The following is a 144,179-nucleotide window of genomic DNA, read 5'->3' on the forward strand; positions in this document are numbered from 1 at the left end:
ATCTTTCAATGCTTCCTCAGACCTTTAGCATTCTTGGATGTTGTTTCCAGACAAACAGCCATTTTGATTGTTATAGTCAGCTTACTGTACCTAGCTTACAGAATTAGAATCGAAATTTTACGCACTTCCATCCTTTTAAGTAACTTCGCCAACTCAGAGCTTTAGTTTGTAGCTCTACAGCTTTGCAAAGTTCTTGTCCATACAATTCTATTTTTCTGCAATATTATTAATGTGTCTTTTATAATAAACATAGTCCTATAAATGATAAATATTGCGTCAGTTCCCCACCTTCAGATTCACTGCTAAGGCCAATAAATTAAAGCTTTAATAATTGTGTTGTTTACATTAAATTCAACACGGGATTTCAGGAATTTTGCATAAATTGGATTGCCATTCAGGGACTCGCTTTAAAATTGGATGTTCTAGGAAGTAATCAGGTAGGAAACGTAATTTGTTTTAATGGTTCATTAATGAGGATCATTCGAAAGTGTGGTGGTCTATAGGACATTTTGCTGGTGCGAATAAATAATACATGTATTTATTTCTGCTTTCCGCCAATATATTTCGTGAATTTCGTTCCATGTCTGAATGGTTATCTGAGTTGTGATATCAGCATCATAAAATTTTGGATGGCATTTATGCTGATATATGTACACAGGATTTGTTAACTAATGTGGAAGGTAGAGAGATTAACTGTAATGTGGTTTAGTTCTTTTTCTTGTTAACAGTAGAGTACAGTACATAATGCGAATGATAACGTGTACAGTACATCATGTGAATGATAACATGGAGTTAGTGCAAAAAGTACAAAACAAGTCAAAGATAAAACGATTAATATCATGGAGCACAGGTAAGATAAGGAAGATGGTGATTTAGGAGTGGAAAAGTTGATCATTCCCATGGAACAGACAAGTTCGAACATCAGCGATAATGAAGAAGTTGACTTAGATCACATATAGTACGGTAATGAGTTAAACAATGCGCATGGCAAGAATTACGAGGAGGAAGACGAGGTCTTTTCCTAACACGCTGAGGTAGTAGCAATTACTCACAGTTATGAGGTAGAAGAAAGCAATAGGCCAGAAGCGGCCAGTGAGATGAGATGATCAAATGAATTCACAAACGACTTCTACAAATTAACAGACAGTAAATAGTGGAGATAGTTTCGAAATTCTTGAATTTTCAAAGAAAAGGAATGACGATGCACGTAGGATGACACTTCAGATTAGGAAAGAAATCAAAGAAATGCAGAAATGGACAGCTGAAATACAGAAAGAGGGACAGGAAGCTAGAAAGAATGAAGCAGATCTAGAGTAGGTGCAAAATGAGTTTATGAGTCTGTGACAAAGTGAAACGAAGTAGCATGAGCATCAAGAAAAAGCAGAGAAGTGATCAGACAAGACAGAAGAGCGGTTTGAAAGGATCGAAATACAGATCAAAAAGCCTATAGAAGAAGCCACAAGTCAATTAAAAGTTTAAAATCATGAGATAATCAAGGAGGAAATACGACAAGGGGTTTAGGCTCATATGTTACTGATGTGTATGCCAGGAAGTACAGGCGCTTCTTGCAGTCGAGAACAAGCAGGAAAAGATAAACGAAAGGCAGCAGAGAAGAAACGAGAAGTTAGATAACGTTCACAGAAGACTTTAAGGAAACGTTCGCTAGTGATAGGAATAGGAACAGACTCTAGCAAAATACAGTAACTGGATGCACCTGAGCAAAAGTCATGCACCTGGCGAAAGCGAATGAAAGTCTGAACACAGCAACAGTGAAAACTTTCACGCAGAGTCCCGACGAGGAGAAACAATGAGAAAAGCAGAAAGCTGTTAGCTCGTCTATAAGAGAGAAAAACTCCTTCGACTTCAAACACTTAATATCAGTCCAGAAGTTCCAAAACTATAATAATAATAATGAGAAAACACTTCTCCCTGAAACTTGGCTTATGCAATTTACTACCTTTTTGACCTTTGTCATATAAATTTTGATTTGTTCTGTGCACACCAGGAAGGGGCAACAGCAGGAAGAATGAAGGGAATAGCTGCGACTTGCATCACATCTCAGGAATTTAGAGACGATTTTCCTCACAAATTACTGGTCATAAGAAATGCAAGAACGTATTAAGCACGAGATGGTCATGTGCTAGAATTTAGTAGCATAGGATGCAGAAATCCAGTGACGTTTTACGAAGCTATGGTTAGAAAGAATCAATTCTTAAACGTTTCTTGTAGCCAAAGTGTAATCATTCAGTACTGCTATAGGAAACTGTCGATAAATTACCAACAGGACCCAGCAGGTAGATGCAATGAAGATATCGAAGCATTTAAGAACACACCATGAACGTGGATTCGCTTTTGATGAAAGTAATGCTAGGTAACGAAAAAGAGGGCACGAAAATAACTTGAACGGACCTCTGTGATGCTATAATAATAATAGGAACAATAACAGAAAGACAGCGCCCAGAGCAGGAAATAACACTACTGGCCTTTAAAATTGCTACACCAAGAAGAAACGCAGATGATAAACGGGTATTCATTGAACAAATGTATTATACTAGAACTGACACGTGATTACATTTTCACGCAATTTGGGTGCATATATCCTGAGAAATCAGTACCCAAAACAACCACCTCTGGCCGTAATAACGGCCTTGATACGCCTGCGCATTGAGTCAAACAGAGCTTGGATGGCGTGTACAGGTACAGCTGCCCATGCAGCTTCAGCACGATACCACAGTTCATCAAGAGTAGTGACTGGTGTATTGTGACGAGCCAGTTGCTCGGCCACCATTGACCAGACGATTTCAGCCGGCCGAAGTGGCCGCGCGGTTCTGGCGCTGCCGTCTGGAACCGCGAGACCGCTGCGGTCGCAGGTTCGAGTCCTGCCTCGGGCATGGATGTATGTGATGTCCTTAGGTTAGTTAGGTTTAACTAGTTCTAAGTTCTAGGGGACTAATGACCTCAGCAGTTGAGTCCCATAGTGCTCAGAGCCATTTGAACCATTTGAACCAGACGATTTCAATTGGTGAGTGATCTGGAGAATGTGCTGGCCAGGGCAGCCATCGAACATTTTCTGTATCCAGAAAAGCCCGTACAGGACCTGCAACATGCGGTCGTGCATTATCCTGCTCAAGTGTAGGGTTTCGCAGGGTCGAATGAAGAGTAGAGCCACGGGTCGTAACACATCTGAAATGTAACGCAGCACAACACTGACAAGTCGGAATCAGCTGAGTAAATTTACTCAGGTATGACGACATATCAAAGTTCCTATTGGAGGAAAGGAAGCCGTCATGGAACATGATATGCATCCAGTAATTAAGGTCACCGTAGATGTACAGTTTAAAGGAATATTCAACAGTGGAAGCCAAATTTCTGCAATAGAGGACACAGAAATTCAAATATGCATCAAGAGGGTAAATTGGCCAGTGCTGTTGTAAAAGAAAACCGGAATAAGAGGAGCAACAGTAGGTAAATTCACCAAAGTAAATCTCCAGATTAGGCTAGATTTTGTTTGTCAGGGACACATGTTAACAGGGAATTTCTTGGTGATACCTAAATCAGCCATCGACCTAATCATCACAATGGACGTCTTGAATAGTAATCAAACATATTTGATCTTGGCAGAGAAGAGGTCATTCTACAAAAAGGAAATAAAATAGTCGTCATTTTCGAGGAACAGGCGATTCAAGTGCAGATATCAGCGAGCTGTTTGAAAATCGCTACGAACAAGGGGAATGCATAGAAGAAAATGAAAACACGAACCGGGACCAAGAGAGATAGTGGCAGGGCAAGAAGGAAGGGATCAGGAGGGAAGTCCATCAGAAAAAATGTACGCCAGCTGACACATGCAGCTCATTCCTTTCTTCTTCCGGTCTTAAATCTTCAACCTTCATTTCTAGTAATTTAGCGCCTACGCTTTGGGGCAAGGAACTTTCTTTACAGGTCGTCTTTCTGCCTTCAACTTCTCTTTCATCTTCGTTTATTTCATTTATACAAATGCCTGCATTTCGTAGTAATGTCGTTCCCTCGCAAGTTAAAATGATGCTAGTAGTTCAAATCTTTCAACCCACTAATAATTCTGATTATCCTTGAATTTTAACTTGGATTCTTTTCCGGCTGTATGTACAAGTGCACATCTCCGTTTCAGGTAAACACCACCGTGTAGATATTTACTATCAAAAACAGCCTTGATCATAATTTATTTATTACGGTGACCGGTTTCGACCACTACTGTGGTCATCTTCAGACCAATGAGTAAGAACTGCAGTAGTGATTTACCACCAAAAGGAGGTTCTTACCGATTGGTCTGAAGATGACCACAGTAGTGGTCGAAACCGGTCGCCGTAATAAATTAATTCTGATCAAGGCTGTTTTTGATAGTAAATATTTTAACACCTTGATCACTGTTCACTCCCACAATGTATTCAAAAGTAACCACCTTGTAGAATTTGAGAAAATCGATTCCTGGAATCGCTTTTACAGACAGGTTTTTTATGATAAAAAAGTTTGGGTTAAGCGTGTGTGACTGACTTGCTCCTTTACTTCTGTAGATTTTCGTTTCGTTACGTCCGACATTCCCACCTCTTACATTTTAAATATCAGCCACTTGCTACTCTTGTCGCACATGACATACACGTCCTTATGGAATGGCCGGCCGCGTTTGGCGAGCGGTTCTAGGCGCTTCAGTCCGGAACCGCGCGACTGCTACGGTCGCAGGTTCGAATCCTGCCTCGGGCATGAATGTGTGTGATGTCCTTAGGTTAGTTAGGTTTAAGTAGTTCTAAGTTGTAGGGGACTGATGACCTCAGATGTTAAGTCCCATAGTGCTCAGAGCCATTTGAACCATTTGAAACTTATGGAGTCCCGGGACTTGACTTCCTGAATCTAAAACGCACTGCACCGTTGCATCCTCCAACGACACACAAAGTATTGGCTATGCAGTATCTTCCGTGTCAGTCTCTCTTCTATTTCCTTTCTTCTTCATTTCTTCGCTGATTCCTTTGCGGATCCGGGCCGCGACCTTCAGAAATACGTGCGCCCTCTCGCCATTGACCATCGCGTCCTCTGTGATCTCTTCCGTAGTTGGTTCAATACGACTGCACTCACGAATTGCGCTGATGATTTCTGTTCCACTTGCTATCGTTTTTTCTGAGTGGGTCTCGGCCAATGTTGTGGCGAACCGTAGCGCTTTTGCACAAAGTGCACTGGTTCTCCGTCCTCGTTTTCCGGATTGTTCACCAAGCAAAAACAAGAATGCACCTGTATCAACCGTATCACGAACTGCCTTCGTCTCAAAGCGGTGCGTCCAGAAATCCGATTCACTTAACCATTTCTTTGCAGTACTGCCCTGGACTTCGAAACTGTGAGCTCACTTAGAGCGTCATCATTTAAATGCCTTATCTGACACATTCCTGTTTCTCCTTTGCCCAGATTCGTGCTTAAATGTGTCCGTAAATTCCTCAAAGTTTTGCACTTCGGTGCAATCACTTCCTCGCGTAATTGTGCATTAAAGAAATTGATGTTGTAACCTTCACACTAGAAACTGAGCAGAACTTCTTGGAGCTGCTCAGTCCAAATGTTGGGATGTAGACTATTCGATCTGTCCGGAAACAGCGCAGAACTTTAAACTAAGATGCGCTGATAATTTATGCCTACGATTCCATGTTCACTGGAGGTGGTACTAAATCCGATAGTCTATCAGGTAAATCCTGCAATTATTGTTCTTCAGCTAAATCCTGAAATTCTTGTTCTTCCTTGCACCTGCTTTCGGCGCTCATTAATATTTCTCCGATTCACGTACTGATAGCCTATCCACTGTTTCGCTAACTGCTTAAATAACTTCACCAATGCTTCACGATTGCCACGATTCGCATCGGCTTGAACTTTCTTCAGTTGGAACATAACTTTAATTTCTCCTCGATCTTTTAGACTAACTGGAATGTTTCCACCTGAACTTGTGCCATTCTGCCTGCTCCTTAACTTGTGTAACATAGGCTGAGACTTTCCATTCCTTCCTGCTGTCAACATTCTTACGTAACTCAACTGTTGCTTCATTACCTCTCGAGTTGCTGTGCTTTATTTATTCTCGCAACTGTAAAACTGATGCTCAATGACTGATTTCGTCCTCTCTTCTGATTTCTTAACTGCTTCCCCGATCTTTCGTTTGGTTTTTCCATCCGTTCGACACACCTTTGCACATGAATAGTAACCTGCTGTTCTAAACTCTTAACGTGATCACTGTATTCCTTATATTGATCTCCAATATTTTTAAAACGAGCCTCATTTTTCTTGTCTGCCTTCTTGTCTCACTCAACCACCTTTCTATCCATCTCATCCAACCTTGCAAGTGATAATGACAGTATGCCATCAAGTTATTCTGCAAGTTATCTGATTCGCGGTTTTTGCTAATGACTCGTCAGTATTACTATCCTGACTTCCCATTACCTCATAAATCTACAAACTGCTTTGTTCGATATAAATGTTAAGTTCGAGATATGCAGAATCACTCGTTTCCTGTCTATCTACTGAGCTCATTCTTTCTAAACTGTGTGGACACGCATGCGTTAACGTTGGCGTTACCAAATGTTGACATGTAGATCTCACTCTTTTCTCCAAGTAACCAAAATTCTACCCTACACTTCACAAAACACAATGCAGTTCCTAACCATAAACATATAAAGATAAATCTCCCAAAATTTCAACGATGTGAACTCAGGACAACGATGGAGTTTTACTCATCGGCATTTTGTTGTCAGCTGGGAGGAAATCCAAATTAGTAAACATGCATGCGTATAAAATTAGTTTGGATTTGACGATGTTCAGTTATTATTGGAAGTTTGTCTTACTTATCCAGTTAAAATCAGTTAAAAGAAAATTTGATTACGAAAATCAGAAAACCGCGTGATTTCTGTAATTAATCCTAGCAGTGGGCGCCAGAACCTTACGTGGTGTGTCAGTTGTGGTTGGAGCACATTCTCATGACGTACACAACCAAACTCTGGTGACCAACAGAGTGAGGAACCACCTCAAACGATCATGCAAATTAATTTATAGTAAGGATACTATCATGCAGCGAAAAACATCTTGTTTAACTTAATATTAATAGGAATGACCCAATTAAGTATGAAACAACAGGGTACCACAAGACTCAAATAGACGTATTAATGGGAGGTGGGAGCTTCTAGCTATAAATGCAAACAAGAGGCCACTATAACAATTGGATTTATTCTCTTGAAACATGAGAATTGCCTACTGATATTCATAGAGAACAATTGACAAATAGGCAATGAATTACAGCTCTAAAGGATATCCATGACACTGGAGGGTAGGGAAGATGAAATACAGTTACATTGATAATTAGCGTGAAGGGCCAGTGTCTACATATGTTGTCAGTTAGATGTAAAAAGAATACAGAAAGATAGGAGTGAACACCATAAGAAGAACAACACAACAGAATCAAACACAAACACGCAGTCCCATAGCAATTACACAGGATAATCAGAAAAAGATGAAAGAAAACACGAGATGGTACACAATGACATACAAACACAAACTCACCCATAAAATCACCAACATTTTCAAAAGACAGGGAATAAACACAGCATATACAACATACAATTCTATACAAAAATATACCCCAAAACTGGCGAAAAACAGAGACATATATCAGAAAGCAGGTATATATCAGCTACAGTGAAGCACTTGTGAAGGCACATACATTGGGCAAACAGGGAGAACATTTGATGTCAGATACAAGGAACACATGAGACGCTGGAAATATGGGACAAACCACTCCACATTTGCAGAACACCTAAGAGAAAATGACCACAAACCAACCAATAGAGAAGATGACATGAAAATAATTAGAATCAACAATTAAAAACACCTCCTGATCATGCAAGAAAATTATCACATAAATAAAACCAAAGCAGAAGGGAAAAACCTGATGAATGATCAAGTACTCTTGCCAAGCAATTCATTGTTTACACTAATAGATAAAATGATAGAATAATGTCCGCAAGAAATATTAATATAATATTACTGTCCAATGTAATAATAATAGAACCCAACATTTTTACACTCACTCATCCATGAACCCCTGCACAGAATATTGAAACGAAAAGTCAGAACAGCTGTCACTAAGGTTTTCAGCCACTCGTTAACAGCTAGTACATCTGCAACGCCCCCCCCCCCCCCCCCCCAAATGGTTCAAATGGCTCTGAGCACTATGGGACTCAACTGCTGAGGTCATTAGTCCCCTAGAACTTAGAACTAGTTAAACGTAACTAACCTAAGGACATCACAAAGATCCATGCCCGAGGCAGGATTCGAACCTGCGACCGTAGCGGTCTTGCGGTTCCAGACTGCAGCGCCTTTAACCGCACGGCCACTTCGGCCGGCGCCCCCCCCCCCCCCCCCCCCAACAAAAACATCGGCTCTATCTCACTCTCTCTCTCTCTCTCTCACACACACACACACACACACACAGTATAAACATCATAAATAGTATCGAACATATACTTCGTTAGGTTGGCAACAAATAGATATACATACCAAAGAAGATGAAACACGTAATGGAGTCGCAATATTTACGCTGTGAAAAGCAGTGTACGACGAAACAGTTGCATCGAGTGACAAAAGATCAATATTCCACCACAAAAAAGTGTGAGAAACATGGTGAACAGTGTGTGGAAGGCGAGAACAAAAGACGTGGTTATATGGCAGTTATAAAAGTGGTAGTGCGACCTCCAGACCAGATGTGAGGAAACGCAAATCAGCAAATCGCAAGTAATTACTATTTTTTTTACAAAAAATCGCGAAGTGAACTGTTTGATAATCTATAACTAACAAAACTGTATCGTTATAGACCCCACTGATGATGCCTTAGAACAGGAGAAGGCGAAACGTGCATGGGATAAATAAAGTAACTAGCAGCAGGGAAAGGCAGTTTCATTTACAAAACAAATATGAACACAATAAGATTGCCAAAATGTGCCTTGAGAACATCAAGGTGGATGTGTGACTTTAACATTGTGTATTCAGCTCATGAAAGGCATTATCTAACTTCACATATGAACGACGACTTCATGTGCAATAATCATTCATCTTACCAAAACTAGCAGAGCGTGAGCAAAGTAGATAGCTGCTACAGTAATTGGAGAATATAGTTTCCATTCTATCTTTGTACTTAGTGCTTAAGTACAGACTCCTTCTTGTGGTAGCAATGTTTGTAACTCTCTGGAAATCTAATGTGAAGTCATTACTCTACAAAAGCTTGCAACCGGGAACTCGGTGGCCAGTGTTGGCAAAGATTGCGAGTGCTTGCCAGTAGAACTCCAGCGAAGATGTTAAACAGTTCCCACTTTCGTATATTTTCTCTGTGTTGAACCAACAGTGTGGAGGAAGGCAGAAAATCGCTCCCATTCCACGGCACAGTGCTATATAACGCAGCCAAAGCTCTCCATGTAAGCAAAACGAAAAAGCGCGGTCCCTTCCAGATTTAAAAGTGTAACCTGTTCAGAGAGCTGGATACTGAAAGCTTAAACCGAATGTTATACCGAGACGTCTCAATGAAAATTCGAACAGCCTAATGGAAATACCTGGCTAAAGGTCTTTATCTTACTAAAAAGTCAACTGTGAAGAATCCCATGTTCCTTTCAACAGAAAAAGGTATGATCTGTAATCCTCCTGGAGAGTGAGCCAGGGAATGGGGGGGGGGGGGGGGGGGGACGACAAAGGATAGGAATGCCAATCTGGCCACCTGTGGCAGCGTTTCCGCCCAGAGCTCAATGTTTTCATGCGGGCAGTCTCCTCTTGAAACAATTCCTGCCTTGTACATCCAGCAGTAAGCTTTCAAGTCTTCGAAACCTCCACCAAACTACATAGTTAAAGGTAGAAAAAACAATCAGTGAAATGAAAACAGCATTTCAGGACACTAATCTCTATTAATGTCTGCAGTCATAGAGCAGTGTAATTGAACTACTACGTGATGGGAGGAATTTGTATATCATCCTCCGAAATATGGTAGTGGACAGTTTCAGAGAAAAATGGACGTGTTACATCACACCCTTGTCGGGAATGAAATTGAACGTTGATGTATTTGTGCTAAAGCTCACATGTAGCAGAACATCGTGAAAGACATTTTCAAATCGTTTTGTGGTTGATGACCTCTGTAGGACAGAAGGGTATGGCGGCGGCCATAACCTGATCAAGTGCCCATACATTCCCAGGAGTGGGGTGTCACCTTGAGTGGAGGAGTCATCCCTTGGAGTGGAGAAAAACTGGTCATTCCAGTGGCTCATCTCTACCTGGTTCTAGCACGTGTTGGCTAAAGAAACGTCTTTCCAGACTAAGGAGAGGCTAGAGCCAGCGCGTAGTGTGCCCAACGAAATTCTCTCAGCAGGGCGTCCTCCACCACTTTCTCAGAGCTGCATGCTTCCATTCCCATTAGCTTTCGCTGACCCAACTCAAGCCTCTAGTCTCCGTGTCCTCGCGTTGGGTACAATCGCCTTTGAAGAGTTGTGCAACTTAATATTAGATATACAGTATACAAAGTTTAAATAAACCCATTGCACAGAAAAACCATGTGCCCTCAATCCTAACAAACAAATTGGCTGTGATGCTAATAATGGCTCTGTGGCCAGCACTGAATTTTACATTTGAATAAGAATGCAGGAAAAGATAATTTTAATCGCAAATGTGAACAACAGTACCAATTATGGTTAGGTGGCCTCAAAACCGACAAAACTTAAAAATAAAAAAGTACTTTGGCGATAAAACTCTGAAATTGCTTTGGCTCTATGGCCTATGAATAGTCCAACAACTGACAAAATATCTACAGTACGACTCTGGGTTCCATAGCCTTGCAAGAGCTTCTAATCAAAAACAGATTTGGAAATGCAGTTCAGTTGATGGCTTTGTGACCTGAATAGTGGCTGGGGGGTGGGGGTAAAATGTAATATATAATGGAAAACTGATTGCTGCTTAAATAATTAAAAGGGATTTTTTAAGAATAATTGAAAGAGGGAGACGCTCAAGACAGAGCCTTGTGGGACCCCATTCTCCTGGACTTGGGAGGAAATATGGGAGGAACCAACTTGCATGTGGAAGGAACAAAGCAACAGAAAAGTTTGAATAAAAATCGGGAGTTGGCCTGAAGACCCCACCCATGAAGTGTGGTGAGGATGTGATGTCGCCACGTGGTAACGTCTGCCTTCGACATGTCAAAAAAGATGGCAACCAAATGCTAACGGTGGGCAAATGCTGTATGGATGGCAGACTCCAGGCAAACCACATTATCGGTGGCAGAGTGGTCCTTACAGAATACGCCCTGAGACGGAATCAGAAGGCCCCGAGACTCAAGTAGCCAACTCAACCTCCTTCACACCATGTGTTTGAGCAACTTGTACAGAACGTTGGTGAGGCTAATGGGGCGGTAGCTGTCCACTTCCAGTGGGTTCTTGCCAGGCTTCAACACTGGTGCGGTAATTCTTTCCTGCCACTGAGACGGGAACTCACCCTCAACCCGGATACAGTTGAAAAGGTCTATGAGGCGTCGCTGGCAGTTCACTGAGAGGTGTTAGCTCGATGTGCGGGTGCATTGTCGTGGTGAAACAGCACACGTGCAGCCCTTCCCGGACGTTTTTGTTGCAGTGCAGGAAGGAATTTGTTCTTCAAAACATTTTCGTAAGATGCACCTGTTACCGTAGCGCCCTTTGGAACGCAATGGGTAAGGATTACGCCCTCGCTGTCCCAGAACATGGACACCATCATTTTTTCAGCAGTGGCGGTTACCTGAAATTTTTTTGGTGGAGGTGAATCTGTGTGCTTCCATTGAGCTGACTGGCGCTTTGTTTCTGGATTGAAAAATGGCATCCATGTCTCATCCATTGTCACAACCGACGAAAAGAAAGTCCCATTCATGCTGTCGTTGCGCGTCAACATTGCTTCACAACATGCCACACGGGCAGCCATGTGGTCGTCCGTCAGCACGCGTGGCACCCACCTGGATGACACTTTTCGCATTTTCAGGTCATCATGCAGGATTGTGTGCACAGAACCCACAGAAATGCCCACTCTTGAGGCGATTTGTTCAACAGTCATTCGGCGAGCCCTCAAAACAATTCTCTCCACTATCTCGATCATGTCGTCAGACCGGCTTGTGCGAGCCCGAGGTTGTTTCGGTTTGTTGTCACACGATGTTCTGCCTTCATTAAACTGTCGCACCCACGAACGCACTTTCGACACATCCATAACTCTATCACCACATGTCTCCTTCAACTGTTGATGAATTTCAATTGGTTTCACACCACGCAAATTCAGAAAACGAATGATTGCACGCTGTTCAAGTAAGGAAAACGTCGCCATTTTAAGTATTTAAAACAGTTCTCATTCTCGCCGCTGGCGGTAAAATTCCATCCGCCGTACGGTGCTGCCATCTCTGGGACGTATTGACCATGAACGCTGCCTCATTTTTAAACACTGCGCATGTTTCTATCTCTTTCCAGTTCAGAGAAAGAAAATCGGAGGCCTTAGAACTTGAATGCACCTCGTAAGTCGCCTTCACGCTCCACTCTAGTCAGCGGTGGTCTCGATTGTAATGTCGACAGCAGCCGATGCTCTCCATGTATAGTTAGCTGTTATTTTTGCCTAGCCAGGCAATCTCTCCCACCATTTGCATATAGTTAGGTCTAATTTTTTCCTAGCCAGTCAGTCTCTCCCGCCATCCACGAATAGTTAAGTCTTACTTTTGCCCAAGCTATTCTTCGGAAGTAATCTCTTATCCAGCTGGTCTATGCAAACCTGGGTGCAGATTAATAAACTGCAGAGAATATTAGATTAATAGAAAATATGATTTTGTATGAATCATTAACTAATTGTGATAATATGATACATAATTTGATACGTAATGCAGAATGTTTTTTATCTTTTATGAGATTTGATGTATACTGGACGCTTTATATTAGTTATTGGAGGGGTGGTTAGTGTAAGCACAAACATGGCTAACACAGAACACACACCACACCTCCCAAACGACCCTTGCAAACAAGTGTGACTGATTCTTCACCATTTTCCGTTCCATGGGTGTTGCTAAGATTTTTCTTTGGGGACTTCAAATGTGACAGTGAGAATGTCCGTTCTGTTAGAGACGATTAACACTGTACCTCCTCCAGCTTCTCACTCAAATTCCGGCGAGGTAGGGATCCTGGGGTAGGGGGGCAGGAAGGTTTTCCTGTCTTTGGGGCTAGCTTCTTCCTCTTCTTCGATCTTAGCAACCATTTCTACTTTTTCCTTTCTTACTTCTCATTTGAGTACCTGTCTATCTTTCCCTCTTTACATATTTATATACTTCTATCGCAGAAGTCCTTCTCATTTCCTGTGTTTTCCAGTAACCTTCAACTCCATATCGCCTATGTGCATAACAATAGAAGAACTATGTTAATTTTACATCGAGTATACATAAGAAGGAAGTGTGAGTAATTAAGGAGAGCATAAGCCAAGGAGGAACTAATGAGCATAAGCCAGGGAGGAACTAATTGTGATAATGATGCAGGAATGTCAGTCGAAAATATGTTCTGATGATTTGTAGGATAGTGGGACAAGTATAGCATAAGTAGATTATGATATATTGAATAGTGTATATAAATGTGGTGTCTACTGGAAGCATAGAATGGAAGACTAGTGAAGGACTCTAGGGGATTAAGTGAAGATTTAGGAAGTGAGTGATAAGTGTGAAATAGATTTTCTTTTCTGGAGGATATTTAATTATAGTCTACATAAAGATGTATACGTGGGGAATGAACCATGAGTCCTACTCAGGAAGGATAAGCGGGGATGCACCCTGCATTTAATGGATATAAAGGGCAGATAGGATGACCTGAGAAAAGCTGACCTATATTGTGCAGACAGGGGCACCAAGAAAGAGATTGACCTGTAACATAGGAAAATAGGAATTAAGAGGGGCATATCTACTGAAACAGAAGGAGGAAGTGCACTCACAGAGTCAACCCGTATGTAAGGTATAGGTACTGTTCCTAAACAGAAACGGACAGTATCCTGGCAGAAGTCACACATTTTGTAGGAATTGTTATGGTAAATTTGAATTCTATATTCCACGAGCATTATTATGTTTTATGTTTATGAATGTCAGAAAGAAGAATTTCATTTGTACAAAGTTCCTCCAGACTGCAAGTTACTGTAGGGAATGAAACTATTATGTACTAAAGAAAAACTAGTACAGAGAATTAGAATGAAGAAAGAAGTAATTAAGTGTCTATGACACCTGGAGTTTGTGACTGGAAATCAAGAACGTTGTCTGCACGATACCTAGATATAAAAGTACTAACTCCAACATTAGGTGAAATATTCATAGTTATTATCAAAACGCAAAAAGAAGTGCTAGATATTAAGTACATGATTACTAAAAGAAATGTAATGTATACTGATTAAAATATAAATTAGCGCTATGTGAGATATTAAAGTACTTAATGAATATGTATAAAATATCGAGTATCCGGGCTAAGGGGAGGGATATGTAGTGACTTGAGAATTTCGATACAAATTCTAGAGACACTCGGCCTTCCACCGTCTCGAACACCAGATATTTAAAAAGCAAGTAAGACAGCGGGAACGTATCTAGTGCGCCGCCGGTTTCTGTGTGCAGGTTGGAAGTTTGTAACGAGAAGACGATAAGCAGGACAGTCAAATGACGCCAACAAGTGTTTACCACAAGAGCCACAGACGCTGTGTGAAAGGACACAGAGTAATTAAATACTATTTTTTTTGTGTTAGTGAATGTGATTGTGGAAAAAAAGAAAAACGAACATTTGACTATAGACTTTTAACTTACTTCAAGTCTTAGCTCTGAACGAAGCAAGAGGTGTGGGACATCTATAAATTATTTGGTTGTTAAAACCAGGCAATTGTGATTACATGTAATTGTATGTAATGGGTATCGGTGTAGCTGACTTGCAAGAGTTTGTGTGCTTATATGAAACTTGTGGAAAGGAAAATACACCTGAGTTAAAATGGAAGTATGAGAGTACCGAGTTATTTCAAGTGAGAGAGATAGTAATTTTTTGGTTCCTCTAACTAGCATTATTTATTTGGAGAAAAGTTATAGAGATCGACGCAGCCCACATATCCAGAGAATAGGATCGGCTAAACGTTTCAGGTAAGTCAACTGTAGTCAGAGAAGTGTGAAGTTCGCAATCCAGTTTTGCACCACTTCTCTTGTCGCCAAAACCGTTAAACAGTATTTTCAGGCATTTGCCAAAGGAATCCTATTATAGACTTCCTATCTTCTCCACTGCCAAAAACGTACATTTGTGTAGTACGAGTAGAAAGCCATCTACACTCCTCCTCTTCAACAATGCAAATCAAAATCTAGCATTTCTTTAATTAATATTTAATGAATCTTAGTATTTATTAAAGTCCCTTCCAATGGTGCTTTGTTGGTTCTGACTGGTATCTGCTGAAATAACTTACTACTATACACAGTTCCAGTTTTTTTGTGAACATAGCATACATCAAACAAGCTGTCAATTGACAAAACGGTTTGGATTTGCCTATTTATACCTGATATTTATTCAGCTGTGCTTTGCTCTCCATTGTGTTTGTTCGGCCCTGGTGTCTTAACTGGGTCACAGCTGTTCATGTTTAACAATTTGTATTTTTTGCAAGTATATACCTTGACCTGTAATCATTCCATCATTCGACCTTTTGAAATAAATGTCAAGAAATTTTGTAACTTCTCTCATATTTTTCATGAAAAATTGATTTTTCGAGGCCCTTTATATCTTAGTGGGTCTCATCAAAGCTAGTTGAAGCAATTATATCATCATCCTCATATAATAGAAGATAGACTCTAATGTCTTCCAAATTGCATAAATGCAAGTATGTGTCCATGTTTGACTGCCAGAGTCCAATACTTTTGATAAAACTATCAAATGTTCATTCTACATATGAGGAACCTGTTTCAGTCCATACAATGCTGTTTTTAATTCAAAGATTTGATTCTTTTGATCTGTATCACTTGAGGGGTCTTCATGTAGTTCCCCATGCAGAAAAGCATTTTTGATATCCATTTGTCATGTACAGGGTGACAGTTATTGAACTATATGAAAAAAACGCGAATTAGTTACAAACTGTGGGGTGCACAGACTTTACTCAACATGTAAACTTCAACACAGATATTTGGGTTTAGGTTATGACATATTAAATATGCCTGCCATCATTGTCGATGATGTGGCATAGACGAATAGCGAAATTCTGCATGACCTGCTGAAGTGTCAGAACATCAATGCTGTCGATGACCACCTGAATGGCTGTTTTCAGCTCAGCAATGGTTTTGGGGTTATTACTGTACACCTTGTCTTTAATATAGCCCCACAAAAAGGAGTCACATGTGTTCAGATCCGGAGGATATGGCAGCCAATCGAGACCCATGCCAGTGGCCTCTGGGTACGACCCAGAATGCGGTTCTCCAGGACATCAAATACTCTCCTGCTTCTATGGGGTCGAGCTCCATCTTGCATGAACTACATCTTGTCGAAATCAGGGTCACTTTGGATAGTGGGGATGAAATCATTTTCCGAAACCGTGCCATCAAGGAATATCGCACCTATTGTTCCATGACTGGACACTGCACATCACACAGTTACCCTTTGAGGGTGAAGAGACTTCTCGATCGAGAAATACAGATTCTCAGTTCCACAGATGTGCCAGTTTTGCTTATTGACCAACCCATGCAAATGTAAGTGGTATTGGTCGCTGAACCAAACCATACTAATTCCCATCATGCCCCGTGGCCACCATACAGTTTGAACGTCCTACTGCAAACCAATAGGAAGTTATGAAGATTTTATTTCATAGATGTCCATAAATGTCACCCTATATATGGATCATCTTCAATGATTATTGCTACCAGCGTTCTCAGCACAATTGTGCAACAGGAGTGTGCATTTCATCTTTATCATAACACTTTCTCTGGGCACAACGTTTCATTACAAGCCTCACCTTATATCTTTCAATTTCTCCATCTTCATTATATTTAATACTGAAGACTCGTTTTCCATCAATTGGTTTCTCTTCTGGGCAGCATTCAGTCAACTGCTATGTCTCATTAAGTTCCAATTACTTTATTTCTTCGTTGATTACTTCCCTCGATTCATGTTCGTCTCGCCCTTATATACCTTCATAACACTCAGGAATTTCATCACCAAATGATGCAGCATGCAAGGCCAGTACTGCAGAATTGACTAATAATGCAGGTATTCTTCATTCCCTGTCGCTTTATCGAAGAGTTTGTACCTTTTCAGGCTTCCTGACCAATTTTCTTGAATTTGCTGTTTTCTTTCCTGCTTTCTTGATTTCATCTGTCTTGTATTCTTCTACGGTGTTTTCTTCTACTTCTTGAAAACATTGTTCGCTAGTTGTCCTATCGAAAGTTAATTTCTTTTCTTCTAAAATTTCCTGAACCTATTTTCTTCATCTCTGGACCCAAAATCTGTATCCATTTGGGAATCAGCCATTAAAAATACATTTAAGTGAGTGAGAATAAAACTGTCCAACTACAAGTTCCATTGGAATTGTTAAAAAGGTTATACAACCAAAATCCTAACATGCTCCAAGTTGAGCCATTGGAACTTTTCCTCTCAGGCTGTAGTTGGACTCCTTTTTGTGATATAGATTGCAATGAACGCTGCTTCTGTCCACAAACTCTTGTCAAGTTTGCCATTTTAGATGCATACAACACATGTTATCGAAAACAGTCCTATTTACACATTCAAAAACTCCATTCTGCTGTGGTGTGTATCACATTGTGAACACAATCTGAATGCCCACGTCTTCACATATAGTCTTCAGCTCGTTTGATACATACTCTTGTGGGTGTTGGAGAAAACAATTCCTTTATTCCCACATATATTTAGCAATAACTTAACACTACACACAAGAATGAATTGTGTAGACATGAACAGCACGGAATAACTAACAAAAGCTAAGTCAAAGAATAACTATATCACTGCACGTAAATTAACACTTCACGGAATGTTTATGAAGCACTGTACACTTGTAGGGATCGATTGTCAGAAATAGGTCACTACATGAATCCCCCCTTTAATGCTAACGATACCGCAGATTAAATTTCGCACACCGTCCAGCTCTTGTAACTACTTCCTTCTTGAAACTGGGTGGTGTGTCACTTGTGTCAGTGGTTGCGTCAGGGAGTGGTGTAGTAGTCCTCAACGTCGGTCTTGGTGTTACAGTGACTGGTGTTCGCTGAGCGTTGTGGTGTTCATGGGGTACAGGAATACATCTTGTAGCTTCTCCTGTCTTCTCTGGTTTGTGTTCAGTGGTAGCTGTGGTGACTGTTGCGTCCAGAAATGCAGGCTTGATACGGTCCACTGCAACTGTGGTGGATGTACTGTTAATCATTATGCGTAAAGTATTGGTATCCCTACTGACTACCAGATATGGTCCATCATATGGTGGCTGCAGTGGTTTACACACAGTATCATTGTGTAAGAATACATGCGTGCACTTGTCTAGCTCCGCAAAAACGAACGAGTGTCTTCCAAGCTGGCTTCTGGGCATTGTTGGTCTCAATTGGTGTATATGCTCTCTTAATCTTGTGGCGAATTCTGAGGCTGTGATTGTATCATCTGCCATGCTGTGCAGAAATTCTCCAGGTAGGCGTAACGTTGTTGCTTTCAGATCACTTTTGAATGACGTTCGTAGACCCAAAAGTACGATAGGTAGTGTCTCTGTCCAATTCGGCGTTGCGTAACATCTCAGTGCTGCCTTTAACTGTCGATGATGACGCTCAACCATGCCATTGATGCGGGGTGGTATGCCTTGGTGCATATGTGTTTCGTACCTAATAACGTAGCCAATGCTTTGAAAACGTAGGCTTCAAATTGTAGTCCTTGATCAGTTGTAATTCTCAGTGTAACTCCAAACCGGGCAATCCAACCACGAAAAAATGTTTAAGCTATAGTTTCTGCAGTGATGTCCTTCATTGGAAATGCCTCAGGCCACCTAGTAAATCTGTCAATCACCATGAGGCAATAACTGTAGCCTTCCGATGTCGAGAGTGGGCCGATGATGTCAACATGCACATGGTCAAAACGCTGATTTTGTGGAAGAAATGTGTCTAATGGTGCCCTGACGTGCTGTGTGATTTTATTCCTCTGGCATGCCAAGCATTGCTTCAAAAACATGTTACAGTCTGTGTGCATACATGGCCATACAAATTTTTGTTTGACCAATCTGAGTGTGGCTCTTACTCCTGGGTGTGACAGATTGTGCATTGATGCAATTGCCTGTGTTCTGAATTGCTGTGGCACAAATGGACGTATCTTTCCTCTTGCTACGTCACAGTACAATTCAATGCTTGCTTCAAGAAATGTCATGAGCTGTAGCTTCAATCCTTCCTCTTGTTGCAATAGATCACGTAACTCACTATCACATTGTTACGCATGTGCGAGGGTGTCGTAATCAGTGGCCTTTGTCACTGCTTCCACATGTGCGATGTCATCTGCTACTGTGGACACTGCTTCTAGGCGAGAAAGTGCATCAGCTAGAACATTTAGCTTCCCTTCCACATACACAATGCTGGTCGTGAACTGGCTGATATAATCTAAGTGTCGCAGCTGCCTAGGCGATGCTTTCTCTGGCTTTACCTTAAAGTCATAGGTAAGCGGTTTACGATCTGTGTCTGCGCACACTTTAAGGAGGAAGATGTCCTCGTCTGGGAACGAAGTACTAGTGCACGAGGCGCTTCTCCTTCTAACATGATGGTTTGGGCAGAAAAATTCTTGACTTTATCATATTTGCTTGACTTTGTGCTTTATCCTTTTTTTGTGATTTTTTATTTTTTAAATAAAAGAAAGATTAAAGGATAGTGAGAGGGACAGTGAGAGGAATAGAAAGCGAACGGCCTAAATGGCTGGCTGGTGGTTTCAGCAAAAGTCTCCGCTACGTCTGGTGATGGCCTCGCATGGTTTTCATTACTAAAATTGGGGGCGTCCCTGTTCGCGTGGTTGGCGTTTATATTCTTCATAGGCTAGCTGATCGTCGGATCCTTCTCCTACCAGACCGGAACTCTTCCTTCACCCATAGATCTATGATGTCAACTAGGTCGTCCCATTGGGAGGTCGTGAAAATAGGGTATGAGTTAGTCGTGGCTAACTCTTTCTTCGTGAGTGATTCCATCAGCATGTTACAGTATCTGTATGTGCGTAGGTGGATCGGTCGATGGGGGAGGGGAGGCTTAGGCTGGTCGGGTGGGGTGAAGGGGTACGGGTGGTCTGGGTAGGGGTACGACCCATTTCACAGTGACGTGACAATGTTCTTGAGGATGGTCTGCACGTTATCCACTCCAGAGAATGGTAGGCACAGCCTCTTCTTCTTCATTGGTTTCTCAACTTGCGAGGAGTCAGGAGGCGCAGTAGCACCATCGCTTGCAGCTACCTCCTTGGGGGGCAGCCCAGGCGGTACACCGTCGGTTTCCATTGGTGCCGCCTCCCGCATTGCTGCAGGGGGCGGGGCGGCGGTTGTCTGCGTGGCCGCATCGACCCTCACCGGTCGACTTATGGGGGGGGGGGGGGGGGGGGGCGCCGGCGGCGGGAACCGGCAGCTTCTTCTTAATAGCTCGCAGCTCTTCGCGCAGCTGCCGGAGCTGGCGATTGGCGATGCACAGCTGTGAGGTCCTCCTTTAGTGCAGCCCTTTCCGCCGCAAAGGCGGCTTGGAAGCCGGCCATAGCTTGGTCGGTGGCGGCTTCGAGGCGGCGCGGCTCGCACACCTCGCCGTAGCGGGGGGGCGGGGCGGTCGTCATGGAGCTTGACGCCGCGGTAGGGCGTGGTGCGGCGGTTTTGGCGACGTGACTCCCTCAGGTAGCCGCAGCTACGCGAGTTGGCGGCGTGGGGCCCGCCGCAGTTCGCGCAGTGCTAGCCACCCCACGAGGCTTCGTGCAACTGCGGGTGTCGTGTGCCGCCGCGCACTTCAAGCACGCGACGGCGTTCTTGCACTCGCGCGCAGTATGCCCCAGCTGCTGACAGTTGTAGCACTGCAGGCTCTTGCTGTTCTGCTGCGTGCGCTTGCGCTTTGGCTGCCGTTGGCGGCCGCCGTCGAACCCCATCGCATGGATGAGAGCTTCCAGTGCGGCAGCAATCGGCTTCCCTTTCCGTCCAGCCATGCTTGGGCCAGTGGCGTTGGTGTGCGCGGTGATGGTAACAATGTGAGCCGCAGCGAGTCGAGCAGCGGAATGACGATCTGTGTAAATCGTGAACTGTCGCCCTTCTAATGCGTGTCTGAATTTTTTTACCGCCGCATAAGCGGCGTACAGCTCACGGTCATATGTTGCCCAACGTTGCTGAGATGGTGACAACTTATGACTATAGAATGCAATGGGCTACCATAACTGATCAATTTGTTGCTGAAGTACGGTACCAGCGGCAGTGGACGAAGCATCAACCATGAGAGTGAGTGGAGCATGCGCGACCGGGTGTGCTAATTGTGCGGCCTCTGCTACAGCTTTTTTTATAGCGCGAAACGCGGTATCCGCCTCGATAGTCCAATGCTCGCTGTGGTTAGGTTTAGGTGCACCTTTAAGTAGTTCATTCAATGGTACAGTTATCAGTGCATGATTGCGAAAGTGGACCCCTTTCTCACCAAAAACACACTTGGCAAGGATTAATTACTCGTCCATGTGTGCGTAGGCGGTCAAACACTTGTGCCAAATGCTGTAAGTGCTCCTCTTCCGATGCAGACATCAACAATAAATCATCTATATAAACATAGCAAAAATCTAAATCCCTTGTAACCTCATCCATAAAACGTTGGAAGATCTGGGCGGCATTACATAGTCCAAATGGCATTCGGGTGAATTCAAATAGACCGAATGGAGTTGTCACCGCTGTTTTAGGAATGTCTTCTGCGGTTATAGGGATCTGATAGTAAGCTCGAACTAGATCAGTGGTAGAAAATGTAGTCTTACCGTGTACATTTGCAGAAAAGTCTTCTATATGTGGAACTGGGTACCGGTCTGGAATGGTCCTTGCATTGAGTTGGCGATAGTCACCGCAGGGGGCCCATCCATTCTTCTTTTTAGGCACGGTGTGAATTGGGGATGCCCAACTGCTACTAGAAACTGCAGATACCTTGTGACAGCATGCTGCGAAATTCCTGCTTTACCACTTTTAGCTTTTCGGCCGTTAAACGTCTAGGCCGAGCGTGAGTTGGCGGCCCTGGCGTGGTCAAAATGTGGTGGACGGTTGTATGCTTGACTGGTGGCAGAGTAGGCGATTGCTGTGTGATCTCCGGGTATCCTTTCAGTAATCGTATATATGGCGTGTCGCCTGTGACTGTGTGTACCTCTAGTGGTGTGATACAACGGACTTTTCCTGTTGTATACAGACTAGTAGTCAAATCTATTAGTCGCTGACGTCGCAGATTTGGCAGTAAGTCGTAGAAGGACAAAAAATCTGCTCCGATAATAGGCTGTGATATATCTGCCACTGTAAATTGCCATTGCCACTGTAAATTGCCATTCAAACACACGGCGTAGCCCCAAGTTAAGGAATAATGTTACTCGACCGTATGTTCTAATTTTGGAGTCATTGGCGGCGAATAGATATCAGTCGTCGCAGCTCCGGCGCGATAGGCGGTTTGCTGGATATACGGACACTTCTGCGCCTGTATCGACGAGAAACTGTAGTTTTGTTTCGCGGTCTGTCACAAAAAGTCGGCGAGTGTTTGCACTGGAAGTTATCGCTGCTACGGTGTCTGCCTCATGTTTCCACTTGCAAGGTGGCGTACACTTTCGTGCATCATTACCAAATGTCTTGTGGTACCAGCATAAGTTCTGTAGTGACGGTGATCGATTGCGACTTCGTGACCGTCGGCGGCGTGGCCTTTGGCGGTTGTGCGTTGTTTGTAATGCAGCTACCTGTGTGGTCAACTCTGCCAGTTGTGATTGTAGGGAGACTAGCGTCACTGTGGGCGAATTTTCTTGTTGTGGCGTTTATGTTGAGACATTTGATGTGGGATACATTTCAATTAATCTGTCGGCCTTTAGTGCCAGTGCGTTTAAATCGCCTGCACATACCGTGAGAATTTTTTGAGTATCTGACGGCAACCGAGACAACCATATATTTCGTAGCACATCACCAGTTATAGTGTTACTTGCCAGTGTGCGCATACGTCGTAAGAGTTGTGATGGAGTGCCATCTCCGAGTTCTTCAGTGCGCAGTAGCTTCTCTAGCCGTTTTGCCTCTGATTGTGACAAACGCGTTATTAATGCGTTGTTAATGGATGCATAACGATCGGTATCCGGTGGTGCGGCTAGGACATCTTGTACTTCTGCTGCTAGATCTCCTGTAAGTGCTGCAACCACTTAGTTTCGTCCGCCGATATTTGTGCTAGGACGAACTAGCTTTCTAACTGGGCAAACGACAATAGAGGATTATGTAACCAGAATGGTGGAGGTTTTATCGTCACCCTGTTAATTGCACTGCTGGCTTCAGGTTGAATTGAGACTGGCAAATCGGTCGTTATCGTGCTGAAACGAGCGCGACGCGGCTGGCGCGGAAGTTACAAACGTGATCGTTGCGGAACTTCGTTAAACGCTGAAGCCGACGCGGATGTTAACGTAGTTCGTCGGGCTCACCAAATGTGGGTGTTGGAGAAAACAGTTCCTTTATTCCCACATATATTTAGCAATAACTTAACACTACACACACGAATGAATTGTGTAGACATGAACAGCACGGAATAACTAACAAAAGCTAAGTCAAAGAATAACTATATCACTGCACGTAAATTAACACTTCACGGAATGTTTATGAAACACTGTACACTTGTAGGTATCGATAGTCAGAAATAGGTCACTACACTCTCATCCAGTTCTACAACAAAGGTGACTTCATTTCCAAATTAAACTGAACTGTAGACATTGCATCAAAAATTTTGAATAACTTTGGCACATCTGACTTTGTTTCTAGAAAATATGCGCAAGAAAAAACATAAAATCATCACTAAATATTAAAACATACATTTTATTATCACTTATTAACTTGAAGTAATTGGTTCAATTACATCAGTTTCCCTGTGACGTCAGTTTCCCTTCAAAACATGTATGACAAGTATTATAGTCTGACTTGCTAGATCTGAGGTTCATTCCATCAGTTTGCATCAGCAACTTACGAGTGTTATCGTGGCTCATGTGAACCAACCTTATGTAGCACACTTCAGTCATCTCTGTTGGTGAAGTTTCATGACAATGAAGTTCCTTAAGCATAAAATTTAGTGTGTATATGTTTGCCTCATTTCTCTGTACAACAGGAAGATTTATGTTGTTTTTGAATAATAACTTTACTGTTCTCAAAAACTACTCCGAAACCTTTTGATTTTAGTTTACCTACTGACAGCAGGTTATCGCCGAGACCTGGAATCTAAGTATATCTACACTCAAAACAGTAATTTTCGCGGCACTTACACAAGTTCAGTTTCACCAACACATTTAGCGAATAGAAATGTTTCAGACTTGACAACATCAATTAGCACTGATAATCTTTTCACGGTTTTAACTGTATATTACTATTTATAAAATAGTCTGTAGCTCTGGAATCCAAATGCCATTTAACTCCAGTTGACATATCCTAATTTTCATCACTATGTGGAATGATACAGTAATTATTCTCTTTTCCATCTTGATCATCAGAGGTTGCACCTACAGAATTGTGTTTTGGTTTCTGTGCTGAGTTTTTTGTTTTTTTTTTGTTTTTGTTTTTGTGTTCGTCAGTCTGACATTTTATGATCTTTCATCCCACAGTTATAACACTGAAAAATAAAACAATTAGTACCTCTGTTATTTGATTTAATGATGCTATCATACTTCGATTTCTGTCCTGATTGTGACAAAGAAAACTGCTGATGGCTTAATTTGATCGTTCTTGACAAAATATTTCTTCTTCATCTTTCCATCGAAAATTCGACTCTTCACGAAATCTAAAGTTACTGTATCTAGTACTGTGACTAGGTTATCATAATCAGGCTGCATTGTCCACGACAGATGGAACACATCAGTTTCTTCTATTCTTGCTTCAGATGATTGTACCTCTCGAATTAATTTCTCTAACTGCAGAAGATGATCAATAAACAAGTTATTTAGGGAGTCAAATTTCACCATTAGCGAAGTTTTCCGAATTAACAACTGACTCACCATTCCTCCTCACTTGAAACCATCACACAACTACAACCACAGATCAAAGAAGATAATTTTGTCATTAGCATTCCCCAGGTGATTATCTTCAATTCTCTGTATGATTTGAGAATTTCATTTGTTGTCATGTTTCTTGGAAGTTAATAATTTTATGTCTTTCTTTGAACATAATTCTACCATACCATTTTTCCTTAGTCGCTTAAGAAAATATCATTCTAATAATTTCCAGCAGATCTACCTCATTTACAAAATCTTATAAGAACCTCAACCGCAAATTTCCATTTACCGATATTGTTTACACTGAACATCACAGTATTATATTTCTCTTCCTCATCAGCCATGATCAGTAGAGATTGCGTCCAATATACATAGGAAGAGAGAGAGAGAGAGAGAGAGAGAGACAGAGAGAGAGAGAGAGAGAGAGGGACTCAAATTACACGTCCTGTAAACCTACACAATTTAGAGAGACGTGAGCATTCCTCAAGCACAAAAATTACAAATCACTTGTATTTATAACAACTTATTTAACATGCTGACTGCCACCCCATACTGATAGATGTTTCACTCCCAGGTCAGGGCATGAACCGCGTATCAACAAATAGAATAAAAAGAAAATATATTACATTAAAAAGCAAATGAACATAGTGAAAAAATTTTGTTGAGAGATCTGCAATACAATCCTCAATATTTGTTTATTTTAGCGATTTATTTTGATATAAATTTCTTAAATTTTTGACAGGATTTATTTTCTGTAACATAGTTTTCAAGCCACTGCAGGCTCAAATTCAGGAATTACAGGAACATTATCTGGACCATATGCAGCTAAGCTAGAAGCTATGGTCGTGTTTCTGGTGGAAATAACAGAACTTTAGTTATCGATAACGCAAAATCTATGAACTAAAAGGTTGTTACAGTTTGGGTGCTCGCAGTATGTTGCCCCTGAATACTGTCAGTATCATGACCATGGCATCCAGCTACACATCGTCCAGATGTAGACTAAAAATGTCTCTGGAGTGGACATTCAGATGCACAGAACAGATTTTCTGTTGTCACCATAGACAGCCACCTTGATCATGTTATCTCGGGACGCTATAGGTTTGTCTATAAATCGCCTTGTATATTTAGAATGTCACTACATCGCTAGTACAAACAGATTCTCTTTGTGTGTGCTGTGGATTTGGTATAGACACTTCGTAAACATCATAACAATTTTCATTTGACACCTAAAATAAAGTGGACTCTCTATCTCTGAAGAGAAAAATGAAGAGGTATGTTTGCTTCTTTGCAACAAGTGTCACAGACCAAGTGCAATCATGTTTTGGTATATGGAACAGTCATCACTATCTTTGGGTTTTTTATGGAACTTTATCATAACATTCCAAAACGGCTTAGTAGCAAGCCAGTGCCTTTGAAAGTGTCCCAAAAAATACTGAATTTGCCACACATTAGCTATTTTACCATCTGCCTTTTGTCGGTTTTTCTCCAGTTTTTGTATATTTATTTTCTTCTTTCCTCTAGGCCAGAGCACACTTTTGCTTACTGGTAACAATTTCACATATTTTTTACTGCCTTTAATGCATATACTCCCCCTACATCGTAGACTAAATAGAACTGAAAAAAATGTTCCATCGTTGGTTAAATGTACTACAAAGCCAAATGTATCCCAAATATTAAAAATATATATGACACGTTTCTCGTCCCACCCCCCTCAATGCATTGAATATTGCATGAATTTACAATAGAGTTGCCTCCAAAACATTCATTTTATCTCCTTGGTGTCATCTGTTGAAGCATAGATCATGTAACAGGACGAATGGAAGTGGACAGTGACACACATGAAGGAGTTTGATGGTCTCTTATGTACTAACATTTTATACCTGTTAATCAAATGGTAAAGACAATAACTTGAAATTAATTTCAAAAAGGCATCTGAATTTTTACTTTGAAACATTTGAGGATGCCAGCCTTGTGAGTTCTGCACAAGATCTGTGCAAAAAATATATTTAAGATAAATAGTGAAATCTCACTCAGTACAGATCGTCATACCTTCCAGCTTTCATATAATTCATAAATCATCATTTCATGTTCCTATTGGTACATATTTAACCTCTTGGTTACTTTCAATTCTCTCTCTCACACACACAGACACACACACACACAAACACATACACTTACTGTATATATGTATAGGATGAAGAAAAATTCGCACTCTCGGATTTTGCAGTGTGATTCCTCAGATACTAGCAACTCAAAAATGTTTCTCACAAAATTTGGTCCTGTAGATATTTCCTCCAGTAAAATGGACATTAAAGATTGGTAATTTGGCAACACTGTAATTACATGTATGTTATCTACCTCCATCAGGACAGAACAGCAGTTCTGCAAAGTTTGTGCAGTAGATAGCATTTTGGATTATCATGCAAGATGTTGAGGCTTCAATCCTGGGTCTGTTTTTATTTGCTAAATGTAGTCTGCGTGGTACAGTACCTGGTATCTTAATCGTCATACACCCATTAGCTGATCTTCAACATAACATTTGCACTGACGTGCTGTGGGAAGTACAATCGTTTTTACTGGTCAGCTTTTAAAGCACCTACTAGACTCAAAACCTGTTTTTTGTATGTCCTCCCCCAATGGTCCTATCGATTAGTACCAACTATTATTCTTGCCACGTTCAGGCTATTGCATTTCGTTGGGGTCTTACATCACCTGTAGGGCTAGCAACATGCTTTGCAAGTAATGTTTAAACTCAGTTACCATTTGTATGTATTATTATCATGGAACCATTAATTATGCCTTTCAACATTGAGACTGATAAGTACATGCTGTTTAATAATTGTCTCCAAGTATTATTATTATTATTATTATTATTATTATCATCGATGGAAATGTGGAAACATCACGTCCATTACCGTTAGGGAAACTGTTCGAACATGAACATCTCACAATTAGTAGTGTCGGGATGAATCATGCAGAGCAAAAGCTGTAAGACAGGTAATGTGTGTGAGATGGAACAGTCATCTACAACTAATGATGAGTTGATATTGTATTAGCTATTCATCAGACAGGAAATCGTTGCTAGCGGAGTAATGCGCCCACAACAGACTCGATGTACATTTGCACATATATCGTATTTTCTTCTTGGGTTATCCTGCACCAATGTTGCAGATGTATGTCATATACAAACGATGTGTATGTGGATCTACTTCTGGTCGTTGGTGCATCTGATAACGAGGCTGGTGTTGCTGCTCATGCTAGATATCCTGGTTGATGTTATCCATATAAAAATATGTTCCATCATGTGAAGTTTTGCCTTCGGGAGACAGGTTCTCGTCTTTCACCACTGCATGACAAAGGTCGTCCACGCACTCACTGTACTACAGTGACTTCACGGGCATTGTACTATGGTCCGATGAAACAGCGTTCACTTATAAAGGTGTCTTCAACATGCATAATGCCCATTATTGGATGTTAACTCACACATCACTGGCAACAACGGATATCATGTTTACTTTGGCATCAACGTCTGTATCAGAATATACCAGGGATATCAAGTTCACTGTGGCATTAACGTCTGGGTTGGAATATTTGGAGACCTGTTGACTGCACGAAGGTATCATTCATTCCTCTCAAACTATTTGGCTAACACATTGGAAGCTGTCCAACTTCATGTTCGGCAGAGGTTATGGTTCCAATATGATTGAGTGCCTGCACACTTTAGAATTAATATGTGATGGTATTTAGACAGAACATTTCCAGGGAGATGGTTCAGATGGAGGGATCCAGTTGTATAGCCCCTACATTCACCTGACCTAACTCACCTGGGTTTCTTCCTGTGGAGACACTTGAAGGAGTACATGTATTCCACTCCACCGACACATGTGGAAGAACAGATAGCATGTATTCATGCTGATTTTGTAACTGTGAATGCAGTCATGTCGCAAAGAGTCCAGAGCTGTATGATACAGAGGGTCGCACGTCTGGACATGCTTTGAGCATCTGATCTGAGGACAACCGTTTTTTTTTTTTTTTTTTTTTTTTGAAGCGTCATGTGATCAATAATATGGAAATGTTTGTTGTCATTGGTTGCTAATGTGTTATATCTGAGCGGACATACTGCATGTAGTATAAATGACTAGTAGTTGTTATTTATCTGTGCAGCCATCTGTAGCATCTCGAAATGCACTTGTCATTTGCTTCAGATGTCTGATTTTTCTGACCATGCTTTTGTTGTTTGCCGTTAAAAAACGCTGTATTATGTAAATATCGGATACATATGGCTTAAGAAATGGTGTATACTACCTTATTATATAGCAGAATGAAATTTGCAATTAAAAACAAATACGCCTCGACCCAGAATCGAACCCTCGACCTCCTGGATGCTAAATGAAAACGCTATCCATTCTACCAACTGCACAGCTATTAGAGGTATTTACGGTACATGTGACTACAGTGTTGTCAGTTTGCGATCTTTAACCATCATTTACTGTTGGTAATATGTGTAGGGCGAAATTTTATGACAGACATTTTCGTATTGCTGGTATGTGAGGAATGGCACTACAAAGTTCGAATGCGCGAATTTTTCTTCGTCATGTGTGTGTGTGTGTGTGTGTGTGTGTGTGTGTGTGTATTTTCATCTCTGTTCTGCAAAACAACCTATCCAACCACGAGTGGAATATTTCAAGAACATTTTGATTTTTAATAACACGTGAAACTGTCTCTCCTTGTTACATAGTACCCCATGGGAAATATGTTTCAGTTTAAAACAAACTGACCAAAAATTATGCAGGTGTGATCTATCAGACGTGTATAAAAAGGAAAAAAGCTTAACTTCTACCAGTCTTTTTTGAGATTCACCACCATCAGAAAAAAGGCCATTTTTCGAGCAGTTGGGTTTTTTTCATTTTATGTGTACGAATAGCAAGACATTACTGCTGCTGATGACCAAATAGTTTTCTCAACAGTCCTACGCATTTTGGAAATATAATAGTACATTTAAAACATTTATTCAAAATGCAACCAAAACAGCACAGTATGGTTCAGCATGTCAAAATATTGTTGTAGTTTATGCAGATTAGTGCAGTTAATGATAGGTAACGACTATTTAAGGGAAAAAATAAACTTATGCCTTATTCGCAGAACACATATTAACACATGTGACTACCAAATTGTATTACGTTACCCCATCAAGAAACACGAAAAATGTATATTCCACAGAGTTTAATGCACTCTGCACATCGTATCTTGTGCGCCACTATGCGCTGGAAAATGTTTGTTCACACATCCCCAAGTATTCATACAATGCCAACTTTTTCTTCTTTCACGTATTTCTCTCTGTACCTGTAGCAACTACGGTAATTCTTCATTGCTTCTACGAATAAACAAATGGTAGTAACATTCGGTTGGTCCCCACTGCACGAATTGTCTATGTAGATATGATCTGCGTCCACAGATTTGCAGAAACCTCCAAGACCAGCTTCCAGGATTGCTCACATCTCATAGCGGCACATCACGCATATCTACTCCCCACACGCTATGATCTGTCTGCACACTGCACACATATCATGTGCACGGATCGCTGAATAGTTAACTAAAGCCCGGTCCACACGCAACGATCTGTCTGCGCAGACATCGGCGCAGATGTCTGTACATGCAAAAGATCGCTGCAAATGTGGTGTGTTCACACGACACAAACCCCAATCTACTACTCGCCCGCCATCTGTCGGTGTAGAAAAGAAATATCAGTGGCAAGCGACTACGCTCCCCGAAAACGTCAAAATTTAATTCAGTTATTTTGAAAAATAGAAATGGAGGAAGTTCTGTAGTGGTCTGCGTTCGCAACTTGTGTTGCAAAAAACATTCAGACCAACCGCAGGAAACAGAGAGAGCGGTCAAAATGGTGCAGACAGTGGCTGCTAAAGCGAAAGCAGTTTTGTCACGTAAATTTACTGCGAGAGTTGCAGGGCGAACCTGTTTTGTTTTACATAACCTCGTGTTCCATTTCCTCGCACATTGGCACTCCAATTTCATCTTCAATTTTACTCCTGCTTGGTCTTGGCGTTTCTTGATCACTAAGAAAGCCAAGTAGATAAAAATACCATAACGTTGTCTGGTATACTTGATCTGCTCCTACACCAGATCTTCTAGATTTCTAAACTTTGGATAACTCTTTTCGGTAAACAGTTCGCTAACAGACTAATTTACTTGACTTGCCTTCATGAACTCATCTTTCAGGAAAGCGTAAATAGCTTCACATGTGTTGGGTATTATTTCACTCAATGCTTGTTTCGATATTGCAGATGAAAATTCCAAATCATTGTAGCTCCTTCCTGTTGCTAGGAATCTTAATGTTACTGCCAGGCGTTCATGAGGAGAAATTTCCCTTCTCATACAAGTATTTTTCTCATAATATGAGGGGTTACATGCTTTAAGAGATAATTATAAGTTTCGACATCCATCCGCAAATAACTTCGCCAGTTCGCAACGAAATTATTTTTTTATTACCGTTTCTCTGTTTGCCGAGGCGCCAACTGCCCGCAATTTTTCAATTAGAGCATTGTATGCTGCTGTCTTTTTGTCTCGGTCACTATATTCTTTACTTTTAATCTTCCACAAACATGGGAACATCGGTGGTTTCTGTATATTTCAATGAATTCACTTACAAACTCTCGAGAACACTGACGAGTATCAGCCATTTTAATGCCCAGTGCACACAAATACAAACACTAGACTGAGCAAACAGCTGTTTCGCGCCAGATTTGCGACGATCTCCTGTCCACACGCTCCAACTTGTCTGCGCAGATGTGGTTTGAACCGACAGATTTGAGAGGTTTCGCTCAAACCTCCAACTCCAACTTCCAGGTTTGCACACACCTCAGGTTGGTGCAAATCTTCTGTTCACACGCAACGATCTGTCTGCGCAGATGTGATGTGCGCAGACATTTGCGCAGATAGATCGTTGCGTGTGGACGGGCCTTAAGGTGTCTCCGTCCGTCTCTGGCGATGTGCGACTCTACTTCAACACATTATCTTCTTTGATTAAATATGAAAATCTAAAGTTCATCAACTCCGTACCGGAAGACAAACCACTCGTGTGATACATAGCTAATGGTTATACGTAATAGTTGTGCATGTAGTTTTGGTGTCATTGTTCAATCACAGACGTACAAATTTTCGCGTATTTTATAATATTCCGGTTTCCCATAAGAGTCAAATCAAGCCTTTTTAGAAATCAGTACTGCAAAACAGATACTAATAGCGCTTTCGTGACGTCACGTGGTTTTGGCTCCCTTCCTCTCCTGTGTAGGTCAACGTGTGGTTGGGTTGTGGTGTATGACGGGTTTTTGCTTTAAATTGCACGTTTTTCGAATTTAGTTTGTTAATTCCTATGTAAAAAGAAGATTACTAATCTTCGAAAATGGCACGATACGTGCAAAGACCTGAGAACGCTCTTAAACGAGCTAATGGTAAGTGAATTTTTCGCAATATGGATGGCATGCCTTCTTTAAGTTCTTCGGCTGATTATGTTTAGAATGAACAATATTTCAAGACTTTGTTTTATTCCTTGTTTAAATATTCGTTCAATTCTATAATGATGCGGATGGAAGTATAGGAAGAAGTGAATAGCTGTCGTCAACAAGTATTTGACATTGCATGCTGCCGTTCTCATTAAAACGCTCATTTCCGAACTATATAAATCTGCGTTATTGATATTTTTCTTTTATATTCGTGACTAGATATATCTCCCCTCGAACCGCTTTTTTCACTGAGAGCGTTATATGTCTATCTCTTTTGTGAGCGTTTTTCCGGCAGATGGATGAGCTTCAGCAAATTTCGAAGAAATGGCATAATATTATGGATAGATCACAGCCTAATTTATTGGGATCGACCCGATTTAGACACAACTGACATACTTTCAGTGACACGAATACAAGAAGTTGTTTTTTTTATGATGCTAATGTGTGAATGAGATAGGTATTGCACCGTCATAAAATGTCATTTTTTAGAAAATAATTCAGCTATTTGCGCTCTACATCACTGTCTTCCAGTGCCTCATCATGTAACACAGATCCGTAACTAGTTGCAAATTCCTTTGAATCTTGTCGATATACAAAATATATGGATGTTTCTGTTTGGTAGGCCATTTGTTCATGCCCAGATTTCTCAGGAACATAAAAACTTCGGTCTCTAACTAAAGGCAGGGAACTTTCACATATGACCTTTCTTGTTAGTACATTTTTTTTTAATTTTAAAGTATATTTCAAATGTACTGCATAACCTGTCAGATACAGTAAAGTGCGTTTCTAGTAGGAGTTTTGAAAGTTTTTAATTCCTGCCATTGCCTGTGTAATGAAGGAAGATTAGTGTTTAACATGCCACTGACATCGAGGTCATTAGAGACGGCAGTGCAGTTAAAGAACAGAAATTTATAGCAAGGCAGAGTTATGGAGAATGTTCATTCCATAGTATTGTTTCTCTTGCTATATTCTTAAAAATAAGATTGAACACGTGGATGCCTTCCTAAAAGTAGTTAAGTTTCATTTTCTTATTTACTGCTTCGTTTTAGTTACAGCTATATTTTTTTCGTTGTCTAATTATTCTTCCTGGCTCATTTGGAAGTACAGTGAGCCTACTAGAAACAGTTCTGAAATTGAACAATATTTATAAGTAAGTGTTTAATGTATAGACTTCTTACTGTGCGCAAAAAGTATAGGCAAGTGCCCAGTTATCTATATCGTAATTGATATGAAAGGTAGGATATATATTGAGAATGGAATACTAAATGAAACAAATATTTATCCAGATCACGAAAGAAGGTGAAATATTTGAGAAGTAGAAAAGAATCTTTAAATTTCACACATGTTAATGTATATTTACTTTGAAAGTGATCCCATACTAAAGGGTCACTTTTGCTGATAACATGCAAGATATGCATTAAATCCCATCTTAGGAACAGTACATTTTTATGATGTTGCTGAAGTAAGAAAAGTACTGGCCTTCATTGTTGTTGAGCAACATAATTGATGAAATTTTTGTGTGTTTACCCTACCTGTATAACTGCTTATCTGATGGCTTCCAGGGGAGCAACAGAAATTTGATTTTCAGTATTTCGTATAATTATTGATTGAATTTGAAATGAGGTTTAACACAGTTAAAAAAAAAAATATATTATTAGAATTGGTGTACATGTCTTAGAGCAGTATAACTGACTATACACAATTTCTGTAGGTTAATTTCATCCACTATTTTAGAATGAGAGCACTTGGTGACTTGCAACAAACTTGCAAATTTTTATGAATCTTATTTCTTGTTGAACAGAGAAAAAGTTTCATTTATTGTATTTTCACTGTTCATCCAGTAAAATTGCCACATGAAGCATGACATTTTAATTTAATACATTTTACAACTTACTCTTTTTGCAGACAGTGTCCACATATACTCTTGAATGTGGCTGCAAAATTGTATCATTGTACAACACACAGTTCAGGAAACATATCACAAACATTGAGATGAGTGAAAAACTAACATTTGTGTAAAACAGAGTGCAAATTACCCAGACTGTACACATCCAGTGTTTGATAGAGCACTTAGTGACTTTGAACAAAGTTTAAACACAATTTCAAAGCTTTTTTTTTTACACTTTTCCTCATTTGTATGCTTAACTTCAGATATTCAACACATTAATTTGTTTATGAAGTAATCAGAAATTTGGTGGTCTTTTGTACATGGGAATTAGATTCCTTAAAGATTATGTGATTTACTGTTGTTAATAGAAATCAGCATGTGTATATCAGCAGTGTGCACTGGACTTCACGTGTTTTATTTTTGGTGCTAAATCATTGAATATGTTGTGAGGGGATGGGGGCATGTTATCGACAAAAATCTGCGCAGTGTTACAAAGAGCTTGCTTTTAGGAGGGCACCTATTTGAATCCTATTTCGACCATTTTGGTTTTGTAGGTTCCCCAAAATCATTTCAGACAAATGCCAGACTGGTTCCCACAAAAAGGACATATGATTGATTTCTTGCCTCAATCCGTATAATGAGCCATCTCTAACAGTTTCGTCATCAATGAGTTATAAGTCCTGACTGTATGTTATGCAGAAGAAAAAAATTGGCTGCTTCAGTGTCAAATAAGATATTGACTCTTGTTATATATTGCTCACATTCATCATTTGTCATATATTTCAAAAGTTACCAATATGGGGATTACGGAAGTATCAGATTCCAGCCATCTGCTTTGACCCATGATGTCATCAGTATGGTGGAAGTGGCTATTCTAAGCGTCTCCAATATGGCACCTATGATGTAACTACATACTCACGGCAACAAACACAAAAATACATATAAGTGAGACAATAACATATCCCTCCAAAAATACAATCAAACTAAAGAGGCAGCTGCTGGAAATTGGGGGGTTTTAGGGGGGGGGGGGGCAAGCTAAATATAACAGTAAAAAAAAAGACACCACAATCCCAAAACACAAAATGACGAACAAAAAACTTACAAAATCTACAGGAATCGGACACTTCTCTTGATCTATATAGGTCAACCGCTGCTGCTGATACCAAAACACCAACATCTACAGCAAATACTACAAAAATTGGAATCAGGCATTTCCCTTGACGACAGCTGATGATGCCAAATCACCAATACCTACATAGGAAACTACGAAAATTGGAATCGGTCATTTCCCTTGACCTATATAGGTCAACCATAACTATTGATATGAAAAACCACCACCTACAACTACAAAAAACAAAACCAAAACACCTCAAAAATTAGATAGAGAGAGAGGGGGGGGGCAATCACAAGAAGACGTCTACAAATACAACCAACTCAAACTTTGCGTCGTAATGACGTCACATGCCTCAACACCCTTACGTCATGGGTCAAAGCAGACGTTGGAATCGGACACTTCCGTTGACACCAAATGTGTCAGCAATACAAGCTGTCAGCTTTGACTAGTGATGTCAGAAACGTAGGAGCTGTCAGTGTGATTCTATTGATTCACTACTTGAACTCGTCACTAACTGCTTTTGATATCTTACATGTTGATGTTCCCACCCCAAAATAAATATATTGGCTTGAAGCCTAACCTAGACCTGACCAACACTACAGGTTAGTCGCCACTGTGTCTTAATTCCAACCGAGTGAGGTGGCGCAGTGGTTAGCACACTGGACTCGCATTCGGGAGGACGACGGTTCAATCCCGTCTCCAGCCATCCCGATTTAGGTTATCCGTGATTTCCCTTAATCGTTTCAGGCAAATGCCGGGATGGTTCCTTTGAAAGGGCACAGCCGATTTCCTTCCCAATCCTTCCCTAACCCGAGCTTGCGCTCCGTCTCTAATGACCTCGTTGTCGACGGGACGTTAAACACTAACCACCACCACCACCACCACCACCACCACTTAATTCTAAATATGTGCTGCCAAAATTAATGTGCCATTCAAAGCCAAACAGTCAACATCACAAATCCTATTGACCAGTTTCATGTGTGAAAATAGTTGAGCCACTTTCTAGTACATGAAAGTTAACCCAACTGCAGGAAAGACAAGGCAGCAGTTGTCTGTAGGCAAAGTAAAGAGTGAGCAGTTGTAGTTTTTGAAAAGGGGGAGGGGAGGAGGAGGAGGGCAGCTTTCCTGGAAGTATGCCCAGCAGGATGACTAAGAATCAATTTCCCATCTAGAAGTGCAGTGCTGAATGGGGAAATTTACATAGATTCGGATTACATTTATTTCTGAACATTAGTTGTGTTAATAATTCTTGTGTTGCATGTGATATTAACACATTTGGTGAAAAATACTCTCCCTAAGTGTCTCTGCGCACTGTGTAGTTGAGGTTCCCTCCATATTGATAATGCATAAAACTTCGTATTAGTAAAAAAAAAGTATTGTAAAATTCTCTTTTTTACAGAATTTATTGAAGTGGGAAAGCCAGCAAGGGCGCTAGATACTTTATATGAAGTTTTTCGCAATAAAAAATGGGCATACAATTGGAGCGAGAGTGTCCTGGAACCAATCATGTTCAAATATTTGGACCTGTGTGTCGAGCTGAAGAAATCGCACATTGCAAAGGAAGGGTTATTCCAGTACCGAAACATGTTCCAGTCGGTAAGTGTTGTGTTCTCTAATAGCTTTTATATACTTATGTGTATGGTAATGAAATACAACTCAGAATTTACTGTATTTCAGTCTCATTCTGCCATTGGCATGAAAATTATATAATGTGTTTAATTACGAAAACATATACACACATGAAAATCAGTTGTTACTCATTGTGAAAGTTCTTGTTACTTTTGTAAATACAGCTGTAAAAAAATTGAACGCAAGGAGAGCTAATGCAGAAAAGGTAAAATATAATTGTGATGGAAGGGAAGGGCTGATATTTAAAATTTCTCATAATATTGTAAAAAAATAACTTTTGGAATAAATGCAGAGTCAGGCCCTGTTTCTAAATTTAGATTGTTATGTGTAGTTTTATAATTATTTTAAGTGGGCCATCACAAATCCCACTGTACTCATCATCATCCAAATAGAAGGGTGTGTATCAACAGTAAAATGTTGTTGTTGTTGTTGTTGTTGTTGTGGTCTTCAGTCCTGAGACTGGTTTGATGCAGCTCTCCATGCTAGTCTATCCTGTGCAAGCTCCTTCATCTCCCAGTACCTACTGCAACCTACATCCTTCTGAATCTGCTTAGTGTATTCATCTCTTGGTCTCCCTCTACGATTTTTACCCTCCACGTTGCCCTCCAATACTAAATTTGTGATCCCTTGATGCCTCAGGACATGTCCTACCAACCGATCTCTTCTTCTAGTCAAGTTGTGCCACAAACTTCTCTTCACCCCATTCCTATTCAATACCTCCTCATTAGTTACATGATCTACCCACCTTACCTTCAACATTTTTCTGTAGCACCACATTTCGAAAGCTTCTATTCTCTTCTTGTTCAAACTATTTATCGTCCATGTTTCACTTCCATACATGGCTACACTCCATACAAATACTTTCAGAACGACTTCCTGACACTTAAATCTGTACTCGATGTTAACAAATTTCTCTTCTTCAGAAACGCCTTCCTTGCCATTGCCAGTCTACATATTATATCCTCTCTACTTCGACCATCATCAGTTATTTTGCTCCCCAAATAGCAAAACTCCTTCACTACTTTAAGTGTCTCATTTCCTAATCTAATTCCCTCAGGATCATCCGACTTAATGTGACTACATTCCATTATCCTCGTTTTACTTTTGTTGATGTTCATCTTATACCCTCCTTTCAAGACACTGTCCATTCCGGTCAACTGCTCTTCCAAGTCCATTGCTGTCTCTGACAGAATTACAATGTCATCGGCGAACCTCAAAGTTTTTATTTCTTCTCCCTAGATTTTAGTACCTACTCCAAATTTTTCTTTTGTTTCTTTTACTGCTTGCTCAATATACAGATTGAATAACATCGGGGAGAGGCTACAACCCTGTCTCACTCCCTTCCCAACCACTGCTTCCCTTTCATGACCCTCAACTCTTGTAACTGCCATCTGTTTTCTGTACAAATTGTAAATAGCCTTTCGCTCCCTGTGTTTTACCCCTGCCACCTTTAGAATTTGAAAGAGAGTATTCCAGTCAACATTGTCAAAAACTTTCTCTAAGTCTACAAATGCTAGAAACGTAGGTTTGCCTTTCCTTAATCTTTCTTCTAAGATAAGTCATAAGGTCAGTATTGCCTCACGTGTTCCAACATTTCTACGGAATCCAAACTGATCTTCCCTGAGGTCGGCTTCTACCAGTTTTTCCATTCGTCTGTAAATAATTCGCGTTAGTATTTTGCAGCTGTGACTTATTAAACTGATAGTTCAGTAATTTTCACATCTGTCAACACCTGCTTTCTTTGGGATTGGAATTATTATATTCTTCTTGAAGTCTGAGGGTATTTCGCCTGTCTCGTACATCTTGCTCACCAGATGGTAGAGTTTTGTCAGGACTGGCTCTCCCAAGGCCGTCAGTAGTTCTAATGGAATGTTGTCTACTCCTGGGGCCTTGTTTTGACTTAGGTCTTTCAGTGCTCTGTCAAACTCATCACGCAGTATCGTATCTCCCGTTTCATCTTCATCTACATCCTCTTCCATTTCCATAATATTGTCCTCAAGTACATCACCCTTGTATAGACCCTCTATATACTCCTTCCACCTTTCTGCTTTCCCCTCTTTGCTTAGAACTGGATTTCCATCTGAGCTCTTGATATTCATACAAGTGGCTCTCCTTTCTCCAAAGGTCTCTTCAATTTTCCTGTAGGCTGTATCTATCTTACCCCTAGTGAGATAAGCCTCTACATCCTTACATTTGTCCTCTAGCCATGCCTGCTTAGCCATTTTGCACTTCCTGTCAATCTCATTTTTGAGAAGTTTGTATTCCTTTTTGTTTGCTTCATTTACTGCATTTTTATATTTTCGCCTTCCATCCATTAAATTCAATATTTCTTCTATTACCCAAGGATTTCTACCAGCCCTCGTCTTTTTACCTAGTTGATCCTCTGCTGCCTTCACTACTTCATCCCTCAGAGCTACCCATTCTTCTTCTACTGTATTTCTTTCCCCCATTCCTGTCAATTGTTCACTTATGGTGTCCCTGAAACTCTGTACAACCTCTGGTTTAGTCAGTTTATCCAGGTCCCATCTCCTTAAATTCCCACCTTTTTGCAACTTCTTCAGTTTTAATCTACAGTTCATAACTAATAGATTGTGGTCAGTCCACATCTGCCCCTGGAAATGTCTTACAATTTAAAACCTGGTTCCTAAATCTCTGTCTTACCATTATATAATCTATCTGATACCTTTTAGTATCTCCAGGATTCTTCCATGTGTACAACCTTCTTTTATGATTCTTGAACCAAGTGTTTGCTATGATTAAGTTATGCTCCGTGCAAAATTTTACCAGACGGCTTCCTCTTTCATTTCTTAGCTCCAATCCATATTCACCTACTGTGTTTCCTTCTCTCCCTTTTCCTACTGTCGAATTCCAGTCACCCATGACTATTAAATTTTCGTCTCCCTTCACTACCTGAATAATTTCTTTTATCTCATCATACATTTCTTCAGTTTCTTCGTCATCTGCAGAGCTAGTTGGCATATAAACTTGTACTACTGTAGTAGGCATGGGCTTCGTGTCTATCTTGGCCACAATAATGCGTTCACTATGCTGTTGGTAGTATCTTACCCGCACTCCTATTTTTTATTCATTATTAAACCTACTCCTGCATTACCCCTACCATAGCACACTGGTCAGTAAAATGGCAAGATAATAAGCCACTTACAGTTTTGTCAGCTGTTCACCACCCGAAGATATGAGATCAATCACAAGGAAAATACTGCCCAACATCCATAGCAGAGTACACATCTACACTGGTTTGATCAATAGCAGTGGAGGAAAATGTAACCAGCTTTCTTTTCACCTTAATGGTGTAAGGCAGCTTTTCACTTGGAGAAATAGAGGAGGACAAGTCGAGAACTCTTCAGAAAAAGCAAACCACGAATTTTCCAATTTCATATCAAATAAAGAAAAAAATAATAAGATTACAGAACTGAATGAAATAAATAAATGTAACAATGTAGACACAAGTATGAACAAATGGCGCATAGAAATTCTCTACACACATTGGTTGTAAGGCAAAATCTCTAAACGAATTTAAAAGCCTTTTTTTTCTATGGATATGTGCACAAATCTGTTCATTTGTAGCAAACAATGTAAAAAAGACTACAAGTACCTTTACTGAGTTTATCAATTGCAGACAGGGAAGAAGTACATAAGACTGCCAAAACATAAGACAGTTAATGCGCAACTGATATGATTAAACAATATCTTGTGAATTAGGTGCCAAACAGTGAGCCTGTTGGTTCCAAACTGCTGATACCTTCAACACTAGATTGCACCACATTACAGATCTGTCATTCATATCCTTGTGAACCTAGGGAAAGAAATTTGTATGTGGGACACACATAGCGCACTGGTCAAGAAAGGGCTAAGTCTATCCTGCAGAGCGGTGACATAGTGTTACAGGAGATAGAAGTGATCTACCTGTATTATTTAACAAATATAAGTTCTGACCTCAGTTGTTATGTTGTAATTGGTAGTTTCGTCCAAATTAAATCATCTCCATACCTAAAACCAAAATACAAGATGATGGTTGCTGCAACCAATATCAAATGGTGCACCTCTTTACAACCAGTGATGTGCATCAGCCAACACTGGTAATAGCTAATTATCAGCCTTTTAGTTTTTGATTTGGAGATGGGATAATTAGGCTGTTTTGTTCATAGAATATGACAAGCATGTTCTGTGGTCAGAGTCTACAGTTACTGTAATAGGTGTAAGTCAGATGAATAAGTGTGCTAGGAATGATATAAACCATTGTGTGGAGTAGTTAAAGTAGATAACAAACAAAGTTAAAGTATATTGAAAGGGAGGAACTGTCAAATTTTATGGCCCAAGATAGGAAAAATGAAAATATAGCCATGCTTTCTCTGTACAGAACTCTAAATTGTGACATTTTAATGTGGTTTAGGATCCAATTCTACATCACAAAACTGTCATTTGTAAAAGTCTGCTGGGATTCGTTATACTTCTGTTGAGTCTTGTACGTTAAACTATTCTTGCAGATTCCGTAGTTAAAGGAAACATCTCATGTGTAAAAAGACCCTTATTTACTGAAGAATGTACCCAGTTTGCGACCTACTTCCCAATTGGGGTTACCACTATAGTAGTCAGCAGTGTAGTTTACTGTTATGGAACCCATAAGCTATATCCTCAGTTGAAACCCACCTAGTCTCATGAAGCCAAGAGAGAGTTGTGTGAGTAAATGAGCAATTCAACAGACTGTTTCTCTTTAGCAGCGTCTCAGATAGTTTGCATTATTTTATCCATTGGTAAATAACATGATTTTGACTTAAAAGGTTAATTCTATTTCATTTGGAATTCCACATCATGTGTGTGGCTTTCAACACTAAAAAAAATGGGATGTCAAACTCCATCAGTGTCTGTAGTACTTTATCAGTCTGTGCGACTTCCATTGTCTCACAGCAGTGCTTAGCAATCCTTCGTGGAATTCACAGGAACATGATCCACAAATACAGGGTGAGGCAGGGAAGTACGCTTGCTTTCGAAATGACGTTGTGAAGGGAGGGAAGGTATTGGCAGAGTTGAGATGGTCCCTAACGATGCAATAGCAGTGGAAGTTTTCCCTTAGTGCCATTGCAGTTGCAAACCTGCCTTGGTTGAATGAACCATATGCTTTCGCTGTCGAAATGTCCTTTTCCCCAAAACCAATCTATTGTCTCAATGCAGCATGCAGTGCATACTCATCATGTCTGTTGTTTGTGGTGTAGTGACTAGCGTTGTTGCCTCTTGATCACAGGTTTGACTACTGACAGGGTTGGGGATTTTCTCCACCTGGGTCTGGGAGTTTGTGTTGTCCTCATCATTCCATCATCATTCATGAAAGTGGAGAGATTGGACTGTGTAAAGATTGGGAATTTGTACGGGCACCGATAACTGCGCAGTTGAGTGCCTCACAGACCGAACGTCGCCATCATACTCGTCATCAAATTCCCCCCTTGAAATGCTTTTAGGAGGTTGATTTGGCAATCTCCAAAGCATTCTGCTTTCAAGCAAGTATCCACCTAGCACTTTCTAATTGTACTGTGTATCAGATTTTCTACGAAGACCTTCACTTCAACACGTACAAGATGGTCATTGTTCAGGAACTATCACAATGATACTGACAAAATTGATTACAGGCTTGTGAAATGTTGATTCCAAACTTTGCTCAAGATGCCCATGATTTTTGTGATGAATTGCACTTCCATGTTTTTGGGTGTGTTAACAAGCAGAATATGCATCATTGGAGTGGTGAGAACCCTAGGGCAATTCACAAGGGCACTCTACACGGTGAGGAAATGAGTTTGGTGTGCAATCAGTGGTGAAAACATCATTGGGTCTTACTTTTTGATGACAATGACCGTGCTTCACCATCCATTCTGAGTGTTATGTCAACATAATCCAACAATTTGTTTGAGCCACCATTTCAGCAGATGGATTTGGGACTAATGTTGTTTCAGCAGGATGGTGCCATGGTGCACACTGTTAGAAATTCTATTACTTTGTTGAGGAAAATCTGCCCTGGTTGCTTTCTCTCTCCATATGGTGACATTCCATTCCATGGTCTGCACCGCTCACCATTTTTAACTTCATATGACTATTTTTTATGGGGCTACCTCCAGAGAGATTTATAAACGTCAACCCAGGTCCCTACGGATCTCGAAGCGTGCAATATGCCTTGAAGTAGGCCTCATTCCGAAATCATTGCTTTAAAAAGTTACTTGGAACTTCAGAAACTGGCTGCATCAGTGTATTAACAGTGAGGTACATAATTTGCAAGGCTTGTTGTTTGACACCTCACAAAATTCATTTATAGTTGTACCCTACGGATTTCAATGTATAATTTTGCTCCATAATGGCTTTTTATTAATTAATACACTGCCCCACCCTGTATATTGATGAAGTGTGTATTTTGCTTGATTCTAATTCTAATCGCATAAAGACTTCCTTTTGCCAGTGTTCTACTCACTTTTTTTATACCTGGCTTTACCTAGAGAGAACACCTTAAAAAACTGTAAGTTGTGATAACTAGCTCTAAATTTTCTATACTTACCTTTAATAACAGTTGTGGGGTTAATAAATGTAAAGAGAATAGCAATATCAGTGGTTTTAGTTGTTGTGATGTATCTGCTGATCTTTAGCTTGAATAATTTTCTGCAGTATCTAGTTTGCAAATACGTTATTGACTTAAGTTTTCTAGTTCTCCTCTCGCATGTCTTACACCAAGATAGCTGTGAAAGTGTGCATAAAAGTTTTCGTGCTTTGTTAATCTTTTTCACAGTTTGTAATTATTGGCATAATTACTGTGACAGCTATGATATTATGTTTTATAACTATTGCTTGGGACTGTAGGAGTAATATTTATTTCTGCAATCTCTTGTGAGTTCCATGAAGTTGTAATGTACTCAGTCCTAGCTAGTCTTTCATTCCTTATTCACAATTTTGATGAAACTCTTTACTTCATAGCAACCCATAAGCCACCTCTGTACCCACAAAGGTGGGGCAGTGGCTAAAGTACTGGACTCTCATCAGAGAGGAACAGGATTCCAATCCCCTTTCAGCCTTGTAGATGAAAGCTTTCTGTAGTTTCCCTTTGAATGCCGGGATGGGTCCTCTGAAAAGGACATTGCCAATTTTTCTTTCGTGCAGTGTCCTTCTGCAGTTGGAGCTCATGTTCTGGCTGTAATGACCTCATTGATGTGCTGTAAATTTGTGCTTACTGTAATATTTTCTTTTCAGGTAAATGTTTCTTCACTAGAGAATGTGATTCGCGGATATTTGAGAACAGCTGAGGAGAGAACAGAATCAGCTCGTGAGCAGTCACAACAAGCTGTGGTAGACATTGATGATCTTGATATGTTGGCTACACCGGAGAGCATACTCCTAAGGTAATACTACTGTGTGAATCTGTAGCCACAAAATGAAATTTTTTTTCATTAACTGCCTGTTCTATAGACCACTTTCATGCTAAGTATTAAGATGTAAATTCACCTGTAAAATAAGAGGGTTGATTCAAAAGTAGGGTAGGATTCCCAAAGCGGTAGATCCTCTAGGAGAGGTGTTTGGCAAAACCCAGCAACAGTGCCGTGCACAGCAACTGGCCCCACTCTCCATCCCTACCTTCCTTGCTTCTCTCCGCCATTCACTATTCGCCTAGCAATCGTCTACAGTGAGAATTTTTATTGTCACTACTGCCGAGTGTGGAAGCTGTGCAGTTAACAGGTTTTTAAACATATTCAACTGTGCGAAGTTTATGCCAAAAAGTGTGTGGGCATTCAACATGTCTGCAAATGGTGTAGGGTGTGCATTACCGGCCACGTGGACTTCCACAGTTATGATTTGAGTGGAAGACCATTCATTTCAGACGAGACCACTGAAAAGGTCGAGAGAAAAATGCTCGAAAATTGAAGGGTAACGATCTATCGAGCTTAGTTGAGAGAATTTTGTCTGAAAAGTTGGCATATCACAAGGTTTGCATGTGATGCATCCAACAAATGCTTGCAGAAGACCTCAAGCAGCAATGTGTTGACTGTGTCAGTTTCTCAAACAGTTTGGAGACGAGGACAGAATTGTTGGAATCTGTCGTTATGGGCACCAAAATGTAGCTGTTTCATTTCACACCCGAAACTTAACAACAGCGTGGTTCCACCCATAATCACATAAGCTGAAAAATTTTAAACAAAAGCAGTCTGCTGGCAGAGTGATAGCTATTGTGTTTTGGGACTGTAAGGGATATTGCTGAATGACTTCATCTCCTGGAATGATGATAACCTGAGACAGGTTTGTGATGTGCCAAGAGAACTCTGATGTGTGATTCAGAGCCACTATAGAGGAAAATTGAACAAAGCATTGATGCTGCCTCATAACACCACTCAAACCTTCATCTGTAATCAAACTCAGGATCTCCTGATAAGTTTTGGCTGGACCGTCATTCTCCCCCACCCCTCCTCGTACAGTCTGGACGCAGCCCCTAGTGATTATCACTTAATCCTGAAATTCATGAAACATTTGGGTGGGCTACACTTCCAAACTGATGATGAAGTCAAATGGGTTGCTGGCAAGTTTTGCAACATGTTGATAAAATAGTTGGAGCACTGTCTCCAAAAATGCCTGAATAGAAACGGCTATTATATAGAGAAATATATTAATGTTTAAGCATTAAATCAATGTAAATGGCTCTGAAAATAACCAGTGCTTTCTGTTTTTAGAAAAATAGGGAAACCCTACCTTTAAATTGACACTCATATTTACGTGGCTATATATTTTATATGCCATTATGTGCCGTCATTTACAGTTACGTAATTAGGTACTAACGACTCTTCTACAAATGTGATAAACAAGTAAAAGTTATTTAACTTTTGTATTTCAAGAGTGGGTAAGTGAAGAACAAATGTTTGCTCTTAAGTGGTTTTGTGGAGAAATATTGGTGCCAGTCCCTGTGATTGCAAGAATATGCGCCAATAGCTGGTTGTAAGTAACCAGTGAGGGACAGCTGAATGTAAAGGAGTATCTGGTAGCAGCAATATGAAGCAGTTCTATTGAATTCTGATGATGTACACCTTGAATGTGTAATGTATTTGCAAAACAGTAGTCAGTAATGTGCAGCAGCTACTGCATTAGTGTGAAAAACAATTGTGGTGGCATTAGTTTAATGTAAACTCTTTTGTCTGATTCTAACCATAACCTTGGGCTATGTGGTGACTTCAGTCTGTGGTAGCAATAACTGTTGTGATAAACAAACAAAGTGGTAACAGATGATTATGGAAAGAGAAATAGCAAAGAGAAGGCTGAGAGACAGATGGCTAAAGGAGTGGAAGAAACATTTGGGAAAGACCCTGCCAGTGATGGGAAACTTTACATAATGAAATGAAGATGAGGACGATGATGCAACTTCATTTATTGGGATTGTAAACTGTGGGAGCGGCTAACATGTTAAGGTAACTGTCATATATTCCGTCACAATGGTTTGTACTGTTGAATGAGCTTCTAATTGCTGACCAAACACCCTTATGATATAAACAGCTATGTAGATTTTAAATGTAACTGTGTTTTGCAACGCCCATGCATGTAAAACCAGGTAAGACCAGAAACGCGCTGAAATTATTATTTTGCGTGGATAAATGTGTCTTTATATTGATAAGAAGTATGACTTTCCCAGTGAGGTAAAACCAGAAAAAGTATTTTTAATTATCCTACCCTTGTGCCTCAGAACACCCATCTCCGTGCCACTTTGTTGCCTCAGGCAAACCTCTTTTTTTCTTCAAGTTATGACTCTCCTCTAAATGGCCATATCCACTGAATTTCATTTGTATACAAACATCTATACTAAGTTGGCTCCAGTTAACATCATTAGGTTTTCATATAAATCTCTTTTGTAGCTAAAAACCATTCCTGCTCCTGTACACCGAGAGGTTATCATCTTTGTAATGTTTACCATCCTTATTTTGCTGCTAGAAAATCACACCCTCTTCCGTGCAGAATTCTTTGAATAATATTCGCTTTTAGTATCTTCATATTGTGCAATTGGTAACATTCGTGCTAACATAGAGACTCATGTCTTCATTTCCCTTTCCACATTTCTGCTCCTTTGTAATCAATGCATGCAGCAAACACCAATATGTTATGTTGTTTTTCAGCTATAGATCACTTCAAAAGCTCCATTTCATCATATTATTGGTGGCAATAAAATGTTTCACTTTTCTCATCTCTCATTAAGTACTTAGGCCTACAACCATTGTTCTGTTACATATGTCAGTATTGTCTTCAACATAGCACCTGAATATGAATATTCAAATATGAATAATTATTTTGTTGCCATTTTGCTTCTCTATTCTTGCACAGCACTCTCCTTCCCATGCTTTATTTGTATCTGTATTTCTCAGGCTCTCAGTGCATCTCAGCAATTTTAGAACTATATAATCATTTTAATGACTTCATTTGTCAATGTTTTTGTTTCACTGTTTTGTTTCTTTTATGTTCTATTGTGTCCTTTTTGAGCTGTCAACTGTTTTGATATTCTGGCATTTGAGTATGGTATGTTAATTCATCACAGCCTTTAATTTAAAACTTATTTTAATTCAGTAGGACAGTTCTGGTAGAATGTAATTAATTTAGGAGTAAAGGACACCATTTGGTGAATATCACTAGCATTGAATTGTTGACAGGCGCACACAAAAGAGAAAGAACTTGCTGGTTTTTGGGATAAATCCTTTGTTGAGCCGCCCCCCCTCCCTTTTCGCCCCCCCCCCCCCCCCCACACACACACACAAAACCTCCTTGTTCCCCTACATTGTGCCATCTGGGTACACAGTGACGAGCTTGCATTTCAGCAGGTCGACTATGCTGGGATGGATAGGAGGATAGAGGGGTAAGAGGCAGGAAGACTTGTTAGGTTCGGTAGGTAGTGGTGCGGAAGGAGGCAGTGGGTTTGCTGGGTAAGAATGCCTGGGGGATGGGGTAGCAGACGCACAGGCTACCGTATTTACTCGAATCTAAGCCTCACCTGAAAAATGAGACTCGAAATAAAGGAAAACAAAAATTCCCCAATCTAAGCCGCACTTGAAATTTGAGAGAGAAATTAAATTCAAGGGGAGAGAAGGTTTTAGGCCGCACCTCCAAATCGAAACAAAGTTTGTCCATTGTAATATGAGACACAATTTAGGTCGAATGAACGACGATACAGCTACAGTAGTTTGGTTCGAGTCGTAAGCTTAGCAGTTTACAGAATGAGATTTTCACTCTGCAGCGGAGTGTGCGCTTATATGAAACTTCCTGGCAGATTAAAACTGTGTGCCCGACCGAGACTCGAACTCGGGACCTTTGCCTTTCGCGTTTGGAAGGTAGGAGACAAGGTACTGGCAGAAGTAAAGCTGTGAGTACCGGGCGTGAGTCATGCTTCGGTAGCTCAGTTGGTAGAGCACTTGCCCGCGAAAGGCAATGGTCCCGAGTTCGAGTCTCGGTCAGGCACACAGTTTTAATCTGCCAGGAAGTTTCTTAGCAGTTTAGCTTTACCAGGTAGCCACTGCTATGCGTCAGGCGCTCTGTTGTTATTTATACGGGTACCCTTCCTTTTTCACATGCTTCGTCTGGTTTGAATCAATTGCTTATTTTGCTTTGATCTGATAAGTGCGTTTTCTTTGTTATAGGTGTTTGTCACTCTAAGCTGAAAATGCATTACTGTTCTGTGTCATGCATTGGTTGTCGCATTCTGATAGTGCATGTTCACGGCCTGTCGCCGCTCGCGGCATGGCTTGCTTTTGTGCGCGCTACCGCCGCTTACAATTAAAAAAAAAAGAGGAATCGTCTCATTAGCGAAACAATGGCAAGAGACTGCTATTTGTTGTTACTTACGCTGCTGCTTTCTTTGATAATGATCAACAAGAACCAAATAATAGACTGCGTATAATAGAACATGTTCTGAACGAGAGTCAGGCGAAAATTTTTCTCCGTTTGAAAATCTTTGCGGCCGCTTCTTTTTAGTACAACAAATTCTGCACAGAAATTAGTCATCTTAGATTTAAAAATCTAGTCAGTTGCCGTGCTTCGTTTCTGACTGTATCACTATTAGGCATAAGAATAATACGAATATAAACATGACACAATACATATATTCTTCCGCGTTTGCTGTTGTCTCACTCTAGTTCCGTAGTTTATTAGGCAACAGGATTTAAATGAGATAGTAGCAAACACGAAAGAATACATGGCAAAATGTTTATATTCGTATTGTTCTTATGGTGAAGAGAATACTGCATGTGATTCACATTTCATCAGGTTCCGATTAGCAACCATGTCTTCTCACAGGTAGAAAAAAATTCAGAACGTAGAGTTGGCCATATTGACAAACATCCCAAACAATCTTGCCAGTCGGATTTTCGTAGTATATTGAAATTCTGCTACATTCAAAGATGAACAATACGGAATTTGTATTTACTTCGTTGGATAATGTATGGAAATGAAAATGCAGTGGTCGAAACTCGGGGCGGAGGAAAAAAAGCTCGTCTTCCACCTTTTTTTTTTTTTTTTTTTTTTTTAATTTATTTACTGACGCAGAGGTTTTGGCGCCAGTATTTATCTTTGTGCCTACAAAGCATGCCTGTGTAGTGCTACATATATTCGATGGCAGAAGTTAGTTGTGGAGGCACCTACCTACATTTTTCAGAACTTCCACTTGCTTTGCACTCGATTCTAAGCCGCAGGCGGTTTTTTGGATTACAAAAACCAGAAAAAAAGTGCGGCTTAGATTTGAGTAAATACGGTAGGTGTGTGATGCACGTGTACTAGAGCTGGGGGGTGGGGGGGTTTCACTATGGAGGTGCTGTGGATAAGTGGATTGGGATGGAGTGACAAGACAGGGGAAGGGGAAAACTGTTGGGTGGAGGGTTAGGGAGCAGTGGGTTAACAGAGACTGAGGCCGGGAGGGTCATGGAAGAGAAGGTTGTATTGCTGTCATTTGTGTGGTTCAGAAAAGCTGGTGGTGGAGGGTTAGATCCGACTGGCATGAGTTATGAGATAGCAATTGAAGTTGAATATGTTGTGCCCAGCTGTATGTTGCCCCATTCTGTAGTCAACTACGTCCTTGGTCACTGTTTGGTGATGGCATTCATTCTGATGGACAGCTGGTTCACTCTCATACTGACAAAAAGCTGTGCAGTGATTGCAGCAGAGTTGGTATATGATATGGCTGCTTTCATGGCCAAGTATAAGCCTGCAACAAGACTAGAATGGGAAATTCATCTTACCCAACACAACGCACCCTCCACCCTAGTCCATTGCTGAATGCAGTCCCGGGACTCTGTGTGTGTGTGTGTGTGTGTGTGTGTGTGTGTGTGTGTGTGTGTGCGCGCGCTCTAGATAGGATTTATTGCAAAAGCTAGCAAGTTTTCACTGTATTTCGTGTGTATCTGTTGATGACTCAATGCTTCTGCTATTCAGTTACTGCTCTTCGTTACTTCTATATTTACATTTTTGTCCTGATCCTTTATCTTTTGTTGACTTATATTTTCTCTTTCTGTAGTAACTACAGGGAAATTACTATAATTTGCAACACTACTGTGTCTAGTGATTATGGCATGTACCTACCAATCCTGAGTCATGTTGTCTGATTCTCAAGCAGTTATTTGTAACATAAAAGCCTTCTTCTTCTTTTAAATCTGGTTAAAGATCAAATAGTTTTATAATTTATCTTCTGTGCCTTTCTCCAGGTATTGATTTCATCAGTTGTTAGCTAGATTCTTCTTGCTCTGCGGATAAAAATATTTTTAATGTGTGATATTGTTGAATGTTATGGTTGTGAATTATTATTTTCTTGGCCATCTAGAGTGCAGTAGATGTTGAAGATCATGTTTATTTCTCATCTCTCTCTTTTTCGTTGATATTGCTACTGCACTGTTGCAGTTAGTTGATAGTTAATATCGCCAAAACTAAATGTACTACGACTCCTCTTACTTTTCTAATCATTAAAATGAATGTTTACAAGATATGTACATATCTCACATGGCTTGTAATTTCATTGACTAAAATATTCTTGCTCTCCTTGCCACATCAGATTTGAGTAGCAACTTGAGCCTTTTGTGACTACATAATCGTGGGAGGCAACTGGCCACGTGCCTTACAAATATTCCACATGTAGTAAATGGAAAAAAAATGTATATCAGAAGTTGCTCCAGGATGCTGATATGTTAAACTATAAGTGACCTAGTAGTTGTTGTACTTTTGTGAACAAATCTAAACTTTTTTCCTCATGTTAAGCTACTACTGTTTCCACCATTTGTTATAGTTTGTTAAAAGCCTTGGATTTTATATCATGTGTAAGACTTGTTATGATGTGTGTTGCAATGAAAATAACCTAAATCTCCTGGTAGGATGTGAGAGAGGTCTGATGTCTGTAATCCAGGGTGGATACATAAGTAAATGACTTCCTGGGCCACTTGGTTACTGAGAGGAATACAAGGGTACACTATTTCCAATAGTACCAGCTTGGAACAAAGCTTAAAACTGAAAACAGTTCTACCTTACCTCAGTAGGACAAATAAATTGTTTAGTTACAAGCTCTAGAGTATTGAATGTGTGTGAGAAGGCCACGAGTGGCACTTGTCCCTTATCCCTCGTTCCAGACGCGGCTCAGTTTTATGTCAGCAAGCATGCATTCTCGCAGTGTACAAGCCGAGAAGCACATGGCTTACCATGTGGCTAAGGAAATGTGGCAACTAGCTATGTGACATGTGCAAGGTGTATCACTGAGCAAAGGATGTAGCACATTTCACACAAACACCACATGGCCATAAGTGTCAAACATTGGGCTGTATCATTAGGCAAGGTAGTATCAATTATCTTTGGCAACTTGTAGTGACGTTTAATGCGCGCGCTGCACAGGCGCGCGCGCACACACACACACACACACACACACACACACACACACACACTCACACACACACACACACACGAGCGCGCGCGCGCTCACCTCCAGCAACTTTCCTTGTAAGTACTTGATTGCTCTCAACTTTTGTAATAGGTATATTGTGTGAAATGGTAGAAGTTTCATTATAAATTAATAAGTATTTTGGTTTGAGAATGATGTGAACTGGGAACAAAACTCAACGAAAATGTTGTGATTAAATGAAGAACTGTTTATTAGATTCAACTTCTTTCTTTTTCAGTGCTGTCAGTGGAGAAGATGCCCAAGATCGCAGTGACCGGACAATTCTGACTCCTTGGGTTAAGTTCTTGTGGGAATCGTACTGTCAATGTTTGGAACTGCTTCGAACAAATGCCCATGTGGAGACATTGTACCACGATATTGCTCGCATGGTATTGTTGTTCATTCACTATGTACAATAGTTATATATAAGTTGTTTGTGGTCTAGTATCAGAGGGAGCTATTCCATAAGTATGGAAAAAAATATGTTTTCATGTGTCTGAATAACTCTTACGGTACGTTAACAGTTGTTAAAATCACTAGTAAGTAGTATATCCCACCACCCATCTACAGCCATTAATACAAAGCCACTTGCTAATACTCACAATGCCAGGTGGAGTTACACCACATCTAAAGATCAGTGGATTGTAAACATGATTGCTGCCAAGATGTTTTCTGTTATTTATGTTTAATTCTGCGGTGCTAAGGTGTACACAGTATGTTATGTGGATTTCATTATTTTAGAACCTTATAATATGAAAGTAATATAATCTCATTTTTAAATATACAAAGGTGTCTTGTAAATTTCCGTGACTGAATGGAACGTTTTTGTTGTGCCTTCAGGGTAGGTAAGCTTGATTATTCCAAGGGTCGTAAAAAGAATTTCTGTAATGTATGGGGTACATGTTATTGCTGACAACAATCTGAATTGGTCAGTGCGCCTGCTGTGATTGAAAATGGAGAATAAGTTTACATGGACTGTGAACCATAGACTACTTACTTTTGGATGAATTAATTTAAATGTGATCGGACAAGCACCAAAGATGAAGTGTACTCTCCCCATCCAGTTGAGGTCACCACTTAGGAAACTGTCGACAAAATCCATGACATGGCGATGCCAGACCAGCAAGTAAAAATTTGGTTGATTGCTGAGACTGCAGGCATCTCAACTGAGTGAGTGCATAATATAAGGGGCATTCAAAAAGAAACAAGTGGGAGGCATAATTACAGAAATCGGTACCTGTGTATTAGAAGTATTGACCCTGGCTGTTGAGACACTTGTTCCACTGCAACACAAGGCGGTGAATGGCTGTCTCGTAAAATTCCCAGGGCTGTGATGTTAACCAGTTCCACACGTACAGCTGGACGTCGTCATCTGAGGTGAATTGTTCACCCCCCAGAGCCTTTTTAAGGGTACCAAAAGTGGCGTAATCACAGGGGGAGAGGTCCGGACTGTATAGAGGGTGGCCGAAAACCTCCCCATTTGAATTTCTGCAGGAGTGCCGCAGCTGTGTTGGCCATATGAGGCATTGCATTGTCATGGAGCAGGATGACCCCATGGGTGACATTGCATGGTTGTTTTGATTTGATCGCTTGGCGAAGTGTGTTCAAGGTTTGGGAGTAATGCTGGGCGTTCACTATTGTTCCGTGCTGCAGGAAGTGAATCAGAAGGGGGCCATCTTGGTCAAAGAAGAATGTCAGCGTAGGAGCAAACAATTCACCTCGGACGACGACATCCACTTGTACATGCGAAACTGGTTAACATTGCAGCCCCGGGAATTTTATGAGACAGCCATTCATCGCTTTTTGTTGCAGTGGAACAAGTGTCTCCACAGCCATGGTCAATACCTCTAACATACAGATGCTGGTTTCTGTAATTATGCCTCCAGTTCATTTCTTTTTGAACACTCCTTATATCTTGCACAGAGTTGGCTATGAAGAAGCTGTGTTTAAAGTGGGTGCCGTGGTTGCTCATAGTTGACCAAAAGCTCATCTGGCACACCATTTCAGCACAATGTGTGGCAATATGTGATCGCAATCTACAAGACTTCCCTCAAATGACAAATGAGTGGCCACCTCCACAGTGCAAAGCATGTTATGAGTGGGTTGTGTCATCCTAGGCTGTGAGAAGTCATCAGCCCAAAGGTGATGCAGCTTATGCTTTACTGAGAGCCAAATTGGGTTCAAAAAGTTAAGAGTGTAGTTCCTGTTTGTTAATGTGTGTCGTGGAACAGCCATTGCTTAGTCCAAATCTGGCAGTGGAATCAATCTAAAATATTACATATATAAAAACAAAGATGAGGTGACTTACCGAACAAAAGCGCTGGCAGGTCGATAGACACACAAACAAACACAAACATACACACAAAATTCAAGCTTTCGCAACAAACTGTTGCCTCATCAGGAAAGAGGGAAGGAGAGGGGAAGACGAAAGGAAGTGGGTTTTAAAGGAGAGGGTAAGGAGTCATTCCAATCCCGGGAGCGGAAAGACTTACCTTAGGGGGAAAAAAGGACAGGTATACACTTGCACACACGCACATATCCATCCACACATACAGACACAAGCAGACATATTTTAAGACTTAACATGAGGTGAAACGAAAATGAAAATAAAAATAAAAATATATGGGGAGAGATAAAGGTGAACCGGAAAGAAACTGGAGATCTGGAATGAAAAAAGGCGAATGGTGTTGGTTACAGCTGGGCTATGTTGGACTTGGGTTGGTAGACAAAGATGTGCATAAAGGTTAGGTGGTTGTGTTGCCGCCAAAACACGTTAAAGGACGGAGAAATTCGGGAAAATTTCGAAAAAACTGCGTGTAGTATATTAAAAGGAGTGGTATTGTGGTGGCAGATTATGAAAATGAGGCTAACAGTTGTCTGACGAAGAAATAATCGCGTTAAAACCTGTGGGAAGCGGCTAAAAATGATCAGTGGTGTGGGAAAAACGGAAATGGAAATAAAGCGAAAGTTATTAGAACTGGCCGAAATGGTTGTTTAAAAGGTGAAAGGAGCTGTTTGTGAACTAGAAACGGTGGATATTATAGCGGCGGTAGTGCTGAAAGCGGCAAAAAAATTTTTTTGGGTATGGTTTGGAAGTGGGTTACGTATTATTGAGTATATATATATATATATAGGAGGGATAAAATAGTATAGCAGATTACGGTAAAAAGGAGAAGGTGAATACAAAGTGAAACTACTGGCAAAAACAGAAAGATGAAAATAAGACGACAGAAAAGATTTCGAAATGCAACAGTGACAATAACAAACGTAATTGTTGGATTCAAATTAATGATATCAATATAATGGAAGGAAACATTCCACGTGGGAAAAATTATATATAAAAACAAAGATGAGGTGACTTACCGAACAAAAGCGCTGGCAGGTCGATAGACACACAAACAAACACAAACATACACACAAAATTCAAGCTTTCGCAACAAACTGTTGCCTCATCAGGAAAGAGGGAAGGAGAGGGGAAGACGAAAGGAAGTGGGTTTTAAAGGAGAGGGTAAGGAGTCATTCCAATCCCGGGAGCGGAAAGACTTACCTTAGGGGGAAAAAAGGACAGGTATACACTTGCACACACGCACATATCCATCCACACATACAGACACAAGCAGACATATTTAAAGCTTTATGTATAAAAACTTGACATTTATAAATATGATAAGGAGTTTTCTGGCAGAAATGTAAATATTTTTAATAGGATTGCATTTTGGCTGATGTACAATTATGAGGTAGCTGGAGGGGGGGGGGGGGTGAGAAGCAGGAAGTGGGATGGGTGATTGGAGACTAGGAAAGAGGCAGCAGGTTTGGTGGATAGGAATGTGAGATGGACAGATGGCAGGTGCATGGTCTAGGCATGTGATACAAGGGTACCAGAGTCAGTGAGGCGTGACACACGATGTAGGTGACGTGGAGGCACGGTTGGGAGAGGATGACAGGACAGATGAAGGGAAACTGTTGGGTGGAGATTGTGGAAACAGTGGGTCAGCAGAGATTGAGGTCAGGAGGGTTATGGGACCAAAGAATGTATTGCAAGGATAACTCCCATCCGTGTAGTTCAGAAAGGATTCAGATGACCTGGGCTGTGAAGCACCCATTGAGTTCAAGCGTGTTGTTCTCTGCTGCACTGGGAGGGTAGCAATTTCCTTGGCCCAGTTACAGACCTGCTTAGAATATAAAGATTTAAGTGGTGCGCGCGCGCCCGCACACACACACACACACACACACACACACGCACACGCACACGAAATTAGATTGATATTTGCTGTAATGTTGTCTGATTACATGCTTTCTCATATTGTTGTAATACTGTCTGTTACAGGCTTTCTCATTTTGTTTGAAATATAATCGTAAGACTGAGTTTCGAAAGCTTTGTGATAAGCTTCGCAAGCACTTAGAAGATATCAGTAAGCTCCCTCCACAGACTGCAAATGTCAGTATTCAGAAACCGGAGACCCAGCAGCTCAACCTTGATACCCGCCTTGTGCAGCTTGATTCAGCAATACAAATGGAACTCTGGTTTGTATGATACCTCAAATGTTAATTTAGATACTGATAAATAAATAAATCCGTTACTAGCTACCCTGCCATTTTGATCAGGTCATCTTTGCTACTTTTTTAATTTAAAAATGCTTCATGTGTAGTAAACTCTTATAAATTGTTTCTTACAAATAGTATGCTACAAAATTTCATACCTGTCATATAAGTATTCAACAAATGAATTAAGTTATTCCTTAAAGTATGTTGACTGTAGTTGCTTGTAGGCATGGGAAGATGTGACATCTCTACCGTTGCGTAGTTACTTCTTGCCTTGCCTACATATTGTGGTTGCTTACTTGGAATCTTGCCTACATAAGGGTCTGATTTCTTACCGACAGTCATGTTTTCAAAAGCTATAGTCTTACAGTACTAAAAGGGAAAAATGTTCTATCAGTGATGATGCAGTGGTGAGTTTTTGTGTATCCCTTTCAATGAGTTGGATTAAAAAGGCATTTCATTACACAAGTTTTACTGTGTATAGTGAGTTGATACTTCTGATGTATTGCAGTCCACTTAATTGTATCTGACCCTCCATATTGATTTCAGTCTTTATGAATGTCGATGTGAGAACAGATCACTATATCAGATAGAAAAGGTGGTGAGAAAAAGCATTTAGAAAATACAAAAAAATTAAATTTTTGGACAAATCTCCCCCCTCCCCCCCCCCCCCCCCCCCCTCCCGTGTGTGTGTGTGTGTGTGTGTGTGTGTGTGTGTGTGAGAGAGGTGCGCAGAGCACAGATGTAGATTGTTGTCAATGAATTATGCAAATAACTGTTAATTTTTCTCTTAATATTAGCAAGTTAATGTTTTAATTTGGCAGGCAAGAGGCTTATAAAGCTATTGAGGATATTCATGGCCTGATGAATTTATCAAAGAAGCCTCCTGTACCAAAGACAATGGCAAATTATTATCAGAAACTTGCCATGGTTTTCTGGAAAGCTGGAAACCATCTCTTTCATGCTGCTGCTCATTTTAAGCTCTTCCAACTGTCCAAAGAAATGAAGAAAAACATAACACCAGAGGATCTTCAGAGGTAATTATATTTATAGTACAAGGTAGTATGTTATGTAGTTTCTCATCTTTCAACACAGTGGCAGCCACATTCATTACTGATCAGATATTATTTGTCCACAGACATAATTTAAAATTTGATAAACTGTCCTTCATGGGATTAATGATGAACAGTTGAGTTGCTGCGGATATCTGAATAGTCTGTTGACCCCATAACTCTCTGAGATCCCATGAAGTGTTACATTGCCTCTTCTCTTTTAAGTTGCCTTATTATGTGACATGGTCATATTTGGAGACGAGCAGTCTGTTGTGTTAAAGCTGTGGATTCAAAAAAATCTCATAATAGTCAAGGTGGCAAATGTGATTTTGTTGATTACTAGTTTCAAGTTATTTACAAGTGATATTCAGATCTGTAATACAGGAAATTGCTTCTTAGAACTACAGAAATGTTAATTGTTAATATAAAAGTTCCCTCACCCAGTACATATCATTACAAAATACATTGATCAGTGTTCCGTCCTGGCCATCAAAAGCTAAAATGTGAATCAAGATAAATGTAAATCTAGATAAGTGAATTTGGTTGTAGTTGATCTAAAGCAGATAATTAAACAATGATATATATATGATTCTAGAATGGCATGTCGCTTGCTTCTGGCAACACTTGCAATTCCGTTGCCGTCAGCTCACCCTGAGTTTGATCGCTTTATTGAAACGGATAAGAGTCCATTGGAAAAGGCGCAACGCCTGGCAATTCTTCTTGGATTGCCACAGCCTCCTACCCGCCAGTCACTACTCAGGGATATAGTAAGTAATTTTTGGACCACGAAGTAATTTCCAGAAAATTGGGAGACCAGTGCAACTCATTTCCTTGCTAGTGTGTTCTTAATATATTTATGATTCTGTGGTCTTAAAACATTGAATCACCACCTTTCATCCAAAAGTTAAGTAATGATTTTATAATTGCTGAAGATATAAAATCTTTAATTTGTGCTTACATTCTTAGGTTCGATTCAATGTGGTTGGGCTGGCATCACCACAATTGCAAGAGCTTTACATATACCTAGAGGTGGAGTTTCATCCACTCCAATTATGTGCTCGTGTGGAAGCCCTTGTAAAAGAATTGCAAGCGGATGAAAGTTCGCCACTATTCCAGTATATTTCTGCACTGCAAGATGTAACTCTTGTACGACTTGTGCGGCAAATAGCTCAAGTCTACCAGACGATAGAGTTCTCTCGTCTTCTTGAACTTGCACGTTTTGCGTCACCATTTCACCTTGAGAGGCTATTGGTTGACTGTGTTCGTCACAATGACATGCAGGTTTGTTCCTATAATTTGTTATGCAATCAGAATTAAAATTATATTTTCTTCTTTCCTTGTCCATAGTCTTTTAACAGTTACTGATTTTTGTTCATCATTGCAGCATACGCAGATTAGTGGTTTTTTCCCCAATCTGCCCATTTTAGTTGTAAAGGGAAAGGGTAGCTACAATTCCATAAGAAAAATGAGATAACTTCATGGCTACTGTGTTTAATAATTCCTTTGATAGTTGACCTAAGAATATTTCATTCTCTTTAATGCAGATTATGTAAATAGCCACAGTGGGCGGGAGGGAGGGGGGGGGCATGATAAAATGTGTAACTGGTAACATTATTAAGGATTACTAACTTTGGCATTCAGACAGACTGTTCTTTTTGTAGAGCAAATGGAAAATGGGTGCAAGATTAATAATGACTCCCCTTTCAGGAAAAAAGAAAATTACCCCAAAAATCCCAAAAAATGGCAGAAGGAAATAAACAAAAGAAAATATTTCAAATTGAAACACCAGAGTACATAGCTGGTGCTAATTATGAATGAGTTCTTTAAAAATAGATCTTGATGTAAGGTAAAAGCTTATGTAAAAACTAAGAGGAAACACACAGGATTGCATTTGTTGTTTGTATTTCATTCTTTTCAATAAGTTACTGAAGAATCAAAGATATGTTCAGTAAAATAAGTTTGTAATTGTATTTTTCAGATACGCATTGATCATGCAAAACAGTGTGTACATTTTGGTATGGATCTTTCGGAATCACAGCGTGAAGATATTCCTGAAGGTCCAACATTACAAAATATGCCCAGTGAGCAAGTGAGAAATCAGTTGGTCAATATGGCAACTGTTTTACATCGTGCAATGAACACAATAAACCCACATCACAAGAAGGTTAGTATGACATGTTTTAATTGCTTTATTTGGTTGGTTATTATAATGTTACAAAATCTAAAAGCTTTTAACAGATGCTTCATTTGATGTAAAGAATTACACATGCGTTCATTGGGCATTTTACATTTATATAGATTGAGGTTATCACATTTGACAAACTAAAAACGTTATTGATATTTGTTGATAATTGTGGACATGGCGGTTTCAAGCTTCTGCAATTTATGACTAGCATCAGTACGTAATACAGTGATATTCATTTAGAAAAGTGTGCTTTTGTATTATTTTTGCTGTCATTTATTGTTTTATTACTGTACAGATGGAGCGTGAGAAAGTACGCCAAGCATTAGTGCAACATTATGAGGAAACAAGAGTGAGGGAACATCAGCGCATCCTTGCTCGCCACAAGATCATTGAAGACAGAAAAGAGTACCTGGAGCGTCTTAACAGTGCTCGTGAAGAGGAAGAAATGCGGCGGCAGGAAGAGGCAGCACGAGCTGCAGCTTTAGCTGAGCAGCGTCGTCTGGAGCAGGAGCGTGAAGAGCGTGAACGCAGAAGGCAGCAGTCTGAAATACAACAGATACGTGACCGTAACCTTAAAGAGAAGATGCAGCAAATATCCCAGACTTCGCATGGCCAGAAAATACTCAAGAAGCTTGATGAAGATGTTAGTTCAATCACATTTTATGTTTATGATAGGCTTCCAGTATTATTTTTTGCAGTAGTATAACTGTATTGCAAGAGAGGGAGTAGCCAGAGAAACTACTTATTCTATAGTTTTACCTGCAGTTATTAGAACAATCATTGTTCTGTGAAAATATTTTGTCACAGTATAAAATTAATATATTAGTAAACAAATTTAGTGATTAATTCATATTGACAAACAAGAAATTGACAAAATATTAAAGAATGTTGTGTATTGTTAAAACTATACTTTTTCACAGCTAAAGTTAATTTTACCAATTTTTACAGGATATAAAGAAACTTGATGCAGAGCAAATAGCTGCACGGGAAGCAGAAGAATTGATGAAAGAACGTAGAGAGATGCAGCAAAAATTGAAGTCACAGGAGAAGAAAGTCGACTATTTTGAAAGAGCTAAACGAATTGAGGAAATACCACTGTTTGAGAAAGCATTCAAGGAAAAGCAGGTATGTTATGTTTTTAATTATTGTTGGTGTAGAATGAAGAATAAAGGGGACCAGTAGAGGGACAGGGGTGTGGCGGGGGGGGGGGGGGGGGGGGGGATGGAGTTTGGAAACAGAATTTCATTTCAAAATGTTCGAACTTAAGAATAGTTATCTAAATGAAAATCAGTTTTGTGTAATTTAATTTGAAGTATCTTAAAGTTTACTTTTAGATATGACTGATGTTATTTAATGTATTAAATTATTTAATACAGATCCAAGACCGTAAGACATGGGAAGAACAAGAACAGGAACGTATCAACCAGCTGATTGCAGAACGTGAAATAGCTGTACAGCATCGTGAGCGTCTCAAGAGAATGCATGCAGACCGTGATGCATTCCTTGAAAAACTAAAAGCAGAACGTCGCACTGTATATCTTGTAAGTTTAAGGTGTTTGTGGACACTTTGTAATATTGTACTGAAACTAACATATATATCCTTTCGTTTTAAGTAATATAGTGTGTGTTAAAATTTGTGTCCAATTGTTGATGTAGTACATGTTAAACATTATAGTTCATTTTGTTTGATCTTGCTTGTTGTCAATATTTTTATTGTCTGTGATTTCGAGTATTTCTGTGACAGTCACTGAAAACCTTCACTCTTCAGTACACACATTTAAAAATAAAATAGATTTTAACATTGTTAGCTCCTTTCTCGTGAAGGAGAGGGGGACAGGTTTTGGAAAGGATAGATGCTGAGACTCCAGGTTGAGAGAAAGGGGATGAAAAGAAATAGAGGAAGCATCAATAGTGTACTCATTGCCTGCTTGAGTCCAGAGATGATTGGACAGACAGAGACATAAAGATGGACTCAAGGGAAGAGAAATAAAAAATGAAATGAATAGTGCAATTAAAATCTTAGAGGATAACAAACTGTCCTGTGATGCCTGGACTTGAAGCTAACACCATGTTTACGAATGTGTTACATTTGGCCTTATGTTCTCTTTGGTACCCCCCCCCCCCCCCCATTCATCTCCAAAACAATTGGGTCCCTCTCAACTTGCAGTCAGTGTGAACTACCCTTCCTTCCCAAACTCTGTAACTCTTTCTCCCTGAGGAATTACCTAGTTCTGAAAGCTAGAAATAGTTGTTTCACATTTAAATGTCTGTTAGTGCAACTGAAATATCAGCTCCTGGACGTGACTCATGGACAGGTATTGTCGTCTTGTAATTTTATAAGCTCCAATTTCTTTATAAAAAGATATTTTTGATGAGCGTGATTTGAGACTTACTGCATTCGAGTCCCGGTCGGGGCACATATTTTCATCCGTCCCCGTTGACGTATGTCAATGCCTGTAAGCAGCTAAGGGTGTTCATTTCATTGTAATTTCATTCTAACGAGCTGCATGGTCACCGATGGTATCTGTTCTTTCAGACATGTCCGAAAGAACAGATACCATCTTAGTATATATTAATGCATTCCATAAAAATGTCAGTTGATGGTCAAGTACCTCCATTGAATTTATATTATTCTGGAGGTACTAATAGAGCAAACTGAAGAGAGAGCAGAATTACTCCAACTATGCGTTTTTCTTATTCTGTGGTGTAGAAAAAACATTTGTTTCCAATGGTATTGAATTTGATGTTTCATAGTAGTCTTAGTTTTAAGGTGACCCATAAATTAGAAATGTATGCTCACCTTGTCTACTTATTAAAGTTTCCATACTCATATTTGTTAGTGAGCAGATCAGCTATTAAAATAAAAGCTTACTTCATTTATCCATTTGGAATGAGACTTTATATAGCCTTAGAAATTGATGTCATAAGAGTATTGTTTACATAAATTCAGTCTTACTTTGTAGTGATGCAAATGCTGTGGTTGAAAGTTTTGTATGCAGGTCTTAACAGGAAAACTAATAAATTTGAAGAATGCTGTTCTCTCCCCCTCCCCCCCCCCCCCCCCCCGCCCCTCTTTTTCCTGTTGTAAAATTTAAATTTTTTTTCAATGTAGGAAAAATATAAGGAATTTGAGAAAAAGCTAGATGAAGAGCGTAAGAAACGTCTAGAGGAGCGCAAAGCAAAACGACGTGAAGACAGGCGGCTGAAATGGGAGCGTGAACGTGAAGAAGAAGAAAGACGCAAGAAAGAAGAGGAGCAACGGCAGCGTGAAGAAGAAGAGAGAAGACGTAAGGAAGAGGAGGAGGAAAAACGCAGACAAAAACTGGCAGAAGAGGAGGAAGCCAGGTTAGATTAAAAATAAAATTTATTAGATAAATTCTTGTTTTCAGTGTTTGAGATAACTACCATCAGAATCAGCAGGGAACATTTATTTACCTCTTGGTGTGTAGCGAAGTGTTCTTATGCTGAAATCTGTTCAGCTGTTATGTCTGCTCCTATCCTTTGGATACTGTACTTACGAGCAAATATTAATTTTGTAAAGTGTATTTTAACTTCCCAGTTTATAGAAACATTTCAGTTAGATTCCTAGTATTACCTGACTACCAATGAACTGACACTTATATTAGCAGTCTACATTATCAATACACTAATAAATTAAAAATGAAAGCTCTTAGATAGCAGATACGTCACTCGTCTGGATCCAATGTTGAGTCAGCAGTGCTCTGGAATGGTGTAAATGTTAGTCCCATTTGTGTCAACAACTCGTTTTGCTACCTTACATTTGCTCCATATTTTATATTTTATTTTCTCTTTTCATAGGAGCAGTTGTAATACAAAGCAAAAAACACACACACACACACACACACACACACACACACACACACACACACACACACGGGCAGTGCCTCCGAACAGTGGGGCATGGCTGTCCCAGCACACAGACAGAGGTTTTTTTTTTGTGTGTGTGTGTGTGTGTGTGTGTGTGTGTGTGTGTGTGTGTGTGTGTGTGTGTTTCAAAAAAAGGCCTTTTTTTAACAGTATTTTCCATTGTGCTTGTCTGCGACTCAGTGTCTCCTCTGTGTGGTAACAAATTATCCTTTCCATATTTTTATTCCGTCCTGGACACTCTATCTAGAGTTTCATTGTTGTTATGCAGTAGTATAAACATTCAAACAGTTTATTGTGTGTGTGTGTGTGTGGTACACTGTGAAGCATTTGTCTACTTGAAGAGCAATTTCACGTATGCAAAACAGATTTCTAAACACAGCCCTTTATTATAGTAGACCCTGCATCTTGTGTAAGAAGTGGTTTGTCTTCTCAGTGAGAGGTGCTTTTGTTGGAAAATGTCCCCAGTTGCTGCTATGAAACCATAGTGGATTTTCTGCTTTGCTTTCCTGTCCCTTGTGTATCACATATAGCTTCAGTGGAAGAATCACATTCTTAAAGAGCTGCTCTGCCATATTAAGCTAGAACTGTTTGGACTTCTTCCTCTTTGATGCTGGTTCAAATGTGTTAGATGATGCCTGCACTCAGCATTGTCATATTTTGTGGGTAACAATTTTATTTTGTTAAATCCTGTGATATATTCTCTTAACATGATATAAAGATAGGAACTGGCTGTACATGTCAACACATCAAAGAAATTGTTGATTAATGCAAATGTTATTTCCCATACATCATGCTAGTTCCACTGAACCACATTTAAATATTTTTCCTCTTGGGCCCTACAGTACTGATGGCATGAGTACTGCCGTCTAGTAGTTCTCTGTGCAAGTTGAGAGAACTGTTTCAATTGTCTGTGTAAGTAGTTGTACACTCCTGCTCACATACTTCGAGCCTAATCTTTTCACTCACTGAAGATTTAACAGGCAAATCACTGTTTTCTTTCTCCTTTCCAGATGTTTATTTCTGGATTATAATAATATCAATTTTGTGAAGATGATTACTTTAAATTTGCGCTATATCTGGCTGTGTTTGATGGGTCATACAGAACATCTGGATACCTACCTCCAAAATTTAATCAAACATTCATTAATACTGGCGTTTTTGCCTGGAACAAAAATTGTCCAAAATTTATCAACCAGTTGTAAAATGACTGAACATAGGTTCCTCAGTTCATTACCTGCATTTATAATTAATGTGCTGACATTGCTTCAGCCAGTACCAGTTAGTTATTTTTAATTTGGCCGCTTATCCTGTATGGAATGTATCCTTGTTTCTGACATAAGGAGGGGAAAAAAATAGTGCACTTTCAATTCATTTATTGTTACAAGAATCTAGCATATGTTTTCATTGCATGAATCACTAGTCAGTGCTTTGACTTCATAAGTTTTCCCTTGATAAGAAGTCACTGTGGTGTTAGAAATTAATTTTAAGATTTTACAATTTATAGGACTATTTTTCCCCACACATTGCATTACTGTGGCTTCTATTTGTGGTGTCGCAGTGTGAATAGCATTTTTAGGATGGTGAATAACATTGTAACTGAGACCATCATTCGTCTTTGAACAGTCTGCAGTACACTTTGTCGTTGCTTCTGCACACTTTTCTTGTGTCAGCTTGTTTACTTGTGTATATGCACTTTACCCATCGTCCGAAGTTCTATTTTTATTCAATGTTTATTACATCATTTGCCTTTTCATTCTTCACCATTCCTTTATTTAAGAAACAATAATAATAATCTCATAGCTTCTGATTTGTAGGGGTCAGGCACGCTGTCACTGAGCTCATGAAACACAGATTAAATGCTTGTAAGTTTGAATTGTGGATTAAATTTCACAATTGTGATCTTCCGGTATGACTACAGTAATATCAAAAAGTCGAGAAATGTAAAAAGAAGAATGAGCTTAGTAAACAAGGCTAAACTATTATGTTCACCTTATGTGTGACATCTTTCTGCTGAAAAATTGTTCGAGCTCATAGGTAAGTGAGTGCAGGAAGATCCTCGGCAGCTATTAGCACTATTGCTAGCTGTCAGCTGTGAAGCACAAATGGCTGCAGGAGATAACAGTAGCCATCGATGGTTCTGTGACAACACTGAGGCATTGCAATAGAGACATTTACAATATTGCGTTAACATGATCATTTGAGGTAGGCACGCAGGGGTGCCGTGTCCAGACCACTGCAACTGTCAGGGATTTTCTTATACGGACTCGACTATACTTATCTGTTTAACTTAAAAGTTTTTTAGTGCAAACGTAATACCAGTAGACTGCACATTTTTATATAAGATTAATGTATGTTTTATTTGAAAACATCACATACTTGTAGTCTTAATTGTTTGTATGTAGTGTTTCCTTAAATTAATAAATGTAATTAAAAGAAAAAAAATTCAAATAGGAGGAAAAAGCTTGAAGCTGAAAGACGTGAAGCGGAACAACAAGCGGACTGGCGGGCTCGTGAAAGAGAGAGGGAAAGGGAAAGGGAAGCGGAACGTTCAACATGGCGTCGACCTGTTACTTCTACTCCAATTAATGATGTCAGTGATGGCCCACCTAGAAGGGATATGCCTACTGATTGGCGTAAAGGTGGCAGTAGTGGGACGCCTTTAGCTGCAGCATCAACTCCATCAAAACCAGAAGTCTGGAGGTCTTGTAAGTATCTGAATTGAGGCAGAACATCCTATTAATAAATCTTCCTGGAAGAAATAACAGACTAATTATTCCACCTGTTGTACATCTTGCTTTTTCTGTTCCTGATTTTGACACCACCTTCCCCAGATAAAGCAATTTTTAAAAGTTCTGTGGCCTGTAGGTTATATTATCTAGGATTATACCCAATTAATTATCACATAGAAGGCATTTCTTACAATATCTTCTTTAATAAAATACTTTCAGACTTTGTTGAAAAAAGAGAAGATATGCTTCTTTTGATTCTGTAAAGTGAATATAAAGAAACTGCTATTTAGCATTTGGGGATAGTTTGTAACTAACTTCAAGAAAATCTGCAATTTTTTCACTGAAAGATTGTTGTGATTTTATTTTCATTGTGATGTGCAGTGTCTTGCTAGAAATATGTCTGAAGTGTCAAGATAACTCACAAAATCTGTGGATTGTTGTCTGTTGTTTGGTACACTACATAGTACAAGGCTGCAAAGAACGACTCTTAATTTTTTATTCAAATAGCTACTTATTACAGAAAAAATCTCCAATACCAACTGTGGCCTTACATTAACAGGTGCATATTGGTTTTATTTACTATTTACATTTCTTTAAATCTCAACATAATGTCATTTAGACTATTATTTTTATGCTTTCATTTCTTATGAGTACTTTGTGAATTGCACTTAAATACTAAAATATTCATAGCAACCTCAGTGTATTTTGTTATTAAAATTAGTATTAATTAGTTTAAATGTTTCTAATTGCTATATCGGCTTCAACTGGATAAACACTTTCAATAGCCTGTGGGATGAGTCTTCACCTGAAGCATTTTTTATGCAATACATGTCAATATCCACAAACCACTTTGATATGCACAGCTGGGAGTACCAGCATGTTAGGGTACCCTCCGGTTCCAAACGCATATTGAGTGTGGGAAGAATGGCTGCATCAATGCTTCTGTGTGTGCTGTAATTAGTCTTGTCTTTACGGCCCCTACAGCAGTGATATGTTGGGAGCTGAAATACATCTTTGCATTCATCACTTAATACTTTTTCTTGAAATTTTGGAAATACTTTTGAAGGATAATTTGCTCACACCTTCAAGAGTCTGCAAATTAATGTTTTTCAAAAATTAATCTACAGAAAAGTGCGAGGTGAGTTCTTAACCAATTTCTCATGTAACTGTGTTTTGTATGGAAAAGTCATACAGTCTGGCATGCAGATAAGTTTGTCACAATCAGTGCAATACCAACTTGTTTCTTTCCTGCTTGCTTTGCCAGTTCGCTTCTCTGAACAAATTTTACAGATCCAAGATTCATCTTCGCAGTTGCAGGAATTTAATTAGGTAAGTATTGTCCTGTAATCCTATTGCTGGTAGTCACACTAGGAACAGTTTCTTGAGCCAGTATTGTGCCTTTCTTGTAGGGTGGTTCACTAATTTCTTTAAACTTCTCCACTCAGATATTTCTCCTTCTGATCCAGACTCATTCTGCTCTTCCTCTAGAGCTTCCAGAATTTCTTACTCGCTTAAAAAATGACACACATTTGTAGCATAATTGAAGTAAACAGCGAAGTCTAACATATACATGCACAAATCTCACAACTCCAGCATAAAATAGCTCAATTAGTCGTGACAGCAGCTATTAGTTCGCTACTGTTTCTCTCAAAGTAATTAAAGAAACTGACAACTCCTGCTTAGGGTTTGGTTGCATGACATTCATACTTTCTCATACAAAACCAGTCCAGGTTTCATCTAATAGTTGACTCACGCACCTTGTAAAACATCACAGTCCGAGGTATACATGGGCACAGTCCTTTGAATGCAATGTTATAGCCCAAGTTATGCTTTGGCTTGGTTGGCAGTGTCAGACAAATCTACATGATGGCTCGCGATGTGCTGTGACAGCCTTAGACCAAGACTCATTCCTTGGGTTATTGAAAATCACTATCCAGGTGAAACAATGTAGACACAGAAATATCATAAAAAAGTTAGTGCTGAGAAGCGTGCTTTCTTTTGCTCTCTTCCTAACATGTCATGTGTGAACTTGATAAACTTTTGTTCTGGTTTGTTGTAATTTATCATTGTTAAATTTCAAAAGTTAGTATGGTTAGTATATTTTCTGGTGACAGGTGTTATATCAGTTTTGTATTGTCATTAGATTCAAGTTTCATGAAAATGGTGATACTTTTTGTAGAAAAAGAAAAAAATTTACTATTGTGAAAAGCTTGTTTATTAAAAAGAAATTCTTAAACTATGTTTATTTTCTAGCACGACTGCGAGGAGAAATGGAAGGAAGCAGCTGGCGACGTGCAGAGCCTGTTGAAAATAGAGATGGACCAGACCGCTTTGGCAGCAGGGATGGAGAGCGCTTCGGTGACCGTTTCGGGGACCGAAGTCGTGATGGGGAACGTTTTGGAGATCGTGGACGAGACACTGATGACCGCTTTGATCGAAGTCGTGATGAACGTTTCGGAGATCGTGGAAGGGATAGTGATCGTTTTGGAGACCGCAGCCGTGACAGTGAAAGATTTCCTGATCGTGGGCGTAGTAGAGATGAAATATTTGGTGATCGTGGGCGTGAAAGTGATCGCTTTCCTGACAGAGATCGTGATGGATTTGGTGGTAGTGCACGTGACAAATTTGGTAGTGATAGAGATCGCTTCAGTAGTGATAGAGATAGATTTGGAGAAAGAGGATCAGCACTTGATCGATCACGTGATAGACCGCTGGAAAGAACACCAATGGTGAGTGTAATATTGCTTTTATTAACAACAATTTAGCAGATTTTGGCAGTTTATCATTAAGTAGCTTCTAAATTAGGACAAACTAAATGATTACTATGTGTCATTACGCTGTAGTATCTTTGTTGCAGAACTTCAGGGTTAATTACTTGCATCTTCAGAGAGCTCAATGAGTCAATTTTGAATCTGAAACTTCAATTTTAAGACATCAGTAGCTAATTAATTTGTTTGTATGCATACTAAAATATTAATAACGTCATGAAATAAATCTAAAGAGTGAATAACTTACTAGTTGTGATGCAGTAGTATTTTCTTGAAGAGACAGACAGCGTACTGTATTTGTGAAATTAGCCCTCCAGTCACTGTTGATTGATATATAGATTCTCTCTCTCTCATCTCAGAGTTGTTATGAATATTATTTTTTTTTCATTTTTTCTTATTTTTGCTATTAATTTTTCTCTTGGTGGTTTTATATACTTATTGTCACCACCACCACCACCTCCAGTGCACCCCTTTCTCCAGCTTCTGACTTCTTTTCCCTGTCTGCATCCTTTTGTCTGGCATTGATTTGTATGCTGCTTCCCATATCTGCTTCCTACAACTCTTTCATGATCTGTCATTATAACTTACATTAGCAACACCAAGAAGGTATGAGGAAAATGACTTCTGAAGTTTAAGACAGCCTTCAGTATCTTCTTGCACAGCCTTCAGAGCATTCTTTCCCAGCTGGAAAGTGCATTTGTGCCCTCTTCTTATCATACTATTTCCCACTACTTCTCTCTATGGTTTTCAGTTAAATCTGTAATCTTCTTTCATTTTCTCATCTTGTTAAAGAGTAGCATGGAAAGGCAGCAAACACAGATAAGAAATCAACCAAGTTCTGTTAGTCAAACCTTGTACCTTCTGATTCTTTGTTTAAGACAATTTTTTGATCTTCATGACAGCAAGCTTAATTACTGGAACTGGATGTTACAAAAATGTACTGCCGTGTGAGTTCTGCAGGCTTACTATGTTACTATTTTTGCTGAATATATGCAAAGCTTTGTTGTGTAGAGAATGTAGGGAATCAAATTTTTTACACAAATGTTGGAGTGGACCAAAAACAAGACTTTCTAGAAATTACACAGTGGATTTTTGTCTGTGTTTTAATAGTCAAACATAGTGGAAAATGGACAATTGGCTATAAAATTGACCAGCATGAGTTATAGTTTTGAAAAGTTTAATTGCTTGAAAGTAGTAAAGGTAATTAAGAAAAACTTAATCATTGATTTGAGAGAAAAGTGAAATTTTTTGCAAACAGAATAAAATTCAAATATATTTTGTGTTTTCTGACCAGAAATTAAGAAGAAAGAAATATCTAAGTGTTTTGTGAAATGATTTGCTAAAATGAAAGAAATATAATAAATTAGAGAAACACTTGACATGCCATTGAATAATGCTCAATATCATATACAGGAAGTAAGGTGCTGATTGAGAATTTAAATTCCAGTGTTTAACTTAGAATCCTATAATGTTAAAAGAGTACTGGAGGATATTTGTCTAGTGGAATTCCACTCAGTGGTCTCCCTACTACACTATCACAGTGACAATGACATTGGTGCATTCTACCAACAGACAACCCTTTCAATCAGTATGCCTATACATCTCACTGCCCAAACATTCAGAGTTTGGACGACAGTCAGCAGATTTCAAATCAGTTGTATTCTTTCAGTGAGCAGAACACTACTCCCCCAAGCAAAACATGGATTGTGATAAATTTTTAAGTGTAGTACAAGAAAGCAGAATTCTGTGGCATCCTCTGAATGAGAAACATAACAACCAGGAAACATTGTAGAATATATGGTCTGAAATTGCTACTTTATTGGAAACAAGTTTTTCAAAACTTAAAAATTTAACAATAATTAACTGAATGTTACATTATGCATGTTCTGTGGCTTTGTAGCCATTTCATCCGCAAACTATTCTTAAAATGCAATACGTCATGCGGGTAAAATCTTATCGGAAATACTAGATTATAAGTTCAAAAACTGTAAGTTCAAAAACTGTGTGTTCAAGTGACGAAAGTGGTGTATGTCAGTTTTGATGCTTAGTTGCTGAAGTGGAACTTTTTTGGGTTGTGGCAGGTGGGGATTAGCTGTCTACAAATTATTTTTATTACTGGTGTTTTTGTGCAAGTAGGGTGGTGTTTCTGTTATATGAGGTACTTCGCAAATATGGTGTATGTGTTTCCACTTTGCAGTGCTTTGCCTATATGAGGTACTTTGCAAATATGGTGTATGTGTTTCCACTTTGCAGTGCTTTGCCTGTTCAAAGTATCTTATTGTAAAATTTACATCGTCTTTCACATTTCTGCGTAATGACTGTCATTGAAGGACTGTCAGCATGTCTTTTATGCTGAATTTATTTGAAGTTGGCCGAGTGTTCATAATCGTGCGTTTCAGTGCCACCACAAATCATCTAGAGTATATAACAAAAATTTTCTCTCTTCATCTCTTATATTTGTTGAATGTTGTCCATTAACTGAGAAAAGTATGTACAGCATCGCCACATTAGAACAGACTCCAACCTCCTTGATAGTGAATCCTGCTCCCCTTGATCCCACCAAAAGCTTACGGAGGTCATATACACTGTGACAGAGCTGTTTGCCAATGTTATTGGGCAACCTCTGGTGACAGCATCTGCGGATTGTTTTCAGTGCCACTGTGACCACAAGCTAGCATAAGAGTATCTCAGCTACTGTACATGATTTCAAGCATCGTTCAAAGGTGTCAAAAGTTTCTATAATGTATTTTATTTCCTACTCTTAGATAAATCATTTCACAAAATATCAGACCATTTTCAAACTCTTTTCCCCGTTTTATTAGGGGATGTTCAGTACCAGATTCAATACAGTGTTGGGTATTAACACCAGTGCATACAATTTCATTAACATACTGATAATATTGGAACAAAAGTGTTGAGTCCAACAGTATGACAAAGTATCCATTGTGTTTTGTGCGTTGTTAATCTTCCCTTTAACAGAAAAGAAATCATTTAGAATATAAGGTGAACTATAATTGTGCGGTCCTCATGAACCATCTTGAACTAAAAATCAAATAAAAATGTAAGGATTAAAGGAAAAACACTCCAGTTGCAAACAAAATATTGGCCTTGACATAACTTTGACGGAACATACGTGTACCATATATTACATACCATCTTTACAATATTTTCCTTAAGACAAAAAGCACTAATTTTTAATACTGACAGAATAATGTTGCTGTCGGAGTGTTGTCATTATCTCTGTGTCTTTCTGTCACTGTCTCCTGTTCCTCAGCCAGTCTCCTTTTCTCTGTTATTCTTCTTCTTCTACTACTACTACTACTACTACTACTACTACTAGTCTCCTCTCACTGTCACATCCTCCCTCTTACTCTGTAGCTACTATCCCATTCATTCATTCCCACTGCTGCGCCCCCCCCCCCCCCTCTCTCTCTCTCTCTCTCTCTCTCTCTCTCTCTCTCTCTCTCTCTCTCACACACACACACACACACACACACACACACACACACTTCCACTTTCTCCTTCTCTTTGTTCCTTGCCCAGCTGGCACTGACTCCCTCACTCTTTTCCTAGGACTATTCTGTCACTGTCAGCTATGTTCCACTGCTACTGTGCCCCTCCCTTCCTCTCACACTGTTGTCGCCTCTTTTGCTCATTCTATACCACCACCGTCTGCTATATTTTACTATTTATAACTTTTCTGTGTCTTTCTCACTGCTACCATCTCCTCTCTCAGCATATAAAAGGTGCTGAAAAAGGTAAACTGAGGCAGCCGGTACCCCACTTTTCAGTCAGTATTTTTAAAACAGGAGGACATTTTCGAGTTTTTTATTTTGCATGCACTTCAGTACTACAACATGAGGTTCATGAAAGCCTTCTGGTGATAACAGAGGCACTTTACAGCAAATTTCTCCATGCTACATAACTTTATAAACACGCTTTCACATTGCATAAGATATTGTGAGTGTGTTTTACACGTGGTTGTAGTAGGGTAACTTTGATCGTTGTATCTCAGAAACTGATAAAGATATCCAGAATATTTCAGGATTGCTTGATATAGAGGTCTTAAGAATATATCGTAAAAATTTCAGCTGTTTTTGGTGTGTATCCATCCTGGAATGTACGGCTTTGTCGTGGTACCCAAAACTATTTTTCAGGTTTTCGCAGGAACTACTCATGAATTAAAAGATGTCTCCATCTCCATAGACCCCTTAAGATGCATCATTGGCCACATGCAATGCAAAAAGAACCAATGGATTTGCTCCTTTTCCGTAAGCTGGAGGAAGAGTGCAATATTCAACTGCGACTCTGTGCTGGAGGATTGTTATAGTAAGACATGCCTTCTGTTGGATGCACAAATGGTCCCTACCCCAAGGGCTATCCAAAATGCTTGACCCTACCTTTCTATCACCAGTAGAATTTGAGGTATGAACCCCAGAAAAATCCTGTGTTTACATCCGGCATTTACATCCGGCATTTTGGAACATGTTAAGTAGCGCATGCTGTTGCGTGCATACAGACAAGGTAAAATGTGGGACTGATGCAATGTTTGCATGGTCCAACACAAATATTTGAGCCACTTTCACGAGATAGTGAGTACAAACCTAATATTACTGGTACATGTTGCTGAACTCTGGTATGTTTTTTCATATCTTATACATGATACAAAATTTTTATTACTGAATTTTGTTCCCTTCATACTACATGGGTATTGCATTCGGGTCAATCCAAACTTAAGTGGTCCAATAAAAATTAAGTTGGTTGCTTGACCATTTTTAAATACAGGGTGATTCAAAAAGAATACCACAACTTTAAAAATGTGTATTTAATGAAAGAAACATAATATAACCTTCTGTTATACATCATTACAAAGAGTATTTAAAAGGTTTTTTTCACTCAAAAACAAGTTCAGAGGTGTTCAATATGGCCCCCTCCAGACACTCGAGCAATATCAACCCGATACTCCAACTCGTTCCACACTCTCTGTAGCATATCAGGCGTAACAGTTTGGATAGCTGCTGTTATTTCTCGTTTCAAATCATCAATGGTGGCTGGGAGAGGTGGCCGAAACACCATATCCTTAACATACCCCCATAAGAAAAAATCGCAGGGGGTAAGATCAGGGCTTCTTTGGAGGCCAGTGATGAAGTGCTCTGTCACGGGCTGCCTGGCGGCCGATCCATCACCTCGGGTAGTTGACGATAAGGTTTCATAACTAACCTTTTTCGTAGGACTCTCCATACAGTTGATTGTGGAATTTGCAGCTCTCTGCTAGCTCTGCGAGTCGATTTTCCTGGGCTGCGAACAAATGCTTGCTGGATGCGTGCTACATTTTCATCACTCGTTCTTGGCCGTCCAGAACTTTTCCCTTTACACAAACACCCATTCTCTGTAAACTGTTTATACCAACGTTTAATACCCCAACTATCAGGAGGTTTAACACCATACTTCGTTCGAAATGCACGCTGAACATCTGTCGTCGATTCATTTCTGCTGTACTCAATAACACAAAAAGCTTTCTGTTGAGCGGTCGCCATCTTAGCATCAACTGACGCTGACGCCTAGCCAACAGCGCCTCAAGCGAACAAATGTACAACTAAATGAAACTTTATAGCTCCCTTAATTCGCCGACAGATAGTGCTTAGCTCTGCCTTTTGTCGTTGCAGAGTTTTAAATTCATAGAGTTGTGGTATTCTTTTTGAATCACCCTGTATTTTAATTTTTGTATATGTGATTATTCTATAATTAAGAAGTTCAAAAGAGTTTTTTAAAAAAATTTACCTTTCACCTTTACTGAATGGCGGCCATTTTCTTTTGTAAGCGAGCGACAATGTTTCAGTTCAGAGACATTAGCAAAAATGTGAATATCTCTGCACTGGGTTACTTGCAACATTGCAATTGACATGATTGTTTTTAGAAGAACGTCTTCTACAACATCGTCTATTACACAAAATGCCATAAATTCAAAAATAACAAGTCAAAATGATCTCCCGAGTTTGGTATCCAAATTTTCAAAAATCCACTTTTTAGGCCCAAAAATAACAAATAAGAAGTGATTTATGAGAGTCTATTTTTTTCCTATAGTTAGATACCATACACTGCTGGCATCATATAGAGCAAGAACACTTACAAATGGTCCTTTAATTTTTTATGAATTTTTGAAATTTGAAAATTTTTCATTTTTGTGGAATTTTGGGTTATCTCAGGTGAGACTGAATATAAAAATAAGATTTTTGTCTAGTTTGTACATCTATATGATAGCACCGTACTGTAAAAATTTCAACATTGATATCTGACTGTGAACAAAGTTATGAATTTTCGAAAATGTGAAGATAATTCACATTACGCTACAACTGATCTTACGGCTGTTGCCTATTCATGTGTGATATTGGCGGGATACAACCAATTATTATTGAAGGAAGGTACTGAATTATATACAAAAAGTGGAAACATCGCAAATTAACATTTATATTATTTTGACCCACTTAAAATAAATATTTTCAATTAACATCCTTTGAGATGCGACTGTTCCTAAACCTTGTGGTGAATGTTAAGAACACTCATTTCTTCAGACAGCTTCTGTGATATAGAATAAGACCTCCCAGTTGCTGTGGTAAGTTCAAGCACTGAAAGTTTCCTTAAAACATTTTTCATTGGTATCCAAACTTTGTCACTAGTAGATTTCTTGAATGATGTTCTTGGGCCAGCAGGGTGGTAAAAATGCACAAAAACATCATTGTTTTCCAAACTTATTCTTTCAACCTCTCAACCTCTACAAGCCACCACTCTCCATCATACGCACATGCCACTATGTCATTCAACGTTAAAGACAGAGATGTAATTTTACTGACACAATGATCCTCATAAATTTCGGTTTCTGATGTTACATAGCATCGAACTAAGTTTTCTGCAATGCCAAGGAATTTGAGAAAATGCCGTGTTCATTTTATTGCTATACAGTTTTCAAATCTGGTTTGAAGTGTTGTTTTCATATGCAGAGCCACTTCTTTCTTGATCAGAAAATAAGTGATGCCTCTAATATTATCCTTGCAAAAGACATACATGTCCTGTACTGTGAGAATTTGGTCTGTGGTTGGTCTTTGTAGGCTGGCTTTACTTACTTCACGTTTTGTTGTACCTCGTACTCCATCACATACATTTTTACCACAGCAAGATGCAAAAAATGTGCCATTCAGCCTCCAACCCAAAGTCTACTTTGTGGTTGCACAGATTTGAAAAATTCTTTTTGTTCTTATACTGACTACCACTTCCATCTGAAAAGTATATCAATACCAGAGAAGGAAAGTTGCTACTCACCACATAACGGAGATGCTGAGTCGCGATAGGCACAATAAAAAGATACAATTAAAGCTTTTGGCCATTAAGACCTTTGTCAGCAGTGCACACACACACACACACACACACACACACACATACACATACACACATACACATCCATCTGAAAAGTATATCAATACCAGAGAAGGAAAGTTGCTACTCACCACATAACGGAGATGCTGAGTCGCGAAAGGCACAATAAAAAGATACAATTAAAGCTTTTGGCCATTAAGGCCTTTGTCAGCAGTAGACACACACACACACACACACACACACACACACACACACACACTCACACTCTCTGTGGTCTCAGCTCTCTGAGACTGCAGATGTGTGTTTTCAAGTTGTGTGTGTGTGTGTGTGTGTGTGTGTGTGTGTGTGTGTGTACTGCTGACAAAGGCCTTAATGGCCGAAAGCTTTAATTGTGTGAATCTTTTTATTGTGCCAATCGTGACTCAGCATCTCCGCCATATGGCAAATAGCAGCTTTCCTTCTCTGGTATTGTTACATTCCATCCTGGATTTTCCATTGTTTGAAAAGTAGCTTCTCAACCTTTGTAATTTATTACATACTTTTGAAACATATGTACAGCCAAAGTGCTGTGCTCCAAATAGTCGCTTAGAATGCAAATGGAAGAACTGCAAACTTCATCTTTCTCATTTTTAAAGTAGAGAATAAATGGATGCACTGTTGCCTGGTCATTGACCCAGTGGTACTCTTGTATTGCATCCTGAATCACAAATGTAACATGTTCTGCAAAATCAGCTAACACTATGCATTCAGTTTCTTGAAGTTGTGCTTTATTGTCCTTCAGAAACTTACTTTGGGTTTTAGAAACGTAGTGATGACTTTTGAGTTTTTGTAAGTTATCAATTACAGATTCCAAGTACTCTTCCTTAGATTTAACCACTGTTATCATTTCTGCCCTGTCAGTTGTGACCCACTGTTTGAAGGTAATACTCTCTGGCATTTCCTCATCATATTCGTGAAACAGTTCAATAATAGTTTCTTTACCAGGGCATTTATTACACAAACAGTTGTAGAGTAAAGTGAATTATTTCCTCCTTTTCAAAAATTCATATCTTTGTTCAGTCAGATATCAATGTTGAAATTTTTACAGTACGTTACTATAGGTGTACAAACTATGCAAAAATTATATTTTTATTTTCAGTCCCACCTGAGATAACTAACCCAAAATTTCACGAAAAATTTCAAATTTCAAAAATTCATAAAAAATTAAGGAAACATTTGTTCTTGCTCTGTATGAGGCTAGTAGTGTATGGTATCTAAATGTAGGAAAAAATACTCTCATAAATCACTTCTTGTTTGTTATTTTTGGGCCTAAAAAGTGGATTTTTGAAAATTTGGATACCAAACTTTGGAGATCAGTTTGACTGGTTATTTTTGAATTTAGGGTATTTTGTGTAATAGACAAGGTTATGGAGAACACTTTTCAAAAAACAATCATGGTATATTCAAATTTTCACTAATGTCTCAAGACTGAAAAATCATCGCGCGTCTACAAATAAAAATTGCCACCATCCGGTAAAGGTGCAAGATAAATTATTTTTAAAAAAATTTGAACTTCTCTTATATAGGGCAATCACATATAAAAAATTAAAATATTAAAAAATGGTCAAGCAACCATCACTGGACCACTTCATATGGATTGACCCATTGATTTTGTCACCAAACTAATAGTGAAAGGTTCTTCTCCCCAATATTTCCAATATCAGTACCCTCAATATTTCTGTATGGTGTTAGGAAATTATTGAATAATTGGTATCTGTACTAATACCATATGTATTGAGAGGAAAATATTGATACTTACATAAGTAATAGTGTTACACCTTAAGTCCTAGATCACAAAAATGAAGCTATCTGGAATGGAAGTCATGTATAAGCTATGTACAGAGACCAGAAGCTAGGAAACATTAAATGTAGCATCTTTGTTTTGTCAAAGTTACAGCTAAGCTCTTTTTTTTTCTTTTTTTATTGATTAGACGTAAAAATCCAAAGGTTGTAACGCTGCATGCGTGATCACGAATTATGAGTGAGTGCTTTAAAATTTACTGTAAAAAATGGGGGGGGGGGGGGGTCACTGGGAAGCTTTATCATTGTGGAATGTTTGCATTTGCAAAAATGTCAACAGTTTTCTCCTGAAATGATCTTTGCTTGTTTTCTAGTTTGGCTCTGTTGTCAAGGACAGCATTTTCCCATTGGTGAACAGAATACTCTGAGTTAAGGTGTTTTTAGAGATTTTCTTTTTTCACTCAATTCGATAATTTTACAAAATATGCTGAATATTGATTTCGAGCTTTTGTGGGGGATTGACACCCGTGTTATCCATATTTGACAATGCTACAGATAGCACCGACAACAAATTGAGCATGACAGTAGAACCAAAAATAGCTCTATTTGCAAATTAGGCGATGTGAAAGCAATTTCATAGTATAAATGGTAAAATAATTCATCTGGATACAAGTGCTACAAAATAGCATGGATTATACAGTTTTACAGCTTTGCATTTTCAGACAGAATTTGCGTCTACATTACCATTTAGCACAAATGTGAATTTTTAAGGTCCTTGCCAATAGTCATGTGGTGGTCTTACAAATGGGACATAGCCAATACCAAAAGATTTTGGGTGTTACATTATGCCTTTATAAACACTAGTTTTATATAAATTAAGTTACATTCATTTCTGAAGCTGTTATTCAATAAGTGTCTTATTCCCTTACAATAAATTGAAAACAACTGGTTTTGTATTAATGTACTGTCTTTACTATTCAGTTGTTAGTAATCTTTGATGGCAGTGGATTGCAACAGTTCTTGAAGCATGTCTTGCTGTGAATGTTTATCACTACAGCTGTTCAAGGCCTGTGGCGCATTTGTCTGCTGTAATAATTTTGAGACTTACACGTATTTGTCATTTGGCTGTTGCAAAATACATTTACAAATCACATTTAACTGCAGAGCAACTGCTGGATCCTCAGTGCGCCTTATTCCTTGTGCTAAACATCAGTGTTTCTAGTTTTATGTAAGCACTTTTGGCAGACCACCCAAACTTTGTTTACTGTAAATCTGACAAATGTAGATGTACAGTACATGATTTTGTTGTCAGTTTGATGTCCTGCTTACAGCAGGATTTCAATACGATCCGTAGGTTGCTAGGACATGTCAGTGTACATTCTGGTTTCTATCCAATCTGTGTTTTTGCATTTTGTTGTGAGACTGTAGTGTTGTTATAGACTCCAGCAAATAGTGTAAGTAAGGTATTTAAATATTTAACTGCCATAGTACCTGTCCAAAGCCCAGAACTAAATTAAAACTGGGGAATGATAAATGTGACAATGCAGCAATCAAGATGTGGTGTGTAGTAAACGAAGGGTTATTCTATTGAATGAAACTTAACGTATTAAAAATTGGCAGATAAGTAATGTATTGGCTGTCAGTCTTCATTGTTCACATTTGCAGTGTTTCAAAAGTTGTAATCCATCTCATTTAACTTCCAATGCAACGTGGACAATAGGTGCTTTACAGTTGTTGCAATTTATCTATTGTGTAGCCACATGCCAAATTTGGCCAGCAGGTAGCGATGGCTTCTGAGGTTCAAAGAGAATGCTATTTCTTTCCATTCTGCTGTTAAGAGATTTTATACTTCACAGATACACTGCGCTGTACCCAGAAGTTTTGAGCATGCCTTGCTGAATTTATTAATGTCGCACATTTCTCATTCACATACATTTGCAAAGTTCTGCTGCTCTAACAGTAGACTCAATTTTGATGGGAGTTTGTTTAGAGAAAAAGATTCACAGACACTTTTACCACTACACCAGTCATTATATCCTCTCTGCAGCACAAACATTTTCACCAAAGACCTCAAGAATAATTTCTTTAATTATGTGCCACACTGTGCATCATTTACTGATTTACTTCCCGCTGCTTGAAGTGTGGCTGTTATCTGTATCGGCAGTAGCAGAAAGCAGCCAAATGCAAATGAGAAAATTTTTTCTCGCGCACCACAGCTGCCAGATTCGCGAATGCGCAGAGTTCTCTGAGTTGTAGTGGGGAGGGGGTTAGTCTCCACCTAACCCCTGTTTGCGTTAAGTGATTTCGCTATTTTCTCTTCGTTTACATCTCCCACGTCAAATGAAAATGAAACGGATTTCTGGGCCGGGAGCTATTGAGTGAATTATAATACATCCACATAATTATGGAGGGCAAAAATATATTATTAGTTTGTTTTCTGATTTTATTTTATTCCCAAATTATTAGCAGTCAAGCATTAATCGCCTTGTAGAACAATGAAGTTGTACTACAAGAAAATTTATATCCCAAAAACCACACTGAAAAGCTTAATATCAGATGGGACCTACTTCATTGTGAATCTGGAAAAACCAATGTGCACTTCAAGCCGAATTATGGATTTTAGTGTGGTTTACGAAATTCCAATACTTTCAGAGTATCCTCTGATGTCCTGTTTCTTTTATGGCGTAATGTAAGCTCCCGTAGTGCTTTAGACATACGAACATTCGGGCTTCCTACACCACTATAGCTTCGCACGCACAGTAAGGCCTGTATTCTGGCGCTCTCTGGCAACTGCTAAATCGAATCCATTTCTAACAGACTCAGGATAGTATTGCGAACGGTAGTTCGAAAAGTGTTACTTTCAAAGTAAATTTCTTTTTACGCAATATGATTATGTGTGAGAAAGTGGGATGAATTTCTTGAATCACAGTGCGTTTAAAATTGAACACTTTGAGGACCAGTCACTTACAAGAATTTCGAGCCTAGAAGACCAGACATTTATGTCATTATTTTAAATTTACTGGCACATTTGTGTGATGTATCTTACACGCAATATAGAACAGTATTACATGTGAAAGCTTAGCTTCTCTTGTAGCTTATTAATCATCGAGACCTATATTATATTATATGTGAAAGCTTAGCTGTTCTTGTGGCTATACTATGTATATTAATGTAAACCATTAACTTTTCCTCTTTGTGTGTTCGCGCTGTGTAACAGTGATCTTGATATTGGCTGACTGCATCACGTGTCCTATGCTCTGAATATCTGCTGTCGTCGGCTGGCAAGATCACGTGGCATGAGATATGATTGGCTTACAAAAGGACATAGCAATCTCGATTTCAACGCTCCGGAAACTAACGTGCTGTGTTTGGTGCAATTCGAATTTATACTTTCGTAATACGAAAATATGCAGCGTATGTGTTGCTACACATCAAAGGTCTTTCCAAAACTTCTCTCCCCCATTTCTTTTTTTCCGGGGAGTTCTTTGCTAGTGTATAAAACATTAACCTTTCAGAGCAGTGATAAGTTGTACAGTTCCAAAGGAAAAATCTACAGAAAACCTAATGTCACTTAGCATGGATAAAGTGTATTTTTGCCCGAGAAAAAGTATATTTTTTAAACGGAATATCCGGGAATAATCTGGGAATTTTTTTTCCTTGTCCACGTATACACCCTGTACATTATCTTAATCAATCTATGTATCTCAGCATAAAAGTATTCCTCCTGTTTCACAGTAAACTGTGGGTTACACAGTTTTTGCTTCATCTTTGATAATAGCAAAATACACCGAATAATGCAGTACTCTCATTTGAGCGACCATTTACCAAACTTTTGATTATTGTTTTTGAATATTTTATACTTCAGTGCATTAAACTACTAATTGTTGTTGTATGGTCCCTTGTGCTACACAGAACAAAATGTATCCAGTAATAATAGTATCAGCCACCAACATTATAACATGAGAAAGCGACGAAAAAAATTGACACTATTTTCCAGAGCAATTAGGATTGATCTTGATCGAATCATGATTTAGTTTGTGTATGTCTTGACAAGTGTACCTCTCTATGTATACAAGTGGACATTTGCTAGGAGGAATGAATAAGTCCCGTAAGTAGCTACACAATTGTTGCAGGTAATTGCATTCTACTCTTAATTTCCATTCCATTTTACTGTGTTGCTGCGAGAAAATATTGTAGTCTCATTTAAAAATAAAAGAAACCAATTATTTTCTTTCCCTTCCATGTAATGTGAAGAAATGGAATCCCTAGTTGTGAACACCTGATTTTCAATTAAGGTCTTTGAAGGATGGCTTGCTACACAATCTTTCCTGAGTGCTTAGATAATTTTTGTCAATGCATTGGCCATTTTTCATTGGTATTGATTTAAATTTATGAATGATCTTCCCTGAACAAGACAACATATTTTTATATTAGTGAAAAGATATAATCTTACTGAGTTCTCTCAAATATAACAAAATATAGAAACAATGGACGAGAAAACAATTTACGGAAGATTAATTAGTGAAAAAGTGATTTTGAAGTGCCCAAAATGGAAGACTATGTGGGTTGTGGGTGCAGAGATTGAGCCAGCTACAAAATATTGAAGTGCTGTTAGTCTTAGCTTCACAGACTTTCCAGTGCAATAAGAAAATATGATTTCCATCTGTGACAACCAGTTCTCCACTAAAAATGTTGAAAAAAGTTAGGAGTTGCTAATTATGTTGTGCAGTATTAGCTGTGAAATACAAAACTATCAACAATATATATTAAAAAGAAAACACTTGAATTTACCACTTGAAGTCTATGTATATTCCACTGGTCACCGTTCAGTATTTGTAAGACAGGACTTTATACCATTACCAATTTCTCTTTTGTTCCACTTACGTGACAAAAGTCAAAAAACAAATGCCCTTTCTGTATACACGCTCAATTTTCTCTCATCCCATTCTTATACCTAATACTTCATTTTGACAGTAAAAGTCTGAAGTGAGTTTTCTTAAAAAAAATTTATCCCCACCCCCCAAAAAAAGAAAAAAAAAGAAAACAGTAGATGCAGGTGAATAAGATAAGTAGATACCAATTTTTTAGGCATTTGACATTGTGTAACATTGTCCACTGATACCCCAGATTATCGTATGAAGTATCTTGGTTGATATGCAACTGGCTCAGTAAAATTTTAATTAACAAAACCCAGTACATCATAATGGACATCAGAAGTTCAACAAAAAATAAGGAAAAAGGCATGTGTACTCAAAATAAGCATAATAGGATCTGTAGTGCTCTTGTAGACATAAGTGAGTTATCCGATAGTGTCAGCGGTTTTATCACATTGTTAGCTGAAATTGCTGTTGTCAACTGGAAAGTGTCATTGTTGGAAGTCTGTAAGAAAAATGCAGAATGACCTTGATCAAATTTCTACAGTACCTGATGATGAGTGGCAGCTCTTTTTAAATGTGGACAAATGGAATATAATACGTGTTACATTATTGTATGATTACACGATTGCAGAATAATGACTGGAAAGTGTCATATCCGTTAAATATATGAGTATAAAAATGTAGGTAGATTACAGACAAACAGCCTTTTGCTTGCTGTACATGAAATTTCCATTTCCTGTGTGCGCAGACAACGTTTAGTTGTTATAACAAGGAATCTTCAGTGGGTGTCAGTAAAGTGTTCAATTCACTGTTTGAAACAAAGCAAACCTGTTTAAAATTGGTTGAACATCTCCACGTGTCCTATAATAACTGTGATTTTGTGACATATCATTTCAGCAACATCATCATTCAGCCCTGAGCTTAGATTTTGTTAATGAAAAATTTGTATTTGTGGCCAATGCATTGTTCTTGCACAAAGCAAGATTGAAATACTTATGTTACGAAACCCCCACTGACTGGAAATTTTCGCCTGGTTTTCCACATGAAGGAAAACTTCATGGTTTTCTAATAATGGATATTATACCAACTGAAGGTGCTTTGTAAAAAAGATGAAACACATCTTGGTTCTTAAATAAAATGAAAAATTGCTATGCAGCACGCAAAAAGGCATTTTCTTGTAAACTGCTGCAATTTTTATATATATCTCGTGAAAAATAACCACAGTCATCAACTTCTTATGTAGCAGTATGCTCCCTCCCCTCTCCACCGTTCCCCCTCTCCGCCATTTCTACCCAGGGGGTTAGAATAGGCCCGAGGTATTCCTGCCTTTCGTAAGAGGCGACTAAAAGGAGTCTCTCACCTTTTGGCCTTTATGTGGTTGTTTCCTGTAGGGTTTGACCTCCATTTTTCAAAATTTTCCCGAAGAGTGAGCCATTTGCGAAAGGGCACCTTACACGGTGCATTGTGTCCTTCGTGCATTGAAATCTTTTGCCCACTTTCTCGTCGTGGCATTGCAGTCCCTCTCATCCTCCATCTCTTGAGTGAGGATACCTTCCTGGGAGCGTTTTCCTCCACCCACTATGCAGTGTTGTTTTCTGTGCCGATGAGGACCATGGAATTCTTTGCATCTCATATCCAGCACGGTAGCCAGTCCATTGCGGTGGGGCCACCATGTACCCTGTTGGTTGTAGCCCCCTGACTACGCAGGGATCGCTCTGCTGATGCCTGCGCCGTTAACCCCCCACGTATGCCAAGGAGTACATGCCCGTCACCCTGGGGCATTGGGACTCCCAGCAATTGCCATCCTGCCAGGTGGCCTTTGCTGCGGCTGGGTGGCGCCCGTGGGGAGGGCCCCTGGTCGGAGTGGGTGGCATCAGGGTGGATACGTACGATGAAACTTACCACATCATCACTTGCTGGTGATCAAACACCAGCAGTCTCAAAGTGTTCCAATTCTCAGTACATTGCAAGGAAGTATGATCCTAAATTGTTCGCCTCGCTGCGATGTCAAGCCATATATCCCTCCCCAATGCAGTGCTTTAAGTTCTGGAAGTTCGGCCATTATATCTTCCCGCTGTACTTTCAGCATCACATATCGAGATTGTGGACGTCCATCCCATCCCAATACTCCATGTGTCCTGCCTCCCATCTGTGTCAACTGCAGAGAGCATCATTCCTCTTGCTCACCAGACTGCAGGATTTTACAGCGAGAAAGGAAAATCATGGAATACAAGACCCTGGATCGACTGGCCAAGAGGAAATTTGAGCGGCTACACCCTGCGGCTATGACTGCCGCTTCGAGAACAATAGTAGCCCCATCAGTTCCGCGAGTTATAGTCGGCTCTCAGAGCCGGAAGACTACACCTGCCCCCTTGTTGGTGGGAGACACTTCCTTCCCTGTTGCTCCCGCACCACAGAGCTCGGGAGCACTGTCCCCCCCAACCATCGCGGACACCAGTCCCCACTTCTCAGCCGGAGAAGCTTAAGTCTTCTTTGGCTCCTCTGCTAGGAGGGGGTCCCTTGAGTCACCCCCTTCCCAGGTTTCTGCTAGTGGGAAAGATGATGTCCACCACTGACTGAAATGCCCAAAAGCAGCTGGTCGTAGGGCTTCACGATCATCGTCAGTCCCGGTTGCCGAATCAGTGAAGCTCTCCCAGCCAGAGAAACCCAAGGATCAGTGAGAGAAATCCAAAAATTAGACCCCGAAGACCTGCTTTCTGCATTGCTCTCCAGGAAACATGGCTCCCGGCAATGCGGACCCCTGCCCTTCGCAGCTACAGGGTATATTACAAGAAACATAGTGAATATAATCGTTTGTCAGATGGAGTTTGCATTTGCCCTGAACTCAGTGTGTAGTGAACCTATGCCCCTTCAAACTCCTCTCGAAGCTGTGGCTGTCAGGATATGGACTATGCAGGAAATAACATATATCTCCCTCCAGATGGTGTGGTACCCCTGAACATATTGGCTGCACTGATTGATCAACTCCCTAAACCTTTCCTACTTTTGGGAGATTTTAACGCCCATAACCTCCTTATGGGGTGGCACCGCGCTTACTGGCCGAGGCAGAGATTTCGAAAATTTGCTGTCCCAACTCAATGTCTGCCTCTTAAATACTGGGGCCGCCACACATTTCAGTGTGGCTCATGGTAGTTACTCGGCCATTGATTTATTAATTTGCAGCCCAGGACTCCTGCCATCTATCCACTTCCCCATCTTCCTGTCACTCCCGTGGCATCGTGCCCTCGGACACCTACTCAGATGGGCTTTAAACAAGGCAGACTGGGTAGCCTACACCTATGCTGTCACCGTTGAATCTCCCCCATGTGTTGTCATCAATGTTGTGATTGAGCAGGTCACTACAACGATAATTTCTGTGGCGGAAAATGCGATCCCTCATTCTTTAGGGTGATCCCAGCGAAAGACAGTCCCTTGGTGGTCGGCAAGCTCTACAGCGACATAAGCGGCACCCATCACTAGAGCACCTAATAGCCTTTAACGGCTCTGTGTCCGTGTTCACTTGCTTATGAAACGACGGAAACGGGAGTGTTGGGAGAGGTACACGTCGACCATTGGGTGTCATGTGTCACCTTCCCAAGTATGGACAAAGATCAGATGTCTTTTTGGGTACCAGACCCCACCCGCTGTCCCTGACGTTAACATCAATGGCGTGCTCTCTACTGACGCAAATGCGATTGCCGAGCACTTTGCTGAGCACTATGCTTGAGCCTCTGCATCGGAGAACTACCCCTCCAGCCTTTCGCACCCTCAAACAGCGGATAGAAAGGAAAGTCCTCTTGTTCACTGCAAGCCACAGTGAACCGTCTAACACTGCATTTATATAGTGGGAGCTCCTCAGCACCCTTGCACATTGCCCTGACAGAGCTCCTGGGCCGGATCGGTTCCACAGTCAGATGATTAAACATCTATCGTCTGACTGCAAATGATATCTCCTCGTCATCTTCAACCAGATCTGGTGTGATGGCGTCTTTCCATTGTAGCAGTGAGAGAGCACCATCATTCCGTTGCTAAAACCCAGTAAAAATCCTCTTGATGTGGATAGCTATGGGCCCATCAGCCTCACCAACGTTCTCTGTAAGCTGCTGGAATGTATGGTGTGTTGGTGGTTGGGTTGGACCCTGCAGTCACGTGGCCTACTGGTTCCAAGTCAGGGGGGCTTCCGCCAGGGGTCACTCTACCGCAGATAATCTTGTGTCCGTCGAGTCTGCCATCCAAAACAACCTTTTCCAGACGCCAACATCTGATTGCTGTCTTTTTTTTTACTTACGTAAAGCATATGACACGACCTTTCGACATCATATCCTTGCCACATTGTATGAGTGGGGTCTCTGGGGCCCACTCCAGATTTTTATCCAAAACTTTCTGTCGCTCCGTACTTCCATGTCCAAGTTGGTGCTTCCCATAGTCCCCCCCCCCCCCCCCTCCCCCTCCGCCTAACCAGGAGAATGGTGTTCTGTAGGGCTCCGTATTGTGTGTATCTCTATTTTTAGTGGCCATTAACGGCCAAGCAGCAGCTGTAGGGCCTTCAGTCTCCCCTTCTATGTATGTGGATGACTTATGCATTTCGTACTGCTCCTCCAGTACTGGTGTTGCTGAGTGATGCCTACAGGGAGCCATTCACGAGGTGCAGTCATGGGCTCTAGCCTACGGCTTCCAGTTTTGAGCCCCAAAGTTGTGTGTTGCCGTTGGTCGACTTGGCTACCTCACCTTTGTCAGCTTAAGCAGAACTGCTGGCAGCCCCTCAATGCCCTCTGCTGCCTGAGCAACACCAACTAGGTTGCAGATCGCTCTACGCTGCTGCAGCTCTACAGAGCCCTTGTTCAATCCCACCTTGACTATGGGAGTCTGGTTTACAGTTCGGCGGCGCCCTCAGCATTGCGTTTCCTCAACCCAGTGCACCACTGTGGCATTCACCTAGCAACAGGAGCTTCTAGAACAAGTCCGATAACTTGTCCTGCTGGAAGCCGGAGTCTCTCCATTGCGGGTCCAATGTACACAACTGCTCACCAGTTATGTTGCACACATTCGTAGTTCTCCTGAGCATCCGTATTACTGTCTCCTCTTCCCACCCACAGCAGTTCATCTCCCGCATCGGCGGCCCAGGTCAGGACTCACAATTGCAGTTCGCGTGCGATCCCTTCTCTCTGAACTGGACTCCTTCCCCTCTACTTGAAGTCCATTCACGTACACCTCCATGGTGTACACCTCGGCCGAAGCTTCGTCTGGACCTTTTGCATGACCCTAAGGACTCCATTAACTTCACCGCTCTCCGCTGTCGCTTCCTCTCAATTCTTGATGTGTTCCAGGGCTCTGAAGTTGTTTACACTGATGGCTTGATGGCTGACGGTAATGTTGTCTTTGCCCCTATGTCCACAGAGGCCATATTGAACAGCATTCCTTGCCTGCTGGCTGCAGTGTATTCACTGCAGAGCTTGTGGCCATATCTCGTGCACTTAAATACATCCGTTCCTGTTCTGTTGAATTGTATCTCCTCTGTTCTGACTCCCTGAGCAGCTTACAAGCTATTGACCAGTGCTACCCTCGCCATCCTTTGTTAGTGAACAGCCAGGAGCCCATCTCTGCCCTGGAATGGTCCAGTTTGTGTGGACTCCAGGACATGCCAGAATTCCAGGCAATGAACATGCTGACAGGCGGGGGCTGTCTATGTGTGGAAGTCTTCCCTGCAGGCTTCTCGCAGGGAATCCGCATTGGCCAAATGTGACTCTCACATGGTTACCTCCTACGTCGTGAGGACCCACCTCAGTGTCGCTGTGGCTTCCAAATGATGGTTGTCCACCTCTTGCTGGACTGCCCACTTTTAGCTGCTCTGTGGCAGACTTTTAACTTTCCCAGCACCCTACCTTTGGTGTTGGGTGACAATGCCTCAACAGTAGGTTTAGTTTTACGTTTTATTTGTGATGGTGGATTTTATCGTTTGATCTGAGTTTTAGCGCATGTCCTTTGTCCCCATGTGTCCTCCACCCTAGGGCTTTTAAGTTGGAGGTTTTTTGTGTGTTGCAGTGTGGCTGGCTTCGTTTTTTTAATCTCATCGTCAGCCAGACATGGTAATCTGCTTTCTTGTTTTTAATCTCCTCTCCTGTTTCTTGCATCTCTCTGTGGTTTTCTTGTCCTGTTTTGTCCATTGTAGTGTTTGTTGTCGTCCTATCATTCTTCTGGTTCTTCCTTTCTCCTGTTGTGCCATATGTCTTCTTTGTTTTCTTCTTTCCCTTGGGTAATTGTTCTACTGGGAACGGGGGACCAATGACCTCACAGTTTGGTCCCTTCCCTCCCCCCCCCCCTTTAAACCAACAACCCCCCCCCCCTCTGGCCCTCCCCCTCTCCTCCTTTTTTTGTCATCACTATATTCATGCTGGTACATAAAGCTGTACATCACCATAAATCAAACGCGCATTTCTGACAATGTTCCACGTTTCTCGTGTTGGATGGCATGCCAAAGTAATTAGAGAATTTCACCATAGGCCTTTGAATTCATTGTTTCTCCTCTTGGTTTGAACTCCGCGTGGATCAAAACCTTTCAGTCCCAGAAAACTGTTGCCATCGCTTTTCTGATGTTGAGATTTCTGATTGTTGTGAGGGAGTTCGAAAGATGATGCTCCATAGACTGATGTTTGCCCTCCGTAGTTCTGTAAGAAACATAAGTTGTTGTTGAGATATTCATCACTAACATTGACATGTCTTACTAACATCTTTCAGAATCTTAGGCACTCACCATGCACACATTTTTTGTAGCCAAGATGCAGTGTCATTATTTTATGTAGAAGCAGTCGTGAAATTTGTGGAAAGTCTCATGTGATGTGCTTAAAGTAAAAGGCCGCTTTTCCTGAATTTTGTTGTCCACAGTTGCTTTCAAGTCATTCATAATTACTGATGGCCTTAAACTCCAATGTTCATTGTGCACACTGATTCTTCTCTGATAAAACATAATGCACCATCTCCTCACTGAAGACTCGTTCATTGCGCTATCACCATAAACCTTCTTTGTTTATAAATTTCAATTTGCCAAACATTTTGTGGCTGTGTGCTCACATATGGTGGGATTTTCAATGGGTGCCACTATTTCGAAAACCGAGCGAGGTGGCGCAGTGGTTAGCACACTGGACTCGCATTCGGGAGAACGACGGTTCAATCCCGTCTCCAACCGTCCTGATTTAGGTTTTCCGTGATTTCCCTAAATCGTTTCAGGCAAATGCCGGGATGGTTCCTTTGAAAGGGCACGGCCGATTTCCTTCCCAATCCTTCCCTAACCCGAGCTTGGGCTCCGTCTCTAATGACCTCGTTGTCGACGGGACGTTAAACACTAACCACCACCTACTATTTCGAAAGGTCGCAGACCAAAGAGGCATGACCATTTGCCAGCAAAACTCAGCTTACAGAGGTGTGGGAAGGAGCTAACTAGCAAGTTTGCAATTGTGGTGGTGGGGGACCAACACTGGGAGTGGCACACAGTCATTACTTTTCTTGACGATCTTCGTCATTACTTCTGCTTCACACTCTGAATTTTGTGATCAACAGATATGTACTGTTTTTACTAGCTTTTCATCTAAAATCTATGTAGATTTCTTATTTTATGTTAAAATATTAGGCAAAGTTGTATGTAGATTTCTGAAAGAATAAAGTTTGATATTTTGAGGGGTGCTTTTCCACACCCACACCCCCATCCTTCCGAAGATAGTCAGCTGTCAACAGGACAAAGATCTGCAGCGGCGCTGCTATAATGCTGCTATGCATATACTTTTTTGGAAGCTGTACACTAAAAGTGAACGTAACGATTAGTTCACTTGTCTTGTGCATAATGTTCCCCTGCTAGAAAATAGTCAAGCAATTTGATTTCCATCAGTTCTATCTACTATAGAAAATGTAGATCTCCATCGTTCAAAGAATTTGTGCTGTATTTTAAAGTTATGAAGGAGTACTAAAATTTTCTTGAAGCAATTAAAAACAAATCAAAACAGTATTACATCTACCAAAGAGACTTGTGGTGCCTTTTAGGTGCTGGTTTGAACATTTAGTTGCTTTGGAGGTTTCAAATGCAATTTTGTTGCTCCAGCCCCTCTCCCTAATACGTGCTCTTCCTGCATTACTCCCTACTGTAATGTGTCAGTCGATACATTTTAAAAATGGAATTTAAGTCTTTTCTGTAGGAATTATACAATTCGTTTCAGTGTTTTACTCCATGCAGTGATAGGCGTAAAGTGGTTCTATTTAATGAAAGAAATGTGCTACATAGACATTAAAGTAGATTTCAGTTTCTATGAAGCTGCAAATATTTAGCACATATTGTTATTTGTGTTCAATTTCTCCAGGCTACTGGAAGCTGGAGGGCAGCTCAGAGACCTGTTGAACCAGAGGCCAATGATGATGATCGTCGCTCGGCAGCAAGGTAGCAGCGTTTTGGTTTGCAATTTGTAGTGTTACTATATATTACACCTTTATTAAATATTCATTAAATAAATAGTATCTCTCTGTGGTGTGTAAATGAAGCTTTATCAGTTTCTCTACTTCATGACCAAAGATATCTTACCACAATTATTATGTTCTAAACTTCATGGTTATAAACAACTATGTGTATCTTTCTGTAACATAAATTATAATCAATACAAGATACGTCATTCATTTATTTTCATGTAATGTACACTGACAGGCGACAGAAATCTTCTTTCCTTTTAGAATAACTTTTTCTTTGCATTCTTCTGTAAATCAGTGACTAGGTTATTAATTGACATAGCATCAGACTATTTTAAAATTCACTATTTATTTAAACAAAACTGTTACAAAAACATGACTGCGCCTCTCTTTGCATGTGCTCAGTTCAACAACCACAGAGAGAAGACAAATTACACCTGCATCTCATTTTTCGTTTATTTTTAAGACAACTGAAAATGGGACAACAGCAGGGGTAAAATTGCTCAACTGAGCACCTAATCAATAGTGGAGGATAGCTGATGAGAAAATTAAAGATTGAAATGCTACGTGAGTCCATGAAACTTAAACTGAAAGAGTTATGTCAGAGCTGTTGGAGACGTGATACATTATGTGGGGAAAATTATAAAAGTACTTCCCACAGACAAAGCTCACACACAGTATTTCTACTAAACAATTTTTTTGCATTATTTCAGGCGACCTCTTCCTCTGTCTGCTGGCCCTCGGAAAGATACAATGCCAATGAGTGACTGGCGGTCGGGTGGTAGCAAGGACAATGACCTGAGGAGTGGGCCAACTTCTGCCACGCCAGATGGCCGTCGGGTGCCAGCTGGTCCTGATAGAAGAGGTGATCCACTGCGTGAAAACAGACGTGAGTGTAAATCTGTCAGTCTTATGTTCTAGATAAAAGGAATTTTGACTTAAGTTTGAGCTCGGAAAAATAAGATTAATTTATGATAGCTCTCTGTGTGTCTCAGTCATTCCTTAAATCTCAAAATTGCAATAAATGTGTTAAAAGTATCCCTGTGTTCATCATGATTTAACTGTCTTTCACTACGGCAGTCAGTAATATTCCCTAGACTGTGATAGCTGTTGTAGTTTTTTGGCATCTTTTTATCTATGTGATTTGAAAAAATCATTTCCATCCGTTACCTGCTTCAAGATTTTTACTGCATTTCAGGCACATCTTTATGAATTATATAGATTGTTATTTCATCCTCAGTTTTTAGTTGTTTAACAGCAGTTTATATCTACATGTTACAAACTTGTTCCGGGTTTAGTTTTGCTGAAGGGACTACTTCCATGGATGCTCTGTGTCGAGACTTCAGATTCTTTGAATTTTGTCACCATATCTGCTTTTTATTTAGAGACATGTAAAATGAGGTGAAAGGTCAACAGAAACATAATTGTGGTGGTCAAGGCAATAGGGGAATTATGTGGATGCTAGTAACAAATGAGAGTGGTAATTTACACAAACTGGACTGGAAGATTTGGGTATAATGGAGACAAAAAATTACTAATTATTTACAAAGATTGTATTGATGATTTCATATAGAATTGAAATGCATATTTTTTTTTTTTTTTTTTTTTTTTAAAGTAGTACTTTGTCCATAAATTCATAGTCCTCAAATTTTTTGTAGCCCGTCCTGGTGAACAACAGCCTCCACCCATTGGAGTTGAAGATGGAGATGATGGAAATTGGCAAAAGGTTGGACGCCGTTAATATTAGTGATCATAGCTCTCCAGCGCCACGTCCAACTACAGAGGACTGGTTCTCTCCAAGACGTGTTCTTAAATGTTATTGTGCATGATTGAATGTAAACTTGTTTGATCATGTAAGATTCCTGCAAGTTGTCTCAACTAAAGCAGCTTTCAGGTTTGAAGGCAAAACACAGTAGCACTTCCAGAGTTCAGAAGGGTGTTTAGTATAATTATTTTTAACAGTATATTATAACAACTTGATATTTCTATTGGATATGGTAATTGTATCTGATAAAATGATACACATCTAATAAAGTGTGCGATAACTGTTAGCTCTGTTGGTGTCAGAAAGGAAGGTTAACTAAAAGGTTGCCTTTATTTCTCTCTGTATGTATCCCTCTTTCTAATTAAGAACAGTTTTTTTGCTTGTCCTTAAAGCTGATTGTCAGCTTATTTTTCTTTGTGGTGTATTATTTACACTGTTTTTATATGTAACTTTTTCATTACTTTATTTCAGTAGTTTGTAATCCTGCACATATTTTGTTTGCAAATTGCACTTAATTCAACCAGACCGCTCTGCACCATGAAATAATAAATAAAATTATTGTCTGAGTTTGTCCAACATAGGCGTGTGTTTTTCACAATGCTCAGATATAAGTAATTCAAGACTGTTTCATCATTAGGTGTTCATACTCATTTTGTCACATTTATTTATCATTGTTGCTTCCCTTAAAGTAAAAGTGGATAGGCCTAAAGTACCAATTAGCTTTCATAAAGATTTGTTCTGTTTTATGGTCTGGTACAATGTGTTTTTATAACTGTATCAGTTGGTATGCAATGATTAACAATCATGTTCATTATATTACTTGTAATTAAGCAATTTTCTGTATTTACTATATGTGGCTGAATTAATTTTGTGGAAGTCTCTTTCCTCCTGGCTTCGTTGTATATTTTTCAGATTCTGATGTTCAGTCAATATTGTGAAGCAAATTGTTCCGCTCTTGAAATAAATGTCAAGGTTCGGAAATGCACAGTCAAAATTATATTTGTAGACTCATTATTCCTCTCAGTCAACCACTACCCTGCCCATCTATATTTTCCTCTTTCCCTGTTTTTTTACTAGAGAATTGTCACTGATTCTTTGTACTAAATGCAACTCTAATTTCTAATGAATATTGATGTCAAACTTGACTCCACTATTTGATTTACCTCCAGTTTGCATGCTCTCTCAGCCAATTGTTAATTGATGGCCTTTCCTTGTCTGTTATCTTTTCTTAGCTCATTCCTGTATCTGCAGCACTGCTTTATGTGATTTACTCCATGCCTTTTTGAGTTAAGGTAACATACGAGGTGCATTCAAGTTCTAAGGCCTCCGATTTTTTTTTCTCCAGACTGGAAAGAGATAGAAACATGCGCATTGTTTTAAAATGAGGCCCCGTTCATTGTCAATACGTCCCAGAGATGGCAGCACCGTACGGCAGATGGAATTTTACCGCCAGCGGCGAGAATGAGAACTGTTTTAAATACTTAAAATGGCGACGTTTTCCTTACTTGAACAGCGTGCAATCATTCGTTTTCTGAATTTGAGTGGTGTGAAACCAATTGAAATTCATCGACTGTTGAAGGAGATGTGTGGTGATGGAGTTATGGATGTGTCGAAAGTGCGTTCGTGGGTGCGACAGTTTAATGAAGGCAGAACATCGTGTGACAACAAACCGAAACAACCTCGGGCTCGCATAAGCCGGTCTGACGACATGATCGAGAAAGTGGAGAGAATTGTTTTGGGGGATCGCCGAATGACTGTTGAACAGATCGCCTCCAGAGTTGGCATTTCTGTGAGTTCTGTACACACAATCCTGCATGACGACCTGAAAATGCGAAAAGTGTCGTCCAGGTGGGTGTCACGAATGCTGACGGACAACGACATGGCTGCCCGTGTGGCATGTTGCGAAGCAATGTTGACGCGCAACGACAGCATGAATGGGACTTTCTTTTCGTCGGTTGTGACAATGGATGAGACGTGGACGCCATTTTTCAATCCAGAAACAAAGCGCCAGTCAGCTCAATGGATGTACACAGATTCACCGCCACCAAAAAAATTTCGGGTAACCGCCAGTGCTGAAAAAATGATGGTGTCCATGTTCTGGGACAGCGAGGGTGTAATCCTTACCCATTGCGTTCCAAAGGGCACTACGGTAACAGGTGCATCCTACGAAAATGTTTTGAAGAACAAATTCCTTCCTGCACTGCAACAAAAACGTCCCGGAAGGGCTGCGCGTGTGCTGTTTCACCAATACAACGCACCCGCACATCGAGCTAACGTTACGCAACAGTTTCTTCGTGATAACAACTTTGAAGTGATTCCTCATGCTCCCTACTCACCTGACCTGGCTCCTAGTGACTTTTGGCTTTTTCCATCAATGAAAGACACTCTCCGTGGCCGCACATTCACCAGCCGTGCTGCCATTGCCGCAGCGATTTTCCAGTGGTCAAAACAGACTCCTAAAGAAGCCTTCGCCGCTGCCATGGAATCATGGCGTCAGCGTTGTGAAAAATGTGTACGTCTGCAGGGCGATTACGTCGAGAAGTAACGCCAGTTTCATCGATTTCGGGTGAGTAGTTAATTAGAAAAAAAATCGGAGGCCTTAGAACTTGAATGCACCTCGTATTGGCCTAATGCGTACTGAAGAAAGAAGTTTTTCCTGTATCACTTGATGTGTCAAAATAAAAGTGGCTACGCATCAGATATCAAAGTCCCTGTTGGTATAATAGTTACCAAAAATTGCACTTTGATCCACAGGTAATGTCATTCTGGTGTAACTATTGATGATTATGGGAAAAAGAATGAATAATGACACATTTAGAGCTTGTTAATGTCATTAGTTCTCTTGTGTAGTTGGATACAGCTGAGGTGTTTCAATAGTTAGAAAGACCAGCATTCACATGTTTGTAACCATATTTACTTTGCTACCCAAATAAAGTAGGGAGTTATTTCACACACCATGTTAGTTACTTACAATTTTTCTAATGTGTTTCTATCTAAGACTGCCATGCCTTCATTGTTGCAATATATTCTTGAATCGAGGAAGTCGATAAACTGATTCTTTTTTCTTTGTCATTGTAGATTGAATTAATTGACGATGGTGATCATCAGAATAATTGTGTCACACAGTCATTCTGGATAATTTTATTGGTAGTATACGTAAAAGGTGATATAATGTGCTCAGCATACTAGAAAATGAAGCAGTTAACAATTCTAAGGGAAAAGACATATTAATGTGGACCATTTTAACAGTGATCACTTGTGAAAGGTATAATGGTTTGGTGGTATCAGGATCAGCACCGAACACACTAAAAGACTTTTATTCTACCAGATTCACATATTATCATCTTAAATTCATTTGTGTTTGGATCCTCGTTTCTGGACTACCATACCCCAATCAAAATAACAGTCTGTGTACCAAAGCTAGCACTTCTAATTGGTTTTTAGTGTATTCTTTATTTTCGTAATTCTATGCACTCTTGTATGTCAAGAACTGTCAAAACAGTAGTTCTATAGCTATATTAATGAAACCAAAGGAAGTAATTTGCTTGTACTGCAGAATCATGTAATTTAATTTGAGCAATGTCAATTTATATACGAAATGACATAAACACTGATAATGTCACAATGGCAATAACTTCCAACATTTGTCTGATAGATTGCTATTTAACATTATCAGTAAATGTGACTATAACAGAGCTGCCATACAACATTAAAGGCAGATAGTCTTGTACCGAAAGGAAGTAAGGGAGAGGATGTTGTTATGGGTGGCAGGTATCCACTTTTTATAGCACACATGCATTAATAAGGTTCTTTATTTACATGAACTGGAAACTTTACTCAACTCGAATAGAGTCCATGTGTTGTGCTACAAGCTCATTAGTAATAGTCATCTTGCAGACTGATGTAAAGTACAGTTTTGGCTGATGTAAACTAGTTCCGCTATAGTCACTAATCTGGTGGCTATGTACTGTTGTAGCCTGTGACAAACTAAACCCATTTTGCGAATAAACTGACAGATGCCAAACTGGATGAGTGAGGGAGGCTCTCCAGTCAGCAGCGGCGGTGGCCTAAATACATGCTGTCGAGAAAGATTTGGGTGTGTGTGTGTGTGTGTGTGTGGGGGGGGGGGGGGGGGGGGGGGCCTTGTGATAGGCGTGCACCTACTAATTGATCTTCACACAGTCATCTTTGCCAACTGTAGTGCTGGCGACAGCTTACGCCAGCACACTCCCCCCTCCCGCCCCCCAAAATGCTGCACCATTGTCATGTAGGCAGGATAGGTTGCGAATGACAACAAGGAGGGAGGCAGGATGCTGGATGTAGAGATGAGCCGGAATCCTTGACTAGGGGGGAGGCGTACTCCCGACCTTACCCCGCTATCTGGCTGGGGGGAAACTGCTGCCTGGGCACACGTCCAGGCCTGAGGGCATGTCCTGGGCTGATGACGGGTCCATGGCCATTGGGCCCACGAGTGGGGACGTTGGGGGCGAGGACACATCATCCGTCTGCTCCTTGTGGGGTGCTCTGGTGGCTGCAAAGGCTATGCGGTCCCGTGATCCTGTGAATCTTGAGGGAACAAAAGCAGCAGAATCACAGGGCAAATGATACACACCAATTTGGTTTTGGTGGCAGCGATGCAAACCATCGGGACCTACAATCAAGTACATAAAAGAGCCAATGTGTTTATGGAGCACACCTCTTTCCCAGCTCCCATGGTTGCCATAAATCTTAGAAAGAACAAGATCGTGTTGCGCAAAGAGATACTTGGAGGCCATTGGTGGCACCGGATGCTGTGGTGGGTGGAACAAGTGAAGCAGCGTCCGATGGCGGCAGCCTTGCAGAAGCTCTGCCGGTGATGGTCCATCTCGTGGATGGAAGCACTGGAGATGAGAAAGAGTTGCAGTGCCTGTTCCCATGTGTGGGTTGTGTGAAGCTTGGCCATCTGCTGTCTAAAAGTGCGCATGAAAGATTCTGCTTCTCCGTTGGACTGGGGGTGAAATGAAGCACTTGTTAGGTGATGAATGCCATTTTGTTGTGAAGTGAACTGAGGTCTGTTGTTCGAGACAAGTACTGCTGGCAAACCTTCTATGGAAAATATGGAGGCGAATGCTTGAATGGTTCTACGTGATTTGGTAGAAGCCATAGGCACCGCCAATGGGAACTTGCTAAAAGAATCTACACTATGAGCCAACAAGTGTTCCATAATGGTTGTGTAAAGTCTATGTGCACTCATTGCCATTGGGATTGAGTCTTAGGCCAGGCTGTGAATGTCTGTGGAGGAGCTGATAGGATGTACATGCATGCATGACACTGTGATGTCATCTGTTCAATACGGGCATTCATGCCCTGCCTAGCACATAGCCGTTGTGCTAACAGTTTAGTGTGAAAAATTCCCCAATGTCCTTGGTGGAGCAATTGCAACACTTTGGGAATAAGCATAAGCATTTGTCAAGTATCATTTTGAACTAGAATCACACCCTACTGAACTGAAAGGTTACGTTGACATGCAAAATATTGGTGCACATCTGAGTTCTGGATACTATTCAATGAACGAGGCCAAGACATGCAAATGTAATGCAACAAAATCTTGAGTTCTGGGTCTGCTTCTGTGGTCTGCAATTTTTCTGTAGTGCATGGGACAAGATTCCAGCAATTCAGAGTCCTGCGCATCGATATGGCAACAAGGCGCGACAGATATATCAAAATCAAGAGACTAGGCCAATCGGAAGATGAGACAGGGTGTCTACATTGGCATGTTTTGCGAAAGGTCTGTAAACAATTTCATACCGATACTGTGAAAGCAACAAAGCTCGATGTTGCAATTTTTGAGCAGTGCATGTAGAAACTGACGTCAACAGATGAAGCAGGAAGTACAAAGGCTTGTGATATGTCACTAAAAAGAACTTGCGACCACACAAATAGTGATGTAATTTGGTCACTAAAAAGAACTTGGGACCACACAAATAGTGATGTAATTTAGTCACACCATACACAGTAGCGAGAGCCTCTTCTTGTATTTCAGAATAATTGCATTGAATTTGAATTGACCCTCTAACGGTAATGTGGGGTTGGATCAGACCCCACCATCCAAATATCGATTTTTCGGGGTAAAATAAAAAATGAATAATGGGAAAAAGTTTTATTATCAATTAAACATATAATATTTGTTATAACAAAAAGTTTTTTTATTTTTATAGTCAATAAGTAAGAATATAAAGTATGTTGGAAAAAAATAGGAACTTGATTACAAAAAAATACCTTAATAGAAATATTCTCTATAAAATTGTTGAAAACATGGTAAAAATCAATAAATTCAGTCAACAACTAGGAACTTGAGTGCTTTAAAAATTCTAAAGATAGGATCTAAACGAGAAACATCTCTTAATAATTGTAGAAAATAATTATAGTGTCAGCAGCAGTTTTGAAATATAAAGTTCTCAATAATAAATGTATAACGTTATCCTGGAAACGATCACATACAGCCCTGAAAATACATATTCGGCACAATTTATCACATCTCAGTTTCTTTACAGCCGGGGCATAATAACTTTATGCTCCCCACATATGGCACGATTACACTTACTACAAAAAGCATTCCCCTTCCTATCTTATTTTCTTTAGTGACTGTGCGTGGATAGGCTTGTATAATTCGATTGGTTCTTTTTCTAAAAGTTTTCCAATAGACGAACGGAGCTCACGGGGAAGATGTGTGTTATTCAAACTATTTTCCATAAGAGGTTTTGTCAAAGAGAGCACAAGATTTTTGAGAAATTATATTCTCATGTCCTTTGAAAAGCTGTCCATTTAGCTATTGCTTTTGTAAATGTTAAAACTATTTATAGCAGCGATGTCTAAAATAGCATAAAAGTACCGCATGGGCCATCTCAATTTTCTTTTTGTGGTCCTGCTGTGGCAAAGCATATCTAATACATTGACCCCTCCTTTAGTTAGATTGTAGAACTCCACAATTTCAGGCTTATTTGATTTTTCATTTATCTCTCCAGAGAAATGCATAGACGATATCAGTAAAACTTTTTTATTTTTCTTTGGGGTAAATGACACCAAACTTTTGTCGTCCTGATACATAAATGTTGAAGAGCCTACTGGAGCGGAAAGCAGCATTGCTGGTGGTATTTGCAGTTTATTCCTCCTCAATGTACCTACAAATGTGAGTTTCTTTTGGAGGAGGGCGTCAGTCACCTTCAGTGGGGAGAACCAATTGTCCGCTGTAATGTTTCTATTAGAACCCCTGATAGATTCCGTTCGGCGCAAAACGTACTGGGCAGGAAAAGGCAAATCTCCAGGTCTCCTCTTTATTCTGTTATCCTTGCCAGTGTATGGAATGCCACGCAAAAAATAGAATGTCCTTGTGTCGCATAGTGACATTATTTTCAACCCATATTTGTTGGGTTTTGATGGGATATACGTTTTGAATGGACAGGCACCCTGAAACCTCAGTAGAGTCTCATCTACTGTGATATATTCAGATGGACTATAATTTTTTTTTCACTGTTAGATTCAAACATGTCCCACACTTCTCTGAAAGCCGCAAATTTGTCGTTGATTTTTCTGGCCTCTGGTGGCTTTATCATCGAAGCGGAGGGTTTCTAGAAGAAATGCAAACCTTTTCTTGCACATAGTGCAACGGAATACTGGAGGTCCATAGATTGCTAAGAACATCTCATCTACACTGAGCATAGAATTTTTTAGGACACCACTCATGAAGAGAAGGCCCATCAACCCTTTTATTTCAACGCTCTCTGGTGGTGAATGAAACCACTGGACCGTATTGTACTTTTGCCTAGATTTCTCGATTTCAAGATTTGTGTACAAAACAATTTTTTCTATAATTTTGGAATCTATAAATAAAAAAATATTTCCAATTCACTAGTGACCCCCCTTGCCTCCCCACATGGACCAGGGAGATGAGTAATAATATTTGACGCTGGTGTCCTAGAAAATTTTCAATGAATGGGTTTGTTGGTCCATATTGAGCAAGCAGTAAGGGAAACAAAAGAAAAATTCGGAGTAGGTATTAAAATCCATAGAAAAGAAATAAAAACTTTGAGGTTCGCCAATGACATTGTAATTCTGTCAGAGACAGCAAACGACTTGGAAGAGCAGTTGAACGGAATGGACAGTGTCTTGAAAGGAGGATATAAGATGAACATCAACAAAAGCAAAATGAGGATAATGGAATGTAGTCAAATTAAATCGGGTGATGCTGAGGGAATTAGATTAGGAAATGAGACACTTAAAGTAGTAAAGGAGTTTTGCTATTTAGAGAGTAAAATAACTGATGATGGTCGAAGTAGAGAGGATATAAAATGTAGACTGACAATGGCAAGGAAATCGTTTCTGAAGAAGAGAAATTTGTTAACATCGAGTATAGATTTAAGTGTCAGGAAGACGTTTCTGAAAGTATTTGTATGGAGTGTAGCCATGTATGGAAGTGAAACATGGACGATAAATAGTTCGGACAGGAGGAGAATAGAAGCTTTCGAAATGTGGTGCTACAGAAGAATGCTGAAGATTAGATGGGTAGATCACATAACTAACGAGGAGGTATTGAATAGAATTGGGGAGGAGTTTGTGGCACAACTTGACGAGAAGAAGGGACCGGTTGGTAGGACATGTTCTGAGGCATCAAGGGATCACAAATTTAGCATTGGAGGGCAGCGTGGAGGGTAAAAATCATAGAGGGAGACCAAGAGATGAATACACTAAGCAGATTCAGAAGGATGTAGGTTGCAGTAGGTACTGGGAGATGAAGAAACTTGCACAGGATAGGGTAGCATGGGGAGCTGCATCAAACCAGTCTCAGGACTGAAGACCACAACAACAACATTGTCTCTAAGTCTTTACCTAGCTCAAAACTTCTCTCATCATCTACATCTGACTGAGAATTATCAAACTCTACTGCTCCTGCCGCACAATGAAATACATCATCCTCGTCATCAGTATTAAATAACACATCATCCTCAGTTTCTGAACAGTTTTCTGCATCGATATTGTCGCCATCCTCTGACTCAGCCTCGTGTTGGAGAAACTCGTTGTATATCTTCTCAGGAGTTCTAAGGAGTTGATGTGCCATTTTAGTAAGATACTAGAAGAGAAATCAAAACTTAGATGTAATATAAACATCAATATGGGGTTGAATCCTCCCCACAAAAGAAATTAATAAGTGTGACGTAAACAGTAAGGTGCGGTCGGATCCAACCCGAGCGCAGGTAATGTAGGTTTCGGATAGAGAGGGTAGCTGCAGGTCACTCACCAGACTGACATGGCCTCCTTGGCGTTCTTGGGACGACTGGCTGGTAGGGTAGCTGGAACCACAGCGCTCCCAGAAAAGTGAATAGGGAGTTGTAAACAAATCAGACTCACTGGGGTCGGATCCAACCCCAACCTTACCGTTAGAGGGTTAATGACTTTGAGGCAAAAGCAGTGAGTCTGTCTTGAGCACCAATTCTGTGCAAAAGCACAGAACTGATTCCGTAGGAGGAAATGTTGACTTGCAAAACTACTGGCTTGGCAGGGTCAAAACACATGTAACTAAGCAAAACATTTTTGAGTTCCTGAAGAGTGTCTTGACAGTCTTCAGTCCACACAAACGGTATATTTTTGCTGCACAAGTGATGCAATGGAGCAGCGATCTGAGTGGCGTCTGATATGAATCAAATATAGTATTTCCTGCAGTTCTGACACATTGCGAGAAACAGGCAGATCACGGATTGCAAGCAAATGAGATTGGAGGGGGCGCACACCCTGTTTGCCACATGACCTAAGTACTGTAGTTCAGTTTGAAAAAAAGTAACACTTGTTTGAGACAGCACGTGAGTGCTACTTTTGACAACATTCAAAAAAAGAGTATGCAAATTGGCAATGTGTTCCTCTAGTGTAAGACCTGAGACGACAATTTCATCAAGGTGGTTTGAATAAAATGGCACTTTTGCAGTCAGCTGTTCCAAGTAATGTTGAAAAATGGTGGGTGTGGAAGTACTGCCGAAGGGCAAATCCTAAGTTTGTACTTACAACAAACACTTTCTGTGATTCCTCATCCAATGGAATTTGCAAGCACGTCTACCTTAGAAAAGTAACTACCTGCACCAAGTCTGTCCACGAGTTCCTCAGGGCAAGGTAGCGGATAAGTGTCAATTACTGTCTATGGGTTGACTGTAGACTTGAAGTCAACACAAATGGGAATGCAACCAGAAGGGTTGGGCAACAAAACAGGGGAACTTGCCCATTGACTAGCTTGAATGGGACCAATTACACCATTATCTTTCAATTCACTGGCTACTTTGTTTCCTAGAGCAATTGGAACGGAGCAGGCCCGGAAAAACTTAGGCCGTGCGTTGTCTTTCAATGTAACATGTGCTACAAAGTTATTAGCTTTTCCCATTCCTTCTGAAAATAGTTCAGGAAATTCTTTAACAGGGTGTATATGATCTGGGAAAAACGCGAGAATCTTTTACAATTCCAGGAATTTTTCATTGTTTTAGTTTTCAGTTAAATTTTTGTAATTTTAACTGGTAAGAACCAATATCCTAACAAAGGATATTACCGTATCCTGGTACTGCAGAATAATACTGCAGCAGTAAAACATGAACGAGAGAAAAAAAACGAAAATAAAACTAAGTTGCAAAGGAAATATGCCATATACAAGGAAAAAACACAATGTTCATACAAGTGTATGCCAACAGCAAAATGTCTCAATGGCTTTAGGAAGACTATGCATTGCTTCAGAACAACAAATTGGCTCTGATAAGTGTGACACGTCGCAATTGTTTACATTAGATTTGTTTGAGCAGTTGCGAGCGAACTCGTGTGCGTGCGCAGTTGAGAAGCGTATGCATAGTACCTGCTTCCACTTCTGACTACACAAGTGTGGCTGTTAGTTGTATAAGCAGCAAGCAGCCAGATGATACCTTGAAAAATTTTACTGGCACGCCCAAGCTGCCAGGTTCACACATGCGCAACAGGCCCAGATCTATGCGGCAGGGACAAATGTGCAGGTGGCAATTTATTCTTGGGGAAAAAACCTTTTTACACAAAAGCGCACGTTGATCTATTGATTATTCATGTGATTTTGAAACACATCCCTCTTGGTGTATGAACACATTCTAAGTTTATTTCTGAATGCATCATAAGTTGATTTTTGAATGCGTGCTGCTGTACATGATGTCTCTGCCAGGAGAATCCTAGTCGCATCTAGCAATAAACTTTCCTGCAAACAAAAGGGGACAGGGCTATATGAGCTGACCAGAATAAAGCCGAATGGGTGAATGCCAATCGCTCTTCATATATGTGGTTGACTAGGTTTGCGAATGGTCAGCATTGTTATAATTACTAGTGATCCAGACTACCGGAGTGGAAATAAACAACTGACAGGTAAGAAAGATTACATGTTATCTTCTCAGTGTATCCAAGAAAATGAAATTTTGACAAAGTTTTTGGCCAGACCGCTACACTATTAAGGGCCGGTAGAACAGTCCCCGGCTAGCAGGCGCATAAGTTCTATTGTGGGAGTAGCGCGGAAAACGCATTGTATTAAGACGCAATAACGACTAAAGCTACGTTTTCCTAGCTGCGGGAATTTGTCACAGCATTCTGCGGAATACACTTGTGTCTTCCGCCATGTGATGCGGGTTGCAGGGTGCTGCGTGAAACGTTTTCCTAGGCGCATTGTGCGTCAGAACCTAAAAAATAGAACTCCTTTTTCTTTTTTTAGAATTTGGCAACTGCATCTGACATAGTGATATGAGAACTACCTCTTGACACCTTTTCTTTTTTTAACTCAATGAAAATTTTGTGCTATTGAAATAGATAAATGTCTAAGATTTTAAGAAAAGTTGATTTTTCACACTACTCGATATTTATAATGCCGTATCTCCTAATATAAGTGTCGTACAACAACATAACTTTATAGTTGCCTTCAGTAGTATATGTCGATAATGTCCACAAAAGTTCTTGCCAATAGAGTCGGTAATAGTGAAGTAATAAATTCAAATGTATCATCTGACGCAGAACTTTTACCAAATCAATGTCCAAAAATGTGACAAACTTTTTCCCATTACATTTTTTGTGGGGGCGGGTGAAAGCGAGAAAAAGTTTCGGAAAGGTTTAAAATAATTTTTACAGTTTGTTGGAAGTCGGTGGGTGCTACAGTTTCTCCTAGACGAGAGCAGGTTCGTTGGTGCGACGCTATTTTCTGCGCACTGCAAGGAGCCTTCTGCTAGGCCCAGGGCAGTGCACCGCGACAGTAGCAGTGGAGACAGTGAAGACCAAACATGCAGCGCACTGCTCAAGCTAAAAACTGTTAATTTTGACACTACAAAAGTACAGGGAAGAGGAGGATGACTGTATGTTATTGGAAAGATTACTCAGGAAGCGCAATGTAGTGAGACGAATGTTCTTGCATCGTGAAGAAGGAGCATATAAAATTTTAGTTACAAAATAGTTTGCTTGACAATGCGGAGAAGTTTATGACACCTTTCAATTTCACACTCAACCAGTTTCATTATTTTCTTTCCTTACTTGAAGACAAACTGAAAAGTAATTCCTGTAACCGAGTGGCAAAATGTATTACATTGGACATAATAAAAGACACCTACATCTACACCATACTCCACAAGCCACCTAATGGTGTGTGGCAGAGGGTACTTTTGGTACCACTATCTGATCCCTCCAACCCTGTCCCACTTGCAAATAGTTTTATTCATTTTTTTCCGATTTCTGACCAAATTAAGTCTTTTTTTTTTTTTTCATTTGGTTTTTCCACTCAGCGTCAGTCATATTCCACAAAATTTGCTTTTCAGAAACCAGTTCGGTAAGTTGCTCATTCTCTGAGGCAGAGAAGCGGTCAGCCGTCATTTCTGGTGATTGTTTCTATAATTACTCTGTTAAAAATTGTCTGTTGTTGCCTGTGCGTGCGAGAAAAACAGTAAAGCTGTCATCTCGCTGGTGCCCAGTTCGACTACTCCCGCTCCTCCGGCCAAGTAAATCGCTGCGACGTGCAGGACAGACTCCTCCCGAAGCACGCAAGTGTTTCTTGCAGGCGGAGCCCGCTGCAGCGCTGGGTTGTCTGCAACTGAGGAAAACGGTCTCGTATGATTGCATTGTGCGAGTGAGCAGCGGGGTCTCCCACGCGTTTTACGCAGCACGCTGCAGGAAATTCCCGCAGCTAGGAAAACGCAGCTTAACCAGAGAATAAGTGCGAGATAACTAAACCGGTGATTGTGGCAGGGTTAGTGAAGTTAACTTGAGAATAAATTTTGACACTGGCAGGAATAGTTACAGAATTACTGACAACAAGATTGATTGTTAGAACGAGGAAGGAGAAGAAATGGGACATCACACAAATTATGGAAGAATATGACAATTCCAAATTTATACAAAAATTTCGTACCAGTACTTTTCTATCTCACAGTTGAGAAGCTGGCGCCTATGAATCAAATGTGAAACTGTTTCCTAACATAAAGCTTTTTGCTTGTAGTAGACTTTGGCATTTGATATTGGTACTTCATGAATTATATGACCATTTGTTCCAAAACAGTCTCGTTTATTTACTGTGAATTACAATTGCTGCAATATTAGACAGGCCTATTTTGTTTTATCTAGCAGACAGTGACAAAATACAGGTAATCAGCTCGAGAAACCACACCAGTCTGGGGGTACTAATTTTATTAACAGCTCTTTCAGTATTAGGCAACGACATTTCGTTTTTTCATATAGCAAAACGTTTGACGAACTTTGATGAGGTAGTAGATTCTTTCGCAGAAAGGGAAGCACGTCACGATAAGCCATAGTTTAGAAAGAAAGAAATGCTAGGACCGACGGATTGAAGAAATGAGCACTGTCTTGTTTGTCTCTTGTTGGTTTATTTGGTGGAAGAGACCTAACAACAAGGTCATCGGATTAGGCAATGAAGTCGGCCGTGCCCTTTCAAAGGAACCATCCCAGCATTTGCCTGAAGCGATTTAGGGAAATCGCGGAAAACCTAAATCAAGATAACTGGACACGGGATTGAACTGTCGTCCTTCCAAATACGAGTCCAGTATGCTAACCACTGCGCCATGACCATTTGTCTCTTGTCTTTACTGGTTTTATGTGGCCGACTGGGAACAGGAGAGGCACCATGGGACATTTTAATTTCCACTGCCCTAAGTATAGTTTGATGGCATCCATTACAAAATAAACACGTTTGAATTCCACAGAGCGAAATACAGTGACGTGCGATAGAAGAATGCTGTATGAAGAGGCGTGGCACTGCACTTTGGAACACTTAAGACCAAATAACATGGCTTACATTTCCTCGAAGACATATGTTTTATGTATGAGACCCTTCAGAAAGATGTGTGCTACAAAATGAACATTTTTTGAAAAGTCAATTTAATTTTTGGCGTTCTAACTCAAACGCTGGAGGGAGGGCGCCACTATGTAGCATTGCCCTGCTTCGGAAATATCGTAGATCTGGGACTGATACACAAAACAGTAAATTTTGGAAATTTGTGGTAAGTTCTTATGGGACCAAACTGCTGAGGTCATCAGTCCCTAAGTTTATGCACTACTTAATTTAACTTAAACTAACTTACGCTAAGGACAACACACACACTTATGCCCGAGGGAGGACTCGAACCTCCGACGGAGGGAACCACGTGGCCCAAGACGAGATGCCTCAAATCGCGCACACGGAGCAGTCTGAGTTGTAGTGGGGAGGTGGATAGTCTCCACGTGACCCGTGTTTACGTTTAGTGATTTTGCTGTTTCCTCTTCGTTTATTGCTCTCACGTTAAATGAAAACAAGATGGATTTCTGTAGCCGGGAGCTATCAAGTGAATGAAAATACACATAATTACGGAAGACTAAAATAAGTTATTAGTTTCAGATTTTATTTTATTTCCACCTTTCTGACAGTCAAGCATTAATCGCCTTGCAGAACAATGAAGTTATTTTTGTCGGTTTGCTAAAGAAATTTGGCTTTTATTAACCTTTCCCGAAGGGCAGTCCATTTTTTTGAAACGAAGCGTTTAACTCCACACTATTGGCTAGTTTCAACTGTTCACTGCATTTAAAGTGCATGTTTTCATCTTCTAGAATGTATGGCATTATGCCGTAATAAATAACCAAACATGAGATAATACAGTACTGGTACTCCAAGAAAATTTACATCCGAATCTGGACATACGAATGTGCACTTTAAGATGAATCATGCATTTTAGTATGGTTCCGATGCTCTTGGAGTGTCCTCTGATGTGTTGTTTCTTTTATGAGATAATGTAAGATCTTTTAATGTTTTACACGTACGAACATACGGGCTTCCTGCATCATCGTAGCTGCACAGGCGCGGTGACGCCTGTTATCTACCGCAATCTAGCAACTACTGAAACAAACCTATTTCTAACAGGTCGCGGGGCAATATTGGGAATGATGGTTTGAAAAGTGTTACTTTCAAAGTAAATTTCCTTTCACGCAAGATGAACTATGTGCGAGAGTGTATGATGAATTTCTTAAATCACAGAGCACTTGATTCCAATTTAAAAATCAACTCTTTGAGGTCGACCATTAGAAGAATTTCAAGCCAAGATGATCCGACATTTATGTCGTTATTAAAAATTTCACTGGCACATTTGTGTGATGTATTTTAAAGAGTAACACGCGTAAATAACGATCAACATTATGTGTGAAAGCTTAGATTCTCTTAAAGCTTATTAATGTTTGCTTTTCTTGTAGCAACACTATGTATATTAATTTAAACCAGGGGCGGGCAGGAATCCTGCACATGTGCAGTGCACTTGCTCATGTGCAGTTAACAGGTGTTCTGCCTGCACACACGGGCAAAATGGCCACCCACTTTTCTCCTCTCCACACCATACCGTCTCTCTGCTCCTTCCTCTGCAATGCATTTTGTTTCCTAGCTTGCTTTATTCAATGAATGAATAAGGTTAGTAGGAGTGTATAAAAGAAATCGTGGTTTGAAAGACTACCTATTACCTACAATATGTTTTATTTAATTATCACAGATGGAGTTTACAATACATTTAATGTCTGGAACACATTTCACAAATTAGCTGATTTTTCTCCTTGCAAACTTGTGTTCAATGCATTCATGTGACTGGTAATGTCCACTAAAAATGCGAGGTCGGCAACCCACTCTGGATCTTCTAACTTGGGATCGTGCCTTCCTTTGTCCTTAAAAAACTGATTTATTGGTATTCTCAGCTCAAAAAATCTTTTGAGTACATTACCGCGGCTAAGCCAGCAGCCTTCACTGTGATATGGTATGTCACCATACTCTTCCCCAATTTCAGCTAAATATGTGTGAAACTGTCTATGTGTAAGCCAGTGGGACCTCAAATAATTAACTGTCCGAATACTCACTTGCATGACGTGCCCCGGTTTTGCTGCTTTTGCAGAGAGTACATCTTGGTGCAAAATGCAGTGGATGCTGTACAATGATTCTTCTGTACGCTGTAGCTTTTTTCTTAGTAATCCAACAAATCCCATTTGTTCCACTTTCATTGTAGGTGCTCCGTCTGTTGTCACTGACACCAAACGTTCCCAGTTTAAGCCAGCTGAATCGACAGCTTCTTCAACGGCTTTTAGGATGCCCACACTGGTGGTCGTGCTTTTTAAAGATATCATGTTGTTGTTGTGGTTTTCAGTCCTGAGACTGGTATGATGCAGCTCTCCATGGTACCCTATCCTGTACAAGCTTCTTCATCTCCCAGTACTTACTGCACCCTACATCATTCTGAATCTGCTTAGTGTATTCATCTCTTGGTCTCCCTCTATGAATTTTACCCTCCACGCTGCCCTCCAATGTTAAATTTGTGATCCCTTGATGCCTCAGAATATGCCCTACCAACCGATCCCTTATTCTAGTCAAGTTGTGCCACAAACTCCTCCGCAATTCTATTCAACACTTCATCATTAGTTATGTGATCTATCCATCTAATATTCATCATTCTTCTGTAGCACCACATTTTGAAAGCTTCTATTCTCTTCTTGTCCAAACTATTTATCGTCCATGTTTCGCTTCCACACATGGCTACAATACATACAAATACATTCAAAAACGACTTCCTGACACTTAAATCTATACTCAGTGTTAACAAATTTCTCTTCTTCAGAAACGCTTCTCTTGCCATTGCCAGTCTATATTTTATATCTTCTCTACTTCGACCATCATCAGTTATTTTGCTCCCCAAATGGCAAAACTCCTTTACTACTTTAAGTGTTTCATTTCCTAATCTAATTCCCTCAGCATCACCCGACTTAATTCCCTCTACTTCGACCATCATCATTTATTTTGCTCCCCAAATAGCAAAACTCCTTTACTACTTTAAGTGTCTCATTTCCTAATCTAATTCCCTCATCATCCCCTGACTTAATTCAACTACATTCCATTATCCTCGTTTTGCTTTTGTTGATGTTCATCTTATATCCTCCTTTCAAGACACTATCCATTCCGTTCAACTGCTCTTCCAAGTCCTTTGCTGTCTCTGACAGAAATACAATGTCATCGGTGAACCTCAAAGTTTTTATTTCTTCTCCATGGATTTTTTAATACCTACTCCAAATTTTTCTTTTGTTTCCTTCACAGCTTGCTCAATATACGGATTGAATAACACCGGGGGGAGGCTACAACCCTGTCTCACTCCCTTCCCAACCACTGCTTTCCTTTCGTGTCCCTCGACTCTTATAACTGCCATCTCGTTTCTGTACAAATTGTAAATAACCTTTCGCTCCCTGTATTTTACCCCTGCCACTTTTAGAATCTGAAAGAGAGTATTCTAGTCAACATTGCCAAAAGCTTTCTCTAAGTCTACAAATGCTAGAAACGTAGGTTTGCCTTTCCTCTGCTTGTGTCTGTGTATGTGCGGATGGATGTGTGTGTGTGTGTGTGTGTGTGTGTGTGTGTGTGTGTGTGTGTGTACCTGTCCCTTTTTCCCCCTAAGGTAAGTCTTTCCGCTCCCGGGATTGGAATGACTCCTTACCCTCTCCCTTAAAACCCACATCCTTTCGTCTTTCCCTCTCCTTCCCTCTTTCCTGATGAAGCAACCATTTGTTGCAAAAGCTTGAATTTTGTGTGTATGTTTGTGTTTGTTTGTGTGTTTATCGACCTGCCAGCACTTTCGTTTGGTAAGTCACTTCATCTTTATTTTTAGATATATTTCAACCAGTTATTTACTAATACTTGAGCAACTGTACTTGCTTTTTGATCAGGAATTGCAACCATTACTGTGTGACATGAGAAGTAAATTATAGTCAATATATATTTCCTGATGGTCTTTTCAATGAACCTAAAATGTCCATTCCAAGCATTTCAAAAGATTTAGATGCTTCCAGTAGACACCACAGAATCAGTTGTTGGCTAATATCAGCTCGTTGCACACTGGATATACTGTTCCTGACAAATTGCTAGACATCTCGTGTTCTAGTCCTCAACCAAATTTTTTTGGCAATTCATCTATCAGTTCTCTTCCCCCACTATGGCCTGACAACATACGATCATGTGCTTGTGCCAAGACTTCATTACAGAAAGCTACAGGAATACGAAATACAGGTACTACCACTTGTAATCCACACTTTGTTGTTCTGCATGGCAAGCCATTGTGTGTCACAAACTGAGGTAGCAACTTGAATTGTTGATTGTCAGCATCAGCAACTTGAGCCTTTCACCATTCAGCAACGCTTCTGCACAGCATTTGTAGAACTATCTGTATTACCTCGTAATCAAATTCACTAAAACGGAGTTCCCACATTGTTAACCTGCTGCAATGGTCCTTAGTCCTAATTACCATTGTGATCCATCATGACCTAAACTTTTGGCCATGTAAATAATAGCAGAAGTCCATCATACTGTAGATTACTGCTACCACCGCCTTCTCAGTCATGCTATAATTTTGCTCCGCTTTGTTCAACTGTTGGGATGTGTACACTATGGGATACTCTTTTCCATCTGTAATCTGTCCTAGGAAAACCTCCAGTATTGTATTGCTTGCATAAAAAAAAAAAGAAAAAAAAAAAAAAAACACACAGAATAAATTCTTTTTCAAAATCGGGGAATATCAAAACTGGATCCGTATCAATGCTTAGCATTAGTTGTGTTGTTCTCAGTCTTGAGTACCTCTTCCAACCATCGTACATGCTCATCCATGTTCTTTGAAAACACTATTATGTCAGCCAGATAGGTCAAACATTGTTTTGGTTCAGTCCCCTAATTACACCATCCAATAATCTATGAAAGGTGATAGAAGTATTCTTGAGTCCAAATGGCATTCAATGATATTGGGAAAAAAAACTGGGATGGAAAAAGCTGTCGTTGGTTGATCCTATGGTGCTCTATTTGGTGATCTCCATTGTTTAAATCCATTGTGGATAAATAGTTAGACAGATCCAAATTTTCGAGTGTCTCAGTTATGTTTGATATCAGCTATGCATCGGTGATCATTTGTGCATTGAGGTATCAATAGTCACAGCAAAATGTGTAATTTTTAGTGCCAACTAGTGCCTCCCCAAGGGTTATGTCTATACTCAGTAATGCTGTTAGCTAGCTGCTGGTTGATAAATTATTCCACTATCGGTTGCATACATTGTGGAACTTGATATCGGTTCTTGTACACTGGAGCATTATTTCCTGCTGGTATTCTGTGTTGTGTGAGTAGTGTTCTTGTTAATGGACCAATCAGATGAAACAAATCCACAAACAAAACTAACAAAGCTCCCATTGCTTTTCTATCATTTCCCTGTAAATGTCTCAGTTTGACAAGGAATGCAGATTCATTGATGGTTTCCTCGCAACAGAGGTCCGCACTTGACCTATCAAAGTCATCTTTTTCCAAAACATCGAAATTATCAGTTAGTAAACCATTTGACAGACTTACTTCGTTCTTGCTAAAATTATCAAGACTGACTGGAACCATAGAATCTCCTTCCACATCACTGACGCATACTATATTTCTGTGCACAAAAAGGTTTGACTTACCCAATTCTTCATTAATTTCCAATGGCTCTACAACATATAATAAATCCTTAGGTAGATCCATATCAATGCTCACCCAGATCAACTTACCTGTACCTTGTGGTATTGTATCCCATGAACTGATCTTTAATGCCTGTGTCTGCAGTTTATTGGGTATCACCTTCATAATCGATGAACCTTGCAACAGTACAACACTTATAGCAGCTGCTCTTAGCAGAAACAATGCCCCACCAAGTATATTGTACACTGCAGTTTATCTTTAGAAAGAAATTCGAGTCCCAGGATCGCACAGTACTGCTCGCCAACACGCAGCAATGCTTCTACGTGCTCTCAGAAACATGAAGTCTCAACATTAAAACTGAACAACGTCATCCTCAATGACTTCACTTCATTATTACCTACTCCCCATAACCTACACCATGGTGACCACAGTCTCTCTATCCCCAAGAGATTCAGACTGACTCCTGACATAAGAGCCCCTGTGTTAACCGGAAATTTTGGTTCTGTGCTAATTACTTTGCCTAGCAAACAACATTCTGTCTCTGCATACATTTCTGCAGTCTTTCATTCAACTGGGAATGCCACTCGATGGTTGAGGAAACCCCATTCACGTTTAACAACTGATTATAAGGATGCTGTTTGTCCCATGCTTTCTTCCGACAATCATGTGCTTCACGGCCCACCTCCCCACATTCATAACAGTCAGGCTGTCGACATGGTTTCCTGATGTGGCCCATGCATCCACATCTAGAACACATCACTTCAAAAGAAAAAACATCATGATCACTCTGTCTTTGTATAGCAACGTCAATCTCCTCCAACACTGTAACAACCCTAATGGCAACAGATAAACACTTGGGTTCTCAATTCTGACCTTTTTGACATATCAGCAGAAATACCTCTTAGAAACATATTCAGAACCCTATTCTCCACCTCATGTAGAATCACATTTCCAGCCTCTGCATTCAAAGTTAGTTCATATGTTTTTCCTAATCTGGTCAGAGAAGGATTCCATTGATTCACCATACTTCTGCGATTGTCCATTAATTTATTCCATAAAATAATTCATGTTGTTTTCTACTTATAATAACACTGCATTAGACCACTTTCCAACTCATCAAAGTTGAGGCCTTACTGAGAATCTCGTGGTACATAATGTATATTTTCATGTCACCCACTAACCTTAATCTAGTTATATTCAGGAACGTTTCTTCTGACCATTTTTCCAGTTTGGTGGTAGCCTTTTATGTCACTAGTAAAAACAGATACATCCAGCTTTCACTTGCTTCGTTCAAGAGTTGCTGCTCATGTTTCTGGCATTTGTGTAAACTCCATCTGTCGTGATAACCAGAAAACAAGGAAATTGCATCCACAATTGGCAAAAAATAAGCAAATAAACAGGTAGCTGACACAGCTTGAAGCAAAAGCAAGTCATTCCCAGATAAGTTACAGTAAAGATGCCTCACTGGCTGCAAGTAAACTTCTCTAATGCTCCCACATAATTGAGACAAGTCTGTAGGTTCCTGTGGTTTAACGGATGACACTTTTTAAAGTACTGTGAAGTCCCTATGGCTCAACATGACCATAAGAAAATACAGAACAAGAAAGTAAACAAATATCACTCACTCACCACATCACATTGTTACAAACTTTAACTCATAACTGTTGACCTTACATCAGAGCTGCATAGGCAGTTGACTGCTGCTGTCCTAGATGTGTGGGTGTGGCACCAGGTGTAGATGCCTCTACCATTGGCTACCACTTGCTGACACCTGATACAGGGGTCCAGTCCAAGACTTCTACAGTCATCAGGAAAGAGCCGGACAGGACACAGTGGTGAGATCCTAGTTACACTCAAGCATGCCAAGAAAATATCATTAACAATAACACATTTATTAGGCTGTAATAAAGGATTGTCATTAGGCTGCAATAAAGGGTTATCTTCCAAAGTGCAGAACCAGTGGAGTAGTATGTCATCAGTGGCAGAAGGCTGGCTTGTGCTCATCTTGCAGTATCTCCAGCACAGCAAAGCATCGGGCTGTGGATGCTACATCACGAGCAGTGGTCAACCACAGTATCCAGCAGCCTCCAGCTCTGCATATCGATCTCCAAAGTGCTCTCGTGGCCGTGGAAGAACTGCACTCAGGAGTCTCAACCCAGGTCGACTTGAAGTACTTTCTGGCACTCAGAGAGCATATGCCTGCCCCCCCTCCAATTGTTTTGGAGATGGCAGCATCAGTGTCTGCCACAGGAATGGGATGAGCAGCAGCAGAGCGGTCCGGAAAGCATCCACGTCATGCAGATCAAACCTCCAGTAGGCCTGTAGGGTGATGGCGGCCTCCATGCCTCATCAGTGTTGAGTCAGAAGTTGGCAGTGCAGCTGGCAGCAGCAGTAGTAGAATCCTTCCAGCCGTACATGAGGTTCCGTACACAATCTAAGACAGCTAGGTGTGCTGAGGGTCGATCTCCATAGCCTTTCCTCACACTTGATAGTTGCAACTGACACAAGGGCTGAGTCTACACACTGGGCAGCCATTAATCAGCAATCAGCAATGAGACATTTGTTAAGAAGGATGGAGTATTTATGATGGCGCTTCCTGTGCACTCTGCACCTGTGGAGATGGCTATGATGTCATGCGTTCTGTTTTTTTCTCACTGACAGCTCTCCTAGTGACTTCAAACTTTCACAACTTCACCTTTCAGAGGCTCTTTTTTACTGGCTTGACACCTCAACACTTATTGTCACATTGTTCCCAGCCTTTCTTACGAAACTCCACTTTGTCACCAGTATGATGGTATCTCTCAGCTTCTATGATTTCATTATGCTTCACTTGCAGACTTGGGTGCTTGGTCATTCTCCCGTGTTGCAATAGCTTCCATGTTGCTGCAATTCGCTTCCACGTTGCTGCAATTCACTCAGAATTTCTCTGTAGCTGCCAGTGTGCTGGTTATCAACAAAGGCAGTTTGGCTTCTGGGAACTGTCAAGGTAGAACTTGGATGAATTTATAGGGACCAAGGGGGTTGTTATTTTGGGGCATAACAACACATACACAAAGGGAGAGATAATCCTTTCACAGTTACAGTAATACATGAATGCCCAGCAGGTAGAGTGCCCAGACAGCTACGGATGTACATGTGTGACTAGTACATGGAATGGCCAGACAGCTGTAGGGATTCGTATATGCCTGGCAGGCAGGAAGGCCTGACAGCTAAGGGCATTTATGCATACCTGGGAGCGCGAGCAGGTAAATGTCCACAATAAAATGGCAACACATTGTTGTCCACGTTTCATCAATGCTGCCAACGCCGTCATTATCTTTTCTTCTTTGTAATGTCAGAAAGTGCTACAACTTTCACCTGCTCCTGGTTCCATTCTGCTTATAAGTTGATTGGATAGATACAGTTTGGTTTCCTATTGTACATCGGGAGGACGATGGTTCAATCCCGCGTCCGGCCGTCCTGATTTAGGTTTTCCGTGATTTCCCTAAATCACTCCAGGCAAATGCCGGGATGGTTCCTCTGAAAGGGCATGGCCGACTTCCTTCTCCATCCTTCCCTAATCCGATGAGACCGATGACCACGCTGTCTGGTCTCCTTCCCCAACCAACCAACCATCCTATTGTACACAAACACATATATATAATATGTAGTGTAAGAATTATCCTAATGAACTGAGGTATCAGATGTTACAAAAGGAGAACAGTGCCACATATACTTGTGGTTTCTCAGTAACACTCCCGGCCACACAGATCAGAAAACAGCACATGTGGCCAATTAACAGTAATCTGATTTTATAATCTATAAAATACACATGATACAACCATTTATAATGTGGAATGGCATAAATTATCCTACAGAACTGACATGTCAAATGCTGCAAATGACAAACAGTGCAGCAAAATGAGCAATTTCTCAGGAATACTTGCTGCCCTGCAGCACATAACTCAGCCCAGGATAAACTTATATCAGAAATCTGGGATTAGATTGAAGGTCTCTTTAACAGTTGTCAAAACCTGCAACCACTGTGACCGTACAGTGTGACTGTGATATTATGAAGAGTATTATTGCAGAGTAGTTCTATGCGATTAGCTGGCAGTGGACACAGCCTTCAGCTGTCATATGGCTGATGAGCTGCCCACTGTTGAAGCGCACAACACGTTCATCCCTTTTAGCAAGTCATGTAGACAAGACATTTGGCCCTAGCAACTGCAAAAAGGTTAAAGCTGAAAGCCACTGTAGTAAAAAAAACTCACATCTCCTCTTTGTTATACATGGACACTCATTGTAAGAAAGTGAGGCCATTGTTGGTTTTTTGCTATCCACCCATTAAATTAAACTAGTATGTAGTGTGCCAATAGGTGTATAAAATGTAACATGTTCATTGTTCAAGATCTGTTCTACTTTCAGTCCATGAATAGTTCAGTGGAAGACAATGCCAAAAACAGCTATTTCAGAGAGTAATACAATTAGATAGATAAAAAAAACTTACCTAACAGTGGCAGGAGAAAACACACATAAAGTTTAAAGATATGTGCAAGCTTTCAGATTCAGTGGCTTCTTCTTCTTCTTCTTCTGGCAAAAGAGTTGAAGGGAGGGGAAGAGGAATGAAGGGAAAGGACTCCTGAAGTTTAGGTAGGAAATGGAGTGTGTCCAGTAAGTCTCCCCTGACCCAGGGCCCTGGGCAACTTTTCCAAATTCTTCCCATTTCCTAAACTTTGACAGTCCTTTTCCTTCATCCCTCTTCCTTCCCCTTCAACCCTTCTGCCAGAATAAGAAGCTACTAGCTCCAAAATCTTGCACGTTTCTTTAACCGTTACATGTTTTTTCTCATGTCACCACTTGGTGAGAAGATTGTTTTATCTATCCAGTTCTATTACATTTTCCAAAATTGATTATTTTTTGATGTATTAGTTCAAAGTCTAGTTGTATAAGACTGTGGCTGCCAGAATTTCTGCACAATACAATAGATGGAAAAATTATATTCTGCCAAGCATGCAATGAAGAGGTAAGTTGTTATGTTCTTATGCTTCTTAGTTTTTCCTGCCATTTTGGAACTGTAAATTTCTTCTCATGTATTTCAACACATTAGTGAAGCAGATTATTTTGCAATATAAATGGACACATAAAAAATTTACTCAGTAAGTGGTGGCAGAGGAACACACACACCAAAGCATTTGAAGTTTACAAGTTTTCGGAGCCACTGGCTCCTTCTTCAGGTGGAAGAGTTGAAGGGGAAGGAAGAGGGATGAAGTAAAAGGACTGGAGAGGTTCATGGAAAGGGACACAGTTCAGAAATGTCACCCACAACCCTTCCGGTGCAGTCTCCAACAATCAGTCTTTCCTTCTCATCCCGTCCAGTGAGTCTCCCCTGACCAGGAGTTCTGAAAGACTTTTCTGAATTATACCCCTTTCCCTAAACTTCTCCAGTCATTTTCCTTCACCCATCTTCCTTCCCCTAAAACTCTTCTACCTGAAGAAGGAGCCACTGGCTCTAAAAACTTGTAAACATTAAATTCTTTTGTGTCAAACAATGGAAAATCCAGGATGGAATATAACAATATTATGAGAAGGAAAGTTGCTAACTGACTTGCACCAATTACGGAGGGACCAAGATAAAGTATGCATGCAGTCTGTAACTGTTTTAGTTGCCTCTACCTGATTATCACATAACTTTCACTGACTTCCAGAATCCTTATACAGGAGGTACTGTCACACTCTAAGTTACTTCTTGTATATTAGCTTAAGCTTTAAAAAAGTAATTTCTAAGCTGTATTTGCTCCACGTTTTGTTCTTTCAATTCCATTTATGCACTTACATGAGAAATTATCTATAGATATTTGCGGGTGTGCATCCAGGGCCCTTATAAACCCCAATACTACACTTCTATTTACATTTCAAGTTTATGTCAAATTATTGACTGTAATGAGGTAATTAATAAATTTACAAAACAGAAAACAAGGCAGAAACTTGTGTATAGGCGCATATCATTGCATTTGTTATTTCAATAAAATTTTATCACTTTTTCAAGTTTCTAATCAAACTCTTCTTACACTAACAATTACTGTAGTTTTCATAACGAAGCAATGAGAGTGTTGAAAGAGTAAATAAAAGACTAAAGTAGTTAAGCATATTTTCCTGCTTCTCTCATGAATATTTTTTCTGTACCTTAAAGGCTCTTTTGTCTATTTTCCTGCCCCTCGTGACTGCTCTGCAGTCTGATTGTTTTTCCATACTAGAACTATGTGCACTGTTTTGCTGTATCTCAAACCCTGTTGGCACACCCCACTGAAACATGCACATGAAAAACTATTGCAAAATAATACAGAAAAATCTACAGATTTCATCTGCAAGCATCTTATTGTGTCTGGTGGAGGTTACTTTGCGTACCACTATCATTTTGCTCATTTCCTATTCCAGTCGCTAATGGTTTGCAGGAAGAATACTTTTGAGGATCTCCAATGAGGTTGAATCTGTCTGATTCTATCTTGATGGTCTTTTTGTGACATATATTTAGCAGGAAGCAACATGTTGGTTGTCTTCTAGGAACATTCTCTCTTGAAATTTTAAGAATGAACCACTTCATCATGCACAGTGTTTCTCTTGCCCAGTTTGCTACTTGTGTTGGAAGAGCCCTTTCTTGATGCTTTTGTACTCACTAAACCATGTGTGATGAAATGTGCTGTTCTTTAGATCTTCTCTGTTTCCTCTAACAATACTAAGTGGACCAAACGAGGTGGTGCAATGGTTAGCACACTGGACTCACATTCGGGAGGATGATGGTTCAATCCCACATCCGGCCATCCTGATTTAGGTTTTCCATGATTTCCTTACATCACTTCAGGCAAATGCCAGGATGGTTCCTTTAAAAGGGTACGGCCGACTTCCTTCCCCATCCTTGCCTAATCCAGTGGGACTGATGATCTCACTGTTTGGTCCCTTCCCCCAAATCAACCAACCAATACTAAGTGGTAAAGACGCCAGACCAGTATATCATGAATGAGCAATACTTGATGAGGAATTTTCCAGTAACTCACAATTTTCCTATACTAGTTTCATGTGTTTGTTCCGCTTTAAATCACTTTGTATGCATATTTTCTGATTTTTAATGGATGTGATTTTTTTACTATAATTGTATGGCAACTGACTAATCTAACAATAAAGGACCTTACCACCTATTTTAGTGCAATATTTGTTTATGCTGAAAATCAACTGCCAATCCTTGCAAGTAGTGTCAATTCTCTTTGCATCTTCCAGCATATTGATACAATATACTGCACTATCATCCACAAACAGTCTTATGACACTTTTGATGTTATTCAATAGATCAAATATACATATAGTGAAGAGTAATGGTCCTATAACTCTACTTGGGATATGGCAGAAGCTAGTTTTACATTTGAAGACTTCTCTTCACTAAGGGTGGAATGCTGCATTCTATTTCTACATCTACATACTATGTGGGAACTATAATGTGGCACACAGACTGATCTGATCAGCAGCAGATGGGAGACTTTGTGATTTGGTGATTTTCAGATGTTCATTGCCAACCATGCAATGTACTATTAGCATTTGTTGACAGCATTGTCATCTGCTTTCTTGCAGAGGTATGGTGTCATTATCTGTGTTTTGTTGTACCATTTTCATTGCAATGTTTTCAAAAATGAGCAATGATGCGGTTGCCGGCCGCTCATGGGGCTACATTCTTCTTCATTTTGGAAAAGGAAGTCATTTATCAGAAGTTCATAGAAGCTCAAAATACAGGTTTGTGTTACCTGCACTGCATACCTGCAGTACATGGAGACAGAGGGTGTTATCCCCAACAGCCCACCTCCCACAGCAGCCGATCCTATTCTCTCTCTCTGCATCCTCTGCTACTGAGATGCCAAGCTATAGTTCATGAGTAGTACATATTCCACAAGCCACCATGAACTGCGTGGCAGAGTGTACATCGTAACACTACTAGTGAGTTCCTTTCCTGTTGCATTCACAAATAGAGCAAAGGAAAAATGACTATCTATATGCGTCCATAAAAATCATAATTTCTCTTATCTTCATGCTCCTAAGGCAAAATGCATGTTGGCGGCAGTAGGATTATCTGCAGTCAGTTTCAAATACTGGCTCTCTAAATTTTCCTAATAGTGTTTTGTGGAAAAAACATCACCTTATCGCCAGGGACTGCCATCTGAGTTCTCAAAGCGTCTCCATAATACCTGCATGTTGTTCCAGCCTACTAGTAATAACTCTGGCAGTCCACCTCTGAACTGCTTTAATTTTTTCCTTTAATCCAATCTGGTGGTGCCCCAAAAACTTGAGCCAATACTCACAAATCAGTCACACTAGTGTTCCATAAGTGGTCTCCTTTGCAGATGAACAACATTTTCCTAAAATTCTCCTAATAAAGTGAAATCAACCATTCCCTTTTCCTACTATCATCGTTACATTTCATATCGCTTTGCAAAGTTATACCTAGATATTTAATTGATGTGACTGTGTCAAGCAGTACACTAGCAATGCTGCATTTTAATGTTATGGGATTGTTTTTCATACTCATCTGCATTAACTTTCATCACACAACTAGAAATTTTGTCTAAGTTATCTTGTATCCTTCTATAGTCACCTCCTTCTACCCCTGCACCACAGTGTCATCAGCGAACAACCGCAGATTGCTGTTTGCTCTGTCTATCAGATCATATATGTCTAGAGAGAATAAGAGTGGGCCTATGATGTTTCACTGGGACATTCCTGATGATGTTCTTGTCTCTGATGAACACTCGATATCGAGGGCAACAGACTGAGCTCCATTACTTAAGAAGTTTTCAGATCACTCACATGTCTGGAAGACTATTCCATATGCTTGAACCTTCATTAACAGTCTGCAATGAGGCACCGTGTGGAATGCTTTCAAGAAATCTAGGAATGTGGAATCTGCCTGTTGTCCTTCATCCATGGCTCAAGGGATATCATGTTAGAAAAGGGCAAGCTGATTTTTACATGAGTGATGCTTTCCAAATCTATGTTGGTTTGTGGAGAGAAGCTCTTCCATCTCTAGGAAGTTTATTATATTTGATCGGATAATATGTTCAAGAGTTCTGCAGCAAACTGTTTTAATGATGTTGGTGTGTTATTTTGTGGGTCCATTCCTTTACCCTTCTTATATACACAAGTCACCTGCACTTTTTTCTAGTCACTTGGGACTTTGCACAAGGGAAAAGATTAACAAAGATGCAAGCTAAACAGCAATCTGGACCACAATATCTGAAGGTCTTGTATAGTGGTCCAACATGCAATGTGTGGTTTTCATGAGCAATAAAAAGGGCGGAAATGGTGTTTATGTTGATCTCTATTCCAATTTTCTGTACAGGTCCGGAACTCTAGGAACTGACGTGATGCAAAACTTTTTTTTATGTGTGTATATGTGGCAACATTGAACAACAAGCCACAGTCATCAGTTAAAAGAACATACACAAGTTCCACTCCTACTTACAAGCATCACGCTACTGACAAAAAGGGAAAGTAGGGAACCTTACAGTCCACACTGTCAAACTATTATGCCAATTAATAGCTATCAGCAATAGCACTAAAAAGACACATTAAAAGTGGGATCAATTAAAAACTTTGACTAAAAGTCAACAACTAATTGAGGCTTACATGAGATACAACCTAAGATTCATTTTAAATCATGAAAGACCGGTAGATTTTAAATTAGTGAGGACAGAGATAATGACGCAGCACAATAATGCACCATAGTCAGAGGATAAAATGAAAAACATGCAAACTTCTATTAAAAGATGAGAATTTTACAGCTATGTAAAATGAACTGGGTGGACCTTGCAGATGCCTCTTATTGAATCCAACTTACAGCTATTCTCTTGTCTAGATTCACAAAAAATTAATGAAATCCTTCATTTGGTCAGAATTGCTCTGGACCATAATTACTTTGCCTTCAAAGACACTATATATGGACAAACTGATGGGTTAGCCATGGGATCCCCCACTACCAGTACAATATCTAATATTTACATCAATCACATTGAACATAAATTTTTTTTCAACCCACCCACAACACCTTCAAAGAGTATTATGTTATAAAAGATATGTCGATGACATAAAGGGTCCCAATCAATTCTGGGGACGGTGCTGTAAATTGAGAGCCGTGCTTGCACCCTGCACTCAAGACCAGCAGTCTTCACCACTTCACTAGTCACCCATATGAACTGAGGATGACCTCAGAAACCAAGTGATAGTCATCATCATTGCTGACGTGAGCCACAACTTCCAGAGGCCTGCACCTTGCACGCATGATAGCCACAGGATTGGTCTGCTCACAAGGGAACCTCCCCATCACACCCCCCTCAGATTTAGTTATAAGTTGGTACAGTGGATAGGCCTTGAAAAACTGAACACAGATCAATCGAAAAAACAGGAAGAAGTTATGTGCAACTATGAAAAAAAAGCAAAATATAGAAACTGAGTAGTCCATGTGCAAGATAAGCAACATTAAGGCGATTATAAGCTCTGGAGCGCTGTGGTCCCCTGGTTAGCGTGAACAGCTACGGAACGAGAGGTCCTTGGTTCAAGTCGTTCCTCGTATGAAAATTTTAATTTTTTATTTTCAGACAATTATTATCCGTCCCTCCGATGCGAAGTAACTGCGCCGTAGTATGGGGACGCTACACCTAAACAAGAAAACCTAAATCGGGCAAGGTAGAAGAATCTTTTTATCCATTCGCCAAGTTAGGTGGGTCGACAACATATTCCTGTCATGTGACGCACATGCCGTCACCAGTGTCGTATATAATATATCAGACGTGTTTTCCTTTGGAGGAATCGGTTGACCTATGACCTTGCGATCAAATGTTTTTGGTTGCCATTGGAGAGGCACGTCCTTTCGTCTACTAATCGCACGGTTTTGCGGTGCGGTTGCAAAACACATACACCAAACTTCTTACAGTGAACAGAGACGTCAATGAACGAACGGACAGATCATAAGTTAGTGAAAATAAAGTAAAATTCTCATGCGAGGGGAGACTAGAACCAAGGACCTTTCGTTCCGCAGCTGCTCACGCTAACCACGGGACCACGGCGCTCCTGAGCTCACGGTTCCTTAATATATCTTGCGCATGGACTACTCAGTTTGTATATTCTGCCTTTTTTTCATAGTTGCACATAACTTCTTCCTGTTTTCTCGATTGATCTGTGTTCAGTTTTTCAAGGCCTATCCACTGTGCCAACTTATATGTAAATCTGAGGGGGGTACGATGGGGAGGTTCCCTTGTCAGATAAGGCCTCCTGGCAGACAGACTGAGTGCACGTCGGAGTTCTTTCAGGCCCTGGACCTTATTTCCATTAAGCGGCTGCATAACACACCTAACATTGGAGCTCCCAATAACTACCAAACTCCTCCCCAGTGCGCCTGCTCAAACCCTGCTGAAGGAACAGCCACCTATCCACTCACAGGGTAAATGGACAAGGCCAGACAGACAGCCTCCACATTGCCTATCTGCCTTGATGTAAATCTATTAAGACCTGCCATTCGCCCCGCAGTGAGGGCGGATTCACTGCATCACGTACACTGCAAGATGTTTCACCAGCAAACCTCATAGGCAAAACAAGAGACACCTAAGGTGTGTTATGTGATGTGCCAGATTCTTTGCCAATGCTACACCCTGATGAACTTTTCATTCCAGTCACAAAGCTGACCTGATATTTCATATGTTACTACTTCGTTCATTAGGCTACAGTATAGAACTGAATTGAAAATCTTCCACAGATCAAGGCAACCATTGTCATGTCTGGATGCCTTCTGGGTCTTGTGGGTAAACAGAATGAGCAGGATTTCACAAGAGCATTGTCTGTTAGATCTACTTTATTAGTAATCTCAGACTTTTTGCAGGTGATGCATTTACCTACAATGAACTATTGTCTGGAAAAAGCTGCAGAGATATCCTGTCAGAACTTGATAAGATCTCAAAGTAATGCTAAGATTGGTAACTTGCTTTAAATGACAAAAAATATAAAATTGTGCACTTCACAAAACACAGAGTAGTAGTATCCTGTGACAACATCACCGAGTCACATATGGAATCAGATGACATGTACAAATGCTGCAGCGTAATAATTTTTAAGGATACAAAATGGAATGGTGACATAGGCTGAATCATAGGTCAGGCAGGTTGTAGACTTTGATTTATTCACAGTCTGCTAAATTAAAAATCGCTTGTGTTCCCATCTGTGCTAATAATACAACTGTAAAACTGTCATGGCTGTCTGTTTGAATATACTTCTCCAAAACTACTAGATGAATTTTTGTGGGGTTTTCACAGATAACTTGAGTACAGTGTGACGCATTGTAAAGGCTTTATTTCATCAAAATTGGGTCATGAAAAGAAAAAGAACATGACTTCACTTTTTATCTAATGGTGTCCTATCTGCTTGTGTGAACATGATAATTTTCAAAACTACTGGATGAATTTTCTTAGGATTTTCACAGATAACTTGAGTTTGAAGACAATATGGGCTTTATTTCATTCGAAAATATATAGTGATTTAAAATCTCTTCTAAAACCATTGTGGCGACATCATTTATCCACTGCGCCAAAAACAGCGGGTGAAAGCTGCAGCTGATAGATATTTATCTTTGCCGTAGTCGGCTTGGTTACGAGTTGTTTATTCTTGTTAGTTTTTTATCTGTGCTTGGAAAATAAAATGTTTTCTCATCTCATGAAAAAGCTGTTACTTCATAAAATATAAAGGCTCCCATAGTGGTGACCCTGAAAAATCGTAGGAGAAGCATAAAGAAAATATATATACCGACGAGAATAATGAATTCAGAGACAAAAGCATGGGGCAGTGGAATCAAGATTGAAGACTACAGTCTGTTTGACCAAGGATCGCGGTCCACGCCCTTTGATTTGCCACAAAACTGAACGACAAATGTTAACGCAAAAGATGGGAGTACCTACGCGTGACACGGAAATGTTAAGCTTTCCGTGTTCTGGCCGACGCGCCCCCAGCTTTGGTTTATGCAGGCTGAATGCATATTTTGGCAGCGTGGGGTGTCTAACAACATTGACAAATTTAATATAGTGGTTTCACATCTAAATTTAGAAGTGATAGCGCAAGTAGAAGGAACCTTGTCACAACAAAATTACTTTGTGCTAAAGGAAGCTCTCATACAGCATTATACGTTGTCACCAGATTTGCGACTACAAAAAATTTTCGCATACGAAGATTTGGGCGACAAGACTCCGTCACAAGTACTCAAAGCCTTACGTACATTAGCCGGCCCGGAACTCCTACCTGAAGAGTCTTTACGTCTAATATGGCTTCGTAAACTTCCTGCCAACATCTGTGCCGCCATTGCAGCAGAAACAGACTTACCATTGCAAGTCTTAGCAAAAAAGGCAGACACCATCGCAAACACCTTAACCAAAGTTTCTGTGTGTTCTGAATTCAACTACAGCCAGGATAGAGGCCCAAGAACGTGTAGTGTGATGGAATCTGACGTCAGTGAGCCAGGAACATGCAATAATACTTCCCAACAGCAGTGCTCATCGACCGAACCCACCATACAGCAACTGGCAGCACAAGTGGCAAAACTCAACGTGCAAGTAACTTCACTCCACCAGCAGCTACGAAGTCGCAGTTGGAAAAGACGAAGAAATGCTATCCAACAGGATTTGACAGATCAATGGTGCTGGTAACACAGACGCTTCGGTAACACTGCCCATCAATGTATTCAACCCTGCAGCTACCCAAACTTAAAAAGTGGGCGTTAAAGGGCGCTAACGTTCATCAACAACAACATAGGCATCCGAGTCATAGCGTGATTCAAAGAGGTAAACATGCCACGGTATCTGCAGTCAACCAATCACACCGATTGTTCGTGTTGGACCTCTCTTCAGGTGAGAAGTTTCTGATTGACACAGGTTCAGAAGTCAGTGTGTATCCAAGAAAGAGAGGTGATATACTCACGACAACAACGCAACATGTGCTGACTGCGGCAAACAATTCCATAATATCTACCTATGGTGAGAAACAGTTGGCATTACATCTGAATTTCCAAAACGGACTTTTGTGGTTGCTGATGTGCCGAGTCCTATAATTGGAGCGGACTTTTTACAGAACTACCGACTTATGCCCGACCTGGTTAACCGTCATTTGGTGACAGTTCCCACAGAAGGGATATTGCCTACTGCGACTTCCGCGTCGGTTCAAGTGCAGTGCGATGTGCCCGTGTCTTTCCGCACGAAGATTTCTGGCTCCTCTACCACGTCATCCGCATCGGGATATTGTGATATGATGTCATACCCACAACTAAGCGGGGCGCACACGTGTGCGTCATGCAAGAAGACACCCGACAGTCGTAACGATTTGTATACTGTAGGCAATATCAGAGCACTGTCGGAGGAATCACTTTTTCGTAAACTGCTTCAAGACTTTCCAGCACTTACCGAACCCGTCAACGCAACCAGGAAATGCAGACACAATACTCAACACCACATCAGCACAACACAAGGTCAACCCGTTGCCTTCCGCCCACGGCGTCTGCCTCTAGAGAAGCTGCTCGCAGCGCGAGCTGAGTTTGACAGACTTCTAAAAACAGGTATTGTAAGTAGGTCTGATAGTTCATGGGCATCTCCAATTCACATGGTCCGTAAAAAAGACAATTCATGGAGAGTATGTGGAGACTACAGGGCGCTCAATGCCCGCACAATTCCCGACCGCTACCCAGTACCCAATGTGACTGATTTTAACAATACGATTAGCAATGCCAAAATATTTAGTGTGATTGATTGCGCCAAAGCATTTTCCCAGATTCCCATGGCTCCATCTGACATTAAAAAAACAGCAGTTATCACACCATTCGGTTTGTTTGAGTACAATTCTATGCCATTTGGCCTCAGAAACGCTGCCCAAACGTGGCAAAGATTCATGCATGACGTGCTTCGAGAATTACCATTCGTATTTTGTTATATGGACAACATTTTAGTATTCTCTGGTTCTGTATATCAGCATGTCAAACATCTGTGGCAGCTTTTCCACTGTCTGACAGAGTATGGCATAATTATTAACGAAATAAAGTGCACGTTTGGAAAAAGCGAGGTTAAGTTCCTGGGATATTTGGTTTCAGCAGCAGGCCTGTCACCTTTGCCTGAGCGGGTTGAAGCAGTACAACAGATGCCCCTTCCCACAACTTACAAAGGACTTTGCAGATTTTTAGGCATGCTCAATATTACAGACGTCACTCACCTAAATTAGCTGCCGCCCAAGAGCCACTCACAACGTTACTTGCAGGTAAAAATACAACAGGAAATCGTAAAATTCCATGGAGTCCAGATGCTGAAGCAGCTTTCCATGGCTTAAAGAAATGTCTTTCTCGGGCAACACTACTGGGGCATCCAAGACTGAGCGCTCCTTTAGTGCTCATGGTTGATGCGAGCCAAACAGCAGTGGGTGCAGCGCTACAGCAAGAAGTTGATGGCAGATGGCAGCCGCTCGCATTTTTCTCTAAAAACCCGACTCGACAGCAGCAAAAATGGAGTGCTATTGACCGTGAGTTGCTTGCTATATACTTAGCCATAAAGCATTTTCACACTTCTGTCGAAGGGAGGCACTTTGCAATTTTTACCGATCACAAGCCGTTAGTAGCTATATTTCAACGAGACACAGAGCTCAATTCACCACGTCAGTGCAGGCAAGTTGAGTACATTGCACAGTTCACAACTGACGTGCATCACATTTCAGGAAAAGACAACCTGGTCGCAGATTGCCTGTCTTGTGCCAGTTTAAATTCAATTCGTTGGACCGAGTTAGCGTCTAAACAACGAGAAGATCCGTTCTTGCGCCGTCTAATAGAGGAACAGAGAACTGAACTGCGGCTCAGACGTGTGTCTGTCCCAAATGTTCCAGATAGAATTTGGTGTGATGTAGCAAAAGGAAAGGAGCGACCTTACATACCAGAACAATATCGTCGGGAGATTTATAGTGCACTACATAACCTATCACATCCAGGAGTATGAGCTACAGCCAAGTTAGTTTCCTCCAAAGTAGTGTGGCCTGGAATACAAAAAGATTGTCGTGCATGGGCGCATGCATGCCTAACATGCCAGCGTAATAAAATCAGCAGACATGTCTTTGCACCTATTGCTGACTTCCCGACGCCATCTGCAAGATTTTCACATATACATGTGGACATTGTGGGCCCGCTATCATGCTCTTCAGAACAACGCTATTTGCTCACAATCATTGATCGTTTTACCAGGTGGCCAGAAGTAGTTGTAATACAAGACATTTCTGCGGAGTCGGTTGCAAAAGCACTGTTGCATTCATGGTTCTCCAGGTTTGGCATTCCGCAAAACATAACAACAGATCGCGGAAGGCAGTTTGAAAGCCAACTTTTCAATGAACTTTTACTACTGTGCGGTTGCAACCACCTACGCACCACAAGCTATCATCCATCTAGTAATGGAATGGTGGAACGGCTACACCGCACACTCAAAGCTGCATTAATGTGTAGTTCCACTTCATGGCCTGAAGCACTACCGCTGGTCCTACTCAGATTGAGAACGGCCGTGAAGGAGGACTTACAATGTTCTTCCGCAGAATTGGTTTATGGCGAGCAATTGAGGGTTCCTGGAGAATTTATCGTTCCAGCATCTACACAGCCGTTCGCCCCTGAGCTATGCCCGCAATTCGCGAGACAACTCAGCGTTAGAATGAGAAACATCAAAACCACTAACCCTGTCAGACATGGAGACCGGAGAGTGTTTGTACATAATGACCCGCAAGCAACGTCCCACGTGTGGCTTAGGGATGATACGGTGTGCCCGCCGCTTGTTTCGCCTTACTCTGGACCATACAGGGTAATCACAAGAGGAAGCCACAGCTTCAAAATCGATAAGGATGGTAAAGAAGAGACAGACTCAATAGAGCAGCTTAAACCTGCTTACACCAAAGAGGGTACACCCCTTCCTCGGTCTGCAAAATCACCCTCAAACGTGGAAGCCAAAGAAACAGCAGAGAGTCTCGCCGAGCCCTTGGTTTCAGAAGAGGACAACGAAGCAGCAAGTGCAGAACAGGAGCAGCCATTGCCTGCACCAGATGTTTTCACGAGAGCTGGTAGAAAAATCAAGTGCAAGTTTCCCCACATACCTGGTGCACCCGGTTTCAAAAGGAGGGGGGCTGATGTGGCGACGTCATTTATACACTGCGTCAAAAACAGGGGTGAAAGCTGCAGCTGATAGATATTTATCTTTGCCGTAGTCGGCTTGGTTACGAGTTGTTTATTCTTGTTAGTTTTTTATCTGTGCTTGGAAAATAAAATGTTTTCTCATCTCATGAAAAAGCTGTTACTTCATAAAATATAAAGGCTCCCATACCATCATATCTGACAGTTTGTCTGTATGCTCACACTAATCTCCAAAATTACTGGCAGAATTTTCATGGGGTTTTCACAGGTAACTTCAGCATGACCTGGGACACCATATAGGCTATATTTCATTAAAATCAGATCACAAAAAAATCATGGTTTAATATTTTATCTAAAACCATTGTATCTGTCTGTCTGTATGCACTTGCGAATTTCCATAACTACTAGACAAATTTTCATGGGGCTTGCACACGCAACTTGAGCATAGCCTGGGACACTGCATAGACTTTATTTCATCAAAATTGGATCACAGGAAGAAAGATATTATAATTATAATTTTTATCCCTACTAACATTATAAATGCATGAGTAACTCAGTCTGTTATGTTTTTATGACAAATCGATTGAACCAATTTAGATGAAATTTGGTAAAGAGATAGCTGGGAGCCTGAGGAAGAACATAGCCAACTTTGGAAGGTGTGTAGTACAACATACTTATTAACTTGAACTATATTACGCAAATCAGAGAAACATATTTACTCTCTGAAAAAGTTATTTACTCTTTGACTTTTGAACTTCATCAGATTTGTGAAAATGCTTTTATTGGTTGATGTGTGTTACATGATACGATTCAGAGTTATGAATACAATGCTTATGAAATCTTCATTGTGTTTACTCCATACTTGCACACTATTTGCTGCATACTGGTAATTTACATCTTGTTTAATGTGTAGCTACTTCCATAGCTTCACGCATACGTGCACACATGCACAATCTGGGCCATGGTCCTCTGTACGCACTGCTTGGCAGCTGTATTGCACATGCATAAGGACCGCTTGGGAAGGGGTAGGGTGGGCTGTACATCATGAGCTATGCTTACCCAAACAGGCAGACACTTGAGGGCAGTTGGTGTCATTGCAAATACAGCAGCTTACTTACTCACCATCACTCATCATAACAAAAGTGTTGATATGCGAGTGCAGCCACAGGCAATAGCTAGTCTCAGAATATTGTGCAAGTGTGAGGGACCCATACCAAATAAGACTAAAAGGGGTCACTGGATGTATATGAAGAAGGCAGGTATGTTTGACTATTTAAAATCTTAATTTGCAGATTCTTGAAAACTTGATGCAAATTATCCCACAAAGTCTACTTACAAAGCTGTGAGAGCTGATAGTAAGTGAAGAATCTAGACATGTTCTTCATTCCCTTAAGTACTAGTCTCAAAGGGACTGTGAAGACAAGGTAAGACAAATTAGAGCATGCAGAAAGGCATTTAAGCAGTCTTTTTTGCTGTTCTCAATACATAACCGGAACGGGAAGAAAACCTGTGTGGTACCAAGCTAAGTACCATATCCCATGCATCTCACAGTAGTTATCAATGTATATAGATATAGAATGTAGACTGTTGCCAGAAATGGATCAAGTTCCTTTGCTTACTCTATGTATAGTTATATAAGTTTCCCATCAGATCCAGTCAACTTTGCTTTGTTAAGCGATTTTAAGTCCACAGTCAATTATGTAGATATGTCCTTTTGATGTTTTAATTCCATAGTCAATTGTGTAGATATGCCCTTTTGGTGTTTGTGTGAAATTGAAAGAAAGAATGATATTACAATCTTCCTCAGTGAAACAGTTTTGGAAAAAGGAATTTAGTATTACAGCCTTCTTCCTGTCAGCGTACATTCCTCTGCCAGTACGGTCGCCGAGTTACTATCACTTTGATCCATTAAAGCTTCAGACATGGCTCTCACTGCACTCATTTTGGTTTTTTCAACAATGCTTTGGGCATGCTGAAATCTGTGGTGAAGTAGTATTTAATTCTGAAGTAACTATCTAGCACATCTAGGAACCATGACAGTTCTTTCTCAACCCCCACACATTGCTTGTCACATGCTTGTCTAATGCACATTATGCAGTACTCTTGAATTCTGTCCATTTGTATTGAATGTTCCAAGTCTCAAAGAAAAGTATTTGCTGCTGATTGCTCAGGTGAACTGAAATCTTTTTAGTCACACTTATTAAGTAGCAACATGTACCTACCTTGCTTAACATCCTATTGATTCTCATACCCAGTGCTGTTATAATGGCCTTATAACCACTAATTCCTTGTTCTTCACTCAGTGTATTTTGAAATTTTGAGCCTGTTTGTAATCGTGACATCTAAAATATTATTCTTACAAGTCGTTCTGTCAGTAACAGCTCAAGCTAATTTTCGGATAAAACATTTGGAAGAACGTCACTTGAATCCCTGTCCCTACCACACTCCCCACTTGCATGACCCATTCCATTAAGTGGTAACTTGAAATCTCCCTTTAATATTATAACATCATCAGAAAATTTAAAGGTGACCTTCTCCAAGTTTTCCTTGAAATGACCTGCCACTACATTACCTAAGCAGGGAATGTGCAATTTAATCCAACTTTAACGCTTAACTTCACCCAAGTTATTTAGCATTTGGAATCTGTACTGCCCTCAGTACATATTTACAGCTATAAACACACTTCCACCACTGGCATCCAACCCATTTTTTCCATGTGTACTCCAGTTGTAATTAAAAATTTAATTCCCTTCTTGTTTCAGCCAGACTTCTATTCCAAGTACTATGTGTGCATTATACTGGTCGATAGCGGATTTTTTGCAGAAACTAAAGTAGATGGTTTTTATAAATTATCAGAATTAAAATTTTTTCCTAGATTAAAGGTACAACTACGTTGGGACTTTACATTTCACATATATTGCTACCACAATGAATAGGATATATCCATTAATTGAACTTATCTAGTTTATTCACACCATTTCTTTGCCTTCCTCTTGGGCACGAAGCATCTCTCTGTATCATCCACCAGAAATCAGCCAACATAGCAGTAGTCCACCGTTCTCTATACCACGGTTCCTTGAGAGAAATATCCTGGTGGAACTGCTTGCTGTGCTCATCTCTGGATGCATTATAGTTTTCTGGGAACACACTGAGGTGGGAGTAAAGAAAGTGTATCTTCAGAGTCATATTGCAGCATATGACCTTAATAGGTATGAACGAGCTTCCACAAGGTTCCTGTAATTTTTGGCTCACCTGTTTCCTAAGAACAATGTTGTCACATTATGAAAACAATGTCATGCGTGCAGCTGATCAGGGGTTAGAAGGGACTCAGAGTATGTATCCTTCAACAGCCGGTGTATCTATGGACCAATGAATATCTCCTTTGTGATGATCTGTGTGTTGAGTTGAGGGAACTCTTTCCACAAATACTGAAATGCTTCTTCATTCCTGTATATAGCCTTAACAAGAACAGTCTGAAGTCCCAACTTAATATGCAGTGATGGGAGAACAATTTTGTTCAGATTCAATAGAGGTTCTTCAGCAATATTTTTTTGGTCCAGGCACCAGAGCTGTTAGTGGAGACCATTCTGTCTGTGTGTAGTGTTTTTCTTTTATGTGACCATCCCATTCACACAGGTAGCAGCAATACTTAATGTCACCCTCTTGCAAACCCAACAGCATTGCAATGACTCTGAAATCTCCACATACCAACCATTCATGCTTATTGTAATTAATATAATTTACAATGGATTTCAACATGGTACAAATTTCTTTGGCTTAGGTAACATACGTGACAGGAATGGATGACCTGTAATTACTATTATGTAACAGTACTGCCTTCAGGCTTGTTTTTGAGCCATTTATAAAGAATCTCCACTCATTTGGTTTGTATGTAATGTTCAGGTCTTCCAACAAACCATCAGTGTAATGTCGCCTTCAATATTGAAATGAAACTCAAGTTATTCCTGAAGCTCCTGAAATACAAGCACATGTTCTGTTTCAACAAGGAGATTCCACTGCTGCAGTTTTGTGGCCAAGAGTTTGGCTTTCCACTTTGGAAGATCTAAATCCCTAATTGGATCACTGAGTTCACATTGTGTAGTTTTGTGTGGTTCTCCAGATAATGATGTTGGTGTAAATGTAGGGTCTGTCACTGGCGGGTGATTGCTCATGAGTCATTGTATTAAGCAGAGCTGCCAAACTGTACTGGAAGCATCCACCTCACTCACTTATGATAGAAGAAACCTTGTCAATATGCCTTTGCATGTAGCTCTTACAATGTCTCATAAGTGTGACTGTGAAATGTAAACACCTTATTTACTTGTAACCCTGACCTAGGAGGCAGTTTTAGTCTTGATATTCATGTTCAGCATATCTAAATCTATAAAGCATGGCTACTTATGTCTCTGTAAACAATAAAAAGTGAAAGTTCATGAATCAGTGTTTACTGTTTATAACTAAGATGTTCTGGCCACACTGACAGTATCTCAACATTTTCTTATTCTGATCTGAAATCACAAATGCAATTAATTGGACTGACATCCCCCCCCCCCCCCCTTGTAAATCACCACACAACTTTTTAATGGACTTATATCGCAATTACTTCTAAAAGACACAAATGTACACTCTGATAACCTAATAGCTGCTCCCTGTGTGTAGTCGGCATCTGAATTATTACGGGAAGTCTTGCAATTTTCTGCCCAATAGTGGAAGTCAAAAGTTCTAAATCCAGATCATTGCAGAATCATCTGAGCCTATAGTTTAAGCTCTCCAAGTGTCTCCGAAACAGAGGACTACAATCAGTTCTGGAAATGATGTTGCTAGTTGCCACACTAGGTGCAACACTAGCTGTCTTCACCATTTCTTCCAGCCACCTGCAAGAACTGAGGATATGCTCTGAAACCAGGAAGCAGGCATAATTTGTGCTAACATGAGCCATGATTTGGAGCATGCTGCATCCAGTGGACTCAATAATTGCCAGCAAAGATTACTTTACACGTCAAAACAGTTCAGTATCATCTACGTACAGATATCAGCAGGAAAAATTGTAAAATATTTATAAAAGATCTTGGCCTCTGTGACAATTACTGTGAGGTAATACAGCCAAAGACAGGGTTGATAAAACCACAAAACTGCAGGTCTACAAACGGGTCTTCTCAGGAAGTTAAATATGTATTTTTTCTAGGGCGTTCTCAAATCAAACCTGGGATGAAGTATGTATGGGAAACAATGTGATTGCTAAGTTCTCTAAATTCTACACACTGTTTAGTATGTCAACTGCCACACATCTGCTGGCAGACACAGCAACACCTGATGCCATGTATTCACTGACAACCACATGCACCACTCAAATCTCATTTGAAAAATGGAAAAATATAGTTTCAATTCGTGTGATGCAATATATGGCAGCAATAAAAGCTTATATCACTAAACTGCCCAAGACACATGGATGATAATCAAAACTTTTGTAAAAATTAACAATACTTACAAATGACAATAACTTTTTCTATTTCTTTAGGAGAGTCAAAATCAGTTGAGAAACTAAGGAATACAGATTTCAATTTGACTTGCAAATCCTTACTACAGATTATGTTTCAAAATCATTCTCCCTAACCTTGTACGTCTCCAACCTTGCTAACCCAGAAAATTATGGAAAGAACTGTGTTGCCACAATATTCTTCTACTCTCATACTAAATATTAGGCTTCTCATACATGTAATTTATACCAAATTTCATCAAAATTGAAACTGATTGTAAAATATTAATTTGATTGTTCAGTTAAGTACTGTGTGGAAATATCTTTGATCCCAGAGTAATAATATCAATGAATTACTTTAATTTTCTTTTATTTGAAACAAGTGGTGTTGTTTAGACTTAGCATTCAGTCATCTGTCTTCGTACATGAAGGATCTCCATATCTGTGTTTGTAAGCTAATTGTTTATTATAATCTTATTTTGCAATGCAGTGACTTATTATTACTTGAATATGTCCATCAAGGATCACTGATTGCTTGTTTAAAGGTATTTTACATTTCAGAAACTTAGTTCCACTGAGGAACATGAGTTTGGAGATGTGATGAAATACATGTCATCTGTGTACTACCATACATGTAGCTGCAACCGTTCTCACAGAACCTGCAGTATAAATTGTTTGTTAGTTGAAGTCTGGTCATTCTTGTTGTGCAATGTGACTTATTTTTTCATGTGGCACTACCTTTTAACACGGTTAACCATTGCCCAACTTATTGCTTTCCTACAGCAATATCTGTAACTGACTTCATCACAACAGGAAAAATAATAGTAATACACACAGAGTGGGAATTTATTCAAATCATATCTTAATTCAAAATTAATTACAGTCATTTCAACTCCCGTTGCACCTCTTGTAATATATCCTGATTCCAAACAATTAACCATCTACCTTAACTACCAGAATGATTAATAAGACTTACGAGGGATATATTATAATGGGTGATGGCAAGATTATTGTAAATATTTAATGTACATTTTGTGTCACTGTAATCTGTCTGTCTTGTTTCATTTGGAAATGATTAATGCATAATGTTGGAGGAAAATAATCATAGAAAGGGCAAGCGAGCATAGAAAGGGAAAAATATAAAGAAGGAATTGTGGAATTGTGGTTTATTCATATCATGACATACATTTGGAATCCATTTAGTTTGCATACAGGCAACATGTCAAAAATTTAATACAGTTACAATTATTTTTACCCCAACCATTAGATGGGTAGATCACATAACTAATGAGGAAGTATTGAATAGGATTGGGGAGAAGAGAAGTTTGTGGCACAACTTGACCAGAAGAAGGGATCGGTTGGTAGGACATGTTCTGAGGCATCAAGGGATCACCAATTTAGTATTGGAGGGCAGTGTGGAGGGTAAAAATCGTAGAGGGAGACCAAGAGATGAATACACTAAGCAGATTCAGAAGGGTGTAGGTTGCAGTAGGTACTGGGAGATGAAGAAACTTGCACAGGATAGAGTAGCATGGAGAGCTGCATCAAACCAGTCTCAGGACTGAAGACCACAACAACAACAACAACCATAAATTATATTGGAGCCACAAGAAAAACCATAATATTGAAAGAAAAGGAATTACTGATTGTGTTCAGTGTACCAAATAAGGTAATGACAATATTGTCTATTACAATAGCTTATGTGTAGAGAGGTGTCAGTTATTGTCAGTACACATTCAACAGTTTCGCTTATCACAGTAGAATAGATAATTTCATTATTATATGGTTCAACAATAACAAATGATGTCACATACAATATGGTTGAATTTGTTCTGGTATAACCACAAGCGCTGGAATGGAGATGACAAACGCAGAGAAGGTAGTGAGAAAGCATCGGCCAATGGTGCGCAGAATTTGACCATGCCATGCCAGGAGCTCCCCCTGCAAGAAGTGAATAAAAGCGCCTTTCCTGCCAACCTTGGCCACTCAGATCACCTCAGTGTACTGACATTAGTGGAATGTAATTGTGAAGCATGCTACAAGAACAACCAGTTGGGATCCTTATCAGTTACTTGTCTGGATTTTGTCTATAGCAATGACTATTACTGTTTGCATGTTACTTGTGACACGGATGTTTCTCCAAAGTTAAGTATTGTCTATTGCTTGATAGAAATAAAACTGCTAATGTTATTTGTTTGAATTGTTGTCTCATATTCCAAAAATGCTGCATCCCTTAGGCAGCCTATTAGTGACAAGTGGGCAAGATCTAATAGAATTCATGTCACAGGAGTGCTTAATAGAACAGCATTGTTTCAGTATTGTAGCTTAGCCATGTTCCACTGCAAGAACATTCTTGCTTAGTAAAGTTAATTATTTCGGTTCTAAATTTATCTGACTTACGTTTTATGTAATATGAGCAAATTTAGTCATGTTGTATTGTTATGGTAAAGATAGGAAAACTGAACACAGTGGAACCAGCAAAACAACAAGATACTGAATTTCTTTCTGATAAGACTGAGTGTGATGATGTAATTGTAGACAATACGAATGATTCAGCATATGAAGATGAATTATGAGCTGAAAGCGAAGCAGTTAATTTTAAAGTTAATTTTTTGATTAACACTTTGTAGACCAAGCCCAAGCATATCTCGGGCCACAACTTTATGTTAGAAAGACTGTGCCCAAGTATATATCTGCCAACAATTTTCTTGATGTGTGAGCTATCTATCACTCATAAACAAGACTCATTGCACATGGGAAAAATATCTGGGTATCTCAGTACCTGTGCCTTGACTGGCGTTTCCATCTCATGTCAATTTCTAGCATTATTTCTAAAGAAACATTAATGAATGTAACAGCTGCTGTCACAAATGACTGATCAAATATGATGCCACTAACATATCTGACAAATCGCATACTTGAAGAAGGAATATTCCCTGAATGTCTGAAAATGACAGTTACACTTCCAATCCATAAGAAAGGTGACAGAAAACTGCCAAACAATTATAGACCTATATCGATAGTTCCCATTATATCAAAAGTAATAGAAAACTGCATATATACCCAAATTTACAATTATTTTGAAAGTGATAAATTATTGAGTAAAAACCAGTTTGGCTTTCGATCTGAACTATTGACAACCAAAGCAGTTGAGTGCCTCCTTAGTGATATATATGAAGGATATGAAAACAAGAAACTCACTTGTGCTACACTGTTAGATTTAACAAAGGCCTTCGACTCAGTCACACATGAAATAATGATAAAAAAAAACTAGAGCATTATGGTATTGTAGATAAACCATTACAATTTTTTCAATCGTACATAAGCAATAGGGTACAATTAGTAAAAACAAACTATCAAAAGTCAACACCTATGAAAGTAAAGAGAGGAATTCCACAAGGCTCAGTGCTTGGCCCTTTCCTGTTCATTGTTTACATCAATGACTTCTCAAATTATATGCCATGCAACACTGTACTGTATGCTGAAGATATGACACTAATAACAGATGGAGAATATATGCAAGATGTCATAGAATACAACAAAGTAGTAACTGAAATGAGCAGTGACTGGTGCAGAGCCAACCTTTTATCAATAAACAAATTGAAAACTGAAGAAATTTGCTTCACCCTGAAACCAATTGAACAGAATACAAAAAATGTCAAGTTACTAGGTTTACATATAGATCAAAAACTTACATGGCACAGACACACAAATTATCTATGTGGCAAACTTGCTCGAACTCTCTTTCTATTACACAAGCTGAGACACGTTATCAATAAAAATCTACTAATCTCCACGTACTTTGCTTTTTTCTATTCACAACTGCAATACGGGGTACTTCTTTGAGGCAACTCAGTGGGTTCAAGTACCATCTTCAAGTGGCAGAAGAAAGCAGTCAGGTGCATTTTAGGACTAGCACCAAGACAAAGTTGCAAAAATAATTTTAAAGAACTAAAGATAATGACAATGACACTACCTAGTATATACATTTATAATTGTTTAATATATGCTAAAGAGAACATAAAGAACTTTAATTTAAGATCTTAAATGCATGTTCATAATACTCGAAATAATAGTAACATAGACCTACCGTACACAAGGCCGACATTTACACCTAAGAGCCATAAACACCTTAGCTTGAAATTTTATAACAAACTCCCAAAGGCTGTGAGCGAACTACCAATGAATAAGTTTAAGCAAACAATAGAAGTGTGGCTCAAATGTATGCCATATTACTCACTTGATGAGTTTCAAAACAGTGACACAAAAGAGATATGCTACATGAAACAAAAAACTGCCATATGAATTATACCTATGTGTTTGTGACAGTAATGTACCAACAAAGACTTTTTAAATAGATACATAAGATGTACCATAAATATATCTTGATACTATTGTATAATTAACTGTTATGATTTATTATTATTATTATTACTATTGTGAATGAATAATTGTTGTATTATAAATATTACTTTAGCATGCATATCTGCTTGCCCCGCACAGGAACAATTATGTACAATAATAATTATTGTAATTAAAAAAAATGTATTGAACACACTGCCGATGGCAATTGTATGGAAGACATACTGAAAGGCAAATAAAGATTCTATTCTATTCTATTTCATGTGTGTACTCATTAGGTTTCACAGGTTGTCATAATTCTGGTACAAATTCACCATGTTTGGGAGTGAACAAGATATTTTGGAAGCTCAGTAGGAAGGAATTGCTCAATAACTCACCTCATACTATTTTTTGGAAGGATAATTGTACTTTCTGTTGCTATTATTTTCAAATTTGTAATCTATCAAAAAACTAAAGTAAATATGAAAACTAAACCTTGAAGCTTGGTATTTTTTTTTAGTATATATTACTTTTGAATATACATCAATTACATAAGTGCCAATAACACTTTAAATAATGGCATGTATGGTCGGTTTCCTAGGCCTGTCCTTCTAAGAGGTTGCTCTCCAAAGAGTTAGTACTATGGCCAATGCAGCCACCAGCAACATACAAAGCCAAAATAATGTAACACCTCAAACTTAGTTGACATATTACGGCTAATGAAAAATGAATTCTCAGTGGAAATGAAAAATGAAATACCACTCTTAATAGTAAAATGTATGCAGTCCTAAAGCAATGACTGCACACTGACCAGAGCAATATGGTGAAATGCTATCTAGAAGGTGCTGACCCATGCACCAGTGGAAAGAGCGGGCAGCACCACACCTCCAGGAAGAAAGAGTTCAGAGCCCCCGGCAACACTGATTTAACCAGCCACTCATCGCTGATCAGCCCAGTTCGGATGCAGTCTTCAAGAGCATCAGTACTAAGTAATAGAAAGACAAGCCTGCATTCTGTGAGTAGTAATAAATTATCAAAGTGCTTGCATGAATGGGGCACAAGAAGTTAAACAGTGGTTCCCTTCTTTGTAGAAATAAAGTGTCCCTCTAATTAGAAAGTATTTTGTACGGATGATTTTGGATTCCCGCTGCCAGCCATCGCAACTTCTCTCCTTCCTTGTTTGTGTTGGTGCTGATTCCCACAGTAGCAGACACAACATCTGCATCACTAATATTTCTCTCTACATTTCTACTAATTGCTCATTCTTTTGCCTTGCTTCTACCTATAATTTGTTGTGGAGCTTCTCTCATTAAAAGGGCCTCTAACTCACCTGCACCTATGCCTCCAGCTGCTGTTGGCTTTGATCTAATGCATTTTATTCAGTTTCAGAACCACAAAACTGCTGTTTTGTGGTTCTGAAACTGAATAATGCACTAGCTGCTGGTGCATCAGCTCCACCACAACAGCCAGCCACATCCATGGCACCACCTCTGTGCATTCCACTATTCTGTGCTTTCTATAAACACCAAGAGGCATGGAACGAGTACTGTGCTCAGTTCAAATACTCACTGTGTTACATATCAAGCGCAAGGTACTGTGAAACTTTCTTATTTTTGTCAATGGCTCTCTTAAGAATGGAGCACCTTTTCACTCAGTGAATGTAGTTTTTTCTAAACCAGCTACCAGTACTGGTAATGACCAAATTCAGGATGTGCCTTTACCCCAACCAAGTGCTGTGCAATGACAGTCAAACAAACTGTTTGTGAACTTAGTCATTGCCAGGTGCTGTGAGTGTCTTCAGTTAGACACTGGTGCTTCCATAACATTGTCTAATCATGCTACTTATGAACAGTTGGTCTCCGACACTTATGAACAGTTGGTCTCCCCACAGTTGACAAAATGTTGCATGCAACTTACTGCATATAATGGTCAGGACATTCCAGTGCTTGGTACATGTAGTTTTCCTGCCACATTCCAGTTTCACGCCAGAACAGTGACATTTACAATTTTGAATTCATGAGACTGAAAATATTTCTAGGCTAGATTCTTTTGATTTGTTTGGTCTTCACATTCAGGACAATGTACTTTCTGTTTCTGCTTTCAACTCAAAAGCCACTGCTACTCAATTGATTGATTGTGGGCTCACTAGCGCCGTGGTCCCGTGGTTAGCGTGAGCAGATGCGGAACGAAAGGTCCTTGGTTCAATTCTTCCCTGGAGTGAAAAGTTTAATTTTTTATTTTCAGACTATTATCAAAGTTCAGGTACTCACACATAATCAACTTTGCTCTCCAAAATTCCAGGACATGTTCAGATTTGCTTGGACATATGCAGGATTTGACAGTCTACACACGGAAAAATTTGAAAACGTTAAAAACATATGCTTTGACAGAGCACAGGGAAAACTGTGCGACTGTGAAACTGTTGCAGTCATTTGTTGCCGTTTGTGTGACAAACTCTTATGTTTTCATCACTTTTTTGGGAGTGATTATGACATCCACAAGTAAACCTAAATCGGGCAAGGTAGAAGAATCTTTTCACCCATTCGCCAAGTGTACAAGTTAGGTGGGTCGACAACATATTCCTGTCATGTGATGCACATGCCGTCACCAGTGTCATATAGAGTATACCAGACGTGTTTTCCTGTGGAGAAAACGGTTGGCCTATGACCTTGCGATCAAATGATTTCGGTTCCCATTGGAGAGGCACGTCCTTTCGTCTACTAATCCCACGGTTTTGCGGTGCGGTTGCAAAACACGGACATTAAACTTATTTCAGTGAACAGAGACGTCAATGAACGAACGGACAGATCATTACTTTGCGAAAATAAAGAAAGTAAAAATTTTCACTCGAGGGAAGACTTGAACCAAGGACCTTTCGTTCCGCAGCTGCTCATGCTAACCATGGGACCACGGCGCTACTGAGCCCATACTGTCCTTGATGTTGCTTATCTTGCACATGGACTACTCAGTTTGTATATTTTGCTTATGTTTTTTCACAGTTCCACACAACTTCTTCCTGTTTTCTCGATTGACCTGTGTTCAGTTTTTCAAGGCCTATTCACTGTGCCAACTTATAGCTAAATCTGAGGGGGGTGCGATGGGGAGGTTCCCTTGTTAGAGACAAAGTTGCATGTGAACTTAAAGAATGGCAAGACAATGATGTTATTGCTCCTGTTATGTATTCTATCCATATCTCATGAAACAACCCCCATAATGGTACATTTGAATGGCTACTCCAGGTTGTTGGAACCCTAGTAAGAGCAATTCAAGGGAGCGACGTAAAATATTGATTTTGGTCTTGGTGTAATACTATCAATTAATTAATTTCATTCTTCATTTTTATGTATATTTCAGAAACTGATTCCCACTTGGAAACATAACTTCAGTGATGTGACAGTTATGTGCCATCCACATGCAACAGTACCATATGCATATCTGCAGTCTAGATTGATTGTTTTTTCAAAGTCTGATTATTCTTGTTGTATAACATGGCT

The 144,179-nt window shown here is 40.0% G+C and overlaps 1 protein-coding gene across 1 annotated transcript; it reads left to right on the top strand.

Moving 5' to 3' along the window:
- Window positions 1-32,289: 32,289 nt before the first annotated feature.
- On the top strand, window positions 32,290-94,674 carry LOC124787745 (eukaryotic translation initiation factor 3 subunit A). Its single transcript, XM_047254611.1, has 18 exons — window positions 32,290-32,686; window positions 37,139-37,335; window positions 44,611-44,759; window positions 52,527-52,677; window positions 56,616-56,812; window positions 57,655-57,867; window positions 58,478-58,649; window positions 58,849-59,163; window positions 59,861-60,046; window positions 60,363-60,710; window positions 61,016-61,192; window positions 61,444-61,608; window positions 63,180-63,412; window positions 66,407-66,660; window positions 68,938-69,413; window positions 91,825-91,901; window positions 92,638-92,813; window positions 93,583-94,674. Exons 1-18 carry the CDS (start codon window positions 32,638-32,640, stop codon window positions 93,663-93,665), a joined length of 3,618 nt encoding a protein of 1,205 aa, XP_047110567.1. The 5' UTR covers window positions 32,290-32,637; the 3' UTR covers window positions 93,666-94,674.
- The last annotated feature ends 49,505 nt before the right edge of the window (window positions 94,675-144,179 follow it).

Source organism: Schistocerca piceifrons, chromosome 3 (assembly GCF_021461385.2).
Source record: "Schistocerca piceifrons isolate TAMUIC-IGC-003096 chromosome 3, iqSchPice1.1, whole genome shotgun sequence".
In the NCBI taxonomy this organism is placed as follows: Eukaryota; Metazoa; Arthropoda; class Insecta; order Orthoptera; family Acrididae; genus Schistocerca; species Schistocerca piceifrons.

What these genes read in the sequence shown, in the direction of transcription:
- LOC124787745 (XM_047254611.1), top strand. Translation starts at nt 32,638, where the DNA reads ATGGCACGATACGTGCAAAGACCTGAGAACGCTCTTAAACGAGCTAAT. An exon ending in GCAATACAAATGGAACTCTG is followed by an intron (nt 56,813 to 57,654) that starts GTTTGTATGATA and finishes TTAATTTGGCAG; the next exon opens with GCAAGAGGCTTATAAAGCTA. An exon ending in CGCTGGAAAGAACACCAATG is followed by an intron (nt 69,414 to 91,824) that starts GTGAGTGTAATA and finishes CAATTTCTCCAG; the next exon opens with GCTACTGGAAGCTGGAGGGC.